Genomic DNA, 143,104 nt, shown 5'->3' with positions numbered 1-143,104 from the left:
GGAAAGAGAATTGGTGCACCAGGGCCTCCGTCACTAAAATTAAACACCAGACGCTTCCGCCACCTAGTGGACATGTGCAACCTAGCACTTGCATCACCTTTGTATGTCTGGCTTACATGGGATCTGGAGAGTTGAACATACATCCTTAGGCTTTGCAGACAAGCACCTTCACTGCTAAGCCATCTCTGAAGCCCTTGGGGACTCTTATACAGACTATTTTGTGTGAAGAGGCCAGGAGAGTGTTCTGGGCTTTATAGTTGGGGAAATGGAGGCACAGAGGCATATTCTGGTGTCTACGAGAAGGTTTGGGTGGGGCATTGTGAGGTGAAATCAGCCCTGTGCCGAGGGGGAGTTGGTCAGGGGTCAAGCCTTAGGGGTGAAGTGCTTAGAACTGCGTTTCTCTGAGCTCCAGAAGAGGCTGCATGACAGAGGGGTGTGCCCTGCAGCGCAGTGCTTTGGTCACTAGCCCTGGGTACAGGAGGCTTTGCTCCCTCCCTGCTCCTATGCTGTGCTCTGAGATAATTGGTTGCTTATAGTCTCCTGCTGTGTCCCCTTCTCCCCTGTCCCTACCAGCAACCCCTCACCTCTGGAGTGTGGGGGGGACTTGCTTCCAGGCAACCTTGCTAGCCCCCCCCCCCTTTCTTTCTAGTCTTTTCTCCAGCCAGGTCACAGGTAGTGGTGGGGATAGCCAGGGTTTATCTAACTCTGAGAAAACACATTTGGTGTGTTGGGGTGGTGGTGGCTGGGCACACCACAAACTTTTCCTTCTCCTTCCTTCCTTTCTTTTTTGAGGCAAGCCCAACAGGCTAGCTTTTTTCTTTTTTTGAAAGAGAGAGAGAGAAAAAAAAAATTGGTGCATCAGGGCCTCCAACCACTGCAGTCGATCTCCAGAACCTTGCACACCTGCATCACTGTGTGTCTGGCTAATGTGGGACCTGGTGGAGAGTCAAACTTGGGTCCTTAGGCTTTGCAGGCAAGTGCTTTAGCTGCTAAGCCATCTCTCCAGCGCCCTCTCCTCCCCCCTCACAGGCTTTTGAGTTTTTCTGATGGGGAATGGCTTCCTTTGGGACAGTCTCCTTTCTGGAAAAGCAGAAAGCCCTTGCCTGGCCTGACTCCCCCTCCACAGCTCTGACTTTAATCTCCATCGTGTTCCTCTTCCCTGCCAGTGGCTTTGCTGCTCCCTGGGGACCTGTGGTAAGAGCTTGAAGCTTTTAAGCACTATTTTTCTCTGCTCATTGATCTTAGTTTCCAGAGCCAAGATTTCTTTACACCACAAAGGAGAAAAACTCAGCCAGATCCTTCCTCACCTCAGCCTAAGGGAAAAATGTAACACTTCACAGCCTCAAACCACGGTGCCACACATGCACCACCTCTGGTGCCTGTGTACCTGAATAGCAGGGACGGGCACATGCAGGTTGGCTCCCTTCAGACCCTTGGGGCTTTTCTGCCCAGGGGCAGATGTCTCTCTGCTACCCCTATAGCTGTCCACATGTGCTCTGTAGCCTGGCAGGAGATGAAGGCTGTTCCACGAATGTGCATTCACTGTGTGCGTAGTATGTGTATCTTCATGCGCTGTCTGCGTGGCAGTATAGGTCTCTGTGTATCCATAAGAGAAATGGTAACAGCTGAAGGACGGGCACACAAGGGCCTCTGGCCACTGAAAACGAACTCCAGAAGCATGCACCACCTTGTGCATCTGGCTTTAAGTGGGTACTGGGGAATTGAACCTGGGCCCTTTGGCTTTGCTGGCAAGCACCTTAACTGCTAAGCCATTTCTTTAGCTCAGGATTGTGTTATTATGACCCTTTTCAAAGATGTGGAAGGTGAGGCTCAGGGAGTTGATAAATGCTGTAGTTTGGATCTTGAATCTCTCCCCAAAGCTCCCATGTTGAAGGTTTGGTCTCCAGCCTGTGGCGATGTTAGGAGGCAGTGGGACCTTTGAGAGGAGGAGCCCAGTGGTAAGAAGTGAGGTCTTTGCGAGGCTGTGTGTCCTTGAGGCGGCCACTTTCTCCCTTTTGTCCTCCCAGCCAGCAGGAGGGGAGCAGCGCCTCTTACTGCACGCCCTCCCCCCAAAGGTGGAAGTGAGGAAGTGGGAGCCCTGGGTTTAGACCAGGCAGCGACTCCACATTCGACGCTCACAAACCCTAGGCCAGCTGGGAAATGAAACCTTTCTCTGCAGGTCTTCCCTGAGCTGGGGTGTTAAGTGGTTGGCAGTTCTGACTGCGCTTGCGGCGTAGGCCGGGGCTGAGAGTGAGCACTCAGCTGCCCCTATGGGTCCCCCAGGAGCACTTCAGCTTCTCCAGATGTGGATGCCCCGTGCCCCCCACACTGACCACGAATACTCTATATTTCTTTCTCCAGCTACTGTCTCAGGTGAGTTCCTTGAGAACTTTAATAATTTTTGGTTTTTTGAGGTAGGGTCTCACTCTAGCCCAGGCTGAAAAACCGGGTGTGGTGGCACACGCCTTTAATCCCAGCACTCGGGAGGCAGAGGTAGGAGAATCATCATGAGTTCAAGGTCAGCCTGTGACTACATAGTGAATTCCAGGTCAGCCTGGGCTAAAGTGAAACTCTACCTTGAAAAACAAAAACAAAAAACAAAAACAACAACAACAAAAAAACCCAGGCTGACCTGGATTTGCTATGTAGTCTCAGGGTGGCCTCAAACTCATGGCTGGGATTAAAGGCATGCGCCACCACGCCCGGCTTCCGCTAAGTTCCTTGAAACAGAGGCACTCTGAGCCCCCAACATCACCTCTCCCCTCATCTGCTGTTATGGACATCAATCACCATGATGACCAATACTTTCCCCAGGGGACCCTCCTGGACCAGCCTGATGGAGCCGGAGCCCCTCCACCAGGCACCCACACTGTGGCTAAAGCACTTCTGTCTCTGCTGCTTCTCAGCTGGCCGATCTTTGGGCCAGTTCCTTGACCTCTCTGAGCTTCCGTTTTCACCATCTGTAAAATGGGTGTGATGTTGATACACACCCCCAGAGCTGACGGATGTTTCCGAGTCCACGCAAGGGAAGGGCTGAAAGCCGCGCTTGCCACTTGGCCACTCTCCTCGTCGCTGCTGGAATGGTGGCTGGCCTGCTTGTTACTTGTCAGCTTCCCGGCAGAAGGGCATGGACCACGACCTCCTTCCCCTCTGGTCTCAGAGTCTGGCACCTGTGGTTGGTGCTGCTCTCGGTTGACTAGTGTCTGAGTGGGGCCAGCTCTCTTGCCAGGGGGACCTGCTCTTGCAGGAGGTGAACTCTGCCCTGTCCCCTCAGTCTCAGGGGTGGGCTGAGCCTGTTTTGCTCTATGCCAGGAATGCAAAATAGGGCAGGCCTCCCCAGGGGGAGTTTGCCATGGCAACAGGGAAGTTCTAATCGGTAGAGACATCCAGGGTTGGCTGAGGGACCATGATGGTGTGTCTGCATGGATGGGGACATAGCCTGGTGGGGTGACATTGGGAGCCTCAGTGACCGTCTGAGATCTCAGCACCCTGTCAGGGTCCTAGCTCATAAGTGGGAAGGGCCACTGGGAGCTGCGGAGGGCCGTGTTGTGAGGCTCTTTAAGGGCTATCATCAGCTCACCAGCTCCACAGCACCACAGGGCGAGAGTATGGCGTGAGTCACTGCCTCACCCTATGTCCCCAGCGCCATGCCTGACAGTCAATAGGTGCTGGCCAAGAGATGATAAATTCAGTACAGCCAAGAAGGAGGTGAAGGCATCCTGAGGTCTTCCTTTGAATCTAACATCCAGAATTCTCTCAGGCTATGATCCAGAGCTGTATCTGTGATTCCTTCAATGCCACCTCTGATCCTCCCCAGGGCTGCCAAACCCCAAGTTACCCCCCCCCCCACCACCTCCCTGTCAGCTATGTGAAGGTGAGCAGAGGATCCGGCGGACTCTGGACACAGGCCATTTGTTCTAGATTGGCAATCTTGGGCTTGGCCCATCCCAGAAGCTCGGGATAGGACTAAGGGGGTAAAATCCACACAGGCCTCTCCCTCATTTGTCCACATCTGGCTCTCCCAGCGGCGTGGCCAGACATCTAGGTTTTAGGAAGAGCTCTAGGATTCTGGTGATCTGCCGAGTTTGGGGACTTCTGGAACCTGGAGTTAGAGGGAGCTTTAATGAGTCTCCCTGGCTAAGCCAAGGCCAAGCTGTTCTTGAACCTTGAGGCCTGTCTTCCTTGGCACTCTCTACTCTCTGACTTCAGCAACCTTCTCGCCTTCTTGGGCTTTAACTTCTTTGTCTTGAATCATGCTGCTGTCTGGCTTCACCTGAAGGAACTGGCTTTGAGTCCAGCAGAGGGATGAGCAAAGGGTGTACCTGAGGCAGTTTTCATGAACTTACAGTCTGGCCCTCACCTTGTGGCTTCACGGAGAAATGTCTTTACCTTGAGCATCCGTCTCTGCCTCTGCAAAATGGGCCCAAGGCCTATTTCATGGAGGAATGAGTGGGTTAGTGTGACCACCTGAAGCATGAGGCCTAGCTTGAACTCTGGTGTTTCTGGGTTGAGAGCTTCGGGACTCCAGACAAGTAACTTCGACTCTTACAGCTTTAGTCTTCCCATGTGTAAATAGGGTGTTGGATCCCAGTGTTGCGAATACGGTCACACACCACTGAGCTTGGCTCAGGTGAAAGTCCTGCTGCAAGAAGGCAGGAGGGATGTGAGTGACTTGGGTGTCTGGCCTGAATCCCGGGCACTGGAGAGAGGGCTGGGAGCTTTGCCTCTCTATCCAGACCCACGGAGCCGAGGGGAGATGCGTTTATCTGAACAGCCAGAGCTGCTGAGAGGCCCCTGGTGTCCATTAGCTGCTTCCTTCTGAGCTGGAGGGAGTCGAGGAGGGGGCGTGATGACTCGCTGCAGCTGTGAGACGTGTTCCCGTGGAAAAAGCCATTTCCGATTTGTTCTCTTAACATGTCCTCACAGACACCCTGGTAATTGTTGGCTCCCTGTTCAGACAGGGAGATGCCACTCTAGAGAGGTTAATGGGCTCTTCCAAGGCCACACAGCCCGGCAGCTGTTGCAGGAGGGCCAGGTGGAGGGTGCTCCTATTTCTAAAGGCCCGTGCTGACAGACCGCGGGGTGCGTGTGTGTGAGGTGGGGGCGTCCTGATATCTTTCGTCTGCCTAAACCTCTGCTTGCTGTGGTCTCAGTCCATCGCCTCCGAAGAGTTCACACCTTCAAATCCTGGCCTTGCCGCGAATTTTTGACTTAGCAAGGCATTTAACCTCTTGGTGTCTGGGCTCTTCATCTGTCAAATAGAGACAATACTTGACAATATTGACAATACTATCCAGAGGTGCTACTGGGGGGTGGGGTGGGTAGCACCATTTAGGGAGTATGCTCCCAGGGCATGGAGGGTCTGCTGTCACCCAATGACATGTGCCACTGTCTAGGCCCTTGGTTTATCCATCTGCCAAATGGGTGCTATTTTAATATCCGTAACAACCAATGAAGTTGGTTTCTTGAGAATAATTATTTTTCTTTTTTTTTTAAAGGTGTAATATTCAGGTATTTATTTATTTGCAAGCGGAGAGAAACAGACAGACAGACAAACAGACACACACACAGAATGGGCATGCCAGCGTCTTGCCTGGCCTTGTGCGGACGTGCTTGTGCGTGTGTGTGTATACGATCATGTGCGTGAGTGTACACAGTACAGGTGGAGGTCAGAGGACAGGGCTGGGTGTTGGGCCTCACCTTCCGCTGTGCTGGGTGACTCTGCCGGTGGTTTCTCCCGTGTCTGCCTCCCACTTTACCATAGGCAGGCTGAGGTGACAGGCTTATGCTGCCACGTCCAGCTTTATGTGGGTCCTAGGGGCCTGAACTCCAATACTTGTGTCTGAACAGCAAATTTTCTTTTTCAAAATTTTATTTTTATTTACTTATTTATTTGAGAGAGAGATACAGAAATAGGCAGAAAGAGAGAAAGAGGGGGGGGGAGAATGGGAGTGCCAGGGCCTCCAGCCATTGCAAATGAACTCCAGACGCATGCACCCCCTTGTGCATCTGGCTCACGTGGGTCCTGGGGAAACGAATCTGGGTCCTTTGGCTTTGCAGGCAATGCCTTAACTGCTAAACCATCTTTCCAGCTAGCAAATGTTTTGTCCACTGAATCATCTCTCCAACCCCATTTCGGTCCTTTTAGACCTGTTCTCCAGGTGAGCAAACTGAGACCAGAGGTGTAACTGATCTGTCTATAGCAACTTGTTTAGTGACTTGGATAACCCATCTCAAACTCAACCTTGAGGGTAACTGAGCCCATGCCTTGCCTCCTGCCTGCCTCTGGGTCACTGTCAGGGACTCTGTTAGGGCCATTCCACTTGCTAAGACTTTGGTGTTCTTGCCCCGTCCTGGAGTAGTAGGTATGAAGCTCTAGTCCTAACAGGGACCTCTCTTCCTTCCCAAGGCTGGGGAAGGCGGGGAGGCCATCAGCTGGTATCTGAGCCTGAGTGCTGGGTATGACCCTGTTTCCCATGTAGCCATGAGTGGCCTCTTCCCAGCTCCACTCTGCTCCCAGAGCTCTACTTCATTAGGCGGTAGCAGCAGGTTATGTAATGAGGAGCTGGTTATGTAAGGATGGAGCCCCAGTGGGTTTGGGAAACAGAAGTGCCCAGCATCCATCAGAGAGGGACCAGTCCCATGCCCACATTGCTTAGCGCCCCACCCTGGGCCTAGAGAGCTGTGGCCCTGTGCTGGCGTGGGCGGAGAGCTCTAGCTGCCATCCTGATGCCTGGCCAGGGGCCTGTAGCCCTGTCTTGCACCTTGCTCTCCATGGGGGCACACACCCTCTTTCCTTCCCCAGCCTTGGTTTCCCTTCATGGAAAACAGAGAAGGAGTGGCTTGCGTGACCTCCAGGGTCCCTTCCAGCTCCAGGAGCATGGCGTTTTCTCACCTTGAGGAGGGAGGAGATTCACGCTTCTAGGTTCTGCCTCCTTCTCTGGGTAGGGTTCTCGCTGGGCTCACTGGCCTGGAGAGGGTTACTGTGTCAGCTTCTGCGGCGCTGAAGTGACTGGGCTTTGGGGTCTTGTTGGCAAGAGAGAGAAGACTGCCGTGTCTCATGACTTGCCTTCCGCATTGCATTTGGGTTGTGCTCCAGCTGAGACCAACCATGCTCATCACAATGCCAGCAACAAAGACAGCCAGTGGCTGAGTACTTCCTTTGGTCAGGCCCCGGGCCAATGGCTTGTACCGGACCCTTGTCATCAAGCTCTCAATGCACTTGAGCCCTGTGAAGTCTTTGCTTTCATTGTCTCTAGTTCACACGGAGAGGCTGATGCTCAAAGAGGGCCACGGGCTTCTTCAGCCCACACAGACAGTTCCTGGCCCTCCCAAGGCTGGATTCCAGGCTTGTCAGTGTCCAGCAGCCATCATGTAGTCTGAACAGACGTGGCCTGCTTCTCTCTGGAGACTAGAGAAGTAGGGGATGTCCAGATGGCAGACACACACCCTGTTCTGTGGTCTAGGCTCTGAGGAGTGTCTGCCCCCCCCTCACTAAACACCCCCGGGCCCCTCTGGACTCAACTCCCCCCCTCCACGGTGTTCTTTTGTGCCACCCACAGTGGCCACTGTGGCATCTGTGGAGTGGGCAGCAGAGCCTGCAGGCTGTGTGGGAAGCTGGCACTGAGGGTCCTTGGACATTCATTTTTATTTTTATCTTGTTTTGTTTTCAAAACTTTTTTTTTGGTTTTTCGAGGTAGGGTCTCACTCTGGCCCAGGCTGATCTGGAATTCACTATGTAGTCTCAGGCTGACCTCGAACTCATGGCGATCCTCCTACCTCTGCCCTCTGAGTGCTGGGATTAAAGGCATACACCTCCGTGCCTGGCTGTTTTTAAAACTTTTTATTAACCATGATCATAATCCCCTTCTACCACCCTCCCTTTTCCCCACCCCCAAAATTCCCCCTCTGCTAAATCCCTTCTTTTTTTTCAACTAGTTTTTCTTCTATTTTGATGTCATCATTTTTCCTCTGCTACTATGAGGGTCTTTTGTAGGTCATGTCAGCCCCTGAGAGCCCCTGAGCACTTTGTGTCTGGAAGACAGTATTGCAAAGCACTCCTGCCTTTCCTTTGGCTCTTATGTGACCGAGATGTCTTCAGTGTTCAGCACTCCACTGTCACTTGTCAGCACCGTGGGGCGTTTTTAGTGTCCACAGCTCTCACTGTTATCTGAAAAGAGAACTTTCTCTAACCGAAAGTGAGAGCAGCATTCATATATGGGCATAAACATGAGCGTTTAGAGGACAGCTAGGTGGACACTCATAATTTTAAATGCTGGTTCTGGATCATGTGAACCGAATCTTCTGCTTTCAGGCCTTTTGAGCAGGAGGCTCAACCAGGGGTGTGCTTGGAGAAGCTGTGCCCTGGGATGATGTGAGTCCCAGCAGCCTGAGCAAAGCTCACCACCATCACCATCACCATCACCATCACCATCACCATCACCATCACCATCACCATCACCACCACCATCACCACCATCACCATCACCATCACCACCACCATCACCACCATCACCATCACCATCACCATCACCATCACCACCACCATCACCACCATCACCATCACCACCACCATCACCACCATCACCATCACCATCACCATCACCACCACCATCATCACCATCACCACCACCATCACCACCACCATCATCACCACCACCACCATCACCACCACCATGATTATTTACATCATCATTCCTGAACCTTCCTTCTTCTTTCCCAGACATCTACCCCTATGTAGGGGATTCTGTGAAGCATCAGGAATTGCACTAAGTTCTTTCGTAAATAAAAAAAAATTTTTATTTGAGCGAGAGAGAGAGAATGGGCACGTCAGGGTTTCTAGCCATTGCAAACGAACTCCAGATGCATGTGCCACCATGTACATTTGGCTTATGTGGGTCCTGGGGAATCGAACCGTGGTACTTTGGCTTTGTAGGCAAATGCCTTAACTGCTAAGCCATCTCTCCAGCCCCTGTGCTCTTTCTTTTTCAGCATTCCATTTCATTCTCACTCCAAACTAAAAACACAAAAATCCCTTCCTATTAAAAATTGTCATACCCTCCAAATAGGTTGTTGTAATGATCCCTGTTTTACAGGTAGATGAGCTGAGGGATAGAGAAATGAAACAACTCGTGAATATCAAAGCACAGTTGTTAAGCAGTAGAGTTCACTTTGAGCTCAGGTCAGGTCTTCTGGGCTCCAAGCTGCTTGGCGCTCCTGTGTTCACGTGATCTTAGGCATCTTGCTGATTTGCTTCCTGTCGTTAGCACTCTCTGCGCAGGCTCAGCATGGGCTTTCAGCTGTCTCATAAACCCAGGGGCCCAGCAGAGAAACACCAGCATTTCCACTGGGAATTTCACTTTGGACCTGGGAAAACAAAATGGGAATCTGCAAAGATAGCAGGAAACTGGGGCTGGGCAGATGGCTCAGTAAACAGAGGACAGGAGTTGATATTTCTAGAATTTACCTAACATGTCAGGTGTCCTTCAATTCCTGTCTTTTAATGAAGGTATTTACATCATTCACATTTAATGCCAATGAGATATCAGGGCTTGCTTGCTAGTTTACTTCTTTAAAATATGTTTAAAAAAAATTCATTTATTTATTTAAGAGAAAGTGGGGGGGGGGGGGGAGAGAATGGGCATTCCAGGCCTCCAGCTGCTGCAAACAAATTCCAGACGCATGTACCACCTTGTACATCTGGCTTATGTGACCTGGGGAATTGAACCTAGGTCTTTTGGCTTTGTAGGCAAGTTCCTTAACAGCCAAGCCATCTCTCCAGCCCTATTTTACTTTTTTTTTTTCTGTTTATTCTCTGTTTTCTTTTTCTTGTCTTCTTGTGGGCAATTGAGCATTTTTTAGAATTCTATTTTGATTTATTTATAGTATGATTGAGTATATCTCATTGTATAACTTTTTCAAATAGTTTCCTAGGTATTTTGCCATATATACATAGCTTACCATTGTCTGCCATGTTCACATTTTACCAGTTTGAGTAAAACTGCCTCCTTTAAAAATATTTACTTATTTATGTATGAAGACAGAAAAGAGTGCTTGTATATGAGAAAGAAAGAGAGAGAGAAAGAGAGAGAGAGAAAGAGAGGGAGAGGGAGAAAATGAGTGCACCAGGGCATCTTGCTGCTACAAATGAACTCTAGACACAGGTGCTATTTTGGGCATCTGGTTTTTTATGGATACTGTGGAATCAAATCCAGCTGTTAGGATCTGCAAGCAAGTGTCTTAACTGCTGAGCTATCCCTTAGTCTGGGCTGCCTCCTGTAAAGTCCCTTTCCTTCCTCATGGAAAAATCATAATTCTCCTAAACATTTTCTCTGCATATATTGACAAGTACATCAGGCAATATAATGCTTTTTATATGGGTCTTTTCTTTTCTCTCTCTCTCTTTTGTTTTGGTTTTTCGAGGTAGGGTTTCAGTCTAGCCCAGGCTGAGCTGGAATTCACTAGGTACTTTCAGGCTGGCCTCCAACTCACAGTGATCCACCTTCCTCTGCCTCCAGAGTACTGGGATTAAAGGTGTGAGCCACCACGCCTGGCTTAATGTGTTTTCTTTGGTTACCAAACAGAAAAAAACAAGAGCAGAAGAAAAGTTGGTAATACACATCTCTATTATTTCTCTTTTGTTCGCCCTTCCTGATATCCCCAAATTGTTTTTATCTCTACTATTCCAAGAACCCTCTCTGCCCGTTATTTTAGGATAGGACTGCTGATAACAAATTTGCTTACTTTTCCTTTGTGTGATAATGTCTTGACTTTTCCTTGCTTCCTGAAGGGTAATGTCACCAGACATAGCATTTGGGATTGATGGTTATTATTATTATTTTTCTTTAAAGCACTTGAGAAATGCCATACCACTTTCTTTTGGGTTCTGTATTGCCCGATAAACGCCTGTCCTCTGTGCTCTTTTCCTAAAGCTATTTATTTCGTTGCTTTCATTGTCTTCTCTCCCTCCCTTCCTCCTTCTCCATTCCTCTCTCCCTGCCTCCTGCATCTCCTGTTTGCAGTGCTGAGGAACAAACCCAGAGCCTCGCACGTGCTAGCCAAGGGCTAAGCTACACACCTCCAGCCCTCACTACCCTTTCTGTTGTCTCTAGTTTACTGAAGTTTGGTTGTGATGTATCTTTGTTTTGTTGCATGTGTATTTGTGTGGTGTGCGAATATGTGTGTGCCTATTTCTATGCTTGCGGGGACATGTTTGTGGATGCACATGCACGTGTGTGTGCATGCATGTGGAGACCAGAAGCTGATTTCCTCAGTGGCTTTCCATCTTATTTACTGAGCCAGAGTCTCTCTGTTGAATTCAGAACTCTGACATAGCTAGTCTAAAAACCCAGCTCGCCTTGAGGATTTCTTGTCTTTGCCTCCCGAGCGCTGGGATTCTGTGTGGGATCCCACGCCTGTCCAGTGTTTATGAGGTGGTAGGGGTCTCAACTTTGGCCCTTAATGCTTGTACAGCAAGCTCTTTATCCACTGAACCCTCTCCCTGGCCCCAGGTGTGGGTTAACGTACATTTCCTTAGGGTTATTCTATTTGAGTTTCACTCACTTTCTTTCTTTCTTTCTTTTTTTTTTCTTTTTCTGCCTTTGAGGTAGTGTCTCACTCTAGCCCAGATTGACCTGGAAGTCACTATATAGTCTCAGGGTGGCCTCAAACTCACAGTGATACTCCTATCTCTGCCTCCTGAGTGCTGGGATTAAAGGCATGCGCCACCATGCCTGGATCACTCATTTTCTCAAATCTGTAGGTTCATGTCTTTGGTCAAGTTTGAAATTTTGTCAGTCATTCATTGAGCCTTCTCCAGCCTCACCCATGGATTCATGCTGCTTGCTTTTGAGTCTGTTTCTCTCTTGCTCAGATTGGGTCCTCTCCATGGTTCTATGTTTGGATTCACTGCTTATTTTATTTATATATTCTGTTTTGCTACTGAGCTAACCCTAGTCTGAGCAGCTAGTCTGAGGTTTGTTGGCAAGATTGTGGAGCACAGACACCTTGAAGTTGTCTTCTGATCTGCACACGCACACACACACGCACACACATATGCACGCACGCACACACATGCACACATGAATAAATCAATAAATAAAAAACACTTAAAATGTTTTCTATTTCTTTTTTTTTAATTTTAAAATTTTCATTTATTTATTTGAGAAGAGAGAGAAAGAGAGAGAATGGGCATGACAGGCCTCAGCCATTTGCAAACGAACTCCAGATGCTTGCACCACAGTCTGCATCTGGCTTACGTATGTCCTGGGGAATTGAACATAAGTCCTTTGGCTTTGCACGCAAGCTCCTTAACAGCAAAGCCATCTCTCCAGCCCTTCTTATTTCTTTTCTGAGGTTCCTGAGGGTTTTTTTTTTTTTCTCTCATTTGTCTCAGGTATGTTTGACATTGCTATATGATGGCGTCAGGATTTGTCAGAGCTCTAACATCTTTGTCTGCCCAGTGTTGGGATCCACTGATGGCCTGTTTCTCACTCAAGCTAAGCGTCTCCTGATTCTTGGCATGGCAGGCGATTTTTCGGTTATATCCTAGACATTGAGAGGATTATGAAATTCTCCATCTTGCTTCAATCTTCTGGCGCTGTGCGGAGGGTGGGATGGGGAGGGAGTGCCACTTTGTTATTGCTGGTGAGTGACAGTTCCAGCTCCTTGCTGATTCTCCTCTTATTCCTCACGGGAAGGGTGGTTGTCACTGTTGGGCAGAGATGCAGTTTGTGGCTCTCCATTGGTCCCAGTGACAGCACCCTGGCTGGGGCAGAAAGGTGCTTCACACAGCGTTGGGATGAGGGGTGTCACCACCACAGCAAAGCTGCCAGCTCACCCCTACTGCATTTCCAGGCGTGGGGTTAGAGGTGCAGGGGAGTAAAGAGGCTCAATTTAGACCTAGAATGTGGGGTGCAGGCAACCCCGTGGAAGGGAAGTCACCCTCACTGGGGTGGGGCTGGTTGGAGGAGAGCGGCAAGGGGAGACTGTTTGTGTGAGTGTGTAAATCCAAATGTGGGTGTGAAGGTGTGGGGGAATGCAGGCCTTTTGTTTCCTTTGCCGAACTTCATCATGCTCCTGAAGCTGATGTGGCTGACTTACCACGCGGGGCTGAACAGCGTGCCTGGTGGCTAGGAGTGGGGCTCAATAGATATTTGTTGGAAGAAGGAAAGGATGAAAGAAAGAGTGTTTCTCCACACTGCATCATTCATCTCACTAGCTGTTACTGACTGGAGGTTTCCATAAATGCAGAAAGTCTGAGGTTTGCTCTCCTGGGACTTTGGGCAAGCAGCCTTCAGGAAACCCTCTAGGCAGCGGGGCAGAGAGTTTTGTGCTCAGAGGAGAAAGTCCACTGAGAGGGGAGAGGAGTGCCAAGGGCCAGTGGTTCACCTCTGAGCTCTCTGACCCATATATCCACCTATGGATCCACCCGCCCTTCCAGGGCTGGGACCGCATGTTGCAGGGTTCGCTCTCTCGCTTTCTCCTTCCCTCCCCCCTCTCTGTGTGTGTTGGGGTGTATATACATAGAAGGTAGAGGACAACGTTGGGTGTCTTTCCTCAACTGCTGCATACCTGATTTAAAAAAAAAAAAATTTGAGACAGGGTATCATATTGGCCTGGAACTCTCCAAATAGATTAGATTGGCTGGCCAGTGAGTTCCAGGAATCTGCCATTTTTATCTCTCCTGCTCTGGGATTACAAGTGAATGTCACCACTCCTGGCTTCTGTTTAAAATGTGGGTTCTGGGTATTGAACTCAGGTCCTCATTTACTGATTGAGCCATTTCCCCAAGCCTGATTTTGCAGGTCTTAATGTCGGCGGTGGGGGTGGGGGAGGGGAAAGAGAAGGAAGACAATAGAGGGAAAGAAAGGGAGGGAGAGATGAGAATGAAAGATGATGAGAGTCATCAGTTCATCTATCCATCTACCTGTCTACATCCTAGTCACTCATCCACCCATCTTTCTGCCCACTCGTATGCCCACCCACTTACCCATTTACTTATTGACTCTTCTGTATCTCCTGTCTTCTTACCCATCCACTTGTCCATCCACCTGCCCACCCATTCCTCCATCCATGCAAGGATGAACCAGGTTGAACATGGTCAGTGATGGCCAACCTTGCACCAAACTGAAAACTATCGTTAGAGACAGATGCCAAGGTGGTTAAGCGACCCCCAACTGCCTGAGTACATGCTGGAAGCTGCCTACAACTTAAGAAGGCACAGTCTGCAGATTCTGCAGGAGGTGGGGTGTAGGTACTTTAAGAAGGGTGCTGCTTTGAGCTGGAGAGATGGCTTATTGGTAAAGGTGCTCGCCTGAAAAGTCTAAGAACTCATGTTCAAGTCTCCAGGTCCCACATAGCCAGACGCACAGTGATATAGCATGCAATGCCACACAGGTGACACAAAGGGTGGCCACGTCTTTAGTTTGTTCGCAGCAGCCTGAAGGTCCTGACGTACCCACTGTCTCTATCTCTGCCTCTTTCTCTCTCAAAAATAAAAAGCAATTACAAAAGTATTTAGAAAAAGAAGGGTGCCCCCAGTATCTTTATGCCAATTTCAGAGAGCCGATTGGGGACCCGATGGGACACAGCCCCTGCCTTGAGCTGTGGATCATGCATCTCCTAACCTAGGAAACACTGCCACTCTGGTGCAGGCATTCTGTGGCTCTCCCTGGGGAGACAAAAACAGCTATGCACGAGAGAGAGAGGGAGAGAGAGAGAGAGGGAGGGAGGGAGCACCCACAGACCAAACAGAAGATTCCATCCAAGTCCTGCTTGGTGAAGTCATGAATTTATTGGGGTTACTTATAATAGCATGGGCGACTTTTGGACAGCATTATCATCAAAATTTCCATCCCCAGCCTTGGTAGCTGCTGAGCACCTGAACTATTGGGGTCCCCTGGGCAGCCACGTCACCTAAAAGTCCCACCCCAGTTAGTTGTTTATGGTATCTACTGGTGGATTGGGGTCTCAGGAGGATTGGGGCCTTGTGAGATCTTGTGAAGCCCTTGTGAGTCCCCCACACCTCCCCTCGCCCTCCACGCAGGGCTGTTCACAGGCTTGTCTCATGAAGGGCTTTTGTGAGTGGTCATAGCTGCTCTTGCCCAAGGCAGCAAAGGTTTTATCCAACCCAGAGGAAAAGCCACACCTCAGCAGGGCACCAGATAGAATGATCTGGATTGTCTGTGCTCCAGAGTCCTTGGAGAAGAAAGCACTCAGCCCAGCTCTTGGATCACTGTTGGGTTCAATGCTGGGTGACAAGTTCTTTTTGAAGGAACAAGTCATGTGGGAGGCATGGCTTTTAAGTGCTTCTGCCTTTGGCTGTAGATTGCTAATAGCTCTTTAAGGCCAAAGTCAAGCCTGGAGCTATAGGTGGTGGTGGGGGGGAGGAAGGCCTCCTGCAGAAGCCATCCATTACCTCTTACCTTTCTTTGCCTGCACTCAGGCCTCCATGGGTTTCTGTCTGTGCCCAGTAATGCTTATCAAGTGACTGAGTGAACGATATGCCCAGTAATCAGCAAGCACTCTCAGTCCCGTGCTTCATGTGTTTAGAAACACATCAGTCAGCCAGGCATCTCACGGCACTCATACAGGTTTCCTAAGGGCCTGGGCCATGGGGGGCGGCCAGAGCCCATGGGAGATAGTGACCAAGACCTGCTGATAATTTCTGGGAAGAAGAGCAAAGAGAGGGAAGTACTTACCAAGAAGCTGAGATTCATGGAGAATCTTAACTCTTTTTTCAAATTTTATTTCAGAGAGATAGAGAGAATTGGCACGTCAGGGCCTCAGCCACTGCAATCAAACCCCAGATGCTTGTGCCACCTAGTGGGCATGCGTGACCTTGTGCTTGCCTCACCTTTGTGCATCTGGCTAATGTGGGATCTGCAGAGTCGAACATGTGTCCTTAGGCTTTGCAGGCAAGCGCCTTAACTGCTAAACCACCTCCCTAGCCCGAGAATCTTAACCCTTGATTATTTACTTCCACTCACGTGCCAGGCATCAGTCATTGATAGTCCTCATCTGTTGGCTCGGTTTCCACAGACTTAACCAAACTCAATGGGAAATGTTCAGAAAAACTCGTGTCAGTATTGAACCCCTATGGACTTTGCCACTTGTCATTGTCCCCTAAACAATACATATAGCAACCATTCACACAGCATTTACATTGTATTACTTTTATTATGTGGTGAGTAAGCAAGATGATTTAAAGAGCGCAGGAGGGTGTGAATAGATCATGAGCAAATGCACCATTTTATATAAGGGACTGAGGAGAACCTGCGGGTTTTTATCTTGGGTAGGGTCATGGAACCATTCCCCTGTAGATATGCAGGGGCAGCTGGGTATATCACTGTCACTGTATGCTTCAAACACTCTATGATATGTGCCCTTTAGCTTCTCCGTTTCATGGAGAAGGGGCCAGGACCTCATGAGCTAGTGTGACTCACCCAAGTGCATGCAGGGAGAAAATGACAGAAGCAAGGATTTGAATCTGGGTCTGTTTGGCTCCAAAGCCATTATGTCTCCATCAGAAGCAGCTAGGACAGCTCACAGCTCAGAAGAGATCCTTGAGACTGGACCTGTAGGCCCTCACCTGAGACCTCAGCCGACTCCTTGTGTGAAGCTGTCTGCAGTGACAGCTCGCGGTCTTTAGGGAAGATAGAGGAGATAGATGGTGGAAGACAAGGGATGGGCGCTCCATCTATTTAGCTATGGGGAGGTTGTCATTCATGCTGGGATGAGGCTTTTCAATGCCATAGCTGCTTTGGGGTCTCCATGCTCCGGTCAGTAACCCCTCGCCCATGTTCTGTAAGGAAACCCAACACACTCATTAGATCACCAGGTTGATTGGTTCTTTAGTCTGTGGTGGGTGCCTTGTCTGGGGTGAAAGGCACTTGGCAATAAGCCAGAAAAAGTATCACACAATAAAAACCTTAACTCTTTATTTAAAAGTTATTATTATTATTATTTTGCTTGTGTGTGTGGAGGGGCAGTGATATAGGCACATGCATGTGTCCTTGTGGTGTGAGTGGAGGGGAGTGGTGTATGCACACGCATGTGTCCTTGTGGTGTGTAGAGGGGAGTCATCACAGCTGGCTCTCACTGAGCACCTTGTAAAGCTCAGAAGCCGGGCTAGGCACTTTATCTCCCTCCCTGTCACAGTAGACCTAAGAAGTGGATGCCCTGTCATCCCTATTTCATGAAAGCGAAGACCGGTCCAGAAAGGTGAAGAGACTCACTCAGGGTCACCCTGCCAGGAATTAGTAGATGCTCCCAAACGAATTCCAATTGATTTAAACATCTGGCCCCGAGCTGTGTTGCTGCCCTGCCTCCACCCTCTGAGACTCTTCAAAAGAAGCTTATTTGGGCAAGTAGACAGCAGCACTCGATTCCCAATTACCCTAGAGAACCCAGGATGACTCTGGATAACTGCTGTGTGCGCAGAGGCCTTTGAGCACATGGCCATTCCGTTTTGGTATGAGAGAGAGAGAGAGAGAGAGAGAGAGAGAGAGAGAGAGAGAGAGAGAGAACATGCCATGGCACACGTATGGAGGTCAGAGGACAACATCACTGTGATTCTTGCCTTCCCCCTTGTTTAGGGAGGGTCTCTGTTGTGGCTTGAATGTGAAATGGTCCCCAAAGGCTCATGCATTTGAACACTTGGCTGTCAGATGGCGGTGCTGTCTGGGGAAGGTTGTGGAACCTGAGTGGGAGGAGCCTTGTTGGAGGAAGCAGGTCACTAGCGGCGGAGCGTAAGTTTTGGTGGTCTCATTTCACTCCCTTTCTGTTCTCTGCTTCCTGCGTGCCAGCGCGAGGCTCGCTCTCTGCTCTGGCCCGCTGCGCTTTCCCTGCCACGACAGGGTTCCTCTGGAAACCGCAAACCAGAAAATAAACCCTTCCTTTCTTTAAGCTGCTTCTAGTCAGGTGCTTTGTTCCAGTAACGAGAGAGTAACTGGTACAGGGTCAGAACTCGGGGAAGCATGGCAAGCTCCTTATCCTCTGAGCCCTGCCCTCAGCCCCACCAGCGTGTGCTCACATGCGCGTCTGTACTCCTCCATGGTGAAACCTCCCCTCCAAACTGAGCCAGAAGTAAACCCCTTCCTTCCATAAACTGCTTCTGTTTTGAACCAGAGACAAGAAGGCAACACCTACCAGCCATCCTTTATTTCCATCCCATGTGGCTAAGGGAGAGGTTTCCTAGCTCCACCGTACCAGGGTGGCCATGAGACACAGGTGCGGGAAATCAGAGTCCCTGTGGCTGGTTCAGGCAGCTGGACCTCACGGCACCTGAGGGTGGCTCTGTGTCCCTCACAGCACAGTCTGCACGTGGCAGAGTCTTGGAGCCCAGAAACAGGGTCTCTGGGGCTGACAGCCAGGAAACCCATCCTCCAGGTGTGCGTTTAACAGCCTGGATCTCGAAGCCACACCAGGAGAAGGCTAGAAATCCAGCCCTGCTATTCACTAGCTGGGGAAAGTTCTATTTTCTGTGCCTCGGTATCCTCACCTGAGAATGGGAATAATGTAGTGCCATTTTTTTTTCCTGATGATTAAAAGGGTTTATTCATACAAAGTACCTTGAGCAGCACCTGGCATGTGACTAGGTGCTGGGAGTGGGAGAATCTCACTGGCATCATCATTATGCAGGGATGGGCATGTGACTTTTGCTAATGCCATAAGGTAAAATGGACCCTGTCTCTCCGGGACAGGATGGAAGACTGCAGATCCTGGTGACCAAATGCCTCCTCTTAAGGAGAATTTGCTTGAGTGTAAAGCAACACGGAAGGAAGTCAAGGGAAGAGGGGTCCCTGGCACCTGAATTCCCACCTGAGACCAGACTTACCTATTTCGTGTGTGAGCACTTCTCATCTGAGCTGGTTTTGCTCTGTAACGCAGTGTCCCGCCAAAGGCCCAGTCCAACCCCGTTTAGCACAGGGGTGACTGCCAGCGAGTCCAAGGCTGGCCAGTGACTTGGGGCAATGCTCCAACTCCCCATTCTCCGACTGGCACCTTCTCTTGCCTTCATGTCCTCTCAAGGTGGCTCTGTCCCTATCGACACTGAGCACTGAGAGGCAGACCCTCACTTTGCTGGTGCCATTGAGTGCCCGCTCCACATCATTCAGTCTCGTCACTAATGGAGGGCTTCAAGCCGGGTGGGAACGAGCTGAGCGAAGTCAGAGGCTGAGGACGTACGGGGCAGTGACGTGTCTTTCTCTTTTCTCCCCTATTCAAAGATGTAGGACAGGGCCATAGGTCACTTTCTGCCTCAGTTTCCCCAGCTTGAAATATTTGCCTTCCTGCTTCTGTCCTTAGCCTGACCAGGTCCCCTTGACTGCTTTCTGCCTATACCCTGTCCCTGTCTCCCGGGCTTGTCCTATATCTCCTCTGGCTTCCCCCATTCTTCTCCCATCCCTGGCTGCCCCGTATCTCTCCAAGTCCGAGTCCCAGCCTCCTTCAAAGACCTCCATCTGGCTTCCCATCTCCCGCAGCCTTGCCGCTCAGTCCACCTTGCTGGGTCTCTGGATTTACCCCATCAGCTTTGCCTCAGGCAGCATCCTCACACCTGTCTCCCTTTCTCCCTCCTTCTCCTCCTGCAGGTGGCCTGCTGCCAGTCGGGTACCAGCCGGTTGCCATGGGAACCACTGAGCAGCTTAGGAAGCTGCCATAGATCTAATCATAGTCTGCGAGGCTTCAAGGAACAGCTCACTTTCTGGATGAAAGACCGGTGCTGACAGCTTATTAGGCTGGGGTGGGGGAGGAGAACAGGAGCCACAGAAGACAAGGGCCAAGGCCAAGGCCAAGGCCAAGGGCCACCTGGCGCAGGGGGCCAGATCTACCTAGCACATATTGTTGGTGCCTCACTGGCACTCTCAGAACCTCTGGGATTTTCCTGAAGACATCATTCACCCTACCTCTGTTCTGTCCTTTTTCCCTTAGTATTTCATTCATTCATTCATTCACCAGACATTCCAGGTAGATCCTGAAACTTGCCCAGTACACTGGGAGAAATAGATCCTTAAAACAAAAACAAACAAACAAACAAAAAAACCCTGCCTCTAGTGGGTCCAGAATTGCTGGTTGGAGGCATGCAGGTTTAGGGGAGAGCCAAGGTGGGTGGGGGCCCTGCTGGTTGGAAACAGTGAGGGGCCTACGGGTGGCTTTATGAGGTTAATGAGGTGTCTCCAAGGAGGAATGAGATTGTGCCAGTGGAGCCACTATGGTTGGAGCCTTTTCTGTACTGGCTTTGGAGTGGCCTCCGGAGCAGGCCCCTCTTCCAGCTGTGCAGAAGATGGGCCAGGAATGACCCTGCTTATGGAAAAAAACAGTCCAAAGTTCACAGCATCCAAGTCCTCGGGGGTCAATGGTCTGTGTTTGGGAGGCAGAGGGTGGAGGATAGGGGAAGGCGTTCTGGCCTGTGGACCCTTCCCCCTCCCAGCCTCCTCTGTGGAACAACTTCATAGGTCAGAAGGGGCTTCTTAGAGGGCTCCCTGCCCCACCCCAGTACCAGGCTTTTGGTTTTTCTCATCCCAGCCACAGAATGTGTTTGCACATAATTTGCATACATTTGCATGTGGTGTCGCAGGGCCCGGGCATAACACATGAAAAACACATTTTTCTCGACAGGGTGCTTTCAGCCTGGATCAGAGCCCAGGTAAGAAGAAACCCAGGGTCCTCATTCTTCCTTGCCCTGGGGCACAGCTACATCCCTCCTCTTACTGTGAAGTCTTAACCCTCAGGCAGCAAGACAGGGAAGCCATTCCAGCCAGGAAGTCTGGATCCTGTGGTCCTGGAGCTGCTTGCCACCCCGTGACCTGGGCAGGTCACTTCCTTTGCACCTGCCTTTGCATGAGTCTTATGTTAACACAGGGGATGGAGGGAGTGTGTGTGGGGGGGAGCATTCCTGTTTATCTAGCTAGCTGTTCCTCTCATTCTATCCATTGCGTACTTCATCATCTCAGGCCTCCTGGTCCAGAGCGAGGCGAACAAGCCCATGATCCCTGCTCTTGGGGAGTTTCAGGACGACTGGCTTGGCTTTCATCAAGTGACCAGCCAAAGCAATGTTCAATTGCAAATTTGATCAATGATATCAATTGATAGTTCAGTCGCAACTATGTCACGTGGGCACTTAGAAGCATCTTTCGGTTAAGATGTTAAACGTGCAGAGGTCCTGGGGTGGAAAGCGCAGGTGAATGTGGAGGAGAGAATGGCTCTGTGGTTGAACAGAAGGGTAAGTGAAAGAACAGGTAGAAAGGTGGGGCCGAGTTTCTGAACCTTTCTGGACCATTATAGAAAGTTTTCTTTTTCTTTTACTTTTTTGTGGAGATAGGTCAGTAACCCAGGCCGGCCATGAGCTCACCATCCTCCTGCCTCAGTCTCCAGGGTGCTGGGATTACAGGAGTAGGGTGCTGCACCTGGGCTTTAGAAGGCTCCTTTGTTCTGAGGGCCATGGGAACCATGAAGTGAGATCGTGACATTAGGAGCATGTGAAGGATAGGTGGAGAGCAATCTGAGCACCGGTTGGGGGCTGTGGGATCGTCTGGGTGACAGGAAGCCAGGGCTTGAGCTGGGCCATGAAGGTGGAGAGATAGGGATTTGCAGGCAGCAGATTTAGACAAGGCTCAGTCATCTAGAATTGGGGGTGAGGGTTGGCAAGGATTCTGTATTTTGAACAGGAGGGTGAGCCGCCAACGGAAGTGGCAGACCCTGGGCTGGGAGAGCCTGGGTTTGGGCAAGAAAAGCTGGGATGGGATGATTTGTTGTGTAAGGTTTACAAAGCCCTGAGGCACCCTAGCAGCAGCCTGGCCAAATGGTCTAGAATTTAGGAAAGGGAAGATGGGGGTTGGGTCTTATTCCCCTGTCACCACCACCACCACCACCACCACCACCACCACACATTGCTTCTGTGATGGCCTGAATGAGATGTCCCCAACAGCCTCATGTGTGTTGCATAGTTGGGCCCCTCCTGGTAGCAATTTGAGAAAGCTGTGGCGCCTCTGGGAGGTGGAGCCTTGCTGGCGGAGATGTGTCGCTGGGAGCACACCTTGAGGTCTATGAGTCCAGCCCACTGAGTGTTCAGAGCTCGCTCACTCCACTTCCTTCCTGCCGATGTGGAGATGTGACCCAGGCTTCTCTCTTGGCCTGGATGCTTTCCTTGCCCTGGTGGAGCCTCCCTCAAAACCATATGCCACAATAAGCCCTTTCATGCCACGAGCTGCTTCTGGTTGGGTGTTTCGTCCCAGCAGGGAACCACCACCACCACCACCATCACTGTTGCCACTACCATCACCAGCATCGTCACCCCCATCACCACCAGCAGCTGCGGAAGCCCTTCTGCATCCCATCCCTTCTAGAAGCATCCAGCCTCAGCCGTCTGTGAATTTCTACTTGAGGCTTACTTCTGACCGAAGGGCAGGTAGAACATCAGGAAGAGGCACCCGTAATTCTTTGGGTATTTATGGAGTTCTTTCCCCATCAGGCTGAGAGCTCCTGCAGACTGAAGCCTTTTCCCCTGGACTCTCAGTGCCAACCACACGCCTGATGCGTGCGAGGTGCAGCGTGTGTTTGCTGACTGGGTGGGCTGGTGCCAGCACTTCCTGGTGTACATTTTGCTTTCTCTTGCCAGAAGTAGGCTTGGATAGATTTCATGCCCAGCTGTGCCGTCCTCCACAGAGCCCGTCCTGCACAGGCAGTGCTCCATGTACAGAGCCCGTCCTGCACAGGTAGTGCTCCCTGCACAGATCCCGTCCTGCCCAGGCAGTGCTCCCTGTACAACTCTGTGGGTTATTCCTATAGATCTCACTGTTCCAAGGAAGTGGAACCCACCCTTGGGTCCCTGTGTACAGCTGCTGGCTTCTATAGTTGCAATGGATACGTATTTCTTGTGGCCCATATGTCTCACCTTCCCTGCTGAGTGCCGTATTCAATGGCTGACCAGCACCTCAAGTGCACAAATATTCCCTTCAAAATTATTATACTCACCTTTTGTTGGCAGGACATGCCACAGGAGCCATCCCCGCCTCTCATCGAGTGTCAGTGTCTGGTTTTGGTTGCTGTGTGCACCTGAGTGATGAAGCCCCCAGGCCTTGTCAGTGTCCCGTATGCCCGCTGGTCCCAGGGGAGGCTGGACCCATAGGGAGCTGATTCTGGGTTAGCTGTAGCTGATCCAGGCTCGTCAGTCATCACTGTCTTCGCCACTGCCACTAACAATCACCAGCATCAGCATCATCATTGTGAGCACTACCTTAATCACCAACAGTACCACCACCATCAACATGCCATAGTTATAACTGCCTCCACGGTTACCAACACCATAATCACCACCAGCACCCTCTCTTCTACTACCATCAACAAAAGCCACCACCATCATAGACACCATAATTATCACCACTTCCACTGTCACCATCACCGCCAATATCACTACTGCTTTCATCCCCAACATGAGCGTCGGCACGGATACCAACATGATGACCATTGCTACCAGCACCACCATACATAATTACTGCTGCCTGCACATCACCACCACCATACATAATTATCACCACTACCACCATACATAATTATCACCACCTCCACCATCACCTCCACCACCATACATAATTATCACCTCCACCACCATACATAATTATCACCACCTCCACCATCACCTCCACCACCATACATAATTATCACCTCCACCACCATACATAATTATCACCTCCACCACCATACATAATTATCACCACCTCCACCATCACCTCCACCACCATACATAATTATCACCACTTCAACCATCACCTCCACCACCGTACATAATTATCACCACCTCCACCATCACCTCCACCACCATACATAATTATCACCACCTCCACCATCACCTCCACCACCATACATAATTATCACCACCTTTACCATCACCTCCACCACCATACATAATTATCACCACTTCAACCATCACCTCCACCACCATACATAATTATCACCACCTCCACCATCACCTCCACCACCATACATAATAATCACCACCTCCACCATCACCTCCACCACCATACATAATTATCACCACCTTCACCATCACCTCCACCACCATACATAATTATCACCACTTCAACCATCACCTCCACCACCATACATAATTATCACCACCTCCACCATCACCTCCACCACCATACATAATAATCACCACCTCCACCATCACCTCCACCACCATACATAATTATCACCACCTCCACCATCACCTCCACCACCATACATAATTATCACCACTTTCACCATCACCTCCACCACCATATATAATTATCACCTCCTCCACCATCACCACCACCACCATACATAATTATCACCGCCTCCACCATCACCATCAAACATACCATAGCTGTTACCGCTTCCACCATCCCCACCATCAGTCTTACTGCTGGTATCACGACCATCACTACTACCAACACCATCACTGCCACTGTTATCACAATTACCATTGCTGCTACCATCACCACCACCAACATTACCACCATTTTCATCCCATCACTGCCATCCCCATCCCCACCAGGCTGACCTAGAGAACTCATGTTTTTCCTGCCTTAACTTTCAATGTGCTAAGATTTCAGGGGCACATAGATGAGAACATTCAAGCTCAGAGAGGTTAAGAAACTTGCCCAACACTGCACAACCAAGCAAGTAGTTTACTGAACCTCATCCCAGAAGACATTTACTGAGGACTTATTAGAGTGTGGGATATGGCACTTCTCATTAGTAGCAGGGAAATGAGTAGATCTGACTCTGGGAAATCTTTAGAGCTCTCTAAGGGAGACCCGGCAAATATAATTCATGCACAGCAGCCTAAAGAAAGATGGGTCTTAGAAGAAATTCAGGTGAAATATCTTGAGGGCCAGGAGAAAGGTCATTTGTGGCTGAACAGCACTTGGAAAGCTGAGATAGGAGGATCACCATGGGGCTGAGGCCAGCTTGGGCTATGGAGTGAGTTCTAGGTCAGCCTGGGTTAGAGTGCGACTGCCTCAAACAAACAAACATCCCTACCTAGGAGCACCTACCTAAAACATGCTGACGAAGTCTATCCTAGCCTTTTGGTCAGCTAGGAACCTTTTTATCTTTATGACTGTTCAGAGTCCTGCCAGCTGAAGGGAAGACTCATGGGCGCTCCTACTCCACACTCCCTGGCTTTATCCCAGGCGTTCTTAGCTCGGGGCAGGTGTTTCCCAGGCTACCATCTTGGCTTCCTCTGGGAAGATGGTCAGCAGCCTGTTCACAGATGAACAAAGTGAGACAGTGTAAGGGAAGGCTTCCCTGCCAGCAGGGCCACCGTTCTTTTTAGCTTCTGATAGCTCTGCAATTTGTGAGGCCTGATAGGGCCCGAAGTTGATCAAGAACAGAAGGGAGGCCCCTGTGTTAGGACTCTTTCCTCATTGACTGGGCTATGCAGTCAGTGGTAGAAGCACTAAGGGCCTCTGAGGCGACTCCTTCCTTGGGGGCCTCAGGGCAGCTTGGTGGGCCAGGGGAGAGGCTGAGGACTCTATCCACCAGTCCTGCTGGAGCTCACGGTCCTCACGGCTAGCCTGGGAATCCTAACCTGAGAGGGAGAGGATCCCAAGCACATGGTTTAGTCTCTAGATCTCTCATCTGAAAAATGCGCCAGCGGTTTCAGTCTGGCCTCCCCTGCCCTCTGCTTGTGGAGCAGCTGCAGGCTCTCTTCCCAAGAGCCTGCGGCAGGCAAGAGGGAGAGCTGAGGCACTGGAAGCTGTTTGGTCTGGGTGATGAATGTAACTCCCACCTTTTGGCATTCTCTCAAGAGACTGCAGCGGAGCCTTCAACTTGCCTTTTGAAGCTCTCTGAGGACGAGACTGAGGTGTTGTTGGATGTGACTCATGCTGAGGTTGACTTCAAGAGGGAGCAAGGTGGCCTGTCTCCAAGAGGTTCCGTTTGACTCTTCATTTACTCACTCAACAAACCCTTCTTGGCCTCTTGCTGAAGGTCAGGCCCTGTGCTGGGAAGGAGCTCCTGAAAAGAGACGCAGCAGATGCTGATTCTGTCTTCACGAGGACAAAAGGTAGACAGGGCTCCAATGGTCATTGGAAGGAAAATGCAACGATAAACAGTTTGTAGCTGTGTCCCAATGAAGCAGGGATTTCTAAATGGTTGGGGGTGGGGTTGGGAAGATGGCTGGCTGGATAACACCCTTGCTATGTTAGTGTGAGGACTAGAGTTCAGATCCCCAGCCCTGTGTGGTGGTCAGCCTGTAATCCCAGCACTTAGGAGGTTCCCACGGAGAAGTTGACTAGTTAGATTGGTAGAATCCATGAGCCCACTGTTCAAGTGAGGGACCCTGTGTCAGTAAATATAGTGGTGAGTGATTGAGAAAACACTTGACATGAACCTCTGGCTTCCAACATATGCACACATATGTGTACACACACCCACACACATCTAAACATGCATAGACACACATGCACACAACACATGTATGTGTATGGAGTGCTTCAACCAACCAATTCTTTCATCCCCAGAAAGGTTAGGGAAAGAAGGGAGATGAAACAGATGAGATGGAGAGAGATTGAGAGTGGAGATAAGACATGTGGAGAGAACACAGCACCAGGCAGAGGCTGAGAGGGGAGACGAGGCCCACAATGGGGATAAGATAGTCCTGGTTCCAGTTCTGAACAGTGGGAGCTCTGAGCACCTGATGGAAAGGCTGGGCGTGGTGGCACACTCCTGTGATATGAGTGCCCGGGAGGCCGAGGCAGGGAGACCTGGCGTTTGGCTTCAGCCTGGCCTACATAGCAAGCTTGAAGGCATCCTAGCTACGCAGTGAAACCCTACCCCCTCCCTCCCCCGACAAAAAATGAGAAGATGAAGAAAAGATGGAGGGATGGGAGGAAAGATGGGTGCTAATGCCCTCAGCTATTCTTGTAGAGTCACAGGAAACGTGACACAGCTCACAGGTACTGACGATGGTGACAGCAAACTCTCTCCTTTCCCCCCAAGGTTCACGGGTTCACCCATTGGAATAAGTTGACTTCCCTGAAGCTTCATTGATCCATTCAACAGAGGTCTTACTGGTCCCTTGACTGAGTGACCCATTCCCTCTCCGGGACCCTCTTGGATAGAAAGGTCCCTCCCTCACACACACAGCTTTCCAGCTTTGGAGCTACTGAAGCAGGTGAGACTGGGAGTGACTGGAGAAAGTGGCCATGCCAGACCCAGTGGCATCTGAGTGTTCACTTTCTCTAGCCAGAACTCAAGACCTTGGCTGCAGTGCTACAGGAACCCTTTGTATCTGAGTTATTAGCAGAAGATCCAGAAGCCACATGGGCCAGAGACCCACTTGTGGAGAAGGAGCCAGGCTGAAGGCTCAGTCCCCCCAGGTAGGATGCAAGGACATGGGACCAAAAGATCACATGTGCCATTACGAATATTAAAATGACATCATGTGCTGTGCTCCTTTCATGGGCCTTCCAGAACATCATCCTGAGCTGGCTTTACTAAGTTCTAACCTCAGCCCCTACAATGCCTGCCCCACCCCTGCCCTGCCCTCCCTTTCAGCCCTGCCAGCCTCCTTGTTCTAGTCCATTTCCATTGATTTAAGCAGAATACCTGAAGGTCAAGACCATGGTACCAGCCTGTTAGGCTCTGGGGTAGGCCTGTGGCCCTTAGCACCATAGTCAGAGTGTTCACAGTGGAATTTACCTTGTGGCAGTTTGAATGTGACATGTCCCCCATAGGCTCATGTGTTTGAACACTTGGTCCCTGGCTGGTGGTGCTGTTTGTGAGGGTTGCAGGACCTTTAGGAGGTGGAATCTTGTTGGAGGAAGTGTCACTGGGGATGGGACTTGAGACATTATAGCCGGTACCACATCCTGTCTTTCTCTTTGTTTCCTCTCTGCAGATGTGATGATGTGATGCTGGATTCCTGCTGCCGCCATGCTTTTCCAGCCATGGTGGACTCTACCCTCAGAAACTGTAAGCTGAATGAAACCCCTTTCCTTCCCTAAGATGCTTCTGGTTGGGCATTTTGTCCTCAAGATGACACCCTAACTGGCACATGTGGCACGACTGGAAGCCAGGGCATCTCAGGGGCCAGGCTCACTCTTTTCTAACAATGTGCTCCCGTGGAGACTAATTCAGGTCTTCTGAGATGACCACCAATCCTTCCCCAGAACTCACAGTCCCCACCTTAGGCCCCACCTCTTAGGTATCCTTCCACCTCTCTCAGACTGCCACAGTGAGGACCCAGCTGCCAGCTCAGGAGCTTTGGTGAGACAAACTGCTTCTAGCTCATGCACCCATGTACACCAAGGCTTTCTCGCCCCAGGCCCTTCCCATATGCTTCCCTTGGCCTTTGTATGGCTGGTTCTCTTTTGCCATTATCCTTTTTTAAAAATAAAATTTTAATTAATTTATTTAAGAGAGAGAGAGAATGAGAATGAATGGGTGCACCAGGGCCTCCAGTCACTGCAAACGAACTCCAGATGCATGCACCACCTTGTGCATCTGGCTTACGTGGGTCCTGGGGAATTGAACCGAGGTCCTTTGGCTTTGCAGGAAAATGCCTTAACTGCTAAGCCATCTCTCTAGCCCTCCACTAGCCTTTTGAGAGAAGCCTTCCAAAATTACTGTCTCCAGTAGCTTCCAAGGCTCTTGCTTGTTCGTTACTCGGTTTCAGTTTGGGGCATACCACCACCCTTCCCCCAGCAGGTGGGCGCTGTCATGGCAGGCGCTTTGTCTTTGCAAGTCTCTGGGTCCCACCTCGCTCTTCCGTCAGTATGTGCCACAAACAGATACTCCATGCATATTTTCTGATCAAAAATGAATGGATGAGAGGCTGGGGACAATGGGTCAGCAGTTCAGAGCACTTGATGCTTAAGCGTGAGGGCCTCTTGGGCTGGAGACAACCATGTTAGACTCTCCAGAACCCATGTGGAAGGCTGGATGTGGTTATGCCCGTCTGTAGCCTTACTCTGCGTGGGGCTGAGGCCAGAGGAGCACTGGGGATTGCTAGTGGGTGGTGTTCCACGTTAAGGAAAAGACTCGTCTCAAGGAAGTAGATGAATGAGCAATTAAGAGAAGGATACCAGATGTTCTCTCCTCTGGCCTCCACATGCATATGCATGGGGTACGTAGGCTAGCACACACCTCTGCATGCACCACACATCACACACCATACCCTCCCCAACACACACACACACACACACACACACACACACACACACACACGAATGAGTGAATACAGCCAGAGTAATTTCCACACGGTGTAACCAACGTTACCTCGCTTTCATTGGGCATTGAGGGAGCTGTCAATGTTAGCATCCTACACTTGAGGAAGCTGAGACTCCCAGAAGTGAGGCCTCACAGCTAGGACCCTAACCCAGGGCAAAGAGGAGACACTTAACATGGGACTTGGGGATAGGCAGCTTTTGTTTTAGGTGAGGAAGTCCTAGTTCTGGGTGACTACTGGCTCCTGGCTGGTGGAACTCATCACTGCCACCCACAGGCCTTTTGTGGTAATGCAGCCAGACAAGCTCCTGATTGCTACCACCACTAACTGATTACCCAGAGGGGCAGGGCTGGGAGCAAGTGGCGGCTATGTGGTCCACCCACCACTTCCAGCAGGTGGGTCTTGAAGGTGTTGGGCGAGTGCCCAGTCTGAATGAAGCGCTGGGGCCTGAGAGAGGCCTACTCTTGCTTCCCATCCATACCTCACCATGGTCTGAGCAAGGAAGCCCTTTCCTTAGGGACACAGTGTAGTGCCAGGCCTCCTCCCTGAGGACAGAAGCCCCCTTGCCTCTGTGGGCTGAAGAAGAAGGCTTCATTGGCCACCTGCTGGTGGTGGCCTGCAGCCCTGGGAACCTCGGAGCTGAAGTTTTATAACAGTCAAGGGGCAATGCCACAGCTGTTAGAGCCTCTTGGATCCAGGTTCAAGTCTTCCACTTACTGGCAGGATGACTTTAAGCTAGTCATATGATTTTCCAAACCCCAGTTTCCCCATCTGTAAAAGAAGAGTGCTTATTAAAGTGCCTGCAAGTCATGCAAGCAGCAAATGATCATGTCTGTGGTCGTTTGAGTGCGAAATGTCCCCCATGCGCTTGTGTTTGTGATCGAACCTCACACTCATTTCCCCGCTGGTGGAGCCTTGGTGGTGGAGGCGTGTCACCAGAGGCGGCGCCCTGCTGGGCGTTCAGAGATCATTCACCCCTGCAGCTTCCTCCCAGACGGGGTGACAAGCTGTGACGCCCAGCCTCTGCTGTGCCGGAAGCTTCCCCTCAAGACTGTGAGCTGGAATCATCCCTTTCCTGCGGTACGCTGCTTTTGGTTGGGTGTTGTTTTTTTTCCAGCAATAAGAAGGTAACTGCAACTGTGTCATGATCTGGCCACACTGTCACCACCAGCCAGCTCTGGCCAGTGCCTGCCCGGTGTTTGCACACAGCCTTCCTCCCCTAGGCCTTTCCCTGCCTTGCCCTCTGTTGCAGTCAGGTTCGCATTGCTGGTAGAAATCACCCAACCAAGAGCAGCTTCTGGGAAAAAGAGGTTTATTTGGCTTACAGGCTCAAGGGGAAGCTCCACGATGGCAGGGGAAAATGATGGCATGAGCAGAGGGTGGACATCACCCCTTGGCCAACAGAAGATGGACCACAGCAACAGGAGGGTGTGCCAAACACTGGCATGGGGAAACTGGCTATAAAGCCCATAAGCCTGCCCCCAACAATACACTCCCTCCAGGAGGCATTAATTCCCAAATATCCATCAGCTGGGGAGCTAGCATTCAGAACACCTACGTTTATGGGGGACACCTGAATGAAACCACCACACCCTCCACCTGCACGTCTACACTCCTCCCTGTCAGGCAGCTCCTCTGGGAAAACTGTCTAGACTCCCTGAGGGGGAGGACGGTCCCAAATCCTCTGGTCCCTGAAGGGTAAGAGTGATGTGGCTTGTCATGGCCAGTGTGAGGACCCAGGATCCAGCAGGGGCCTCAGCACAGAGCAATGACTAAAGGAATCGTGTGCATCATTATATCAAAGGAGGAATTAAAAACAGAAATGAATCAATAAGAAGAAGGGATAAGGAAAGAAGGGAGGAGGGGAGGAGAGAAAAAGGGACAATAAAGGAAGAAGAGAAAGGAAAGGAGGGAAGAAAGTAGGTCAAGCAGGACATAAGATAGGTAAGAAGGCACAGGGAGGCTGGCCTTGGCTTATGCCTCTATCATACAAAGCTCACGGCCCAAGCCTGTTTCGTCCCCTGCCTGCCTCTCCTGGGTCTTCTGTTGCCTCAGGCTCCAACAAGACATTCATTGTTCTCTTGCCTGCTCTGTCTCTCTGCCTCTTAGGTGCCAAGGACTGTGGGATTTTCAGAGGCAGAGCATGTCTGTCACCAGCCACGGGGGGGAGGGCGGGTGATTCATCCAAAGATGCTCCTCACCCCCAGGCTCAGGTGCAGGAGCTGGCTCAGTTCTGCTGCTCTTCCTGAGGTGCCCACTGTGTGTGCCCAGAGGACTTCGAGCAAGTAGCACAAGCCACCATAAGGGCACGGAGCCGGAAAGTTACTTTTAGAGTGACCGGAATTAAAGAACCTTTGGCTGGGGCACTTGGGAACAGATGTTCTGGATGCTGGGAGGGGCTGGGAGGTGGTCCAGGCTGTACTGGGCGAGACTTGACTCCACTGGGAGTTCTAGAGCCACACATGGCCAGTTCCTTTAGCAAGAGCTAGCGGAGCTGGAACCTGGAGGAAGGGGGGGGGCAGGGGTCAGTGGGGGCAGAGGTTTTAGAGGGATTAGACGCTGAGCTGAGAGAGGGGTCAACAATATGCGGTGTCTTGCCAGCCCCAGTCTCAGATGATGACCACGTGGATGGAACCAGCCATGGCTGCTGTTTGACTGTGCACTGCGGGCCAAGTCCCATGCTGGTGCTCTTGGGACTGTCGCAGTCCGCCGTCACACCGGTCTTCTGGCATAGGCGTCAGGATCATCTACGTGTGTTGAGACTGCAGGTGGACAGGTTGAAACCCTTGGCTCACAACTGGAGAACTAGTGAAGATTTGCAAAATGCTGTAGAGTTCTAAGGGGAAAATAATGTTTACCCCAAGTCAAGTGGCTTTTGTTCTACTCAAGTTTTTGTCTTTAAGCCTTTTCTATACTTCAAGGGACACTCAGGCACAGATATATATATTTAACTTGTGTGTTCACAGGCAGTGTGGACATACATGTGGAGGCCATAGGATAACCTTGGGTCCTGAGGAATGCAGCCCACTTTTTTTTCTCCAAGGTAGGGTCTTCCTCTAGCCCAGGCTGACCTTGAATTTGCTATGTAGTCTCAGTGTCTCGAACTCATGGCAAGCCTCCTACCTCTGCCTCCTGAGTGCTGGGATTAAAGGTGTGAGCAGCCACTGTTTTCTTTTGTTGAGACGGGAGCTCTCATTGGCCCAAAGCTAGCCAGTTAGGTTAGACTGGCTGGCTAGTGAGCACCAAGGATCTGCCTGTGTAAACCTCCCCAGTGCTGGGATTGCAGGCATGTGCTTGCGTGCCTGACATTTTTACATGGGTTCTGGGGCTTGAATTCAAGTCTTCATGGAAGGCAAACATTTTACTGGCTGAGCCATCTCCCCAGTCTCCTAGGCACAGAAATCTTGAAAGGGAAAGACTGAGACAGGCTGATCCACAGAGGAAGACTTCCTTCTTAGGAGGCCAATTTACCGAGGGAGCCACTTTCTTTGGAAAAGCAGGCATGTTGATATTCCTGCCTTCTGGAAGAGGGTGGAAACTTAAACCAGAGCTCCTGAGATACCCTGTTGACTGACACTTTTTCTGCCTGTCCCCAGGGTGATGGTGATTCTTAAGAGCCCTTCATGCATTCAGCTTGCCACTGTGTTCCTTGAGGCATTGCTAACTTAGAGTCGGGGTCAGGCCACCAGCTCTCCCCACATTCAGCAGGTGTGTTATTTGACAGGTGAGGCTCCCTGAGGCCCACCAAGGGCAGACGACTTGTTCGGAGACTCTCTACTCCTCCTTCCATTGTTATTTCTCTTGCATTGGCTGCTTTGTATGTTTGTTTTTTAAAATATTATTTATTTATTTGAAAGAGGGAGAGACAGAGAGAGAATGGGTATGCCAGGGCCTCCAGCCACTGCAAATGAACTCCAAATGCATGCACCACCTTATGCATCTGGCTTAAGTGGGTCCTGGAGAATTGAACCTGGGTCCTTTGGCTTTTGTAGGCAAGTTTAACCGCTGAGCCATCTCTCCAGCTCTGCTTTGCATGTTTTGATTCCAGGTCATATAATTCTACCTGCCCCCCCCCAGCATAATGAATAGCAACCACTGGTACCATGGTTGCCATGGCAACATCAGCCCCAATTTCCTCTGAGAGGTTCTGGGAAAAGCCTGAAGTGGGGGTGAGGGCTGGCCTGGATAGGATCTAGAGTCTATTGGACTCAGAGAAATGGGGTGACATCACTCAGATGCCCTCAAGGATGCCCTGGGGCTGGACCCATCAGCAGTGTCACTTGGTTTGGTGCCAAAGCAGGATCGAGGGTTCACTTTTATTTTTAAACGAGAAGAGGCAGAGCTGACTCCTGCGCAGACTGAGCCTCCTAAGATGGGGAGGAATTGCTTCAGAGAAATCATGCTGGGTCCTCTCCAAGTCCCAGGCAGGGAACAGCGGAGTGGAGGAGGGTCCAGGTGTGGGTGACAGGTGTGGATTTGTCCTGGGCAACCAGCACAGAGAAGTGCCTGACAAGGAGCAAGGTCAGAGTGGGTTTCAGGTGGGAAAGGTTTGCAAGACACAGTGTGGAGCTTACAGGCAGGACCAGACCCCAAACCTGCCCCAGGAATCCTGAAAAAACATTCCCCTCCCCCATACGGGCGCATCATCTGTTGCCATTGATCTCTTGGCTGAGACATCAGAGCCTGGGAGAGAGGGGAGCTGGGAAGGAAGATTCCCCAAGTCCAATAGCTAAGAGAGCCCATCTTTAAAAAAAATTATTTTATTTCTTTGTGTGTGTATGTGTGTATGTGTGCGTGTGTGCACGCGCGCAGGTCAGCACTTCTTGCCACTGCAAACAAACACCAGACACTTGTGCCGCCACTTTTTGTGTTTGGTTTATATGGGTGGCTGAGGAATTGGGCCTGGGTTGGCAGACTTTGCAAACGAATGCCTTTAACCATTGAGCCATCCTTGCAGCCCCATGGCCATCTTCACTTCCCTCTTCTCTGAGGTTTGGTTTTTCTCTCTTCATGCTCCACTCTCCTGCTCACCATCACGAGCATCTCCCTTATTCCTTTCCTTCCTTTGATTCCTCTCTTCCCCTTCCCTCCTTCCTGCAGCCACTTTCTCTTCTCTTCTGTTCCTTTCCCTGTCAGCAGATTTGGAACACAGCAGTTCTCTCCACCAGGTATAGCACAGACAATCTTAATTAAAATTAATTAATTAAGCCTCTCTGCCTGGCTTCCTCCACCTCCCATCCACCACATGAGCACCCAGGGAATCTAAACATCAATTTAAAGGAAAACGACAGCAGAAAGAAAAAAAAAATCTGGGTTGGAAAGAGGACTTAGCTGTTAAGGTGCTGTGAAAGGCACCTGTGAAACTTAAGGACCCAGGGTCAACCCCCCAGTACCCACGTAAGCGAGATGCACAAGGTGGCACATGTGTCTGGAGTTCATTTGCAGTGGCTAGAGGCCCTGGTGTGCTGGCTTTTTTTTCTCTTTCTCTCTCACTCTCAAATCAATAAAAATTTTTTTTGAAAGCTATTGCTTGGCTGGGTGTGGTGGTACATGCCTTTAATCCCGGCACTTGGGAGGCAGAGGTAGGAAGATCACTGTGAGTTCGAGGCCACCCTGACTACATAGTGAATTCCAGGTCAGCCTGGGCTACAGTGAGACCTTCCCTCGGAAAAAAAAAAAAAAAAGCAAAAAAACAAAAAACAAAGCAAAAACAAACAAACAAAAATCTATTGCTCAGAAGATCCAGAGCTAAGTAGATGTGAAATGAGGGCAAAATGTCTCACCCTGGCTCATGCACTCCAGTTGGGAAAGGCAGATCAGCAATGTCAAAAGCATGCGTTCTGGTGCCTGACTCTTCAAATCCACGCTGGCCATGTGACTTTGGGCAAGCTCTTTGTTTCTCTGTGTCTCATGCCCTTCTCTACAAAATGAAGACAATCGTAGTATCTATGTCATAAGTTGTTGTGAGGCCTCAGTGGTTTTTTGAAAAAAAATTGTTTGTTTTAATATTTATTTATTTATGAGAGAGAGAAAGAGAGAGAGAGAGAGATGGAGGGAGAGAATGGGTGCTCCAGGGCCTCCAGCCACTGCAAACGAACTCCAGATACATGCAGTACCTTGTGCATGTGGCTTACATGGATTCTGGGGAATTGAACCTGAGTCCTTTGGCTTTGTGGGTAAGCGCCTTAACTGCTAAGCCATCCCGCCATCCCAAATGCTTTAAAATGGAAACATCTCATGACAGTGCCTGACACTTAATAAGGGGCAACTATATGTTATCTGTTCCTCCAGGTGTTCCGTGGAAGAGATTTAGGGAAGACTAAGTTCTTGTTGCCCGCCACCTCAGAAAATCACACAGCAGCCCATTAGAAGGCACAGAAGTTCTACAGCAAAGATCCTCGCTTGACTTTGTTTGCCTCCGTCATCTTCTGATGGGTTTCGTCCCCGCCCCTTTTCCTTCTCTGTACGCACAGAGCACCATCTCCTGGGACACTCCTGCCGGGGGTGGGGGGAGGTCACAGTTTGTGAAGTGCTGCTTTGGGACAACTCGCTGTTTCGAAACCACAGTGGGTGAGGCAGGGGGACAGAGCCTGTGTGAGTCATCAGAAAGGTATGATGCCAAGTGTGCTGTGGGCCAGCTTTACCCTTGCTGACCACAGGGCGCCCAGAAATGTCATGGCCAGGCTCAGAGCCGGGAAGGGGAATGGCTTGCCGAAGGCCACACTGTCATCTGGAGGGAACTCTTACTCCACAGGGCTGTTCTCCCTCATGAAGTACATGGAGGAAATCTTTTCCTGTGAAGTAGCCCTCTTAGCTTCGATACTGATGCCAGCTTGTCGCTCTGCATTTGACTCTTTGTGCCCCACGAGGGTTGGGCTCAGCGACCTCTGTTCAAATCCTGGGCTTTGCCTTTTGCTAGTCAAGCAGGTTCTCTCCTCCTCACTGGGGGGTCGGGGGGAGAGGAGGTGAAAAAGACCTCACGCTTCCTCACCCATTGGTTTTATTACTAGTACTCCTACTGTTTTATTGCTATTTTGATACCGAGGCTGACCTGAAACTCACTGCAGCCCAAACTTGAACTCTCGGCGATCCTCCTACCTCAGCCTCCTGAATGCTGGGATGATAGGCACGAGCCAGCAAACCAGCCTTATTATTTTTTTATTTTATGAAATAAAACTTTTCGAGCCAGCCATGGTGGCACATGTTTTTAATCCCAGCACTCGGGAGGCAGAGGTGGGAGGACTGCCAAGGAGCTCAAGGCCACCCTGAGACTACATAGTAAATTCCAGGTCAGCCTGGGCTAGAGCAAGACCCGACCTCGAAAAACCAAACAACAAAACTTTTTTTGAGACAAGGCTTCATGCAGCTCAGACTGGCCTTGAACTTGATATGCGGGCAAAGGCTGGCTTTCCCCCCTGAGTTTTCACTTGACTGCTTTTGTGTCCTGAGTACTGAGCAGATCATGCCCGGCACCCCCTGGTTTATGCAGTACTAGGGGTCAAACCCAGGGCCTTATACTTACTAGACAAGCAATTTACCACCTGAGCTACATCCCCGGCTACGCTTTTATTTGTTTACAGCTCCCCGCATTGCTATCCTGACGCTACGCTGGGCCACTGTCCCTGGTGCTGAAACCCTAGGCACCTTGCAGATCTCCCGGTGGGGGCTGGGGCTGGGGCTTTCACTGAGGACCGCATCTCCCAGGCCTCGCATCTCCCCCGGGAGAATCAGAATTCTCAGGGGTCAGTGCCTACCCTTTGGATGTTTGCAAATCTTTTTGTGTGTATGTGTGTTGGGGGGGCGCTGGTGCCCCATTGCCTTTAAAAGTATCAGTGCATTCCAGCCCTACCCCACCTCTCCTAGAGATGAGCGTTTTATTTTCTGACTTTCTGAAAAAAAAAAATTGACACACTTTAAATCATAATATATATCCTATCACATCATATCATATAAATAGCTAATGGAACCGATTTTATGGGCTCTGGATAGTTCTTTTAGTTTTACAGCAGTAGCGATTTCCCCCTATGTTAGGGGCTCCTGGTCCCGTGACTGTTGTCCTCTAAAGTCCACGGGAGCTAAGTGACGCCATCCCCATTCTATACCACCACGGTCTGCAGGCTTGGTGGTTGGGAGCTGGAGTGGCCGTCATTTTGTCCGTGTGTTCTCTGTCCTCATGCTGCAGACCATGCAGGAAGGCTCTGTGGTGACACTGCTCTTTCAGATTTCTCTTTCCCCTGGGACACTGATGAGAATCTTTTGTGGGGAAACAGTAGTTCTGGGCATTCTACCAAGAAACATATGATGGGATGAGGCCAGTAGGCTTCCTTAGCCCAGGAGGACCCCCCCCCCCATATCTCTAGGGCTGTTGAGGAGGGTTAGTACACCCTCGACCCTATTTTATCCTCTTGCCTGTGTCCCAGATGCCAGAGTGGTAGCTTTGAGACCTGTAGCAAACGTAGAGCAGTGTGCAAACACAGGCTTTGGAGCCAGAGAAGTCAAATCCTGGCTCTGCCTCTCGCTAACTCTGTAAACGTGGACAATTGTTTCTACTTCCTGGGTCCCAGTGGCCTAACATAGACATAGGGACAACATTATCCATGTCTGTGTGTGTGTGTGTGTGGGGGGGGGTGATGTAGAAACCAAGTAGGAAAGTTAACACAGAATGTTATTATATAAACCTTCTTAGGTCACTATAATCATGCCAGTGAATTTTAACAGAATATCCTTGGAGTCCTGAAAACTTACATGGCTCTTGATGAGTGAAAATGGAGTTCTATGAATGATTGATGCGGAAGGCAGATGTCTGAGGTCACAGGAGAGCAGAGATGTATGACCAGATAAGGGATTTAATGCCCTATCTAAGGCAATTTGCAAAGGGTAGCTGGATAAGGAGGGCAAGAAAGCGTCCCAGGGTGGATAAATTCTGAGTCTCTCTGGCCCTCGGTGTAGGGGTCTCTAAGCTAGCATGAGCTAGGGATTGTGTGGGCCTTGGGGTAGATCTGCAGAAGGAGAAATGCCCCAGGTAGAAGGATGGAGAACCAAAGGGGTCAAAAGGCTTTACTGAAGGCCACAGAGCGAGTTGACTTCAGAGCAAGGGTGTTTTCTTCATCGCACCACAGGGCTTCCTGGGTACCTGCCATCCGCGCAGCTGTGGCATCTGTGCAGAGAAGAGAGGACCTACAGAGCCATAGGGTCGGTGTCTGGAAAGGAGGATCGGACGGTGGGGCTCTGGGCGTGCCAGCAGAGCTGGCATATGGGCTTCCACATCAAGCTGACGGCAACAAGGCTTCAACTCTGCTCCCATCACTGCCAAGAGTTTGGCCTCCTAGAGCCTCTGTTTCCTCACCATGCAGCGGGATAAATGAGAACCCCACTTCCATAAGACAACCATGCAACATCCATGATGACACCCCTAAGCATGGCTTCTCTCAAAACCACACTTTGGTGCTGTGTCTCTTCCTAAGCCTAGCTGCTGAGTGAGGAAGTGAAGTGGTCACAGTGAGGTGGCCACAGCTGAATGATATGCAGAACTGGACATGCTTTGGACTTCCAATGGTGGGAGGAGCTGCCTGTGGGACAGTGAGCCCCTCCTCACCGGAGCTGAGCAAGTCTCAGGTGGGGGTTTTGCTCAGAGGAAGCACGCATCTGTGTGGGAAGTGGGCCAGCACCTGGATGCCCATGATGCCCACTCTCCCTTCTCAACTCTCTGGCTGAAGCTCACTGGGGACCTCTGTTTTCCAAAGCAGCAAGCAGCCTGCCTGGTAATTACTTTTGGACTTATTAAGCATAATTATCCCCTAATCGCACACAACCAGTAATTACTGTGGCGGTTACCAGGGGCCTACCCATGCAGTGCCACCCGCAACACCAGGGTCCAACTCTCAGCTGGGGCCCGAGGTGGAGCTGGGGCTCCCTGCTCCCAGTGGAGGGACCTAAGATGGGGTTGGGTGGGGCAGCTTTATCTCCGATCTCCAATCTAGCCTTCTACAGTCTGAGCACCAGGCTGGAGAGGAAGTGGCTTGCATCTGCCAGCCAGAGCTCCAGCCAGTCAGCATACTTCCCAATGTGGGTACTTACCCATGACTGCTGGACCTTACCCGCATGCCATCACCTCTGGGGTCTCTTCTAACATCTCTCTTTTTTAAAAAAATATTATTTATTTGAGAGAGAGTGACAGATATAAAGAGGGAGTGAGGGAGAGAAAGAGAATAAATGGATGCACCAGGGCCTCTAGCCATTGCAAATTAACTCCAGATGCATGTGTCACATTGTGCATGTGGCTTTATGTGGGTACTGAGGAATCGAACTGGGATTCTCAGGCTTTGCAGGCGAGCACCTTAACAGTTGAGCCATCTCTCCAGCCCAACATCTTTCCTTTTTTGAGGCAGGATCTCACTCCAGCCCAGACTGACCTGGAACTCACTCTGTAACCTAGGCTGGCCTCAAATTCATGGCACTCCTCTTACCCCAGCCTCCAGAGTGCTGGGATGAAAGTCATATGCCACACCTGGCTTTCTTCCCCTTAACCCTCTTTCCTTCCTTCCACCTCCATCCTTCCTCTATTTTTCCATCAAATTTGCAGAATTGGGCCACACTCTGATGCCATCTGGGGAATGTTCCAGAAAAAGGGAACAGATAGTGCCAGAGCCCTGGCATAGAGCAGGCTTGGCATATTTGAGGAACAGCGAGGAGGCCAGAGTGGCTGGAGCAGGGAAATATGGTCAGGGCTGTGAGGGAGAGAGAAGGTGGATTGCTAGGCCCTGCCAAGCCATTTGAAGGACCATGGCATTAGATGTCTGAGTGGAGGAGGGGTCACACCCCACTCATTTTTATAGTTCCTCTCTGTCCACAGAGAGTCAGGGTATCTGAGGGGTGAAGCATGGACCGCAAGGGACAGGAACTATGGCCACAACCTCAGGAAGAACCGAAGGAGCTTGGCTAACAGTGCCATGGAGTGGGAGTGGGGAAGATTCTGGAAACACCAAAGCAGAGATAGCACAGTTGTCTAATGGGCTAGACACAATGTATGAGAGGGGTCAAGAATGAATCCAGGGCCTGGAGAGGGCTTAGCAGGTAAGAGTGCTCACTGGGCACACATGAGCATCTCAATCCCATAGCATCCACCTAAACTGCTGGATGTGGCCACGCACCCCAGTCCCGTGGGAAGGTGAGACCCGAGAATCACTGGGGTTCGTGGGTCAGCCAGTCTGACTGGAAACAGCAGCTCCAGTTCTCTGCCATACTCATCCCAAGGAATGGCATGGATAAGCAGCAGAAGACATCCGACGTTCTCCCCTGGTCTCTGTATTCACACACACACACATGCATACACTAGACCCACATATACCACACCATGTAAGGCATACCGAACATGTACACACAGGAAGGGAAAAAAGCTTGAGTCCAGGGTTTTGGCCACAAGGTCTACAAAGACAGAGCTGCCATTCACTGAACCGGGCATGATGCGCGCGTGCGTCCGTGCGTGTGGTGTGTGTGTGTGTGTGTGTGTGTGTGTGTGTGTGTGTGTGTGCACGCGTTCGTATAGCTGTTCCGAGTTGGGGTGGTTAAAGTCTTAGGTCCCAAGGTTGGGGTGTAGGTGGTAGGAAGGTCTGGCCACAAGCACAACCCCTTTGATGTGTTACTCTGGTGAGCAGGTGAGGCTGGAGACTCAGAGCCCCAAGGGCTGAGCCCCGGGCTCCCAGTGTGGAGGCTGGGCTGATGACAAGCCAGCAGAGACTCGGGAGGAGACCACGGAGAGGAGGGCCAAGGAGGGAGCCTGGCTTCCTGCCTCGTCCACACCTGCGTCCCATGGTCCCCTTCGAGGTTTGGTTGCATTCCATCTTTTCCTCTTTCCTCACCTCTCAGCCTCTCTTGAGTTCTGTCACTGGTCCCCTCCTCCCCCTCCTGTCTGCTTAGCAGATCTTAGGGCCCCTGGGTGAGGGGATCCTGGCAGCCAGCCACTGGCTGGTGCCAGTCCCTGGAGGGGCGCAGGCGTCGCCACCGGCCCACGAGCCCCGCGCCGTGCCTCCTGCCCGCATAATGCGCTCTAATATTTATTTACATGCCTTTCTGACTATTATTTATTAAGGTATCGCTGCCAACTGTGCGCGGGGCTAATTGCTCTTAATGTGCCCCCTCCTGGTTTTTCCATGACAACCATGGTGGGAGGGACGACGCTGCTCCCAGGCCTGGGGAAACCAAGGACCCAGTGCAGAGAGGAGATGCGGGATGCCAGTGCCAGGGACGCTGGGCGGGAGGCGGGGGGGGGGGAGCGCAGCCGGTGTGCCGGGTTGGGCGCGGGGCTGGGGCCGCGAAGCTACAGCGCATGCCTGGGGACCAGTTCACAGTCTTGGCTAGGGGCTGTGTGTAAGCCCGGGGTGCGGTCTGGAATAGGTAGGGCACGAGGAATCCAGGGACAGCTCAGGGAACCTGGGCTGGGATCCTGTAGGGGACCTAGGGATCAAGGGATAGTATGGGGAACTCAGGTTGTGTGGAGTTGGGGAACTGGGGATCAAGGGGTAGGATGGGGAACTCAGTCTAGGGAAGGGTGATGCGGGGAACCTGGGCTGGGGTTCTGTAGGTTAGGGGATGTAGGGATCAGAGGGGTGGCCGGGAACCTCAGGACCTCGGGGTGATGCGGGGAGGTGGTGTGGGGTGGCAGGGTGCTGAACGCAAGGCCGGAGGGAGTGAGGTTCCAACCAGTGGCGCTTAGTTTGGGTCCCGGCGGGCTCGTGTGGCCGGCGTGGGCGGACAGAGCAACAGCGTCCCCGGCCCGCCCGTCCCCACCCCACCCGCGTAGGCGGCGGACTCGACTGGTTTGCTTCTCCCGACGTCAGCAGCCGCCGCCGGAGCTGGAGGGATAGGTTTAATTGGCAGGATTTTGGGTTAAAGACAGCGGTGGCTTTGTTAAGTTTGGAGGGGGAGCGCTCGCAGCTGATGGGGGAGGGGAAGAGAGCGGAGCAAGCAGGCTGACAGCCCCCCCTCTCATCCCCCTCGGGCCGCGAGAGAGAAGACAAGGCAGGGGTGGGAGAAGCGCACGAGAAAGGACTGTGGCAAACATAGCCAGGCCACAGCAGGTGGGATGGCGTTCTTAGAGATCCTGGAACAAGTGGCTGTCAGGCTGGCTTAGGTCAACTCCAGATGGAGGCCCTAACCCTTCCTTCTTGCCAGAATCACCCGTGTCCTTGCATTTACAGAGCATCGCAGAGGCACTGGTCCTGGTTTGGGGCGGGGTGTGGGGGGCGGGGAGAGACTAACTTAGGGACATCTTCCATTTAATTTTACTACTGGCACAATGGGTACAGGGCCTGACAATTTCCAGGTCTTGTCTGTGTGTCTCTGAAATTCCTGTCTTCCAGCTGGAAATTACAGCTTAGTAATACTGAACTTAGTAATGCCCTCAGCAAAAACTGATTTAAAAACCTACTGTTCCCCGGGGAGTGGGGCGGTGGTGGGGGGGAGCGGCAGATGCTGGCTGGCTGGCTGGTTGGCTGCAAGTTCCTGAATTTTCTATTGCCCAGGGACAAGTTTCTGATGGAGAGATCCACCCTTCTCTGCCTCCCCATCCCTGGGTTTAGAAGCATGAGCAGTCATGATCAGGTGTGTGTGTGTGTGTGTGTGTGTGTGTGTGTGAGTGTGTGTGTGTGTGTGTGTGTGTGTATTGCATGCACGCGTGTGCACATGTGTTCTGGGAATCGAACTCTGGTCCTCATGTTTGTAAGGCAAGCTCTTTACCATTGAACTAAATTCCCCAACTCATGTTAGGGATACTGATAAGAGCTTTAGGTTTAAATAGAGGAAATATTGGGGTTGAGGGCAAGAGCTGCATAGTTAAGCAGTCTTGGTTAGTGTGGTCCTGTACATTTTTTAAGCTTCTGGTTCTGCATGATGGCCCAAGAGGACTCCAGTGTCACCACCAGCAGTTTAGTTCCTCTAAGGCGAGCTGCTCCAGAGTGTAGTTCCCATCAAAGATATTTATCTTCCTCTCAGGGGAGGTCTGTCCTGCCTGGGAGGCCTTGCTGCTTCTTGTTGGCCTGATCAAGGAGTGAATGGTTTTTAGCTAAAGCCAAGTTTTTAAGTGTCTGTTACAGTACCAGTGGGTCTGGGTCTTCCCAGAGAAGGAGGAGGCTGGTGAGATTTGGTTGTGACCCCCAACCAAATTCTTTTAGCCATTTCCAGCTCTTGCTTCTCTTTGACTTCCCTTGCCCGAGTGTTGAGCTTTTGGGCAGCTACTTTGAAATCCTTGCCTTGTAGTCCTGTGTGTGCACACTATAGCCATTACCTGCTTACAGCCTGGACAAAATATTTGATTCGAAGCAGCTGAGGGGAGGGAGAGGTTTATCTTGGCTTACAGTCTTGGGGGAACGTTTCATCCTGGCAGGGAAAGCATGGCAGGAGTAGACAGCCAGGCATCACATCGTCTCACATCAGCTGGGAGGAAGCAGCAAGAGTGAGCTAGCAACTGAACACTCAGTGAGCTGGATTAATGAAGCTCAAGACCCGCCCCCAGTGACACACCTCCTCCAGCAAGACTCCACCTCTCCCAGGCTCCACCAGCTAGGTACTGAGTGTGAGGCTTCATCACAGACACGTGAGATTATGGGAAACATTTTACATTCAAACCACTACACACACCCTCCATGAACCTCATGACAGCATCACCTTAGAGTCACTGGGATGTATGATCCCTGGACTCCATGGATGAGACAGTTGTTGGGGATCTGAGTGACCTTGGTCCAGGCTCTATCCAGCCCTGGACCTCAGTATCTGTAGCTATAAAATGCTCTGTGTGTGTGTCTCTTGGAGGTTTCTAGGCACCCTTTCTTTTGTGCTTTTGTGTCCACAGTGGGGTGCAGGGTTTAGTATGTGATGCAATTGTGGTTCTTGAGGGAATGAATCTTGGTGTGACAAGCAGGAGGTAACAAATCAAGGTTGGGTCAGATGGTGAGAGGCTTTTTTTTTTTTTTTCATATCTGGCTGAGTTTGGACTTTTCCTCCACAGGCAGTAGGAGCTCCAGAGAGTGCTTGAGGTCTCCATGGCTGCAGCGTGGAGCCTGCATGCACAGAGGCCAGCTGCAAGCAGAGAGAACGGGAAATGGTTACAACAAATAGCACAGGAGAGTGGTGATACAGGTGGGATCTTAGGTGACAGCTCAGATGAAAGGGGACCTGCCAAAGCAGAGCAAAGGGGCACAGATCAAGGTCAGGGTCTTCACTTCCTTATGATTCTTTTGTTCCTTTCCTTTCTCCCTCAAGTTGGTGATTTTTTGGGGGTCGGACACTGGCAGATTCCCAGCTGTCCTTTACTCAGTGCGCAAAGCTCATGGATCATCTCAGATGATTCCCTGAGGGCGATGGAGTCCTGTTGAGAGATCACTGTCCACAGAGGGTGCCACAATGGGTACCATGGGAACTCTAGGAGGGTGTTTCAAAGAGTGCACAGTCTGATGGAGGAGACAGACTTCTATTTGAGAAACTCCCTGTCTGACGGAGGGCATACAAGCTGTGTCCTTGGAGACCCTCCGATCTGATGGGGGTGGGCTGGCATGCAGCATGTACCCTGGTGAAGACCTCGACCTGCATACAACTTGGGTATCTCTGTCTGATGGCGGGGAGACAGAACACACGTGCATACATTATAAAGTACGTCATCTGAAGGGGATACTGAATAGAGATCTGGAAAGGCTGCCTGGAAGAAGTGCGCAAGTTTGGGGGTGCTGGGAAATATGGAGGAGAGGAGGAGGAGTGGGTCAGGGAACAGGCAGGGAGAGATCAAGTGGCTACCTTGTAGTTTCCAGGCTCGAGTGAGTCAGCTTGGTGTCTGAACACATGGTCCCATACGTGACTAGCACAGCCTCTCGGTGGGCTTCCGAGCCATCACAAAGTGCCCATTTTTTAATGAGAAGAAAGATGGTTGGCAGGGGACAAGAATAGCTCAGGATGAGACTTGGTGTCTCCACATTTCTGGTGCGCACCACCCCTGGCTTAGGTCGGCAGTGCACACCCACAGCGCCCTCTGCTGGAGAGACAGGGCAGCACTGGAATGTGGAGGCAGCCCTGGTAAACAGCTTCCTTTTCCCGCCCTGGAGGTCTAGACTTTGAAGCTACCATGTGGGGTGCACAGGAACTAGGTTAGCTTGGGAGGCTCCATATCCGCCATCTGGAGGATCCGGATGATGGCTGAGGAAGACATCGTAAACCGGTTCCCCACAGTCATCTGAGTGGGGTTCAGGAGCCGAGTCTGCCTACCATCCTATGTATACAGGGTCTCCCCTTTTCCCAGGATAGGAAAGGACCCCTTTCCAGCAGATGTCACCCAGAAGACCCAAGTCTGATGTGTTGTGGAGGGTGCATGCCTCATTTTTATTCTCTAATGCCCTGAATCTGGGGTGCTGGACTTTGGGTGTGGGTGGGCCAGGTTCTCCCAGGAGGAGTTCACAGTTGGGAGATTTGAAGAGATGCTCAGAGGGAATGAAGGCAACTGGGCCTTGGTGTGAGAAAAATGGAGCTTGGAAGAGTTGCTCTGGGCTCCACTGGTATTATCTCCCATTCCAGACCAGAGTGAGCCTGAACTGAGCTCTGGGCTGGAGGGGCAGCAGTGTCTCACAGGGAGTGGAGCCAGGAGTCCTTGCTGTCACCAGGAGTCCTTCCCACTATGAAGCACCAGGAGACCCTGGCTGCCACCCCAGCTGGACACACACACACACACACACACACACACACACACACACACGGAGTGGGAGGGCACACGTGTATGCCTGGCCTCTACAGGAGAGAACCAAGCAGCCTGTGGCAGTGTCTGACTCAAGCAAGTCAGTGAGGTGTGCAGGGGCCTCTGGTCCCGCAGTCTCCAGTGGAGGCGGGACGGTGACAGGGCTTCTTGTCTGTCTTACTGAAAGACCACTGCCCTGAGGTCCAGCAGGGTGACTGTCGACTTTTAGTCTTAGCTTGTTGACGTCTTTGATTGTTTGGCAGGGGGTCAGGGACACCCTGTTACAAGGTTTTAGGCCTGATAAGAGTGTGTTCTTTAGTCAACTACTCTCCCTGAAATCTGCAAAGGGGTTGTATTAGTCACTTTCCTTGTTGCCGTGACAAAATGCCTGACAAAAAGACGCATAAGGGAGGGAGGGCTTGCTCTGGCTTCGGTTCAAGAGGATGCAGTCCTTTATGTTGGTCGAGTCGTGGCGGCAGGAGCGTGAGGCAGCTGGTCACATCGTGCCCACGAGTGACCGCTGATGCTCAGATTACTTTCTGTATTTCGTGCAGTCAGGGACCCCAGCCCATACAGTGGTGCTGTCCACAGTTAGAGCAGATCTTCCCACCTCGTTACTTAGTCTAGAAACTCCCTCACAGATACACCCAGGAGTCCATCTCCTAGGTGATTCTAAATCCTGCCGAGCAGCCAATAAAATCAGTGATCACAGGGGTGGTTGGTTTTAAAGAAATAAGATAAGATGCTACTAGATACTCAAACAAGCTTTATGTTTGATTTAGGGGCAAGCCACAAGACAGCGTGGGAGCTGGTGACCACTAATTGCTTCTGAATAAACATGAATATGGAAAGGAGCTCCAGAGAGAGATGGCAGCAGACATGGAGGGTGCCTTTCCAAGGCCATGTTCCTTGTTTTAGGCCAGTGTACAAGTAGCCCAACTCCCCAGTGTTTTTTTTTTTTTTTATTTTTAAACTTAAATCAGTTTCACAGTTCAGCTTTTTTAATAGCAAGCTAAGTCAAATGTACAGGAAAATATGGGCCTGCGCTGGAGAGATGGCTTAGTGTTTAATCTGAAGGACGCAGGTTTGATTCCCCAGAACCTTCATAAGCTAGATGCACAAATGGCAGTTGGTGGGTTCTAGGGAGTTGAACCTGGGTCCTTAGGCTTTACACAGGCAAGTGCCTTAACCGCTAAGCCATCTCTCCAGCCCTGCTTGTGGCTGTCCAAGGCTGTAGAAACCTGCTTATCTGGTGCACCTGTGCTAGGCCAAAAGTGTCAAGGGACTGATGTTCTAGTCATCCACACATGGCCTGGGTTTTCATGGTGGGTTTGAGGTTTACATCTTTGCTGGCTCCCAGAATTTCTAGCAGGATGAGGGTCCACACCCTGGGAATAACAACCTTAGTAACATTCCCTTTATTGATGTTCTTCAGGTCTGTCTGTCTGTCTGTCTGTCTGTTGTGGAGCTGTTTTCCTCCAGGTTGGACATGACCACCCTGGTCTTGAATCAGAGCAGCTGTGATGAGACCCTTATGAGATCAGGCCTGTTAACATTCACTGAGGGGTCTTCTTGAGTCCAGTGTTATATAAGTGGTAAGTGATTGACCAGAGTGGGGACTCTTGGGTCTCTACAGTAGTGTAATTGCCTGTAAGTTGCCTGGGTGGGGGGGGGCTTCTCAGTGGATCAGCCTTTGTGAGCTGTCCTTGCAGCAGACGGGACTCTTCAATGGTATAGCTGCCCATCAGTTCCCTAGGGAACTTTCCAATGCTCCTGTAAGTAATCTAGCAAATTAATTGGTTCACTAAACTGGACTTGGAGTGAGTTACTTTCGTTTTGGTCTGTTGGTACCCTCCCCCTCTTGGATGAACAGACATTTCTGTAAATCTCTCTGGGAAAGTTATACAATGCTATTTTTAATTTTTTTGTATTTTATTTTTATTTTATTTTTTGAGAGAGAGAGAATGCAAGTGAGCAAAAGGAGAGAGAGTGCAAGTAAGCAAAAGAAGGACAGAGAGAGAGGCAGATAGAGAATGGGCATGCTGGGGCCTCCAGCTGCTGCAAACAAACTCCAGACACATGTGCCACCTTGTACATCTGGCTTACATTGGTCCTGGGGAATCGAATCTGGGTCCTTTGGCTTTGCAGACAAGTGCCTTAACCACTGAGAAATCTGTCCAGCCCCAACAACAACAACAGTCTCTTTTACTTCCACACTTCCCTTAGGATGTCTCCAAGGATCCCCCAAATGCACTACTTACACTGAGTCTTTATCTCCAGTTTTGCTTCTGGGGGAATCAACTGTTCGACCGGATGCGGTGCTTTGAATGTAAAATGTCCCCATACCCTCATGTGTTTGTGATGAAGCTTCAAACTTGGTTTCAAACTTGGTGGAGCTGTGGGAGGAGGACTCACTGGGGTGGACCTTGAGGTTCATTAGTGTAACCCACTGGGTGTCCAGAGCTAGCTCCCTTGGAGGAATTCCTCCTAGCTGTTGGGACAGGATGTGACACCTGGCTGCCTTCTCTGCCATGCTTTCCCCTCCAAGATGAAAGTTCTCCTCAAAACCACAAGCCAAAATAAACTCTTTCCTCCTGTGAGCTGCTTCTGGCTGGATGCTCTGTCCCAGCAACAAGAAGGTGTTACACCAGAACTGTACCAATTTAGTGTTTTGGTGTTTTGAGGTAGGCTCTCTCTCTAGTCCAGGCTGACCTGGAATTCACTCTGTAGTCTCAGGGTGGCCTCGAACTCATGGTGATCCTCCTACCTCTGCCTCCCGAGTGCTGGAATTAAAAGTGTGTACCAAGTCTTATAGCAGGGCAAACTGGGAACTCAAACCAAGACAGATGTGGCTCATTAAGCAAGGCAAACAGATCTCCGCCCTTCCAGAAAGTTTGGGCCCTGAGAACAAAGGGGCAGACACAAGACTAAGCCAGTCATGTTGACAGTTTTTATGAGCTCGAAGCCTGTACCGAGGAGACCAGTAGCTATGGAGTACAAAGAAAACACAGTTACTCATAGCCCCAGGGCAGGTGTGGCTAAGTGTTGGTTGCATTAGACAGCTGGCATCCAGGACCTCCACAACATCAGCCTAACTGACTACCAGGTAAGATGGTGATGTGTTCTTCCAAGAACCAGGAGAAGTCTCAGGCACTGTGGGGTGATTGGGTTGAGCAGGCAAAGGGTCTGAGCAGCGTGTTGTAGGCACTTGAGGCTCAGACAGGGTTAGCACCGGCTATGCCAGTTGAGCCAAAGCCACCTGGGCAAATAGTGACACTATACCACGTGCGTTGCTGCATGAGCTCATGGAGACAAGGCATTTTGCCTTGGATGCGACTGCATTCAAGACAGCTGGCCCCGAGCCAAGGACAACTGCAGCAGGAGCAGGAGAGAAATCCTATGTTGGCACTGCCAGGTCACCAGAGAGGCAGTGCTGGTGTGAGTCAACAGGCTGGGGCAGGGTGGGTGCATGGGCCAGGGTAATCTGCCATACAGGGCTGGAGGTCTGGGTGCATCTGGTTGCCAAGCCCCTGACCTGGGGACAGATCTCTAAGGATCACATTATCAGTTTCACAGCGTCACACATATCCCTGTCCTGGTTGTGACACCATCACTGTGGAGTGTTCTGTGTTACCGTGGAAGGGTGTGCCCTTTTTGTGGCTGTTGACTTCTCTAGTCCCTGCTAGGAAAGAAAAAAAAGACATCTTCCAAGTGCAATACTCCCTTTGACATCCCCCTGGCACTAAGGATGCACAGATGCAGAATGTGTTGCTGTCCGGGTCATCCTGAGATGTTACAAGCCAGAAGTGAGAATCAGCACTTGAAGCCCCAATTGGCAAGTGTAGAGTGTCAGGCAGATGCCAGCCAGGCAGGCGGGTGGAGCAGCTAATCTCTGGGGAGGGAGACCGACTGTATTCAGATGCCAAGGGAGAGAGTCGGGTAGGGGAAGAGTGGCCAACAGATGTGAAAACTTGGCTTTCAAATAAAGGTAGATGTCAATAGGATGCAAGCTGAAGAAATTTCCAAAACTTTTTTTGAGACAGAAACTCATGTAATCTCAGGCTGGCCTCAAGCTCACTATGTAGCTGAGAATGAACTTGAACTTTTTTTTGTTTGTTTGTTTGTTTTTGTTTTTTGAGGTAGGGTCTCACTGTAGCCCAGACAGACCTGGAATTCACTATGTAGGTGGTCTCAAACTCTTGGTGATCCTCCTACCTCTGCCTCCTGAGTGCTAGGATTAAAGGCGTGTGCTACCACACCCGGCTTTGAACTTCAACTTTTGATCCTCCTGCCTCCACCTCCCCAGTGCCTGGATTACAGGTGTGTGCCACCACACCCAGTTTACGTGGTATTAGTGATTGAACCCAGTGCTTCGTGGTTCAATTCTATCAACTGAGCCACATCCCCAGCCCTCTAGAAGCCTCTACTGGCAGAAGATCCTGCAGGTTGGGGGGGGGGAGCGGACCCAAAATTCAGGAAGGAGGGGAACCGGTGACTTTTTCATACATCTGAGAGCAGATGGAAACCACCAGGAACTGGTGCTAAAAGCAGCTTTTCTTTTTCCCACGGGGCCACTGTAGCCATGCCAGCTCAGGTTGGGGAGGATGGTGGAGCCGCTTGCTTTGCCCCCAGGCAGGTGATGGGTGTAGTGTAAGTTGTCCTCTTCCCCCAAACATAAGGACCAGTTTTCCTGGGGTCCAGAGTTGAGTTCCTTAGCCTAGGGGCCTCAGAGACAGCATTCTGTGCCTGCGTGTTGTGGGAGGAAGGCCCTTGAGGAGCCCCGTGGCAGGGGTTCCCCTGCTCCAGTAGATACAGGCCCCATAGTGGCAGCTCCTTCTGGCTGTGCAATACCACATGTTAGTGTTGCCAGTTGCCCCTAAACCACCAAGAGCGTCTGAGGGCTCTAGAGGATGACTGTTAGTACCAACAGTGCCCAGACAGAGCTCGACTGAAGTCATACCCACCCGTGGCAAAACCGCAGGGTTGGGAGCACAGCTACGAAAACCACTCCCACGCCATGGAGAGGTTCATAGAAGAAGCTTCACAGCGTTCTTTCCAGGCTCCGAAGGGACAAGGACAATAGCTGGCATGTCACAGCAAGTACCCCATATGCCTGGCATACAGCAGGTGCTCCATAAATACTTTTTGGATATCAGTGCCAACCCCTCCCCCCCAGGGAAATGCTAGACCAGCATTTTCCAATGGAGTACCTTAGGAAGAGCTGTATGTCTGGTTGCCTCCTTGGATACTGGCCATCCACGTCCACCTCCTATCATCCTAAGCTGCACATCTGGCTTCCAGGTGTCTCTCTAGCACACTTGCTCACAGAACTGTTTCTCGTGGGTGGCTCATTTGCATCTCACCCTAGCCATGAGCCAGGAGATAAGAATCTACTGAAACAAAGCACGAGACATGGGCTGGAGAGATGGCTTAGCAGTTAAGGCTCTTGCCTGCAAAGCCTGAGGGCTCATGTTCAACTCTCCAGGTCCCACATAGTCAGATGCAATAACGCATGTGTGCAGTGTTGCAATGCACACAAGGGGGCGCATGTGTCTAGAATATGTTCTACAGCAGGATGAAGGTCCTTGCATGCCCATTCTTTCCTCTCTCTCTCTCTCTCTCTCTCTCTCGCTCTCGCTCTCGCTCTCGCTCTCGCTCTCAAAATAAACAATAAAAATAAAAATAAAAACATGAGACAGGGCCTCAGGGGAAGCAAACAATTGACCCAAAGCCACATAGCACATTGGTGGTGGGGTTGGGACCAGGCTTTTGCTAGCCCAAGTCTCAGCTCACGTGATTTCCACTGAAGGCAGCGTGGAGGCTGGCTGGGAAGTGCTGGTAGGTATGTCTGCAGTAGCCCTTTGCATGGCCTCGAAAGCAGGGCTGGTTTAATGAATTGAACCAGATGAATATAAGTTCACCCGGATGATAGGGACAGTGTTTCATCCTTTGAGGACTTTTGTACTCCCTTACTTTCTGTGCAAGTGGTAGTTACCTAAGGCTGTTTGTTACCTTTTCCTTAAGGGCAGGCCTTTGGTCTGTGTGGTGGCCTGAGTAACAGGTTCCTGAGGCTGCTGGGCATCTCAGTCCCACCAGGACACTTTTACATATGCCTCCTGTCCAGCTGGTCCCCGCCCCACAGTCCTGGGGTTACTGGAACTCAAGGGAGATTTGTTCCTCAGCACTGTGGTGCTGGGCAGGGAAGTCCAGGGGTTGCAGACATCAGCAGTTTTCACATGCATGAAACCTGATGCCAAGGTCCAGCAGCAGCTTGCTGGAGAAGGGCTTTGGGGCTTCTCCTTCTAGGAATCTCACAATGCTGGTTCCACACTGGGCAAGAGCTAGACTGCCTCAAGCCTTGGTCACTGTCCACATCAAGGTCTGAAGGCCTAGGATCAGAATCAAGGGCAGGGGCTGGTTAGGCAGCCCAACCTGGTCATGGCTAGAGATGGAAAGAGGACTAGGAGCAGGGGCCGGGACACGTGATGTGTTCAAGGTCATAAGGGGAAGCAGAGGGAACACATGGTCACCAGAGGGATCTAAACGTCAGACGGAGGGGAAGCCGCGGTCCCCAAGTGAGCATCAAGGCTGAGAATCAAGTCCAGGCACTCTGACACAGCCTCACAATTTTTCTACTATCGGTGTTGTTCTTGCAGAGCTAGGGCTGCTGGCGGCATCACTGAAGACGTGGGCTTTTGAGAGTAGAGAGGAGTTCTGGCTCTCTTCACATCTCCTGAGACCACACTCAAGACAATCTAAAGCCCTGCTCCCTTTGGTGGCCCTGGGGGTGAGCCAACACCCCAGACTTCATCCTGCCCCATCTGAGCTCACGGTGGTTCAAGGCTCGGGGCTTTCAGGCTGGTTTCTCCCCAGAAGAGAAGCCTGCATCAGAGTTAGCCAGAGACACAGGAAAAGGCCTTTGAATTTTCAAAAGGGCTCTTAGGCATCATGGGCCCCTTTGTGCAGATGGTAGGGAATGAGGGGTAGGCTGGGGACAGGGCACCCCTAATCATCTTGGGCCTGCATCGTCTCACGTCACACCGATGGCACCTTCTCCCCTCAGTCCTCGCTGCAGATTCTTCGAATCTTCATAAGGCCGGGACCTTGCCAGAGCCCAGAAGTCTACAAGTTTGTTAAATTATGGTTTGTCTCTGAAGAAGGATACTGTGAAACTTCATGTTAGGGGTCTGGGGACAATGCTTAGAAATATCATGAAAGTATAATGCCTTGGGGAGTTATATTATGTATGGACTTTGCCTGGGGTCCCAAGCTAGTGGGACTCCTTGGTGAGATCCAGACCCACATTGTTGGGGGTGGGGGAGTCCGTGAAAACGGGGGTAGTGACTGGCCAGTTTGACACCAACCCAGTGAACCATGTGGGGCAGTCCCCAGGGCTTTGGCATGTCAAGATCCTTTCACTCATTTCCATCTCTATACATACTGCTGCTCAGCCTGGTTTTTCTGTTGCAAAGAAGTTCCTTCCCCACTACACACGCTGTGGCTAGAGAGGACCCCTGCCACCCCAGGATGCAGTGGATACAGAGGTGCCGCCGTTCCAGCTCCTCAGCACAAGTGGATGGAGTCACTTTGTCAACTCCAAAATGTGAAAATTATTTCAGTCTAGTTTCTTCACTGACTCCTGTGAGCTCATCCAGTCTTTCTGGACTATCCAGCAGGCAACAATTACAATCAAATGCTTTGGCTGGCAGGGTTCCATCTATCCTTCCTGGTCCTGCCCACCACATCTTAGACAGGGAGGCAAGCTACTATTGTGTGTTAAGGGAGCTTCCCTCATCCGAGGGGGAAGTCTCTGGACAGAGGCTTGCAAAGGATTGAGAGGGATAGTTCTCCAGTTGGCTTACAAGTGTGTGTGTGGGGGGGTGGGGGGTGGGGGGTGGGGGGTAGGGGAGGGTCCTAGATTGTCACCATGGAGAAAAAAGCTTGTATCCCACAATGCAACTGGCAGAGGTGGTCTCTTGGTGCCTAGGGCAAGCTTGTGGGTCTGGTTGCCTTTGAAGAGTTTTCCAATCCACACTTATTGAGCGGGACATTGTTGTCTCTACTCCACGCCCACATGGTCTTCCTCCAGAGAAAGCTCAGGCTTTGGTGTCTTTGCTGTCACCACCCCGAAGTAAGCAGAAAGCCCCAGGCCTGCCTGCCTGACAGTCGGGACCAAGAGGAGCACTGAAACTACTTAGAAAGATCTAGTCTGCCACGTCTTATCTCACCCTCTTATTTTATAGGCGGGGAAACTGAGGCCCAAACAGAAGCAAAGACTGGCGTAAAGTTGCTAAGTGGTAGCAAAGTCAGGATTGAACTCAGACCTGCTAACTGCTGATCCAGGGTTCTTTCTAGCAAGCATTGTTTTTTTTTTTTTTTTTTTTTGGCTGCAGCTTTAAAAGGTTTCCCCACCAGCTGCAATGGCCTAGCCCTCTCCCTGTCCCTCTACACATCATTGGGATTGTAACAGAGCATGTTGAACTCCAGGTTCTCATCCCAGTGTCGCAGCAGCACGAACAGCTGGCGGGCGGCGGCCTTGAGCACACCCTGCGTGTGGCCTTCGGGCACCTCCTGCTGCTCCAGCCACGAGCTGGCCTTGGCGGCCACCAGCTCCCATTCAATGAAGTAGGAGGCCGAGCTGTGCTCCAGCCAGGCCAGGGCTACCACGGTGGCCCACAGCTTCCCCGTGTGTTCCATCAGTGCCCTGGGCTCCAGGCATGGCCTAGCCTGTGCTGGTGACTCCAGGGAGACGCTGTCACAGGAGGGGCTGATGCATAGCTCAGGACTCGGGGTCTTAGAATCAGGCTGGCGGCTGGTGAGGGAGGCTCGGTGGCAGGTGAAGGGCGAGGTCCACTTGAGCTTCTCCATGGGGATGTGAGTGGCCTCACAGAAGGCTTGGCTGAGCAGAAAGGCTCCAGAGGCCAGTTGCAGTGACACCTGTGGGTGAAGCAGGCCCTCAGTGAGCCTCAAACATTTGAGCCCATGGTGCCCCAGACCAGGTACAAGTCCAGGTCCACATAAGCGCACTCGTTCACAGCCTTCTATCTGCCCTGCCTGCCCGGAGGAGTTTCAGGACACCCTGGTGAGCTGAGCATGCCCGCCCACTCCTTATACTCAGGCACTTGCCAAGCCCAGCTCACTATCTTGACTCCAAACGTGCCTCTTGTCCTGGGCAGCCTGGCCATCGGGACAGTCCAGAGCTGCCAATAAGATTCTGGACTGCTCGTCCCTTCTCTTCCCCTCCACACTGGTCAGTCTCCAAGTACCAACAGGTCTTTTCTGTTTGTTTACGTGTTATTTATATGTGTATGTGTGGGACGTGTATGTGGAGGTCAAAGGACAGCCCTAGATGTCTTTCTCGGGAAAACCATCCATCTCCTTTGAGACAAAGTCATCATTGGTTTGGAGCTCACTGATTAGTTAGATTGGCTGACCAGCAAGAGATCCGCCTGCCTCTGTCTCCCCAGCACTGGGATTACAGGTGCATGCTACCATGCCTGACAGTTTTACCTGGGTTCTGGGGCTCAATCATGCATGTATGCAGATACCTGTGCATGCATGTGGAGGTCAGAGGTCGATGCTGGGTGTCTTCTTCAATTCCTCTCCACCTTAGGTTTTTTAAATATACTTTAAAAAATATTATATTATATTACTTATTTATTGGAAAGGGGAGGGGAAAGAAAGAAAAAGAGTCAGAATGGGCATGCCAGGACCTCCAGCCCCTGCAAACGTATTCCAGATGCATGTGCTATTTAGTGCAACTATCTGGCTCATGTGGGTCCTGGGGGAATTGAACCTGGGTCTTTAGGCTTCACAGGCAAGCACCTTAATGACTAAGCCCTGTCTCCAGCCTAATATTTTTACTTTTTGAGAGAGAGACAAAGAGGCAGACAGACAGAAAGAGAGGGAGAGAGAGAGCAAGCGAGCAGAGAGAGAGAAGAGAGAGGGAGAAAGAGAATAGGTGTACCAGGGCCTCTTGCTACTGCAAATGAACTCCAGTCACATGTGCCACTTTGTGCATCTGGCTTTACATGGGTACTGGGGAATTGAACCAGGGCCATCAGGTTTTACAAGCAAGCACCTTCAACTGCTGAGCCATCTCTCCAATTCTCCACCTTATTTATTTATTTATTTTTGTTTTTGCAAGGTAGGGTCTCACTCTAGCCCAGGCTGACCTGGAATTCACTATGTAGTCTCAGGTTGGCCTTGCACTCACGTGATCCTCCTACCTCTGCTTCCCGAGTGCTGGGATTAAAGGCGTGCGCCACCACGCCTGGCTCCTGCACCTTATTTTTAAGACAGAGACTCACTGAATCTGGAGTTCACTGAATTGGGATAAGACTAGATGGCCAGCAAGCCCCAGGGATCCTTCTGTCTCTGCCTCTCCAGTCCTGGGATTATGGGCATGTGCTGATGCACCTGGTTTTTACCAGGGTGCTGGGGGATATGAAATCAGAACTTTGCACTTATGTCCATGAACTTTTCCTACTGAGCCATCTACCCAGCCCCTCAAGGCTCATGTCTGTCTTTCTTTTTCTTTGTTTGTTTGTTTCTTTTTTTCTTTGAAGGAGGGTCTTGCTGTAGCCCAGGCTGACCTAGAATTCACTTGCTAGTCTCAGGATGGCCTTGAACTCACAGAAATCTTCCTACTTCTGCCTCCCAAGTACTAGGATTAATGGCCTCCACCATCATGCCTGGTGCACCCAGCTCATTTTTATGAAAATAGATACTCATAGGTGGGGCAGTAGAGTGTCAGAGTCCTGTGAAGTTTTAAGATGAAGATAGCAGATTGTAGAGAAGTTTCCAGATCCTGGGGCTGGCTTCTGCCTAAATTTAAGGGGTCGTTCCTGGCAACCCCCTCCCAACTCCCCTGCTGTACATTCAGGAAGAGGCTCTAGGACACTCCCAGAGCTCACAGGATTAGCACTCTAAGGCAAGATCTTGTTCCTTCTTTGGAGGGAGTGGAGTAGACAGTGGCCAGCCCAAGTGGGAGGGCGTCAGAAGTCTGGGGTGCTCACCAGCGGCATGTAGTCAAAGCTCTGGCTGCCCGAGGTTGACTCTGGAGACTTGGCCAGTGACTTGCTCAGGAAGCCCCTGGCAGCTTGGGTCAGCAGCCTGGACTTGTTGAGATTCAACCTGCATGGATAGAATTGGGTGTCCCTGGTCGCCACCCCTTCCCAACCGAGGTGAAAATGGGAGTCCCTGGTCATTTCCTGACAGTGTCTGAAAAGACGCCTCTGAAAGTCAAGGACAGGGGACGCAACAGATGGTGTCCTTCAACCTCCTCAGTTGACAGCAAGGGAAATGGAAGTAGGGTGTCCCCTTGCCAGCCCCCCTGCCAGTGAATAGCAGCAGTAGGGTAACAATAGGCCAGTGTTCTTCCAAGGTTTTCTTTTCTTTTTTTTTTTTTTTTTTTTGGTACTGTGACCTCCAAGTCCAGTGATGGGAAGAGTCCTAGGCTAGCTTTGCTGGGGTCATTCACTTTGGAAATTAGAAGATGAACCCATTGTAGGTGGCTTAAGACCCTGAAGACTGTGGCATCACTAGACATAAGACCCTTCTTAGCATCTATCTCAAGGTTGGGCTGGACTAATCTTTGGTCTTTTCAGCCAGGGATGGCTCAAGGAAAAGAGGAGAATGCAGAGACTCCTCCTCACAGAAAATCCCACTTACCTGGATCCAAAGAAAGTCTCTGAGGCCTTCATGCAGGACAGGGCACTTGTGGGCAGGCTATGTGGGGGACCTAGAGAGCCACAGGAAACAGACTGAGCTTTGACAGATGATTTGTCTGCAGACTTACCACCTACCTGGGGGAATCAGAAGCCCCAAGGGGGCGGGGGCTTGCTTATAGACCAAATGGCCCCAGGGAGCTGAGCTATCCACTAGGCTTCAGGGTAGCTTCTGATCCAGGTGCTATGGGCCAGGGTGGTGTAGGTAGGTAAGGCACAGTCTGTGACAGTTCTGCATCAACCACCCTCATTTCCAGACAGGACATTGGGTTGAAACCCCTGGCACATGACTGGGGGATGTTAAGCAGAATAGGATGGGACAGTGACCCTTCAGCTAGAATCCAGAGGCCCCATTCCAGGCTCAGCTCTGTCATGGACTTACCGAGTGCCCTTGGGCAAATCACTTCCCATCTTTAAGACTTTCTCTCTTTCCTTTCTTCCTCCCTCCCTCCCTTCCAATAGGGTCTCATCTATTCCAGGCTGGCTTCAAACTCAATATGTAGCTGAGGATGACCTCGATCTCCTGGGTCCTCCTGCCTCCTCCTCCTCCTGAGTACTGGGATTACAGGTGTGTATCCCCTCTCTGTCCTGGAGATCAGATGCAGGCCCCCCTGCATGCAAGGTAAGCTCTCTACCAGCTTGAGCTGCATCCTCAGCCTAGTTTCTCTATTTTATGTATTTACATATTTATTTGAGAGAGAGATGCAGGGAGAGAGAGAGATAATGAGAATGGACATGCCAGGGCCTCTCGCAAATGCAGATGAACTCCAGACACTTGGGTCACCTTGTGCATCTGGCTATGTGGGTACTGGGGAATCAAACCTGGGTCCTTAGGCTTTGTAGGCAAGTGACTTAACCACTAAGCCATCTCTCCAGCCCTGGTATCTGTTTTAAATTGAGGGTCAATCCTCTTTACATCTCATGGGATGCTCTGGAGGCACCAGAGGAGTCATGCATATTTGGTGGTGCTGAGAGTCACCCCCCCAAACCCCAGCTCCTGTCACTTACCACTGCCACTTGCTCGCTTACCTTCTGAAGCAGCAAGGTGCCTTTCACGGCCAGGGGACAAAATTTCATCAAAGGGCAAAACGGGGCTGTCCTCCAGGCCTGAAATACAGGAAGTCAGTGGGGCGTGGGTAGCCCGGCCATCCTCTTTTCCTCCAGGGCTGGCTGAAAGCCCCAGTGTCTTTATTTGTTAAGCTCTGAGCGCTTTCTGTATAAGTTTCTTATATTGTAACCTGGGTCTCAGAGTGTCACCATAGGGATTGGGTGAGTTGTTACTCAAATAATGCTTAGTGCCCACGAAGCACTCAATAAAGCCTTGAACCATAGGCCCTGCAAGGGAGGCAGGAGCAGGTCAGGGGTTTCAGGAGAAGGGCCTGGGTTGGGTGGGAATCTCCTCCCCAGGTCTGTATACGCCGAAGAGGTGCTCACAACCAGCTTCCCAAGAGGCACCAGGATATGGCCCTGATTTGTCAAGTGGCTTCGAGCCTCAGTTTCCCTATCTGTTAAATGAAGATAGTAATCATGGTCAAAACAACTAGGCTGGAGAGATGGCTCAACAGCTAAGATGCTTGCCTACAAAGCCTAATGACCCAAGTTTGATTCCCCAGTACCTATGTAATGCCAGATGCACAAAGTGGCCCATGCATCTGGAGTTCCTTTTCAGTGGCTGGAAGCCCTGGTGTGCCCATTCTCTCTGTCTATTTACCTCCTCTCTGTTTCTCTCTGCTTGCAAATAAATAAATGAACCAATCAAGGTGGTTATTCTTAGGAGTTCTATTTCAGAATTTGGGCTGGTGGGGTAGTATAATCTAAGGAATTATCTAAATTATAAAGAGCGATTCACTTATAAATGTATTCTACCATGCCTCTGTCTCCTAACACAAGACCATCAGCTCTGCTGGGCTGCTGGGTGCGATGAGCCCCAGAACCCAGCATAAAAATGAGCTAGAGATGGAGGGACTGAATGACTGAATCACTCAACCTCACGACTTCTAGGCCACACACTGGTTTCAAGCCTTGGCTCCATCACATATCAACTGTGTGGCTTTGAGCAAATCTCTTAACCTCTCTGAGCCCAGGTTTCTTCATCTCTTAAATGGGCGACCGGAAAGAAACCGAGGATGGTTGTGAGACATTCGGAGTTACTAGAATACTGCTGAAAACAAAGGAATTGCTCAGCACCAGCTATGGTCTGCCACTGAGGGGAAGGGTACGTGGGGTAAGGGCTGGCGACACCAGGGGAAAGGAAGGGGCTTGTGACTACCAAGAGCTGAGCTGCAGAGAAGGTGAGGGCAGATGGGAAAATCTCCCAGAAGCTCAGTGACTGGGGGAGAGCAGCTTCCTCTGGGGTCTGGAACATAAAGGGACCAACATGTCGTCCTTAATTCTAAAGAACAAAGCTGGGTGCCCACTAGCTCACACAGCACTATTACTTTCTTGTCCTTCTGACAAAATCTGCTTGTAGTCTGAGGGGTTGGCTAGAGACTGGGTGTGACCGCTGATGCCTTCACCATGACCTGCAGTGGGCGGGATGTCTCCACTATTTATGTGAGAATCAAGGACAGGATCTTAGCTTGAGACACAGACACACACACACACACACACACACACACACACACACACACACTCATGCAAGATGCAGAGTTGCACCTCTGTCAATTAGTACAGGGTCACATAGAGGTCAGCCACAGTTCTGCCCTACTGCGGGCACCAAGAAATCACAAGACCACTGAGAGTAAGCTGCTGGGAATCCTGAACAAGCCAGACAGTGGGACTCAAACTGCTCTTTGATTTCTCCTGTTCACTAGGTTTCCTGACTTGGCCCTTGGGGGGACTCAGAGGCTGGAAGGTGGGAACAGCAGGTATCAGAGAATGCTGGGAAGGGAAGCCAGGCAGAAAGGCCCTGCTGCTCTCAGCAGCTGCCTCTGCACGGGGAGTTAATGGGGCTGTACTTGAGCCACGTAGGATCCTTCTACCTCCCCTAGGCCACAGGGAGCCTGGGAGTCCAGCCTTGCCCTGGATCTGCTTAGAGGCTCAGAGTGCAGTCTCAGAGTGGGACCCCCCCCCGGGGCCCTAAACATGAGGATGCCCAGGCCTCTGAACATACTGAAGCAGCTCTTACTTAGGGTCTGGAATTTGCCATCTCCCATGGCTGAGGAATCTTCTCCGAGAATTGTCTGGGAATGTCCAAAGCCAGTAGAGGTCCCCTTCCACTGCCGGGTCGGGACATGGGAGCTGGCCTTCCTCAGTGCAACGCCTTTCCAGAGGACAAGAACAAGAAATCAGGTGGGTGGGTGCGTGTCCTATCCCCAAGGCTGGCCTGGATAACTCTGGGTAGCATCTTTCAATGATCCCAAGGTTTGGCACATGGTAAAACCTGGCTTTGAACTCCAGCTCCATCCCTAAGTAGATAGATGGAATGTAGACCCCCTGAGCCTCAGTTTCTCTATCTGGACAAGGGGGCAATAACCCCTGCCTCACCAGGTGGATACAACTACTGAGATAGTACAAAGCAAGCGACGCTACCTTCCTGTGAGTTCAGGCTGGTCTTCTGAGAAATGCTCTGTTCATCTCTCTAGAGTCAGAGTCCCGTGTCCCAGCACAGACCCTAAGGCTCCAGGCATTACTGAGAGAGGGTGGATAGAAGGTGGGCAAAGCCAACTCCCCCAAAGTGCATATAGGGAGCCCCACTCTCACAGAACACTAACCTGCCGCTTATTCCTTAAAAATAAGAGTTGCAGTGGGAAATAGGCTCATCCATTCCCCTAGCATTTCTGCAGCAGAGAAAGCATCTAGCTTTGTTTAATGCAGGGCTCCTGGATATAATTCCTAATTTGGTACTTCCTGCTTTTGTGCTGGACAGCTATTCATAGCACAAGAAATGAGAGGTCTAGTTCTTCAGCACCAACATGGGGAAGTTAGTCCCAGCTATATGGAGTATGGGGATTTGGAATAAGATGCGGCCTTGGTCCTTGGCTATTTGGGCCGTGCCACCAATGCTGGCCACATACTTGAAAACAGGCTGGTGGTAGACAAGGTGTCTTAGCATGTGGACAAGACATAGTAAGGCTGAGGCCTCCAGTGTGGAAACAGGGAAGCAGGAAGGTTGATAGATCATTTTGATACTACAGATAAGATCAGGAGACTGGGGGAGTGAAGAAGGGTACATTTTGCTTCTAAACATATTCTTTTTGGAAGTCTGTGGAGCCGAGGATATAACTTGGTGGCAGAGAGAGCTTGTCTAGCACAAAGCTCTAAGCTGCAATCTCAGCAATACGTTTTTTTTTAAAAAAAATCAAAACAAACTGCCAACCAACAGTGAGGGTTCATGTTGATGGTCAACTTGACAGGACCTAGAGAGTCCCTTGTGAGGGATTATGCAAATTTGGTTAGCCTCCAGGTAGCCTGGGAGGGATGATCTAGATTAAGTGAATTGGGGTGGGGAGGCCACCTCAACCATGGGCAGCACCACTCTCTGGGCTAGAGTTCTGTACCGTAAAGAGGAGAACGCTAGCTGAGCAGCAGCATGCATTGCTCTCTGCTTCTTGGCCGTGCTGAGTAGGAGAAGCTGCCTCGAGCTCCCACTGCCATGCCTTCCTGCCATGATGGACTGGGAGCTCAAATAAACTCTTCCTCCCTTAACTTGATGTGTGTTAGGTATTTTGTCCCAGCAGTGAGAAATCTAGGTTAACCCTTTACCATGGAGCTATATCCCAACCCTTGTTCAACTAGTCTTTAATTTTTTTTTTTGGTGTGTGTGTGTCCCATGGCACACGTGTGTGGAGGTCAGAGGACAGCTTCTAGTGTGGGTCCTCCCTCTCGACTTATTATTTTTTTAAATTGTTTCATTTATTTATTTGCCAGCAGAGAGAGGGAGAGATAAAGAGAGGGAGAAAGCATGGATGCCCCAGTGCCTCTCGCTGCTGCAAACAAACAGGTGCACGCGCCACTTTGTGCATCTGACTTTATGTAGGTACTGGGGAATCAAACCTGGGCTGTCAGGCTTTGCAAGTGAGCGCCTTTCACCACTGAGCAATCTCCACAGCCTCCCCTTTGTTTTGTAAGGCCGGGTCTCTGGGTGTTCACCGCCGTGCTTGTCAGGCTGGCCTGTGTGCTTCCTGGAGGTTCTCCTGTCCCTGTTTCCCTTCCCACTGTGGGCATGCTTGGGTCACAGATGTCCACTACAGTGCCTGGCCTTCACGTGGGCTCCGGGGTTCTGAAGTCAGGTAGTCACACTTGTGCGGCAAGTGCTTTATATGCCCTTATTTTTATTTTGTGACAAGTTCTCACTAATTTGTCCAGGCTGACTTTGGAGTAGCTGGGAGTATAGGCCTGTACCACCAGGCCCAGCCTGATGAATGATGGAACCTCCCTGCAGTGAAATACACTACAGCCATCAAAATTAACATGGAAATACTCTGTAGCAGTTATATTCTTCTTGCCTGGACAAAACACCTGGCCAAAAAGCAGAGGGTGGAAGGAAAGAGTTTACTGAGGCTTGCAGTCTGGAAGGGAAGTTTTATCATGGCAGAGCGGAGGCCGGGTGTCTTATGTTGCCACAGCAGCTGGGAGGGAGCAGCAAGAATAAGCTGATCTAGTGAATACCCTGTAGGGCTCAATCAACCTCAGTGTCGGCTCCCCGTGACACACCTCCTCCAGTGAGGCTCCACCTCCCGAAGTCTCCACCATCTGGGAATTATGAGGCATAATTACAAACACATGAGCCTATGGGGGACACTTTATATTCATACGACCACTTCATAGATAGATTTCTCCATACCCATAATTTGAAAAATATAGCACATATTGGTATGCTTTCATTCACGCAATATGTATGTGTCTTTTGATGTAGACCTCCACCAAGGAAATGAGGACAGGCACACAGGGAGGCACGGGGCGCATTCCAGAGTGGCCATAAGTCTCATGTATTTTATATGTGTTTTGCATCATTCTACATTTTGAGATTCTACGAGGAGCACATATCATTGCCCCTATTGGAAAAACAAAAATACCTTGAAGTCATTTTCTTTTGGTGAGGGAAAGAGAATGAAATAGGAACCCGCCCATGTGTCCCTATCCTACGGTGGCTGAGCCATCTGCTGAAGGTCCTTTTCTTTCTAGGCCCTGCCTTGTGCCCCCTCTCTGCTGGCTGTGCTACCATATATCTCAGCCCCTCTTCCAGCCCATGGGCTGCCAGGGTGTCCCGGCCACTTGTGTGCCTTACCAGAGTTGGGGTACTCCACCACCATGGGCAGATATTGGCTCTTGCTCACGTCCACGGGTAAGAAGGCTGTGTACTTGCTAATGACATTGCAAGCCTTGCTGGTGTGCACAGCATTCACCTGGTATCTGCGATTGGACCCTGCAGGGGGAGGGGAGGTGGGGAGCTAGAATCACTATTTGGTTTCAGAAAGTCATGCTTGGCATAGAAGCTTTTTGTGTGTGTGTGATGGTTAATACTGATTGTCAGTTTGACAGTTTCTAGAATCATCTAGGAGACAAAAATGTCTGGGTGTGTCTGTGGGGGAGTTTCTAGATTAAGTTAATGGAGGTGAGAAGACCCACTTTAACCATAGGCAGCATCACCCTGTGGGCTGGGACCCTGAGCTGAATAAGGAGGAGAGAGTTGGGTGAGCGCCAGCCTTCATCTCTCTCCGTTTCCTGGCTGTGAATGCGACGCGACCATGTGACTAGCTCCCTCAAACTCCTGCCACCACGCTTTCCCTGCGACGAGGAACTGTAATCCTCCGCTGCAAGCGAAGATAAACCCTTCCTCCTTCAAGTTGCTTCTTTTCAACTATTTTGCCACAGCAATAGGGAAAGCACACTCTGAAAATACATTCTGCAAGCTAAGAGGACAGCTGGACCAGCAGACCCCATCTTTGAGATTAAAAAGTCTTTGGAATCAAGGGGTTGCCAGCTGGCTAATTAAAGAGGTAAGAAACATATCATCATTTCATAAGATAAAGAATATTTTAATGAAAAAAGTAGGTCATTATGTTAGAATAAGAGATAGCTAATTCCCTTAAATAACTTTAGCATTATTTAAAAAAAAAAGTGTTCTACACTGTATTTTATATTTTACAGAGGTCTAATGGGAACTTTGTCATAGGACTCCATAGGTCCCCAATGAAGGGTTTATCTCAGCTTGCAGCTCAAGGTCACAGTCCATCATGGCAGGGAAGGCCATGATCTGACCTGTTAGGCTGCTGAGGTGATTGGAAATCAGAGAGGGTATGTACAAGTGCAGGGTCACAGAGCGTGCTAGGAATGCACCCGAGATTAGAACTCAGGCTGCTCTGGCACCAAAGCCCAGGCCCTTTGCACTCACTGGTGAGTGGTTTCCACGGCTTGCTGCCTCCAGAGGGTTGTGCAAAGAGCCAAAAGGAATCGAGGTAGGATAAGTGCTTGGTAAACTGTAAGAAGACGTGGTCATGGGAAGATAAAACTATCATGTGGCATCCCAAAATACAAATGAAATACAAACCATCGAGTACATAAATTAAGCATAATCCTAAAACAAAGAAATCCTATAATTCTGCTTGACTTATATCTCTGTTCCGCAAGAGTGCGTCATCAAGATCTGGCCAGTCCCTTTCTGAGGGAAGGCTGCCCCAGTTCTGGGCCTAAATTAACTCCTATCTTTACCCCTGTTCTACATGGCTTGGATCGCTGTGTCTCTTCGCTGCACCTGGCCAAATGCACTCAATTAATTATCTGTGTAATTGTTTGATTAATGCTGGCCTGCGATCCTGTGTCAGGCACTGCCCAGTAGGAAAGGACCGGATTGCTTTGTTCACAACCTTCTGCTGCAAGGCCAAGTGTAAAGCCTAGCCCCTAGCACAGTGGCGTGGCTCAGGGAGTGGAGGAGCTGGGAAAGGTCTCGGGGGCCCTGGGGAAGGGGTGCTGCGGAGGACAAGAGCTGGGATGGAGGGAGGGCAGTGGAGGCAGGAGAGAAGATGTACCTCCAGGTGAATGGGAGAGGTGGAGGCAGTTGGAGACAGGAGGAAGTTGGTTTGTCAGACCGAGGATGGAGTCCCAGAGTTCAAGTGTGGTGGGAGAGGGGTGTGGTAAGGAGGGTGTGGAGATGGACCCTTGGCCTGTGGAGAGGCCCTGGGGAAGTGGATGGGGTTGGAGGTGGACTGACTTCAGCAAAATGGAGGGGAGGGACAAGTGGAGGGTGGGCGGGACGCAGGGTGGGGCTGCCAGGAGAGGATAGGGCACTGGACTGCTTAAGGGAGAGAGCCTTGGGATGGGAGGAGGGGGGAAGGGGACGCTGGACGGGGCTTTGGAGGAAGCAGGCAAATGAGTGGAGGTGCAGGCTGAGTTCCAAGGGACAGAGAGGAGTCTCGGGGAGTGGGCCTGGGTGGCTGGAGGTGGAGCCTTGAGGCTTTGGAGGAGGTTAAGGAGAAGCTTGGGGGAGTGGGCGTGGCGCTGCTGCTGGGGGGGCGGGCCTTGGGGCGGAGCTTCTCCCCTGCGGAGCGGGGGTTGCGGGTCCCCCAGCTGCCAGCGCGCACCTTGCTCTATCTCTGACTCGCGCTCCGCCAGCTGCTCCAAGTCACGGATGACGGCCCGGGCCGCCAGGTGATGGAAGGTCTCACTCCACAGGTCAGCGCAGCCCGCACTGTCCGACGCTGGACCTGGGGGTCCCAGCTCGAAGCTCACTTCCCACTGCAGGCGCTGGTTGTCCTGGAGGCCTGTGACTAAAGCCTTGCCCAGCACAGGCCCTGGAGTGGTGGGCCTGTTGGGACTGGCCTGCTCCTCTGATTCTGCCATGGGCTCCCAGTCCGAGGATGTCTCGGTCTCAAAGGCGGAGGGGTGATGGGATGGTTCTGTGAGCAGAGGAACACGAGGGCAGAGTCCTGAGCTGGGGGACAGATGACCACTCCCAGGGGACATCCTTCCTGCCCACACCGCAGTTACCCTTAGCAAGCGCGCACCCTTCCCACCCTTCCCCCGTCCCAGGGAGCAGGGACTCCTTCCTGGAACAACTGGGGTGGCTGGGCTTGCCTTCCAGGAGGCCTGTATCTGAGGGCTCAGATGGGATGGGGCACTAGGGCCGCCAGTGCTGCCCACAGAAAGGCTGAGCGGAGAAGGCGGGAACGGCGAGGTTCTCAGGACAAAGCCACAGCGGATTCTCAAAGGCACAGGCGCGGGTATTGGTCCTCTGGGGTTATTGTCTGACGTTAAGCTACAGTTAATTCCTCGCTGTCCCCAGGCAGCGCTTACCTAGGTCTCCAGGGCTGCAGCTGTCCCGGGCAGGCTTCAGGCTGGATCCGGGATCCAGCTCCTTCATGGGGCTCCAGGCCTGGGGCTCCTGGGCACCCATCAGTGACAGCTGGCAGCCTTGGGGCAGCAGAGAGGGTCTGCGGGCCCCCGGGCCGCGGAGTTTGGGACCCTGGCTCAGGTCCTGGCCAGTATTCAGCAAGGGCTATGGGTGCAAGGGGAGGACGGGGTGGGTAGGAGCAGGAAGAGGATGCAAAGGGAGGAGGAAGAGAATGACAGGTAGGGGAGGAGGAAGAGGAGAGAAGGGGATGGAAGAGAGGGGGAAGAAGAAGAGGAGGGAAGGGAGGAGAGGAGCAGAAGAGAGGGGAGGAGGAGGAAGAAAGGAAGATTGGGAAGAGGAGGAGGAGTTGTTCAAGCCCAGGAAGGCTAGAGCCTCCTTCCTGTGCCCCAGCCACACATCTCTCCCCGGGCTCCATAGCTCCGCCCAGGGCACAGTCCCTCTGGGACCCAGGGCTTGGTGACTTAGAACCCATGACTCATGAGAAAGGCCATGAGTAGCTCCAAGCCATGGAAAACTACACACCGTGGATAATTCCAAACCTTTTCTTTCTTTCTTTCTTTTTTTTGGCATGCAGCTTAAAACTTTTTTGTGTATCGTTAAAATAAGACTTTCCCCTTATGTCTCCCCATATGTTGTGCTTAAAAGGTCTTTCCACTCAAAAATATTCTAGAATTTTTGTTTGTGTGTTTAAATCTTTGATTCACATGAACTTTATTTTACTGTAAGGAGATAGGAGCCAGCTTTTCTCTCATTTTCCAAATGGTACAAACCTCAATACTATTTACTGAAGGCAGTTTTATCCATCGAATCCTGATGGTCTCTCAGTCCCCCCCCTTCCCTAGCAGTTATACACATTTGGCTTTGTTTACAGAGTTTCTGATCTGTTTTGCTGATTTGATCTGTCTATTCTTGGACTGGTACAAACAAACATCAGAGGCCAAGGGGTGGGATGGGAAATAGCTTTGCAATGTGTGCAGTGAAGATCATTTGGAAGACAAATGAATTCATATGTCTGGAGGGAAAAGCTAAACAGTAGAATAAGGACATCCACAAACAGTTTGTCGTAAAAGTATACAACAAATTCATGGAAAATGAAAGTAGTGAACATTAAAGCAAATTATGATCTTTGGTTGTTTTTTTTTTTTTTTTTCCAAGGTAGGGCTTGCTCTAGCCCAGGCTGACCTGGAACTCACTATGTAGTCTCAGGGTGGCCTCAAACTCAGGGGGATTATCGTACCTCTGCCTCCCAAGTGCTTGGATGAAAGGTGTGTGCCACCATGCCCAGCTAAATTATGTTATTTTTTCTACCTTGCAGGTTGGCACAAATCTAAATGTTTATGGCCCATAGGAAGAGAGGTTACTCATGGACTCTACATGGTAGCGAAAACTGACACACACTGGTCAGTACTTGTGAAGTTGTGGTACAGTACGTAATCTAATCACCATTAAAATTCAAAAGACCCTTGAGCCAGTGATCTATTGTTTTTTTTGGGGGGGGGAGTTCAATTCTGTGGAAGCCCACAAGGGTGAAAAGATCCATGTATACACTCTTCATCTTTGTTACACTGCCACTTATAAAAGTAAAAATCTGAAATCTTTGGGTCCATCAGTAGAAGAGGGTGAATAGGTTGTGGTATGTCCATACAGTGGACCATCACATAACACTGAGCACAGAAATGTCTTCACAGCGGTATGGGAAGATATACAAGATAAAACTTGCTTTAGAAAATTAAGTTGCCACTGCTCCATGTCTTTATCATGGCAAAGAGTATATAACTGTATTGGCAATTGTTGCATCTCATATGAATGTTCATCAGAACAGTGCTTTTACTGTATATAAATATGAATTTAAGGGCTGGAGAGATGGCTTAGCAGTTGAGATGCTTGCCTGCAAAGCCTAATGACCTATATTTTACTCTCCAGATCCCATGTAAGCCAGATGCACAGAGGTGAGGCAAGTGCAAGGTGGCACATGCCCACTAGGTGACACATGTGTCTGGGGTTTGATTGGTGGCTGAGGCCCTGGAATGCCAATTCTCTCTCTCTAAAATAAAATAATAATAAAAATAATGAATTTAAAAAGTATGAAGGAAGTAAGCTAGGGAGCAGTTCGCATATACAACTATTAAAAACACGTGTGTCATAGTAGGAGGGCTTTGCAATACAATCTTCCAAACACAAAATGGCTGTGGCAGTCAGGATCTTACAGTGGCTGATGCTAGTACACAAGACCTGCATAATAGGAGAGAAAAATGAGGACATCAAAATAGAAGAGAGACTACTTGGGAAGAAGAATGAATCCGGTAGGGGAAAGGATTCCGGAGAAGGAAAAGGAAGAGTGGTAGGCAGGAACTATGATCCTGGTACATTGTCTGAACATATGGAGACTGTCAACAAAAGGTTTAGGGAGGGCTGGGGAGAGGTGGCTCAGCGGTTAAGTCACTCTCCTCAAAGCCTAATGACCCAGGTTTGGTTCTCCAGTACCTACTTAGAGCCAGATGCACAGGGCTGCATGCATTTGGAGTTTGTTTGCAATGGCTAGAGGCCCTGGCATGCCCATACTCATTCTCCCCCACCCCCTCTGTATCTCTATCACTCTGTGCTTGTAACTAAATCAATAAATAAAAATATTTTCAAAAAGTTAAAAAATGGGCTGGAGGGCTAGAGGGATGGCTTGGAGGTTAAGGCACTTGCCTGCAAAGGCCAAGAACCCAGGTTTGATTCCCCAGGACCCATGTAAGCCAGATACACAAGGTGGCACATGCATCTGGAGTTTGTTTGCAGGGGCTGGAGGCCCTAACATGCCCATTCTCTCTCTCTCTCTCTCTCTCAAGTAAAAATTTAAAAATGGACTTGAAAGATGGCCAAGTGGTTAAGGCGCTTGTCTGCTAAGCTTAACAACCCAAGTTAGATTCTCCAGGACCCATGTAAAATCAGTTGCACAGCTGCTGGAGGCCCTGATATGCCCATTCTCTCTCTTCTAGCACAGCCTTTAATCCTAGCATTCGGGAGGCAGAGGCAGGATCACTGTGAGTTTGAGGCCAGCCTGAGACTACATAGTGAATTCCAGGTCAGCCTGAGCTACAGTGAGACCCTACTTCAAAAAACAAACAAACCCAAAGTTAAAAAATATATGTGTCAGGCTGGGGAGATGGCTCAAGTGGGAAAGAGTGCTTGCCATGCAAGCATGAGGGCCTGAGACTATCCAAGTTCAATTCCCCAGTATCCAGTAATTCCAGTCCTGGGAGGAGCAGAAACTAGAGAATCTCTGGGGCTCATGTGAACAGTAGCTCCAGGTCCAGCGAGAGACACCTTCCCAATGAAACATGTGAATGAGCAATACAGGAGGACACTGGACGTTCTGTGGTCTCCACATGTGTTTTTCATGGCACATACACCTGTGCATACACATGTATACCCTACACCATACCACGCATGCACGTGCACTATGTATATGTATATATGTATGTGTGTGTGTTATAAATATCTGTGCATTTTATGTAGTATTTCTAGGAAGAAATATCTTGGGATCAAGCAAGTGTTGGCATAGGGCGAGAAGCTTTTATTTGTACTTTATTTCCACTTGAACTGTTTGAAGGGTTTCATGGTAAATGCTGAATGTGTATTTCTTTTGTAGCTGATGAATATTAAAAATGTGCTTGAGGCTTTTTGACCACACACATATCTTAGCAGGGAAAGAGGATGAGGAAACAAAAGCACTTTCCAGATGAAATAGAATTTTTGGGGACAACAGTAAATCCTGAATGCCTTTTCATCCCTATCAAGTATTTCCTGGGATGTAGAATGCACCTTCTCATTAAATGGGGGCTACCTTATGTCTCTGGGCCAAGGCCCAAAGGTGTGGGAGGAGGAGACTGGACACTCTTAGGATATTTCCTTGGGAGCAGGTACCCAGCCATAGCTCCTGGGTCCCTTCCCCACATCAGAGACTGGAAACTGCCCACTTCTGACCTCACCATCACCCACACTGGGTCAGAGAGAGAAATGGAAGTTGGTACAGTTTCCATGGCAACCGAGGAATCTAAGATCTAACCTTTCACCCAGCCATCACACACATGCACACACACTCCCACAAGAGTGCTGGGAGAACCAGACTGGGGAGAGATCCAGGCAGGAGAGGGGGAAGAGATGGACCAATATAGACCAGAAAAGCCAAGGATCGAGCAGAAGAGAAGTGCGTGCCAAGAACTCTCACCAAGTGCAGATACCAGGCCAGCACGTTATCTGAAAGCCGCCAAAGCCCAGAATTTTATATGTACACTGCACAACCTGTTTCGTGGATGGGGGCAGTTGGGGCTTAGGCTGTGTGGGGAAGAGTCCGCATAACTCTAAGACTAATGCCTTCCACGTACATCAAGGGGTCCCTGGATAAGCACAGAGGAGAGCCCCCAGGGGCCAGGTGGCCAGCAGCCAGGGAAGGAAAGTGGGAGGGATAGGGCGTGTACTCATTGGCCAGAGAGTACCCTGATTAGGGAGGTGTCATTGGGGGTTGGACAGATGAAGGCCCAGAAAAGAGAGGAGGGCAGTGGCCCACTTTCCTAAGCCAGCGGCTACCCAGAACTCTCAGATGTCTTGCTGGACATCAGTACGTCTGCAAATGTAAACTAACGCCATCAAGAGGCTTAGGTCAGCTAGGTGTAAAGCCTGCGTTCTACCTGGTTCTCCTCGTGGTTAGGTGCAAGCCGGTTTTCCTGCCCCCACACCCATCAGCTCCTCCCATAGCACAGCCAGGTCCCCAACTTCTCTTGCAGCCCCGCCTCCTCTAGCTCTTCTCAGTGTAGCCAGCCATGCACCCTTTCCTCCGGCAGCTACCCCTTAACTCCTCCCACAAGAAAATCACGCCCTCAACTCCTCCCCATCCACACCTCCGTTAGCTCCTCCCACAGTGTAGCCACGCCCCCAATCTCACTGACAGCCGTCTCCTCCAGCTCCTACCACATCGCGATCATGCCCCACCCCTACCATAGCCACGCCCCGTTTAGCTCCTCCCACCGAGTAGCCACGCCTCTCCAGCCCCTCCCACAGCCGTGGTCGCAGCTCCTCCCCGCCTGCCCTTCCTGAGTACCTGCAAGTCAATCTGCCACCGCTGGCCCTCCGGGCTGCTCTGATTGGTGAGGTTCTGCAGCTTGGCTTTTCGCAGTGGGTATCTCCTATCCGAGCCCGTGGGGTCGCTGGCTGTGGTGGCCCTTGGGCAGGGCTTGTGGTTGGAGATCTGGTTGGTACTGTATGCCCTCCTTCGCTGGGAGAGATCCGGACCTGGGGCGGGTAGTGGGGGAAGGGCATGTCAGGGTGGACAGTGAGGAAAGACGGAAGCGTACAAGCCCCTTTACTGCTTGGCATCACCTTCCACTCCTCCTGTTTACTGTGGAAATAAATGCAAATAACTCCCCTAGTGTTCCGAGCCTTGGCTGGTCTGGCCGTGGTCTGCCTTTTCAGCCACCTTCTCCTGTCCCTTGTTGAAGGTACAGTGTGTTCCAAGCAAATGATGAGTGCCAGTCGTGAATCCCTGTCCTCAGTGTGGCACTTCCACACCCGGGCCTGGACAGTTTCTGCTGCCTGGTGCCTCCTCTCCCAGCCTCAAAGAACCTGCGTGTCCTGCTGTGATGCCTTTGTTGATACACATCGCTCTTCCCTGCTGGGGTCTTCACATTTGTGGCCCCCATGACTCTGCTTATTATCATACTTGAGGTCAGCTGTATGTTTGTGACTAGGTGGATGGCTCCTGAGAGGCAGGTGCGGGGTGGGGGTCCTCCACACTCCCCACCCTGTGCCCCAGTGCCTAGCCTTATCAAGTAAACAGTAAGTGCTCTCTAACAAAAGTTGTGTGCATGTGTGTGTGTATGTGGAGGTCAGAGGACAACGCTGAACGTTGGTCTTGACCTTCCACTTCGTTTAAGGGAAGGACTCTTGTTGGCTGCTGCACTCTCCAGGCTTTCCAGCCCTTACGCTTCCGGGCTGATTCTCCACCTCCCATCTCATGTAGTTGTGCTGGGATTACAGACACACACACACTACCGTGTTGGGTTTCACATGGGTTCTGGGTATCCGAACTCAGGTCCTCACACTTGGGCGGCAAGCCCTTTACTCCCTGATCCATCTCCTCAGCCCAGCAAGTGTTCTTTGAACATGGAAATGGGCCTGTCAAGGCAGACAAGTTTAGACTCGGTCTGTACTCCACCTTCCTCTTTCAAGCTCTAAGAACTTAGCCAGTTGCTTACATATTCCAGGTCTTCACTCCCTCATCTGTACAATGGGTATAATAGTAGCCACCTCCACAGCTACTAACCAGCCACTGAGCAGCTTGCAGTCAGGTGCTTAGCACACAATAAATGCTCAGTACAAGGGAAGCAGTAGGGCTTCCTTCCTTGCGAAAGGGAACTGGGGCAGAAAGCACAGAGGACCAACCGTGATTGGTGGTAGAGTCTCCACTGCATGGCCGACCATCTCTGGCTTGCCCCAGGTTGAAGGGTGCCCCAAAGCTCTTGGCACAGTCCCCACTGTCTGGGCCAAGTCCCTCATCCTGAGAGTGGTAGAAGACAGAGCTGGCGGACTCTTGAGAATGCAGCGTGCTGTACCTTTGCCTCTTGTCCTGGAGGGGGAAGAGGAAAGAGGGCTGGGAGCGAGGTTAGATGTCAGCCGGGACTTCTAGTGACAGGATCTGGAGGTAGTCTGGCATTTTCTCTGACTTCCAAAGAGAACCTAGATCAAGCCAGTACTTGGATAGTGTTTTTTTTTTTTTAAATAAAGCATTTTGTCTCCTAAATTGAGTAGCCTGTCCTCCATATTATAATGATCATGGCTCTAAGTTTGATAACATTAAAAGGCCTAGAGGGGTGGAGAGATGGCTTATCAGTTAAGGCACTTTGCCAGCAAAGCCAAAGGACCCAGGTTTGATTTCCCAGTACCCATGTACCAAGCTCACAAGGTGGTGCATGCATCTGAAGTTCATTTGCAATGGCTAGAGACCCTGGTGCACCCATTCTCGTTCTCTCTCTGTTCCTTTCTCTCTCAAATAATAAAAAAAATTTAAAAATCCTTGAGAGTTCACATAAAATTCCAACTTCTTTTGGAAACGCATTGAACCCAGGGCCCACATTCCTGCAAGTTAGTCGTCTCATAGGAGCTGAGAAGGAGCTGCCCAGCGTACCCAAGGCATGTGCCAAGTGGTTGGCCATATTCCCCACCTAGGAGTTCAGTCATGGCTGCTATCCATCCTCTTTTATTTTTACATCAAGTCCATTTCATATCGATCATGCATCTCCCTTTCTGCCACCAAATATAATATCCATGTAAATAAATAAAATGCAAACCCATCTAAGGAGATTATGAGCTGGCCAGCGTTCAGAGAAAGACACCCCAGAGCACTGTTTCTTGAAGGGAAATGTACATTTTACCATTCTGGGGGGAATGCTATAAAATGCAGGTTCCCGGGGGCCTTGCCCTTGGAGAGTCTTAGCAGACCTCGGTTGCGGCTATGGCTTTACATTTCAGTTTCCTCACGTGGGCATTCTACAGTGCTCCTGGGAACAAGATGGTAGCATCCACTTAAGTGGCTCCCCACACTCAAGCACCCACAGCCTGGCGACTACACCCCAACTGTAAACCCTCCTCCAATGAGTCCCTAGCTGCCGGGAACAGCTTTCCAGCTAAGGATGAAATAGTGGGCGCCTGGGGACTCCCATGAGCTCCTGGCACTTTGTGTGTACTCACAGGTCTGGAATTAGAAATGTACGCGGAGGCATCACACACGATGCTGTATCCCACCAGTCGTTCTCCAGGGAGAAGGGAGCTGGTGTTGGCCGGCGAAGCCAGGACCTCAGTGGTCTCAGGGAAGACCCACTCCACAGTCACATCGCTCAGGACTGGGGCCATGGCCTTCTTCAAGGATTTGACCATCTGTGGGGGAGGGGGGGTCAAAATGCAGAAGGGAGGGATGTGTATGGTTGATGAGCCTCGCAGCTCTGTGGGTGTGAGCTTGAGGGGAGGAAGGAGCAACAGGCTTGTCTAGCAGTGCACACACCTTTAAGTTTCTTGACCCCTGGGATGTCAGAGTTGGGATGGATCTCTACATAGTCTCCTCTAAGCTTAATATTTAATAAGGAAATTTATTTTCTTGTTTTTATTTACTTATTTGGAAGCATAGATAGATAGATAGATAGATAGACAATAGATAGATAATAGAATGAGAATGGGTACACCAGTGCCTCTAGCCATTGCAAACAAACTCCAGATGTATGTGCCACTTTGTGCATCTGGCTTTATGTAGGTACTAGGGAATTGAACCCAGGTTGTTAGGCTTTGCAGGCAAGTGCCTTAACTGTTGAGTCATCTCTCCAGCCCTAAGCATAACACTTTATAAGGAAGAAAATCCAAGGATTCAAGTTTGGCTGCCACTAGCTCAAGGGCACACTGAAGGTTGGGGTCAAAGAGTGAACTGGGTGGTATTCTTGAACAAGTTAATTGGTCTGCCGAGGCCTGTTTCACTTTGAAGTGGGAGAGGATGCTGGGCATGGTGGCACATGCCTTTAATCCCAGCACTCGGGAGGCAGAGGTAGGAGGATCACTGTGAGTTTGAGGCCACCCTGAGACTACATAGTGAATTCCAGGTCAGCCTGGGCTAGAGTGAGAACCTACCTGGAAACCCCCCTCAAAAAAGTATCCTAAAATTCATATGGAATTTCAAGGGGTTCTCAAGCAGACAAAGCATTCTTCCAAAAAAGTGGGAGAGGATAGTTGGAAGAGGCTAGATTTGAACCGTCAGGCATGTAATTGTGTGTGATGCATGACTGCTGCAAACTCTGGGTCCGTTTCCTTAGATGTGCTGCACACGTGGCGAAAACAGTCTGGAGATTACGGTGGTCATAGATAACACTTCCACATCTCCTTCTAGAAAAGTCCGTGCCTTGCTGCACGGGATGCACGCAAGGGACAACTTCCAGGTGCGGTGCCTCAGCTTTGGAGCCAAGACCCTACCTCCCCACTGGATACCCAATGATGAGCGGTGCAGAGATCCTGCCCCTTGGCCACATTGGCCCAATGCAGACTCTGTGGTCGGAAATCTTCTCCAGAGCCCCATGTTGGGTAGCTCTGCAAGGGCATCACTACTGAAGGCTCCCTGCCCACTCTTCTTCCTCTTTTTTTCCACGTGGGCAGGACCTGCCTCATGGCCTGAAGAGCTTCCTCCTCTCCTACTGTCCATAGATGCTGCAGTACAGTTTGCCTTTCTCCGCCTTCAGATAGTTTTCTACTAACAACCCTTTCTGTTTCTCTTCTGTTTCTCTGGAGGGCCCTGATTTTCTAAGGGTTTGGTTATTTGTGCCAGCTGTGCAGAAAGGGAGAGAAGACTGTTACCCCTCCAATCCCTGCACTTTAAAGATGCTTCTGAGTTACCATTTGTTCTCATCAGAATGTGTCCACAGATGACTCCAAATATAACTCCATGTCCATAAAGATTCTGGCTTCTGCTGTGAGCCCCAGTCCTGCCAGGCCAGTGGCTGGAGACAAGGTGATCTAGAATTCTGAGGTTGTACGGGAGTTATCTGCTACCTGCCTCTGCTTCTCTGGTTCCTGTTGGAGGGCAGTGTGCTCTCGTGCAAAAGTCAGATTTGGGGTGAAATCTCTGCTCTGTCACTGAGTAGCCATGTGGCCTATATGGGCCTCTGAGGCCCCAATACCAGGGGAGACTAGAGACTGTTCCACTTACCTTGGGTTGCAGCCGTTCCCCCTCCACCAGGAACTCTGCGTTGCCCTTGGACACAGATGCCAACCTTTGCACGAGTCGGTGGCAGACATTGGGTCCTATTCCAAAACTGTAGCACCTGGGGGCCAGGGACAGAGAGACTGCTACTTGCAAGCCCCTGATGCGGGGAAGAGATAAAGAAAGCATGGGCCAGAGGCGGCAGCTCAGAGATGGCTCATTCTCAGGCAGAAGACAAAAGCGCAGGGGTTGTCTGCAAACAACCTGCACGCGTGCACACACACACACACACACACACACACACACACACACACACACGCACACGGCCACCAACTCCCAGCTAGCATAGGCAGAAGGCTTGCACGCAGAATTGTGGGCGACTCGCCCTTCCAAACTTTAGAGATGAAAAGGCAAACTTAGAAACCAGCCCACAGCATCCCGGAAGCAAAGCATGCTGGGAAGCTCAGGCACATTGCATATTTCACTCTGGTTTTGGTGCCCCCCCCCCACACTCCCCTGCCAGCCCCAGCAGCCTGGGATAATCGGTCCCCAGACCTCTAGCCTCGGCTGACCTGGTGGAGAAGGCATGGTTCCGCACCAGCTCTAGCACCTTCCCGGTGTTGCTCACAGCACCACCCGTGATGAGGAAGAGGAACCTGGGATGGCCCTCGTGCACCGGCTGCCGGATGGCCCACTTGAGAGGGGAGAGGATGTTGGTGCTGCCCATGTCAGCCCGCATGGTCCGGATGTTATCCTGCAGGGAGGGATCACGGCAAGGCTTACCATGTAGCATGGCGATGCTAAGCCACCCCGACCCCGGGAATAGCTGGACACTTATCAGGTGTGTAACTTACTCCCTAGCAATGCCTGAAATGCCGCCACTTGTGGTATAGGGGCAATATTATCCGTTCTGGATTCTTCTTTCAAAACATAAGCATACCTGGAAGGGTGGTGTGGTGGCTTAAATGTCAAATGTCCCCCATACTCTCATGTGCTTGTGAGTAAGCTTTGTACTCAGTCCCTGGCTGGTGGAGCCTTGCCGGAGGAGGTGTGTTACTGGGGGTGGTGAGTCTTGAGGTTTATTACCCAGCTCTTCTGGTGTTGAGCACTAGCTCACTCAGACTCATCTTTTCCTGCAGTGGTGACAACATGTGACGCCCGGGCTTCTTGCTCTGCTATGATTTCCCCACCACAATGAAGCTTACCCTCAAAACCGTAAGCCTGATGTGAGCCCTTTCCCTCCCACAGGCTGCCTCTGGACAGCCGGTTTTTTTTTTTTTTTAAATCATCCCAGCAACGTGAAGGTAACTGCTTTCTCAACCCAACTGATATTCCCTCTCCTGGTGAGGGAGGCAGGTGGTAAACTTGAGAGAATGCAGTACTGGGCATCCTGAAACATGAACCCCTGAGCCTGATGCTGGTACCAACTCCTTATGGTACTTTGAGAGGATGATTGTTTCCCCAGCCTGGGCTTCAAATGTCCTCTCTACTGGACCAATTCTGTGGGACTTGACTGGCTCAGGATTACTGAAGCTAGGTGGATAGTGTGGCAACAAGAGTCGATTCTCTCTGGACGCAGTCTCCTGTCCTTGGCTCAGAAAGAGGATCTTCTTACATGCACACTTAGATGGGACTTAGAAGCAACGGTCAGTATCAGAGTTCTTAGGGTAGCTATGTAGCTTGGAAACTCATCCATTCATTCACTCCACCCTAATCTGATCAAGTTGACAGAGAATGTAACCATCACAAGAAGGAACAGGTAAGGTAAGCATGCCCTAAAAAAATCTATGAAACAAAAGCAACTAAGTAGGACACACGGGAATCACTTTGGCTTTGGGTTTTGTGAGATAAATCCCAGTCTGTTGGTGTCATGAGATCAGCTTCCATTAGCATAATGCCACAGGGAACATTGTGGAAGAGGGAACGGAAAGAATGAGAGCTGGTTAATGGGGAGCAGAGCTGCGGAACTCTGGTGTCCAGTCATGACAAGGCCACTGCACTCGTGGACAGACAGCAGCTGTGGTCACCTGCACAAGACTTACACATAATGGGGCCAGTCAACTTTTCTCTGATGGATAGGGGAGGTGCTTATGAGGCCACTGTCCTCCCTGAGGAGCTGAGGACAGTTAATGGTAGCTGGGGGAGGGAGAGTCATTCTCGCGTGGTATAGCCATGGAAAGTGGTGGGAAGAAGAAGGAAACAGTGGGAGTGGGGGATAAGGCAGGGTGACGAGATCCTTGTGATCAAAATTCAGTATATACATGCATATGTATATATGTACTTATATATACATGAAAATGTCAAAAACAAAAATATTTTCTGGCATAAAAATACATTCCTGGTACACTAAGAAAGTAGGTTATGTAGCAGTATGGAAGGCCTAATCCTGTCTTGATATAAAATGTGTATAAATGTCCTGGAAGAGGTCTGGAAGGATTTGTACCCAATTCTCAACAGTGTTTTTTCTTTTCCCGTCTTTGTTTTTGTCTGACTGTTGTAGTCATGGGAGGATTCTAAAACTTTCCTTTTGACTATCTGGACTTAAAAATTCTTGAGCAGCTGGGAGTTGTGGTGCACTCTTTTAATCCCAGCCCTTGGAAGGCCGAGGTAGGAGCATTACTGTGAGTTCAAGGCCAGCCTGGACTACATGGTGAATTCCAGGTCAGCCTGGGATAGAGTGAAACCCTACCTTGGAAAACAAACAAAATTATTATGCAATCAATGTGTATTATTATTTGTTTGTTTGTTTGTTTGAGATGGTATCATGTGGCCCCAGCAGGCTGGCCTAGAACTCACTATGTAGCTGACGATAACCTTGAACTCCTGAGCCTTCTGCCTCCACTTCCCTAGTGATGGGATTATAGGTGTGTGCTACCATGTCTGGCTCAACATGGGTTATTGTTGTATTTTAAAAATTTACTAAGTTACTTCTAGTAGAAACTAGCCAATATGCACCTCCCCCATTCCTTCTGAACTTCCTTCCTTCTGTCTTTCCTTCCCTATTCTTAGGTCCAGATTGGAAGAACACAATCTTGGGGCCAGAGCCCTCTTGTCCCAACCAACATCTTAGCCTTGCAAGTCCCTCCATAGCCACTTCTTTGGCCACTTAGCCCCTCAACATTCACTTTGGTAGTTCAATCTTGCATGAACTTATGATCCTCTGGAGATAAGGGCTGTGGGAAGTGGCAGGCCATGGATGTTTCTCTGTCCCCTGTCCCTATGCTTCTCATCCTTATACACTTATACTCACTGCCGGATGCATTACATTATTGTAAATATGGAAGGTGCCAGGAGGCCGAGTCAGGAACATCCTGAGCTGCCCTGACTGTGGTCTGTGCTCTCTATGGGCTTGTCGCTACCCACCACCCTCCTGGTCATAGACTTTTCCTCTCCTTACCTCATTGTAGGTCCGGCTGGAAGCAAAGAGGGCCTTAAATGTAGATCCAAAGCCAATGACGTTGAAGAGGCAGGCTGGCATGAGGCTCTTAAGAGCCACCAGCATGGCATCCTGGTGGGCAATAAAGAGGCTCTCAGGAGTCAGACAGATGTTACTGTCACTTCACCACCACACACCAGCACCATCATTCCCATAAGGAGCTATTTTCAAAGGGAGCTGGTCATTCCATCTACACCCAGCACTCCTTCTGCCACAAAATCCACTGCTTCTGACCACAGGCTGAGCAGAAGCCCCGAGTCCTCATCCACACAGCAGGCCTGACTTATTAAAGACACTCTGTGATGGCTGACCACTTCCACACCACCTCTTGCTGACTCTGAGAGGCAGGAAGGGCAGGGAGCATGCACTCTCGTCTGCCAAAGCAATATTGACATTTAGGGGAGGACAATGGCTGTTTCAGGTCACACTGTTTACCCAATGGCTTCTGGCCTTCACGTAGGGTCTCTGCATCAGTCTCAACTCACCATGAACAAGCTACAGATCCCTGTGGAAGACCTCTTTAGCTTAGACTTGCTAGATGCCATGCATGTGCATTATATGCATTACCTTGCTAATCTGCCCTCAGTGGCAGGCCCATCACGATCCCATTCTACAGATGAGAAAATAGAGGCACTGGAGTATATGGTTAGTGCCACTTTGCCTCCAAAGTCTGTGAACAGTAGAGATCCTTGTCCTATGTAGCTATGTCCCACCAGGAGACCTCAATAAGAGTATAATGAGGTTGGGTGTGGTGTACATGCCTATAATCACAGTATTGGGGAAATGGAGGCAGGAGGTCTATTAGTTCAAGGTGAGCATGAACTACGTAGGAAGTTATAGGCCAGCCTGGGATATATATCAAGATGTTATCTCAAAATCCAGGAAGAAAGAAAGAAGGAAAGAAATGAGGAAAGAGAAGGAAGGAAAGTAATGGAAGTGGTGGCAGAAGCCTAATGATAGTGATGATGTAATACAATAACCCTCTGATAATGATAATAATACAACAACCTTAAAGCAACTATTATATTCCCATTCTTGTGCTGAGCACTGTCAAGTAATCACATTTAATCTCTGTAACACACACATACACATTTATATATATAATTTATTTATTTGCAAGGAGAGAAAGAGAGAGAGGGAGGGAGGGAGGGAAAGAGAGAGCCCCAGGGCTTCTTGCACTGCAAATGAACTCCAGATACTTGGGTCATTTTATGCATCTGGCCTTATGTGGGTACTGGGGAATTGAACCTGGGCCATCAGGCCTGCAAGCAAGTGCCTTTAACTGATGAGCCATTTCTCCCCAGCCATGTAGTATATATTTTAGTACAGCGAGCCACATAGTCCACTTTGAAGTTAAGCCTATCTGAGTGTAAATATCATCTCACCACTACTAACTTGACCTTGAGTTATTACGTCACCCCTCTGAACCTCAGCCTGGCATAAAGGAAATAGTCAGTGGTTACTAGTAACCCAGTGACTTCTGTATTAGTATTAATGTCCCTATTTTATAGATGAGTGGGACTTCAGAAGGGTTGAGGATCACAGAATCTAAATACAGTGACCTTGGCTTTCAAAAATATAGCTCTTGGGCTAGAGAGATGGCACTTGCCAGCAAAGTCTAATGACCTGGGTTCAATTCTCTAGTAACTACATAAAGTAGATAGACAAAGTGGTATCCAGAGTTCATTTGCAGTGGCTAGAGGCCCTGGTATGCCCATTCTCTCCCCCTTCTCTCTGCTTGCAAATAAACTAAAAAATCAAAAGTATAGCTCCTCAGTTCTTTACTAATGTCATCTCTGCCTTGGCACAGAGTTAAAACAGGAATGAAATCTCCTCTTAACCCTCAGAGAGTATATTTCTGCCCCCTACACCCTGGAATCTCATCATGGTTTCAGGCAAACCATCACAGTCCAATCTAGAAGGAGACCATGGACAGCGGATTCCGGCAACATTTATACCATACAACCTTCTAGGAGCTCTGTCCCTACATCCTTTCTCCCATCCCCCCTCTGTAAACATCCACATTAAATATTCACATTAACGTCCCCATTCTCTGTCTCTCTCCATCACTTGTGTCAATGCATTTTGTGTTTCTACGAAATAAGTCAATATCTGATTTTTTTCATTAGCCACTCATGTGTCTTCCTGCTGGCAGCAGACTTGGCTGCCCATACAGATCGTCTCTGCTCAGGCCTATTAGAATTTTTAAAGCCATGCTTTTGGCAGCAACTGGCAGCTAAAGAATGAGACCAGCTGCCGGAAATTAAATTGGCTGAACTTTCCCCTTTGGCATGGGCTCTTTGGATTTCTATTCTCTCCCTCCCTCCTGAGCCTAGCTTTCTCTAAAATCTCAAACCAACCAACTATAATGAATGACCCAATAGCCTTTCTCATCAGCAAGGCTTTCCCAGAGTGATTTCTGTGCCTTTCTCTGCAAGGGTCACATTTAGCAGAACAGATTGCATCAAAATGCAGAGCCATTTGTGAAGGGATGACCTTGAGCCCAGAGAGCCAAACTAGAGAAGGGCAAGGGAGACTCCACCGGGAAAGGGAAAGGGGGCTGAAGGAAGAACCGGAGAAAGTCGCCCTCAGAGAATTCTGATGCGCAAAGACTGGGGAGGGTTTTAGTGCAGGAAGTGGATTTCTACCCATAAACAATTCCACTGAGGTGACTGTATCTGTCGGGAACATTGGACAAGGATAAAGAGAGTGAGCCCAGGCTTAGCAGGAAAAAACAAAACAAAACAAAACAAAAACCATCATGATCGATTATTGATGTCTGCCCAGGCACAATTAAGGAGAGGGGAACAGAGGTGCATGTGACATACATTTGCCCTCCCTGGATTCATCCTTCTTTCTCATTTTACAGAAAGGACCAATGAAGTCCAGAGTTGAGAACAGCTGTGCCTAACATCACAGAGCAATGCCATGGCAGAATTGATCTTGGGACCCAGGTTTGCTCTCTTTACAATTCCATTCAGCAGAAATGACACAACCAGACAAGGAGAGCTCTGTAAAGTGGGAGTGTGCGTGTCCATCTACAAAAACAGCAGATGAGCAAGGAGCACTGAGGTGTCATTTGGAAGGTTCTGGCTCCCTGGCTAGCCCTGCTATGCAGGGAAGAACACGTCACCTTTAAGGACAGGGATGAAATGCTCACTAGGGGGTGTTTCAGGTTTTATGATGCCAGGATGCTTGGTGGAATATGGAGGGCCTTGTAAGCCTGGGCTGCTTTTCAGCACTCCAGCACAGTGGACAGCTCCAACTCATATCCCCACCGTGGGTGGTGAGTAGGCTGAGAGAAGATACTCCCGGTACCCCAGCGTCAGGATACCTTGGACCTTGGCTCTTATCACGGTGTCTGTGCTTCAAAAGCAAACTCCGCCATAACCAGACTAGGAGATAGCTGGCCTCTCCTCACTAAGCCTGTTGCCCTGGAAACAAGGACTTGCTCCAAGGACAGGTTGGGGGAAAAGGGACAAAACTTTAGGTGACAGGAGAGCCCCACTCTCTTAGTGTTCCTTCAACTCTCTTTCTCTTGAACTATAATCTACGACCCAGTCTGATAAACATAATGAGGGCTTCTTAGGCTAAAACACAGGGCTAGGTCCCATGAGGAGAGATAGATGAGAAAGACCCGGTCATTTCTCATAGCTCCAGAGGCGGGGACAGACACCTGCAGAAGGAGAAATATGTGGGGACATTGATAATACCCTGATCAGGATGAATAACCTACTGGCAAGGTTGGGGGGACTTTGGATGCGTGGCAAGGGGTCTCTCACTCTTTCTTCTGCTCTGAGAAGAGAGACCAAACTCCAGTGTGCTCTGGCTGGCAAGTCCGTGCTTCACACCTGACTGTGAACTACTTGAGGGTCATGACTCTGCTTCCTGGTATTTTTCCATATGGTTTCATGCAGGGCTAGCCACACTGCTAGGCATTTTGGAGAAAGAAGGACCACATATTTTCTGTTGGGTTCTATCCATTCTGCAATGGCAGGGGCCACATCCAGTGACCGTGGTGTCAGGTGGGAGGGGCAGTCAAGCAGACACAGGCTCACTAACAGTCCAGGAGAGCTGTGTGGCCTTGGGTAGGTGACTCACGCTCAAGAGCCCTTTTCTCATGTATAAATGGTGACAATAGGAGCAATCTCCTAGAATAATTGTCTGGATTAAATACCAAAGTGAAGGGTGGGAAGATGGATCAGTGAGTAAAGTGCTTGCTGTGATAGCCTGAGGACCTGACTTCAGATCTCCAGCACCCGTAGAAAAGCCAGGCATGGCGGCTTGTGCCTCTGGTCTCAGTGCAGCAGTGGCAGATTAGGAGGGAGACTGAGGCACGAGGATCTTTAGGGTTTTCTGGCTGGCTGGCCTAGTAATATCTGTGGGCTATAGGTTCTGCATGAGACCCTGTCCCCCAAAATGTGATGGAGAAAAACTAAGGAGGATATCCAGTGTCAACCTCTGGTATGTACATGAATGCGCACCCACACACATGCAAACATGCACCCCGCCCCAACACATGCACAGAGTAATAAAACAAAAACAAATACCAAGCTGTAGTTAGAAGAGCTAACACAGGACCTGGCACATTTTAGGTCCCTGGCACAGGCTAGATTCCTCACTCTGTTCACCGTACCCCTTCCCACTCAGGACCTGGGGAGGTGCTCTAGCTGGTGCAGGCAAGCGGCCCGAGTTTGCAGAAAGCCAAGGACCGCGCTGGTGACTTTGTGCCTTGTAAATGGATAGCACTTCTGCCTCTGCTCTCGTCGCCTTGGGGTTTTATTTTGGGAGCAAATTGAGTTTGGGTGGCCCTGATTAAACTGATTTTTAAACCAGTGGCTTCTTGGAACAAAAAGTCCTGAGGAGCCTGGTAGGGGAGGGAGAGCGTAGTTAATTCCCCCCTGGGAGCCTTTCCCCCGGGGTGGGCAGGGTTCCCCAGAAGGTACCTTGACTCGGTGGATGTTCGTTCCACTCATACTGTTGCTTCTGTCCACAAGAAAGATGAACTCCCCGTGGGTCTTCCTCAGGTTTGGCTGTGCGGACTGGAGGTCAGGACAGAAGTTAAGCATGATGACTGAATGGTGGAGAATGTCTTTGTGAAGGCGCTTCCGGATGATTTCTATCTAGAAGAGAAAGGAAAACTCTGTGCCTTGGACAATTAACGGGTCCTGAGATACCTCTGGGGATGTTCTCCATCACTCACAAGCACTAGTGAGATCTGGGCTGACTGCCTTTGGCGCTGCTTGCTAGACAATCACAAGTTAGGGCAATAGGCAAACCTTTGCAGGCAGCAAGTCCTGGGGTTGACTCCTATCTTTTTTATTTTAATATTTTTATTTATTTATTTGCAAGTACAGAGAGATAGAAGAGAGACAGAGAGAATGGGACCACCAGGGCCTCCAGCCACTGCAAATGAACATCAGGTGCATACACCACTTTGTGCATCTGGCTTTACATGGGTACTGGTAATCAAACTCTGATCGTCAGCCTTTGCAGGCAAGCACCTTAACCACCAAGCCATGTCTCCAGCAACTGAATCCCATCCTTGACGTCATAAAGTCATATGATGTTAGGCAAGTCTCTCTTCTGGATGACTCCTCAGTGGTACAGTGCATAAAAAATACTCCCTTCTCTGAGTGGTTGTGAGCACAAATTCCATCACCACACAGATAGGGACCATGCCCCAAATTGAATAATGATATCTTCCACAGTTCTTTCTTTCCTTCCCCCCAGCATGTGCGTGGTGTGTATGCATGTTCAAATATGTATGAGTGTACATGTATGAGTGGGTACATGTGCGCCATGTGGTTGAATGTGTGTGGTGGCCAGAGGTTGGCATCCAGTGTCTTCCTCAGTCACTTGCCACCTTATTTTTTTGAGGAAGTGTCTCTCCCTGAAGCCAGAGCTCACCAATTCAGCTAGACTAGCTAGCTAGTAGACCACAGGTATGCTCCTGTCTCTGTGTCCCCAGCACTGGGATTACTGGCTCATGCTGCCACAGTATTTTATGTGAGTCCCACAGATCCAAACTCAAGTCCTCCTGCTTGCGTGGTGAGTACGTTACTGGCTGAGCCACCTCCCCAGCCCCTTTGGCAGTATTTTTTGGAAGGGGTATTTAAGGTAGGGTCTCACTCTAGCCCAAGCTGACCTGGAATTCACTATGTAGTCTCAAGGTGGCCTCAAACTCAGTGATCCTTCTACCACTGTCTCTCTAGTGCCAGGATTAAAGGGGTGTACTTCCACACCTGGCTTCCTCCTGCACTTTTACACCCAGTGTGTAAGCCCTTCTCTGGCTTTCCTTGGCTGTGAACTTAGTTGCCCAGGTTTATTGATTCTGTCTCAATAAATTCTTCAGCCTTCAAGTTTTACCTTTTTGGAAGGCCCTCCCCAACTTTTCAGGTGGACCTACTTGTTTAGTTTCCTCTTTCATGAAACAAGGACACGTGCATCTGCCTCATGGAGTTGTCACATGATGGCATGCCACATTTGTGAGGCCCTCTGCTTTGGTGCAGAGTCGTGGACATCTTTGCTGTGGCCCAGGCACATCTCACACCAAGTGAGGCTGTTCTCCTCCCTCTAGCTACTGTGCTATACCTGGAACTCAGTGTCCAGTTGGGAGAAGGAGCAGTGAGCATTAAAGGAGGGACAGTATCTTCATGCTGTCTCTTTATTTTTATTTTTGGTTTTTCGAGGTAGGGTTTCACTCTCTAGCCCAGGCTGATCTGTAATTCACTATATAGTCTCAGGGTGGCCTTGAACTCACAGCGATCCTCCTGCCTCTGCCTCCTGAGTGCTGGGATTAAAGGCATGCACCACCACGCCTGGCTCATGCGGTCTCTTTATAAGGATCCCCATAGCTGGCTCTGAGTCCACACTCTGCTGTAGACCTCTTCTCTGGACTCTACTAACCTCACTCCACACTCGATCCATTTTCTTCATCTTCATTTGCTGACTATCTCTCTGTGTGCATGTGTCACCATGTTTGTTTCTCAATTTCCAGCTATTTGTCCCTTGCCTATCTTTTGTTGCGTGCGTGCGTGCGTGCGTGCGTGTGTGTGTGTGTGTGTGTGTGTGTGTACACAGGCAGGAGAACAGCTGTTGTCTTCTGTCACTCATCTGTGTGTTTCTTTGAGATGGGGGTCTCTCTCTGAACTCAAGAGTTGCCATTTTCGGTCAGACTGGCTGACCAGTGATCCTTAGTAATTCTACTCTTTCCACTCCCCAGAGGACTGAAGTTACAAATGTGTGTGGCCATGCCCAGCTGCTTATGTAGGAGCTGGGAATTGAACTCAGGGCAAAATCAGGCTCTATCAGGCCTCATGCTTGCACAGCAAGCGTTCTTAGCCTCTGAGCCATCTCCCCAGCCCCTCTGCCCCATCTTAACAGTTCATCAAGCAGATCAAACCAAAGACCTAGCAGCTGCTCTATTTATCTATTCATTAATCATGCATTCGTGTGTGGGTGTGGGTGCAACACTTGCCACAGTGCGCTTGTGGAGGTCACGGTCCTGGGTATCGTTTCTTTGTCCTTCCATCTCCTTTGAGGCAAGCTCCCCCTCATTTCTTATTCTTTTCTTTTTCCTGTGTTTGCTGCAAGCTTCCAAGTTTCTAGAAAATTCTTTTGTCTTCTCCTCCCACCTCACCATCAGTGTGATGGGATTAGAGAAGCCCACCAGCTTCTGGCTTTTTTTTTCTTTTTTTACATGGTGTCTGGGAACAGAACTTCGGTACCCAGGCTTGAGTGACAAGCACTTTACCCACTGAGCCAGCCCTCCAGCCCTGAGCAATTATTCTAGATGCTTCTATTTCCTTCTCCCCAACATCTCATCCTTCAACAAAGCATCACAGTCCTACAGCTAAACATCCTCTGCCTCTGACCTCTGCTTGCCCTCTACCTGAGGGTAGGACAGGTTCATCTCTTGCCCGACCTCCACAGCCATCTTTCTGGCCTCTTTCTCTCCCCTTTACCTCCCTGTGGTCCATGCTGCCCTTAGTGGCCTGGGTGACCATCCCTGCCATCCCCTTGCTTACACAACCACTTCCCTCCTACACTGCATCATGCTTTATGGAGGTCTCGATGCCTGACCCATGTCACCGCCACCTGGCTTCGATACTTTCAGCCCTAGTAACCTCTGTTTTCCACAGTCAGTCTGCTCAAGGTTCTGTGCACATGTGGTATTATCCTGGCCCACTTCTCTCACAGTGGCTTCTTCAATATCCCACTTGCAATTCTCAGACAGGCCTTTGCTAGACACCTAAAGAGTGCCCCAAATCATATATGTCACCCTGTCCTAGCTGTCCCACAATCCCGTCCCTCTCCCAGCTGACCTGGTTCGTGTCCTCGTTCCACCTTCTAATCTCCCTGAGGGCAAAGAAGGCATCTTTTCCAAGGCTGTCTCTCTATTGCCTGGAGCAGAACCTGACATCGATTGGGCACTTAGCATTTGTTGGATGAATACATGAGAATGAATCTGTGTGCGTCTTTTTGTGTGCACATCATTTTGTTTGCCTTTAAGTCTTTTTCTCTCTGCATTTCCATCTCCTATACATCGTGTCTCCTCTGTTTTTTTGCTAAAATAGCTTTTCTTTCTTGACACGTATGCACTATGCCATGTGTGTGTTTGCACATGTGTGCCAATGCGTGTGGCTCAGGTGCACATATGCTGAGGCCAGAGGACGATATGGGGTGTCCTCCTTCATTGCTCTTCTATCTTATTTCCCTGGGAAAGAGTCTCTCACAAAACCTGGGGCTTGCTGCTTTCTGGTTATACTGGCTGACCAGTGAGCTCCAGTGATCTTTCTGTCTCCAGGCAATGCAGCACTGGGGTTACAGGCTTGCGGGGCAACGCCTGCCTTTCTCTGTGGAAGCTGGAGATTAAACTCAGGTCCTCATACTTGTACAGCAGTTTTACTCGCAGGCTTCTCCCTAGATCCTAAGTCAACTTTTTTTTTTTAATTTATAAATAAATTTATTTACCTTACCGTTGAGAAGTTCAAGAATGGGTGGCTAAACTGGACCAGTGCATCATTCTTACATGGCAAGAACATTAAGCAGGTATTGACTAAAAAGGTCATATAGTAAGGTAGTGGAAATACTAGGGTCAATTTGTTGCCCTCTCCTCCCATTGTACAAATCTATTCTTTTGGAAGAAAGAACTCACTCCCTCTAGAAAAGTTTTAAGCCATATTAATGACCTAAACATCTCTTAAAGACCTTAGTACCTTTTAACACTGCTACATTGGGGACTGAATTTTTATGTAAGTTCTGGTACTTAAGAAACATATCCAGAGAATGGACTTTAAATTGGTGGTGGTGGGGACTAGAATAATCAAACAAATAGAAATCAAATATATATATATATATATATATATATATATATATATATATATATATATATAATTTATGTAATTCCTTTAAAGGAAGTAAGCAGAATGCTGTGATAAAGAACCCTGCAAACCTGCTTTATGCAGGGAAAGGACCTAGTGGAATGCTAAGTCAATTTTAAAAAATATTTTTTATTTATTTGATAGAGAGGCAGAGGGAGAAAGAGAGAGAGAAAGAGAGAGGGGAGGGAGGAGAATGGGCACATCAAGGCCTCTAACCACTGCAAATGAACTCCAGACACATGCTCCACCTTGTGTATCTGGCTTTACTTGGATCCTGGGGAATTGAACCTGAGTCCTTTGGCTTTGCAGGCAAGCACACAACTGCTAGGCCATTTCTCCAGTCCTAAATCAACTTTTGACATCTTGTCCTACCCTCCCTCGCCGAATGATGTTTGTCCTCTGTGTACCCCTAACCTGACTTTCCTTCCTGCCTCCAGAGCTCACTCTGCCCCTCACTTGGAGCCCCTTTGCCAAAGGCTCCTGTCCAGCCTGGCTTTTTGTGTGGTAGAACCCAAGGTTTCAACAGCTATATCTGCCAGGGAGAGTAGCTTCTTCCAGCAACCTGCTTTCTGCCTTTCAAAGGGACGAGTGGGTGCTTGGCTTTGGATTCCTCGACTGCCATTATCCAATTACAATAAACTCATCACCCCTTAGCAGCTGCCGGTGGATCGCTGTCATCCCTGGAGCTCACGAGAATACAGGCTATTTGCATAGCGAACCCAAGGTGGCAAATTAATTCTCATTTGCGGCAGCGGTCCCAGAGCTAATTGATTTCAGGTCTGGCAGGCAGGGCAGCCAGCTTCAGGCCTGGAGACTCATCCTCTACTCCACTTGCTCTCTGAGCTTGTTGGCACCCCTGGCATTGCCCCACACACCTCCTCTGAGAACCTGGCTCAGCTTTGCCTTCAGCATAATCACCTTGGAGGGCAGATAGTCTGTGTGTGCGTGGGTGTGTGTATGTGTGTGGGTGTGTGTGCGTGTATGTGTACGTGTGTGTATGTGCGTGCACATGTGTGTTTGTGTGTGTATGTATGTGTGTGTGTGTGTGTGCATGTGCGTGTGTCTACATGGGAATAAGGTAATGGACATTGAGCCCCCTACACATTCCCTTCAGCAGCCCTCCTATTTTCCATCCAGTAGGAGCTTCCAGTGGGGTCCCTCTCAGTGGGGCTGGCACAAGCAGCGATGCACGCTTTTCTGCCTGCCTCCTTTCTCCTTACACTGGACCACTGAGAGAGACCGGCAGGAGGTTGAAGAGCCGTGAGGTTCAGCTACACTGCTCCTTTTCCTATGATGGCTTGTAATCCCCTAGCTCAGGAGCACCCAGTCTAACACCATTAATTCCCCAGTGATCTTTGGGTGCTAGACCTCAGTCTTCACATCCATAAATGGGCTGATAAGAAGAGGTGTGCCACTGCTTTTAAACTTAACATTCAGGATGTACTCTGTGTGGAGGTGGAAGAGAGATCAGTGGTCTTTAACGAGTGGCTGCTGGCTCAGCGCAGCCCTCACCCTCCTTTGCCCATGCCAGGGCCTTGTCCTTTTGTGCTGGGGGTGAGGGCAGGCCAGGGCGAAAGGATCATTGCAGGCTTTCCTGGCTTTGTCTCCGTCCTTTATGTAACCACTTGAGGATCCCAGTGGGAGGAAGAGCAAGGGGTCTGTTCCCGGATAGATAAGAAACAGGCATCCCAGGAAGCGACGAGGGTGCTGGGTGGTCACCTGGCTTTAGGGATGGAGAGGCCTAGAAAAAGAAGGCCACTATGGTTTCTGCCACTAGTTACCAGTTTTGCCTGGCTTAGCCACTTTCGAGGTACACATGACATGGAAGAAGGACATACCAAAGTGACCTCTGCGTTTGGAAGTCCATTTCTGCCTGCCCTGCAGTGCCGCAGCCTTCCCCCCCCCACCCCCGCCCACCAGAAAGAAACACTTCTTTGCTTCTTGTCCAGGCTCTACTAGCAGCCTATGGTGGAACGTCTGGGAAATCACCTCTCCCACATCATGCCCAGCGTCTTTATTGGTTCAGTGGGACCGAGCGCCTGGTGCCACCCGCCTCTGCTAGCAACGGCTTACCTTCCGCTCGGCACTGCTGTCCTTCCTTGTCCCCTTGATGAAATCCGTTCTTCCCTTCAAGTGCTGCATGAACTCGCCCAGGGTCATGTCACCCTTCTCCATTAGGACATGAGGCACGTGGGGCTCTGCACAGATAAGAGCAACTCTCAGCACTAGTTCTGGTGTAAGGGGGATGCCAGGGGCCATGGTGTAGGGGCAAGGTCTTCAGGACGATGGAATCCCAGTTGGAGAAGAACGCAACCCCGGCTGTCGGAAGCAGCGTGGGGTCAGAGTAAGACTCCTCAGTTAGGAAAGCCTAGTGGCCATGAAAAAACTCACCATCACTTCTCCACGGGCCTCAGTTTACCCATTTATAAAATGGAATTGAGATTGGATCAAATCACTCAGGGATCTTTTGAGGGCCTGCCATTCTGGGAACTCTCTCTCTCTCTCTCTCTGTTCTGGTATGTGTGTACATATGTGTGCATACCTATGGAGACCAGAGGAAAACTTTGGATGTTATTCCTCAAGGACACCACCTACATTTTTTTTTGAGACAGCATCTCTTTTTTTTTTTTTTCCCGAGGTAGGGTCTCACTCTAGCCCAGGCTGACCTGGACTTCACTATGGAGTCTCAGGGTGGCCTTGAACTCACGGCAATCTGCCTACCTCTGCCTCCCGAGTGCTGGGATTAAAGGCGTGCGCCACCACGCCCGGCTTGAGACAGCATCTCTTATTGGCCTGGATCTCTTAAAATAGGCTAGAGTGACTGGACTGCAAGTCAGAGACCTGCTTGTCTCTGTCCCCGGTGCAGGAATTGCAAGTGTGAGCCACCACCCTTGATGTTTTTTATGTGGGCTCTTGGAATCGAACCCAGTTCCTCATGCTTGCGCAGCAAGCACTTCACCAACTGAGCCATATCCCCAGCCTGATTCTGAGGGTTCTTAAGTAGACAGAGAATGGCTCCCTGTGGGTGCAGAGCTTTCAGGATGTCACAGAGAATGGGGTTTGAGAATCTCTGTTCAGCCAGCCTGGGAGCAAAATAGCTGGTTGTGTGGGACCTGGGTCTTTGTTACTTGGCAAGTCTCCCGGTAAACACGTTGTAGGCCTCCTCCCCTTGGTCCCACGTGGCCCCGACCTTTGGCCTGGCTAGGGTCCACCGGGCTCCATACCGCTAGGGTGGATGAGGATCTCCACGGGCCGGTCGAAGGTGTGCTTGTTGGCCAAGGTGATGATGATGCTCTTAGCCGAGTGGGCGGACGGGGCAGCGTCTGCACGGATTTCGTGAGTGGGACTCTCCACTCCTGAACAGCACAGAAAAGCAGGGCAGGGGAGGGGCAGACTCAGGGCCCCAAGAAAGGAGCCAGTCTCAGCAGGTGGTCCTGACTTGGTGTGTGAACATGGATGGGCCTTCTCAGCATCCCCCTCTGGAAAATGTGGGCTTGGATGGGTGGTGTTGAAAGGCATTGTCTGCCCTGACTACAGGATCCAGGAGGGATTGGGGGGGTGCTGCTAGCTCTTGGGACCCCAGGGCACCCCCTCATGCTTCCTGGAAGACAGAGCTCAGTGCTCCGTGGGTGGAATCCTTGTTGTGGGTTCTCCATAACTGTCTCTCGCACCTAAATAAACACTCTCTGATAAGAAACCACATCCGTGTCCATCTGTCTAGGCTGGGAGAAGAAGCACAGAGCCCTGGTTGCACGTCGGAATCACCTGGGGCATTTAGGGCACTCTGCACCAGGATCCAGGATCCAGAAGCAGCTTTATGGCTGTGGGCTCCAGGAAAGGACCAAGGGCTGCCATTCTCTGGTGGGCATTCCACTAGTGGTGCCACAGGGGAGGGCTGGGGTGACCGTGGAAGCTATCGAGGGCAAGGGCATATCTTTGGGTTGCTCCTCCATGCAACTTAGGGTATTTCATCATCTCTTTGTCATCTCTCTGGGCCACTTGGCCTTCCGGTCCTCCTTTTCCATCTTTCTCTCTGGTGGCTTTGGGCCTGAAGCCCCCTGTGGCCTGCACTTCTTTGGGTTGCACCCCATCTGGACAGCCCCCTCTCACCTGCGAGCAGACATGGGCCTCGGATCTCCAGCTGGAATTTGAAGTCATACTCCATGGGATTAGACACCTCTGTGTCCAGGAGAGTGGCCAGGCACAACGTACTCCAGGAGTCCATGGCCTGGGTGCTGAAGCAGCGTGGGTCCTTGCTGGGAAGGAGCAAAGAAGAGGAGTAGAAGGAAGGAGGGAGGAAGAGAGAGGATGAGGAGGAAGGAGGGGAGGAAGGAGGGAGGAAGAAGAGAAAGGATGAGGAGGAAAGAGAGGAAGAAAAGGGAGGAAGAAGAGAAAGAATGAGAAGGAGAGGAAGAAAGAATAAGGAAGAAGGAGAAAAGGAAGGAGGGAGGGGAGAGAAGATGAGCAGGAGGCAGGAGGAGGAGGAGGAGGAAGCCAGGGAAGGGTGAGGCAGCCACGAGAAGGTTGTGAGTCCCCAAATGCTCAGCCCCTAAGGGTGAAGGGCTTCCTCCCATCTCGGGACCCTCGCTCTCCCACTCGACATGACCCCAGGGAGAGAAGCCCTAGCTCCCTCCAAGGAGCATCTGCGATGGGCGAAGCTGCAGAGCCTCGGCTCTCGTCATTCTCACCCCCCCGGAGGAGGGCGCCACCGTGCCACTCCACACAGGCAGTTGATCTGTGCAGTGCATGCAGTTAGGATTTGGCAGAACTGGCATCCTGGTCCAGATCTGCCTGGCTCCATGGAGACACGGCTCACACCTTGTCACCTTGCCTTGTTTCTGTGTGTGCTGGGAGCCCTTGAACAAGTTACTTCTCCTCTAAGTGTTGGTTTTCTCAACCACTCGATGTGACCAATACTTGTATGGTTGTCTTGAGGACCTCCTGAGTGGCCACTTCACAGAGAATGTTCGCATGTCTAGGCTCACTGTCTTCCCCACTCTCCATCCCTCTGTGACACTGCTGCATCGCCCTCCTCTCTCTAGGCACTCTTTGGAGTTTATCCTTAAATGTGCACATATTCCTGTCAAACACATCATGGCATTTGGGTGTGATTGGGTTTTAAACCGACTAGACTGCACGCTATCATGAGCTTCACTCACTGTTTTTTGCACTCAATGCTGTGTCTAAGCTGTCTCCGTGGCTGTCACTCAGAGTCCCTGATGCTAACTCGGTGCACTTAGGGCCATCGTTAGCATGGGCTCGTCTGTTCCTGCCTCTACTTCCCTGCATCTACAAATAACACCAGCCCAAATTCCCTTGCAGTCTTATGAAAGTGGTTTTCTGGGTCCCTGGGTCAAGGGTGAACTGCTTTCCAGGCTGCTGGCTTCGTTCTTACTTCCCAGGCAGTGAACGAGGGTCGCCTTTGCCCCATGGCCTTGCAAACCCTCTACGTTATCAGGGCCATGGGAACTCGGCACAGGATGCTCAAGAACCTCAACTCTGCCTGTGGGATGGGGCAATAGCTCACCAGGGTCCCTGGTCAACTGAGGCTCTGCCTTCACTAGTGCATTGTAGTCGACTTGGCAGTGTTTGTGAAGAAGGTCCACAGGCCGATGGCCCCTGGCCCCAGATGGACTTTTCCACCCTCTTCTGGGTGTGACAAGTGTCCTCATCCTGACTTTCAAAGCCATATATGTTCTGACCCCCCATCCTCTGAGCTTCTTCCCTCCCCTTTCTCTCTGCTGTAGCCCCTGTATGGCCTTGTGTGCTGAGCCTCAAACATGAAACCAGGCGCTGCCTCAAGACCTTCACACTCTCTCTGCCCTTAGTGTTTTTCCCCCGAATACTGCCGTAGTGTTCTGAGTGGTATGTGTGGAAGGCCCCGGGTTCCATCTCCAGCAAAACGCACACACGCATGCATGCCCACACTCAAAATGTTCCCACGGTTTTCTCCCTTCATTTAGGTAGGCCATAGCTTTTGCTTAATCCTGGTGTCTTCTACATCAAATAGCACCCACCTCAAGCTGTCCCCCTTTTGTCCCCTAAGAGCACTCATTTGCATAAAATACTGATCTCAGGCCATGGAACACCTCCTTTTCCTTCCTGGTATTGAACTTGTGGTGGTCGTCTCTCAATCAGCTGGAACCTTCAGTGGCTCCCTGTAGCTCTGGGGAGTAAATCAAAGTATGCCAAGGCTCACGGGGTCCTAAGCCTTATGGCTTCACTTCAGCTCGCCTTTACATGGGCTCCTCTCTGGGGCCTCTGCCCTTGCTGCCTCAGGGCCTTTGGCCCTGTTGTTCTGCCGTACAAGAAGACACTTTTCTCTGCCTAAATCTTCATTACAGCCAGTTCTCAGTGAAGCTTGGCTTGGTTTCTAGACACCCAGATTGGTGCCTCTTCTCTTTTAGCCTCTTAGCCAATGAACTCCAGAATGGCATTTTCCACATAATTAATTATGCATTCAAATACATAATTAATTGGTGGATGGTATACAATGATAAAGCGCTCTTCCCTCCAAGTGTCTAAACAACCTGGGTGTTCTCGTTCCTTCTCTGTCAGAAGCACCCAGAGTCTAGCACATAGTAGGTGCTTAGGCCATGTCTCTGAAAAAAAAAAAAAAAAAACAAACCATGGAAATTCGAGACCCTTGTCTCAGCCTTTGCGTTTCTGCTGGTACAAGACAGGCCACTTCCAAGAGGCTCTTCAGAGAGTGGAGAGTGAGGGGCAGAGCCTACTTGTCCCTTCCCTGTCTCCCACACTCACTCTAAAGTCTCCCTGGCTGGACTTCCTGGACACTGACCCTGGTCTGCATGGGGTCTCCTTACCTTTGAACAGGTTGGCTGGAGGGAGCAGCGCTCTCGGTGCAGAACTGAGGTACGGTTGGGGTGCAGATGGCTGGCAGAAGGACCTTCATGGCCCCACTGGGCAGTGTTGGGAGCTCCGAGGAGGTGCTGATAAAGATGGTGACGTTCTCCATGGGGGTGATGGTGCCCAGGTTGACCACGAATAGAATCCGCTCCAAATCCTCATCCAAGGCCACCTTTCCCGGTGTGCAGGAATGAGGGCTGATGGGAACCCCCTCTTGCAGAATGTTCCCTAAGTGCCAGGCTGGCGTCAGGGGCTGTGCACACATTATCCCTCCTCTCTTCTAAGCTGGCTGGGAGACAGGTTTGAGCAGCCCCATTTTGCTGATGGGAAAACTGAGGCACTGTGTGGAGGTTTGGCTTACCAATAACTAGCTTGATGGCCAGACTCTGAAGCCATGTGGGTCTGACTTGAGGTCTGTGGACTTAACAGGGGCATAAGAGATTTTGACCCAGGAACATTCCCCCACGGGATCACTATCCATTCCCAACACCATATCGCCACCTAGAACCCAGCTGGAACACCCTGTCTCTCAGGTGCATGCTTGTGCTCGCGATTTTGCTTTCATCGGGAAAGGCTCAGCAAACCCAGTCCTTCTGGGCCAGTTCTACTTGGCCATCAGCCCCTCCTTGAGACCTGCCTGGCCTCTCTGGATCTCTCTTTCCTCCCTTTACCACCATTAGGACCTTTCCTAGCACAGACATTTTTGATGTGGAAAACCACAACCCTCACATCAGAAAACAACTTTGCACTGACACACGGTGGCTGCTTATTTAAAAATTCATGAACATTCAGTGTCCATACTAACACCCTCAGCTTCCCCGCAGTCTGGGAGCCAATGGTTGGATTGACTTACATCACGTGCTACTTGGTGTGGGCTCAAGCCCTGGCTCTGCCACTAACATGCTGTGTGGCCTTGAGGCCACCCCTGCCTCTTTCTGACCCTCAGCTTCCTCAGTAGCAGGAAGGAGTGGATAACTGTGCTTGAAGTGCTCACTGTGAGTTAAGGGCTCGGCATGCAATTTTTCGGTTGGGGTGGGTGTAATTATTTATTCCATTTTCCAGACGAAGTTGGGAGTTCACACCACTCCTGAGCAGCAGGATAGGAGCCAGATGCTGGTGTGACTCATCCTCGAGCCTCTGAGCTACTCCGTTCTCTAGAGACGTCTCACAAGCCCTTTTGTCACCTTCCCTCCTTTGATCTTCACCACACTGTGGAGGTGAGAATAGGAACAATAGCCTGCTTTGTAGACAGTGAATCCCAGGGCCAGAGAAGTTCCTGGTGGGTCCAAGGGCACACAAATTCCATCTCCAGATTCCTGGCTCTGGTTCAGCTGTCTCTCTCTTCCCTGTCCTACACTGCCTTGCTGTCTGGACCTGAGGTTACAGTTCAGGTGGCCTCCAGCCAGGCCCGGCCCTGAAGCAGGTCTCCTTACCTGTGACAGTCGCAGATCGGACACGAGGAGCATCCATGTGGCCACTGTCCAACTTGGCTTTGTCCTTGATTTGTACAGTCACGACACGGTCAGCAATGACTGCCTCAAAGCCGACCACCGTGGTGTGCTCATCCAGGGGGCACACAAAGAGACCTGGTGCAGTAACGTTCAGCATCATAGGCTGCCCAGCCCTGGCCTGGGTGCTCCGATCCCAGAACCGAATCAGCCTTGGGCCTATCAGATGGGTGGTGCTCATTTTGCCCCTGAGGGGAAGCTCAGGGGACACAGCAGGGCTGGGCTGGGACCTCCTGACCCTGGACTAGATGGGTTCATGAGAGGCCAGCTGTACCCAGCTCCCACCAGCTCTTCACAGGCGTGTGTGTGTGTGTCTGTGGGGCCAGACCTTCTGGACTGTCAAGTAGCCTAAGCTCTGGGACTAATAGAACACATCTTGGCACGAATTTGTTCCATGGGCCATGAAGCTCCCATGACTGAGGCTGTGGAGGAATTAAGGCAGGGTTCAAGTCCAGACCCTTCTTTCCTAACTTTGTGACCTTGAACAACTCTCATCTCCTCCAAGCTTCATCTCCTGGTCTGCAACATGGGGACAATAAAAACAAACCCACGGCATCAGTGTGACAATTTTAAGTAGTCACCATTATTAAGCTATGCACCTCATAATAAATGACATACACATACACACAAGTATATATGTATGTATGTATGTATGTATGTATGTATGTGTGTGTGTGTGTATGTATGTATTTGTGGTACTGGGGATTGAACCTTGGCCCTTTTTGTACATGCTAGATACTGAGATGTATCCTCGGCCCTCCTTTTGCTATTTATTTTGAGAAAGTTTCTCACTAAATTGCCCAGGCTGGCCTTGAACTTTCTTTTCTTTTCTTTTCTTTTTTTTTTTTTTTTGAGGTAGGGTTTTACTTTACCTCAGGCTGACCTGAAGTTCACTATGTAGTCTCAAGGTGGCCTTGAACTCACAGTGATCCTCCTACCTCTGCCTCCCAAGTGCTGGGACTAAAGGTGTGCGCCACCACACCTGGCTCGAACTTTGAGTTCTCTTGCCTCTGCCTCTTGAGTAGCTGGGATCACAGGCTTGTGCCAACAAGTCTGGCTACATTTCTATATCTCAGTGTGTTTTCCCCTAACTTTAAGAGTGTGCTTGTTAAGATGCAGATTTCGCTATGTGTGGTGATGCACACTGTTAAGTCCCAGCACTTGGGATGCTGAGGCTGCAGGAATGCTGTGAGTTTGAAGCCAGCTGGAGCTACAAAGCGAGTTCAAGCTCAGCATGAGCTAAAAACCGACCCAGTTGCAGTTGGACTCATTTGGGGCAGGGCTTGAGATTTGACATTTCCCAGAAGCTTCCCAGTGATGTTAAGTTTGAAGGACCCATTTATCTCCCTTCTAACAGAAGCACAGCAAGCTACTCCACAAACCCTGACGTCCTGATGCCCTGACTATCAGCAGTCTCGGTTTCCCTGTCTATGAAATGGAAACACTTGTTCCTTCCGTGTGTAGAAAGCTAGAGACCATCTCAAAGCTGTTTAGTTACACACTCTCCTGGATCCCTGTGTAGGCCTCGTTTCCAGTCTCTTCCTCGAGGTTCCCTTAACAGGAGAGCAGGGCCATTTGCTTAGCCCAGACTCATGAGAGGAAGAAAGCACCCCTGTAGGTTTTGTTCTGGTGGTGTCGCTCCCCCCCGCCACCCAGGGCAGCACTGAAGTGGTTGCAGAACCTGCGTGGAGGTGAGGGTGGGCAGTGGAGGTTGGCTTAACAGTTAGGAGGTTCCATCCCTGTGCATGAGAAGGGAATCTTGACCAGATGTGGTGGTGCACACCTGGAATCCCAGGTAGGTTTTGCTACAGCCTTGAGGGTACACAGTGAGCTTCAGACCAGCGAGGTAATGTCTCAAACCAAACCAAACCAACAACCCAAGGCAGGAAGTCCTGGCCACAGTTTACCCCTGGTTCTGTCTGTCATCCTCTTCCTTGGGAAAGGAGAGGTGTGGGGGGCTAGTGCCCAGCCCGTCTGCACCTGGACGGTCCCCTCTGATGATTCACGGTCACGGGCAGTCTTCTGTCTACACTTCCCTCTGCTGCATTACCTCATTCCTTCTCCTAAGCATTTGGACTGACTTTGAGGGGACCTGATGTCCCCAAGGTCATAAGAGTCAGAGCCAGGTCTAGCATTCCTGGCTTGACTAAATCCTAGCTTCTTCCCTCCCTGTAGCAAGCATGAGACCAACCATTTGATGTATGGAGAGATGTGCCTCATGCCTTGTGCCTCATGGGACACAGTGCTGGGACAACTGGCTGAGGCTGAAGAGCTGGGTGGCACCCAAACTTGGGATCATATCCTGACACCTCTTGTTAGTCAAGCCTGTGGGACAGACCTGAGACTCCTACTTTACGGATGAGGAAACACACAGAGAGGTCACCTAACTTGCCCAAGGTCAGCCAGTCGTAAAGCCCCAGGACTGGAACCCATTGTGGAGGAATGAGTTCTGGGGAAGCTCCATGGGGTCCTTACCTTGGAAGGGCTGAGCTTCCAAGTTGCCATAGGTGAGAGAGGCTGTCAGGCCCAGGGCATACCCACTGACGAAGGAGGTGACATCAGATGCAGTGAGGGGCAGGGCAGCCCCCGTGAAGAGGTTCAGTAGGCCAGGCATCCTGCTGGCTCCTCAGCTCAGGGCCTACAGGGGATAGGGTGAGCGGGAACTGGAGAGAGGTCCCTAACTGCGCCCACCAACCCAGTTTTCCCAGTTTGTCTGCCCCATGGAATTCTGGGTTATTGAGCCTATGGTAACTATGAATGACTCTGAGAAGAGGGGATGTGGCCATTGAAGCTTTGCATGTCTGTGTGTTTGTACATGTGTGTAGGTGTATGTGTGTGCATGTTCATGTAGAGGCAACAAAGCAACCTCTTATGTAGTTCCTCTCAGGAACCAACTACCTTTCTTTAAGAATGAGCTTTTCGGGCTGGAGAGATGGCTTAGTGGTTAAGCGCTTACCTGTGAAGCCTAAGGACCCCAGTTCAAGGCTCGGTTCCCCAGGTCCCACGTTAGCCAGATGCACAAGGGGGCACACGCGTCTGGAGTTCGTTTGCAATGGCTGGAAGCCCTGGCTCACCCATTCTCTCTCTCTCCCTCTATCTGTCTTTCTCTCTGTGTCTGTCACTCTCAAATAAATAAATAAAAAATGAACAAAAAATATTTTTTTTAAAAAAAAGAATGAGATTTTCAAGCCAGGTATGATGGCTCACATCTTTAATCCCAGCACTAGGGAGGCAGAGGTAGGAGGATTGCTGTGAGTTCCAGGCCAGCCTGAGACTACATAGTGAACTCCAGGTCAGCCTGGGCCAGAGTGAGAACCTACCTTGAAAAACCAAAACCAAACCAAACCAAAACTTACCCTTTGGACTGGAGAGATGGCTTAGTGATTAAGGCACTTGCCTACAAAGCCAAAGGACCAAGTTCAATTCTCCAGGACCCACGTAAGCCATATACACAAGGTGGCCCCATGTATCTGTAGTTATTTGCAGTGGCTGGATGCCCTGTCATGCCCATTCTCTCTCTTTCTCTCTACCTTACTCTTTCTCTCTTGCTAATAAATAAATAAAATTAAAATATTTTTGTAAAAAAAGGAAGGTATTTTCACTGGCCAGGATCTTGCCAAGTAGGTTAGACTGACTGGCCAGTGAATCCCAAAGATTTGCCTCTCTCTACCTCCCAGCCTTGGGGTTATAAATGTGTATAACTATGCCCAACACTATTTTTAAATTTATTTATTGAGGCAAGCCCAACAGACTGGTCTTTTTTTTTTTTTAATGAAAGAGAGCAAGAGAGAGAGAGAAAGAGAGAGAGAGAATTGGTGCACCAGGGCTTTCAGCCACTGTAATTGAACTCCAGATGCATGCACTGCTTTGTGCTCATGTAAGACCTTGTGCACTGGCTTATGTGGGACCTGGAGAGTAGAACATGGGTCCTTAGGCTTTGCAGGCAAGCACCTTAACTGCTAAGCCATCTCTCCAGCCCCTATTTATTTATTTTTATGAGAAAGAGCAAGAGAGAGAGAGAGAGAGAATTGGTGTGCCAGTGCCTCTAGCCGCTGCAATCAAACTCCAGATGTGTGTGCTGCCTTTTGCACATGTGTGACCTTGTGCATATGCATCGCCAGAGTCAAACCTGGGTCCTTAGTCCTCATAGGCCAGCACCTTAACCACTAAACTATCTCTTCAGTCTCCAACTCTTCTTAAAACTCTGCTTTGATTGTACATCTGGCTTTATGTGGGTGCTGGTGAACTGAACCCTGGCTAGCAGGCTTTGCAAGCAAAGGCATTTATCTGCTGAGCCATCGTCTTAGCCCCAGCTCAGCTTCGTTAAACCTGGGTTCTGGGGATCCAACTCAGGTCCTCATCAAGCACTTTACCAATGGAGCCATTTCCCTAACTTCTCATCGATTTTTTTTTTTTTTTTTTGATCGCAGATAGAAAAGCTGAGGCTTGTTATGACTCATGCACAGTCAGGATCAGTCCCAAGTAGCTGCCCACCCGGCCTGGTCCTCTCTCAGCCATCCACCCTGCGATGGGAATCAGGGGCTCGGCTCTTGCCTCATCCCTGTACATCCTTTGATCTCTGGGCCTCAAGGGCATGGGAATAGCTTGCTGAGCCCCCACTCTCTAGCTGCAGAGGGTCTATCCACTGTGGTCATTTCTTGGGTGGTGAGGGCAGTGAGGAGATCCCTAAAGGTACCCAATCAGGACAGCTCTAGGTGTCATTTCTAGTACCCTTCTCTTGCCAGATCTTATACCAGAGCCACAGCCAGGGTGGAAAAGCCATTATTACCTCTATTGATGTCTCACTTTCCCTGCCACCAATGCTCTAGCTCCGAGCCATCCTCTCTACCTAATCTCCTGCAGGCTTCCTGCAGGTGGCCTATGGTCTGCTGTGGCCATTCCTTGCCTACATCAGCCAGGTTCCCCAACACGCTAGGCGGGTCTCGGCAGCCGCCCCGCTTCATGCATGTGTAGCTCTGGGCCCGTTCGTGTTGGCCCCATGTCCGCCTTTCACCCACCGACCTCCTCCTCGAGTGTCAAAGAGTGACCTCTCCCCAGGGAGGTCAGGCCACCTGTGCCCGGCACCCTTGGGCCTCCCTCTCCGACAACCGCTCTTCTCTCCCACAGCATGTTTCTGTCGGTTCACTGAGCCACGTTTTGTTCTGGGAGCTTATTTTGTTATCGTCTGCTCTCCGTACATGGATGTGGGTCGGATCTATTTTTGCTCCTCATTGACCTCTCAGCGCTGCCTGAGAATAAAAAAGTGATCAGCTTTTATCCTTTCCGTGTAGAGGCCTTCAGAGCGCGGAGGGTTTCTCAGGACAGCAAATCGATACCCCGAGGCCCTCTCATGCAAACACCCAGCTCTTAGGGCTGGAAAGCAGACGGAGTGGAATACAAGTTCAAGGTGGGGGTCTCTCTGGGTTTTCTTCTCTATCTCTGAGCCAGGCAAAGCTTCCATGGGCAGGTGGCCTGTTGCCATCCAAATAGATGATTGGCATTTTTTAAAGGCAGGACACACGCCCCCTCCGGGTTCTCTTCACGGCCCTCCTGCCATCCTCTGGTGCTCCCCCACCTGCCAGGCCAGAGCCATTTTAATTATGTCCTTCCTTGTCGCTCTCTCTTTCAGCCTGCCTTATCTCCTGACAGGCTGACAGATAACTGGAGGCAGATAGAGGCAGGCTGCTCATTCCATTGTCTTCTTTCAGGAATTTTCTTATCCTAGTGGCCAGAGCAGAGGCTGGCCCCTCCCAGGTGGCAGAACAAAGATGACAGAGTTAATTTCCTGACTGGATTACATATCCTGTTGCTGGCCCTCTCCTCCTCCCCCTTCTCCTTCTCCCCTGTGCTCACTCCTGTCTAGAATGTCCATGGCGGAATGCAGCTTCAGGGAAACCAGTGCCTAGACGGTCAGCGAACGTGGACTTAAACTCTAGTACTTCATGAGGAGGAGGCTTGCCAAGGGTTTCTGCTTCAGCCCAGTCCTACCACACTGCCCAGAGAGTGGGGCTTGGATGAGAGATGTCTGCTAACAAAGGCCAGACTGACTGTACAATGACCTGTTAAGGACCCCTGGGAAGGTCTGAGGAGATGGCTCAGTGGATAAGCGCTTGCTGCACAAGGTGAGTAAATGAGTGTGAATTCCCAGAACCCACGTAGAGCTAGACGTTGTAGGGCTGGCCCTGTAATCCCCACCATGCCGAGTCAAGAAGGGAGGCCAAGACAGGATAATCACCTGACAATTTGCAGACCATTTAGCCTGGTGAACCCCGCAGTGAAATGGTGACATCCTGTCTCAGACAAGGTAGAAGGCACAAATGGTCGTCTGAAGTTGTCCTCTGCTCTTCACACGTATGCTGTGGCACATGCGGGCTCACGTTCTACACAAACACACATGCACACGCACACACGTTCATACCTCTTGGAGTAAAGTTTAAATCCTGGAGGACCTTGTTCATGTATATATTTTTTTTTTATCATTTTGCAGCATTGATAAACACCTACTGTACTCCAGATCCTAAATTAGCTAGCTACTCACTGGGGGTACAATGATAAGACACAGTTGTATCCTCAGGGGGGTTATAATCTCGCAGCAGAGGAAACTGAGTTGAGAAGATACAGTAATGACAGCTAGTGGAAGGTTAGGACCAATGCCCCGAGGTTGTCATCTGACCTTCACACACAAGCCGTGGCATGCACACACCTACACACACACACAGACACACAGACACACACACACACACCAAAAAGAGATAAATCCTAAATAATTGCTGTTGTAAGTGGCTCAGTAAGTATTTATAGTGCGAGAATGAATGAATGAATGAGTGACACGAGAGGACACTTGGTCCTGGGGTCACTGTGGGAGATGGGACAGGTGTGAGTACAGAAACTAGGGGAAGAGTTAGTCAATGAAGGTGTCCATTGGGACCCTGACCCTCTCTTTTCACCTCCACAGGGGCCATTCCTTGTTTCTCAAGATTTTGTAAAAAATTTTTTAAGAGAGAGAGGGAGAGAGAGAATTGCCATGCCAGGGTCTCCAGTCACTGCAGTCGAACTGCAGATGCATGTACCACCTCCTGCGCACGTGCACCCTTGCACATTCGTCATCTTGTGCGCCTGGTTTACGTGGGATCTGGGGGTCGAACATGGGTCCTTAGGCTTTGCAAGCAAGTGCCTTAACTGCTAAGCCATCTCTCCAACCTACACAGTCGACTTTCAATGGAGCAGCCAAGGACAATCCTTCGAAGACAAAAGTCCATTCAAGTGACTCTTGACTCAAATCCCCTGGTGTCTTCCCTGTGCCCCTCAAGGTCTTGCTGCCTGGTTTTCCCTCGGCGTCCTCTTCTGGCTGGTGTGTCTGCGCCAGCTCTTCAACCTTGGGTCATCTGCACTGGCTCTTCCCACTCCCGGCAATGCTTTCCCCTGGATGTGTGCGAGGCTACTTTACCTTCTCACATTGCTTTGTTCAGACAGCGCTTCCTTCCATTCCTTATTTATTCTTGTAATCCTGCTCCCCGCCCTGCTCCAGGCTCTCACCCCGCTCTGTTGTCCTGCTTTCCATAACTTGCCTCTCCAGCCCAGCGCTGATGAATATTCATCGCATCTGCTGTTTGTCATCTGTTGCCCCTCAGCAAGGGCAAGGTTGAGGCCCGATTTTCTCACCGATAAGCCCCAAGCCCTTTGAATGGTGCTTGCATTAATAGTAGGAATGAATAAATACCTGTTGAGTGAGCTGATCCATTCAGGATAATGCCAGGCTGGCCATCTCGGGGCCTCTCATTGGTCCTGCTTGGGCAGTCAAGTCCCATGGCCACCATACCCAGGGACTGTTAAGGCTGACGTCAGTCTAGTGTTCATCGCTCAGAGCCCCATGCCTCCCTTCCCTTCCTGAACATAGGCTTCACTCTTTTGTAGCAGATCATCAATTCACAGGGGTTCTCCACCATTCGGAGTCTCTGGGTTAGCTCCTATCCATGAATCCCTCACAATGGCTCCTGCAGCCATGACTCCATCTGTAGCCAGTGGGATTTCTGTGGTCTGTGGGGCTCCTGGGGTGCCTCATCCTGGCTTGGGTACCCGCTCTTTCAGAACTGTAGCAGGAGGGACTGCTGATCCTTGCCCTGCCTCAGGGTTGGGAGGGGATAGAGGCTCTCCTTGGTCCCTATGGCTGCTCTGAGAACATCACTCAGTCTTGAAAAACCTTCATCCTGGGCCCTGGTGGTGTTTGGCTGCCAGCTCTTTTTCTTTCAAAATTATGTTATTTGTTTTGTGAAAGAGTGAGAGAGAGAGAGAGAGAGAGAGAGAGAGAGAGAGAGAGAGAGAGAAAGAGAGGAGAGGGAGGCAGAGAATGGGCATGAAAGGGCCTTCTGCTGCTATGAATGAACTCCAGATACATGGCTCATGTGCGACATTGCATGCTTGTGTCACTGTGTGTCTTGCTTATGTGGGACCTGGAGATTCAAACATGAATTCTTAGGCTTCACAAGCAATCACCTTAACTATTAAGCCACATCTCTAGCCCATGCTATCTCTTATTGCTTGTTCTCTCCAAATTCCATTCATACCTTCCTTTCAGCAAACATTTGGTCTCTAGCTTATGACTTCCCCTGTTCCCAAGTCCTGCCATTATCTGGGTTCTGTTGGCACCCTCAGAATCAGCTCTGGCCTTTACTTCTGGGCTCCCCTGCATGTCAGTAACCTTTCCTAATTTCTATATACATATATTACTTGTGTGTATATGGTGTGTGTGTGTGTGTATTCATGTGCATGCAGGTGTATGTGCCCCATGAACACAGAGATGGAGGCCAGGGGAGAATGTCAGTGTCATCTTTTACCACTCTTCCATGATTCCTTGAGACAAAGTCACTCACTGAACCCAGAGCTGCTGTTTCTTCGTTCGTCTGACTGACCAGTAAGCCCAGCAATTCTCTTACCTCCGCTCCCCACAGGACTAGAGTTACAGGCATGTGCGGTCACATCCAGTGTTTTACATGGCTTTGGGGAACCCACTTTTTATGTGGGTGCTGAGGCTTTAAGCATAAGGCAACTCAGACTCTCTCGGGCTCCCATGGCTTATATGGCAAGCATTCTGACCTGCTGAGTCACCTCCCCAGCCATGCCCTGCTTCCTTCTTGCTTGGATTCCTTAGTTCCCACTCTTATGCCTTGGACTTCAGTCCCCCTTGATGGTGGCTGTACCTCCCCAACTGAAGACCACCACTCCCAACACTTCCCAGCCTCCTCTGCATTCTTCCTGTGCATACATCATCACCTGCCAAAAAGTGTGTGTTGTTCATCTTATTTGATGTATCTCCCCACTTTAAAGTGGGAAGGGATTTTTTTTTTTAGTTTGATCACGACTATGTCTGCTATCTACAGAGTATGTCAGGTGCATGACAGGTGCACAGAAAATACGTCCTGAATGGATGAAACTCCAATCCAAGCGTTTTTACCACAATCTCTCAACATCTCTCAGAAGTACATATTTTTTTTCTGCCCTTCTTTTAGAGACAAAACACTAAGTTTCAGAGAAGTAAGAGAACTTACCCAAGGCCACACAGCCAGTGAGTCACAGGGCTGGCTGCTGGGCCCAGGCAGCAGGACAATGAGTTCAAGAGCTTTACCACAGGCTACCCTACCTCCAGCTTGAAGCTTTCCCCCAAGCCCCGATGTTTCTGCCAGCGTGTTCTCCTGAAACCCACCCCGCCCCCATCCCCACCCCCTCCAGATTCATTTCCTAACCTCTCTCCCCATTGTCGGTTCTTCCAGAAAGCCCTATCATAGCCCCTTAGGGAGCCTAGATCGTCGCAGCACCAACTCTCCCATGAGAGTGAGCCACTGTCCGTGTGTTCCCTGGGTTGGGTATGACTGTCCTAAGCTTGTAGAAGTCTGAGATTCTCACTTTCTGGTCTCCTTTGAGACCTCCCCATCCCAGGCCCACAGCCAGTCAATGTAGATGAAAAGTCCAGCCATGGTTTTGGCCTCCATGCCCATTGCATTTACCCCCTCCTCCAGCCCGTCAAGACCCCTCCATGTTCCTACGAATTCCCTCTTTTTGATACCACTGGCTTGGCCAGGAATGCAACCCCCAGAGCCCAGATCAAAGGCCCCTACAACCATGAAACCACTTCAGAGTCCTTTCTGAAAAAGAGGGTCTCCCCCACCTTCTCATTCACATATCTAACTAGGGTATGCGAGACCCAGTCAAAAGACACACATGACATACCCACTGTGGCCAGACGCAAGGACATAGCAAGAATCACAAAAAACATGGCCTCTGTTCTCAGACCAGGTGTCTTGTTCCTCACCAACACATTAGCTCCTAGAACTGGAGGCAAGAACTCTGTCTCTTATAGGCATAGGTAAGGATTTTCTGAAGAGGACTCTTATAGCACAGGAAATAAGTCCAAGAATTGGCAAATGGAATTACACGAAATTAAAAGCATCTGCCCAGAGAACAATCAGCAGCGAGTGAGGACAGCTGATAGAGTGTGTGTGTATGGGGGGAGGGAACTTTTGCCAGCCGCACATCAGGCTGGGTCTTCATGCCTAAGGGAACCGTCAACATAAGCACCTGACACCAAGTCATGCCATCAACAAATGGGCCAATGAGCCAAATAGACAGTTCTCAAAAGAAGAAATAAAAATGGCCAATGAAGATATGAAACAGTGTCTAATGTCCTTAGCCATCAGGGAAATGCAAATTAAAACTGCCTTGAGATTCCATCTCTCCCTAAACAGAGTGGCTGCCATAAAAAAAAAAAAAAGACCACCAATGCTGGTGTGATGGTGAGGTTGTGGGACAGAGGGACCCTCATTCACTGCTGGTGGGAGCATAAACTAGTACACCCACCCACTATGGATATCAGCACGGAGATTCCTGGAAAAAGGGGTACTGAGGTTCAGCAGTTAAAGGCACTGCTCGCAAGTCTGTCAACCCATGTCTGATACTCAGAGCTCTGTCAAGCAGGCCACAAAGTGGTGCAGACAGCTATAGTCCCAGAATGCCTATGGCAATGGGAGGCCTAGCCAGGAGAAGCCCAGGGCTCATAAAGAGCAGAGGCAAGAGTGGAGAGGAAGACTCCCAGAAGTTAGAGTGCACCCCACATACATGAAATAAATAATTAAAAAGTTTAAAAAACCAAAATTATATCTCTTGGGTATGTACCTGAGGGGCTCTGCAAGTCAACATATTACAGAGTACTTGCACATTCATGTTTTGGGGGGCTGTATTTACAAGATCCAGGAAACGGAACTATAGATGTCCATCAACAGATGAATGTATGGAATTTCACACAGCCGTAAAAGTGAAGCCATGACATTTATAAGAAAATGGATAGAACTGGAAATTATTGTGTTAAGTGCAATAAGTCAAACTCAGAAAGACAGACAATATGCGTTCTCTTTTATGTAGAACCTAGATTTAAAATTATATACGTATGTATATAGTTATGTGTGTATTTATGTGTGTGTATGTGTGTATGTGACAAACTTGAAAGGGGATCATGAAAGAGGAGGAAGAGGTGGGAAATATAGAAGGTAATAGAATATATGTAACAAGAAAGCAGAAAGTAAGATCAACTGGGAGAGGGAAAGGAATGAGCTGGGGGGCATGGGGAAAGCAGCCAGGAAGGTAAAGGGAAAGGCATGAGTGAGAACACACATGTATAGCGATGCTGTAATGAAACTCCTGACTTTGTATGGCAACCTAAAAAGATTAATTAAAAATACATTAATAGGGCTGGAGAGATGGCTCGGAGATTAAGGCACTTGCCTGCAAAGCCTAACAACCCGGATTCGATGCCTTAGTACCCACATAAAGCCAGATGCACAAAGTGGTGCATGCATCTGAGGTTTGCTTGCAGTGGCTGGAGGCCCTGGGGCACCCATTGTCTCTGTTTGTCTCCTATCTCTCTCTCTGTTTGCAAATAAATAAAAAAAAATATCTTAGGGCTGGAGAAATGGCTTAGCAGTTAAGGTGTTTGCCTGCAAAGCCAAAGGACCTCAGTTCGGTCCCCCAGGACCCACGTACGGCAGGTGCAAGATGGCGCACATGCGTCTGGAGTTCCTTTGCAGAGACTGAAGCTCCTGGAGCACCCATTCTCTCTTTCAAATATATAAACAAAAATAAAGTTTAAAAAAGAACCTAATTTTAAAATATCTTAAAAACACATTAATAAAATGAACACTGTCTCTCACCTCAGTGCAGGGTCCAGAGTTGATGGTCAACAATGAAGGGGTTGGGGCCTGGTGGCAGCTGCCTGGAATCCGACCATTTGGAAGATTGTGGCAGGAAGATCACAGTATGAGACCAGCCTGGTCTATAGACCAAGACCCTGTCTTAAACACACACACACACACACACACACACACACACACACACAGCATGGATGCCGTATCTACTATTTATTTAAATTTTTTAAAAATTTTTATTTATTTTTATTTGAGAGCGACAGATACAGAGAGAAAGACAGATAGAGGGAGAGAGAGAGAATGGGCGCGCCAGGGCTTCCAGCCTCTGCAAACAAACTCCAGATGCGTGTGCCCCCTTGTGCATCTGGCTAACGTGGGTCCTGGGGAACCGAGCCTCGAACCGGGGTCCTTAGGCTTCACAGGCAAGCGCAAAACCGCTAAGCCATCTCTCCAGCCCCGTATCTACTATTTATGAATGGATGGATGTCATGACTGAATAGGGTGGACTAGGTCAAGGGGTGGGCATAAGACCTTGGCTATAGGCGCATTACACTCTAACTGTAAAACAGTAGAGAAATTCATCTATTTTAACCCAAAGCTTCCAGGATCCCATCCCAGAGGCAGCTGTCATCTCCTCTGGGGAAGGGGTGGAGGAATAGTCAGGACACGGGATGGCCAGCCTCTCTGTGCTTAGTGTCCTCATGCTGCCTGGGAGCCTGGAGTCCAGCCAGTGCCAGTGTTCAGGACAGCCCAAGCTTTCTGAGACTTCCCGATAAGAGGCTGCCTCTGACCCACTGAGAAGGGAGAAACCAGCAGGCCCAGTCTGAAGGCCAGCTGTGGGTCTCTGCCAAGATTCCTCTTTGGAAGATGGGAAGATCAGGGTGGAGATGGTTTAAGTGCACATAAGTGTGGCTACTGGCGGGTGGATGGATGTCTGTTCCCTGGGGGTCCAGTGAGGTTCCAGCGCTCAAGCCTCTGTCCTTGAAGGCCTTTCAGAAATGAGCCCACATGTGCTGGGAACATTGAATTCCATTTGCACAAATCAGTTTATGTCACCTTTCCAGAGAGCCTTTAAAGATGAGCTCACCTCACTGAGCTGCCAGCCCCATGGAGAGGCACTAAATGAATCCCCATGCAGCTTCCAGACTCATCCCTATCGCCAACCCATGCTGCCTGTGGAAGAGAGTCTGGGATGACGGAGCAGAGAGGGAGGGCTATACTGGAACAGCCCCGTAGAGTGGCTTCTCGCTCTAAGGTTCCAGAGGATGTGAAAAGTGACTTCCCAAACACCTCTACATGGAGAGAGGACAGAGAAGGATGCTCATTTCCCTTCCTGGAACCTTCTTTCCTCTTCCATGTCTACCTCTTTCCCATTGGGAGGGTCTTCAAAGCTCAGTTTCCTTCTCCATGCAATAGGGGGTGGCCGGGAAAGTGCGGGGGTACAGGGGAGAGCCTGCGTGGAGGGTGCTTGCCCATGATGGTCCTCAGCCGTGGGTGCCAACTCCTTGGCTGACACTTCTCTCTGGGACGTTCTTCACCTCTCATTCACCCACCCGCTTAGACTCTTCCTGGGCCCCTCAGCATCTGACATGTCTCAGGGTGACCTCAGCCACTTACAGCCCTGGGACCTGTGTCCAAGCATCCCAGAGCCCCTTCCCAGGTGTTGGCATCAGAACGTGTTCATTGTCCCAGCTTCCCTCTGAAGTTCTAGTTCAGTGGGCACCGAGCTGTAAGGTTACTCGCCACCACAGGCTCTCCCTTCGCATGGTGCGGAGTGGCCATGTGGGTGGCAGAAGGTGCTGCACAGGTAATAAATGCTCTCATAAGTCTGAGTGCCAGCTCCACCACCCGCTGCATGCAGACTTCAGTTGGAGGTTACACATAACTGCTTTGCCCAAGCTTCTTGAGCCCGGCACACAGCCCAGAGGCCAGGCATAAAGATTGATGGGTTACTGATTGAATGCCTGTCTTTTCCTAATATTTCTAAGAGTCTAGGGCCCAGAGTAGGACTCAGAGAAGTCCCTTGTTCTACTTCCCAGCATATGGACTGGTGCCCCAAACAATTAAAAAAAATAGGCTGGAGCGATGGCTTAGCAGTTAAAGCACTTGCCTGCAAAGACTAAGAACTCATGTTCGAAACTCCAGGTCCCACATAGCCAGACACACAGTGACACAAGTGCACAATGTTGCACGTGTGTACAAGGGGGTGCACGTGTCTGGAGTTTGTTTGTGTAGGCTGAAGTTCCTGGTGCGCTCATTCTCTCTCTCTCTCTCTCTCTCTCTCTCTCTCTGCCTGTCTCTCTCTCTCTCAACATAAAAAAATACATTTTTTTCTAGAAAAATAATAATGACAGTAAGGGGATGAAGAGAGAGCACTTGCTACACAAGCATGAGGATCTGTGTTCAGCCCCAGAACCCCAGTAAAAAGTTGGGCATGGCCTGTAGCCTCACTGCCGAGGGGGCAGAGATAAAAGGATTCCTGGGGCTCCCTGGTCAGCCCGTCTAACTGAGAAACAGAGAGCTCCAGGTTCAGAGAGAGGCCTCGTCACAAGGAAGCAATACAGAACCACAGAAGAGGACAGCCAGCATCCACATCTAGCCTTGGCCCCTGGGCGCAGGGGGCGTGTGCATCTACACACACATGCACGCACTCACGCACGCACACACATCCACCCAAACAGGCCAAACAAACAATAAAACAGCTGAGCATACTAAGCAATCACCACATGCCTGGTGTTACCCTGGATGCGCCTCATGAGCTGGTGAGGTAAACCTCAGGACCACACAGTGAAGTGGGTATGACTATTGTTTTTTCAGAAAAACCAAGACCTGCTGTGGTTACAACCCATGCCCGCGGCAGCATGCTCATAAATTAAGGATGGAGCAGGGACTGGGATGCTAGCTTGGGAGATGGGCAGCTATGCCCTGCGTCATACCCTTGGTGTCCGGCCATTTGAAGGGGTTGCTTGTTGACTACTTAATCTACACTTCGTGGGGTTGGGGTGCTGGGACATGGTCTCACCTAATTCTCAGAAGGACCTTGTAGGGAAGATCACCCCTGTTTTGCAGGGGAGGAAACCAATTCCCTGAGAGGTTAAGTCAAGCTCAAGGTCAAACAGCCAGTGTTGATAGCCACAATTTGGATCCAAGCCCGTGGTCGGCACTGTAGACCGGCTCCCTGTACTCCGCACTCCCTCCAACCAGCCCAGGCCCCAGGACCCAATCGGTGCACCCACAGTCAGCCCGTCATACTCTGGTTTCCCTTGACATTGGGGTAACCTTCATGCCTCCACATTGCCCTGGTTCCTGCCCTTCTGCTGTACCTGGCAGGGTGGGGGAAGGGTGGCGGCCTGTACCACTGCTCTCTTTCCTGCATCGACACAGGCAAGGTGACCTCCACAGGGAGACCAGCTGAACGAAGAGGCACAAGGGACCTCAGGGAGAGGCTTCAAGACCGACTCCTGGGGACATCGAGCTGCAGGAACACCATCCTGGGATGAACTTCGCGCAGTGCCCTCCCTGGCTGGTTCTAGACAGCTGATGGCTGATCAAGAGTAGGCAGGGCCCATGCTTTGGGATGTCAAGTCCCTCACTGCCAAGCAGGTTTAAGGAAATAGGATTTGGGGATGTAAAGGTTCCTGGTACTTTTGAACAGTCTGTCAGTGCGTCAGGCACTGGGACAAGTAATTCACATGGATTATTGTCCTGATTCCTTGGGTCCCTTCAAGTACTAAGGTGGTTTTGCTTGTTCTGTTTTACAGATGGTCCAAGAGAACACAAGATAGGTGAAGAAACCCGCTCAGTCCTACAGACAGCAGAAAGTGGTGGCGTTACAGTGCGCCGTTTTGGAATTGTCAGCAACAGACACTAAGCCAAGCAGGGCCAGTGGGCAGGAGAAGAGGCGGTTGCAGAGGCCCCTGCTCAGCTGGCCTTGGAGCCTAAAGTGTTGGCTCTGGAGTCCAACAGAATTCAGCTTAGAGCTAGGCTCCAGTGTGTGCCTTTCTGTGATATGGGTACATTGTTTCATCTGACAGAGCGTTTGTTTTCTGATTTATGAAAAGGGCCCACTAGTGAAGCCTGCTGCCCAAAACTATTAGGACGATAGGCTGTGCATAGTGACAGGGTTTTGCTGTGCAGCCCAGACTGGCCTGGAACTCACTATATAGCCCAGGCTGGCATCAGACCCACGGCGCTCCTGCCTCATCCTCTCTAGTGCTGGGACTACAAGCATGCATCACCATACGCAGTTTCTGGTTGACTTTGGAAGAGGGGTGTGTGGCTTGGTCCTATGTAGTGATATTGAGATCAGGGAGAGATCTGGTCAAGCCCAGCCCTCCAAAAGATTTGGAAGCAATCTCTTAGAAATGGGGCACCTTGGGCTGGAGTGATGGCTTAGTGGTTAAGGTGCTTGCCTGCAAAGCCTAAGGACCTAGGTTGGATTTCCCAGTACCCACATAAAGCCAGATGCACAAGGTATCTCATGTGTCTGGAGTTCATTTGCAGTGGCTGGACGCCCTGGTGCCTCCATTCTCTCTCTTTCTCTCTCTGCCTCTCTCTCAAATAAATAAATGAAATATTAAAAAATGGGAATCTCAAGAAAGGTCTTCAGTATTGAAACTGATGCTGTTAGTGCTGTATATATGGGGAGATTGTAGCGTGTGATCGATTAATGCTTTCACATTCAACATGGAGTCAAAGATGTGATCCTAATGTGCACACACATAGAGTATAAATCAATCTGTAATCAGAGCACTTTTCCATCTATAAAGAGAAACTAGGGATCAAGAAGAGGGACATAAAAAGACAGGGAAACAGGCTCAGGAGGAAAGCAACATGAGGGCAGAGCTTTCTGTTAAAACTAACCTGTTGCTTTGCTAGGCTGAGGCTTGAGAAGGGCAGGAGCTTGACTCTGCTGACCACAAGGATGTCACATCTGCTGGTCAGAGCTGAGCATCAGTGACAAGGTTAAGATCCTAGAAGAGACTGCCCCAGGCTGACCTCTCTGCCCTGTGTCCTGTTAATACTTGGACAAAAACTTTCATGTTCCTCTTTTGATTAAAACCTACTCATGACCACACGCTGGGAAGAGCTCCTATATTCTCCTTTGGGCACAGGGCATGCTCCATGTCCCCATCCCCCTAAGGGTGTGGTGGGCATCTTGCTTCAGCCAATGAAATATGCTGAAGTGAAGCCTGTCACTTCTGGGTGGAAGCGGGCTGTGTCTGGCCAAGTCCTATTTCTTGCCATGGTCATCACAGTGGTGCATGTCCCCGAAGAGCCTCTGTTGATCTGGATCTAGGAATGATGGCATGACCTGCTTTGGGCATGTGGCACACACAGGACATGGGGATGTTGCTTCTTGTAACTACAGCATAAGCCGTAAGTGTTTGTGCCTCTGAGCTAAAACGATGATCCCACAGTGCCACTGTGCCGGGAAAGAGAATAAGAAGCGGAGGAATGTGAGATTGGCTCGTGTGTCCGCTAGAATATAAGCCCCACAGAAGCAGAGATTTTTGGCAGGTTTTATCAACAATTTATCTCCAGGCCTTAGGAGAGTGGCCAGCGTGGTGGTCTGAGCGTAAAACGTCCCCCATAGACTTGAGTGTATGCATAGGTAATCCCAGCTGATGGTGCTGTTTGAGGAGGCTCTAGAACCTTTAGGAGGTGGAGCCTCGCTGGAGGAACTGAGTCACCGGGGGCGAGCCTCACGTGTCACAGCCCAGCCCTACTTGCTCTCTGCTTCCCTCCCTGCTGATGTGCTGATGTCAGCAGCCTGCTCCTGCCATGCTTTCTTTCCCCACCAGGACTGCACTCCCACTAGAAACTGTGTGCTGAAATGAGCCCTTCCCTTCCCTTCCATAAGCTGCTTCTGGTCAGGTATTTTGTCCCAGTGGTGAGAAAGTAACTGATCGAGCTAGCTACCAGCAGGAGTTCATTAAAGGTTAAATAAATGACAGAATAATGTGGGGTGAGCTAGATCATACAGACGCAAGAGAGCCAAAAGGCAAAAATGCATGATTCCAGAAAGGGTTCCATAGTTACCTACTCCTTCATAAGTCACAAATGTTCAAACACTACAGACAGCCTCTGTGTTCTCCCAACAACTGGATCATAAATGGACACTTGAAGTGAATCCTCTCCAAAGAGAGACCAACATTTCATATGAAATTTGGTAAAAGAAAAGGGTTCAACTAGTATCTCCTTTTGAAAAAGTGAAACTAAAACTATGGAAAGAGATCCTATGCCAGGCTAGAATAAGGCTGCAGTTATAACCATATGCCAGACCTTCCAGTGAAGAAAGAACAAACAACATTTGTTTATGACTTTCTGTATTTCACTGTATGTTCCAGGTTTCTCCTTATGGACTCACCTTTGTCAGTTTTCTCATTTTCTGTCACTCATTAGCCTAATGTCCAGGTTCTCCCTTGTCTGTGACATTGCATGGGACAAGAAGTGCCCTCCGACACCCCCTTCATATGTCCTCATTGAACCTTCCACCTTCCACCAAGTTTCAGTCCCACCATGTAATCAGGCTTTGTATGGTAACCTGCTTTTCCTACCCAGCAACCACCCACTAAGATACTGATGGATGTAGATGGTGACTGATGGGCAGGGACTGACATGGGCCTTGCGCAAGGACAAGTGTTTATGCAGGGACCACTTTCATGGTGCTCAGTGCTTTGTTCTGCGTGCACACGCGTGTGTGTGTGTTCACAATGCATGTGGGTGAGTGCATGTGCGCATGGAGGTCATCATCCGGAGTCATCCTCAGTTGCTTTTCACTTCCGGGTCTCTCACGGAACTGAGAGCTCACTGGTTTGGCTTGTCTAGCTAGCTACCTTGCCCTGGTGATCCGTCCGTTTCCACCTCCCAAGCGCTGGAATTACAAGCCCATGCTGCTGCAACACCCAGCGTTTAGGTGGGGCACTGGGCATCTGAACTCAGGTCCTCATGCTTGTGTGGTGAGTGCTTTACCAACTGAACCATTTCCCCAGCTCCTGGGGGCTCAGTTAATTTATTATTTTTTTATGATGAGGACTTGTTTTAAAGCTACAATTTCACTTCTGTTCAGTCTCAGGTATCAGTTAGGCAGATCCTGTCTAGGGTCAGAACAAGGAAGGATGGATACAATGCTAACCAGGTAGACCTGGCTACACCCTTGCCTGTAACTACCCCTACCAGTGGCCCCATTCTAGGCCATGCTCAGCTCCTCTCTCTGGTTTTGTCACAATTCCAGGGTAGTTATGTTGAAGGACCCTCTGAGCAGTCTCCAGGATGGGCAGTTTTGTCCCCAGTGGTCATGGGACGGGAGAACATTCTTTCCATGGAGACCTCCTGGATTTCTCAGGCATATTTACACCCATCACCTAGCAACAGGCTTTCAGACTGGAGATGGGACTGGAGGTCTCAGGATCGCTCCACATCCCGGGGCAGAGTCAAGAGGCCATGTTTTAATTCCTAAGAGCACTTGTCTTACTGAGGCATGATCACTCCCCCCCAGCACTCCTTCCTGAGAAATGCAGCTTCCTGGTGACCCCCCCCCAATCCACCTTCACAGCCTGATCCCATATGATCTTTCTACTTGCCTCCTGTGTTCCAGCAAAATCAGAGTTGTTGCTTGTTTCTAGTTCCCAGTCAGCCCCAACTTTGTGACCTGATTAATACTCATTCCTTAACCCACAGCTCTGCCATCCAGCTGCCTTTCCCATGGGGCCCTTTCAAGCCCCTCTTCCTCCTCCTCCTCTTCTTCACTCCGTTCGTCCCCTTCTCCTCTACGAAGCCTTCTGAGATCCTTCTTTGGAGCCTTCAGGACAGAGCTTCACTCAGCTGAATCTAAGAGTTGCCATCCACAAGTGGCCCTACCATCTCCTCTAAAGGTGGTGTGAACTTCCTCCTCATTTTCACTTCCCTCACATGCCCAGCCTATAGCACTTGCTCAGGAAATGCTTGGCCAACCCGCCTCCCCTCTAGCCTCACTCCTGTTAAAAAAAAAAAAAAGAAAGAAAGAAAAAGAAGTGGCTCTGCTCTTTGAAGTGTGCCTTCAAACCTAGTGCTTTGGGATTTCCAAGACTCCTTCTCTCTCATATGTGGTTCCTAGCTACAAATGTTTGGACTTGTATGTGAGTTGATATAAAATCAGTAGCAGAGGCCAGTAAACTAGAAAGGGGCTATAAGGGAGGGAGAGCTTAAGGGAATAATATTTTATATATGTAAGTAGGAAAATAGATTACTAGGGGTAGAAAGGCCTAAGTGAAGTCAGGGAAAGAGATTGGGTAAAGGAAAGGTGGGGGAGGGTTAATCAAAATCTTAGTATGAATAGGTCATATGGAAACCTATTCTTTTGGACAATGGCACATCCAGAAGCCATAGATTGTTACTAGAAAATTTGTAGTGCCAGGGATGGAATATTTTCCAGTGAGCTCTTGGACAGGGAGGTCCCTGATGCCCTCCAAAAATTATAGGTCATTACTGAGGCTCTTGGTTTCCCACCAGGAATAGATGGTAAGACCCTATTGCTAAAGACTCCACATACTTGGGCTGCAAGGTCACTGGGAAATCCTGCTAGAGCTAAGCTGAAAACCTCTTCCCTATAGAGGAGCTGACAGAAAAAGCTACACTGCATGCAGCTCCATGGGAGAGAGAGAAGTCATAAATGGAAATAAACAACAGTGGACACCATGAGCCAACGGGTACCACAGTGGCTGTTATGGGGGAAACCAACTGCTCTCCAACTGGACTAGAGGCCTGCTCCATGGGAAGGAATACATGCCTGATACTAAAACCCTATGACAGGGGAAGTCATGAGCCCTAGGGGTGTAATACTTGCTGGTATCTGGCTAAATGCATATACTATGTTCACTAAACTGCCCACTCAGCAATTTTCTTAATATTCATATACATATATTAATGCTACTCTCACTTTTGGTTAGAGAAGCTTCTCTTTTAAGATGGTAGTGACCTCTCAGATGACTCTAAAGGCATCATAGTGCTAAGAAGAATTGGCAAAGGAGTGTTCAGCACTGAAACATCTCTATCACACCTTCCAAGGCTTAGGGTCTATTGTGGAAGAGGTGGTAGGAAGAATGTAACAACCAAAGGAAATATGGGACTCCTTACAATGCACTCTTCTAGACACAAAATGGCCTGGATATTCATGACCTCATAGTGCCTGGCACTACCTTTACAAGACCCTCATAATAGGAAGAAAAGATGATGACATCAAAATAAAAGAGAGACTGAGAAGGGGAGGGGATATGATGAAGAGTGAAGTTGTGAAGGGGAAAGTGGGGGGAGGGGATTATGGTTTATTGTCTATAATTAGGGATGTTGTCAATAATAAGAAAAATTATTTTCAAAAGAGTGGATGACAAATCAGAGATCCAGAGACTCCTAAGTACCCATCACTGAAGTGGACTTAAAATGCTCCCAGCATGTCTCAGTGAATTTTGTGGAAAAGGGGGCAGAAAGATTGTTCGAGCCACAAGTTGGTACATTTTGCACAGAGTCATTGCCTCTCCCCACCCCCTATAATGCATGACCCCTAATTTCCATGGAGTTGACCTGCATCCCCAAAGAGGCAAGGCCTCTTCAGAAAATGGGCAGGGAGGAGGGAAAGGATGGTACCAACATATGTTGTTTACATACAAAATATGTCCATATTTAATTTAAAAAAAAGAGTGGATGAAATCAAGCACCAGGGGGAACCTTGTTAAGGACACAAGTCCACTAGGTATTAGTCTTCTGTCTTGCTCCTATGCAGCCTCCACACACACGCCTTTCCAGCACAGGGACCCACATCCATTCTATGTCATTTTTGTAAGCCCATCCTCAGGCCCCGGAGACAGTGGGACAAGTGATGGGACATTGGAGGCAAAAACTCCTCAAGCTTGTCAACTCTGTTCTCTCCCAGATGGCTCACTCCCACTCTGCCCCAATGGACCAACAGGTGACTCATGCATATGGGCAATGGCTTCTGTGTTTCTGACTGACTCAGTGCCTGGGAATTCACCTCTTGACCAGCTGAAACATCTCAAATCCAAGAGCCTTTCTTGTGGACATAGGTTGACATAAGCTTGGGAAGATCAGTTACTTCCCCACTTGAGACCACATCCCCTTGAGAGTAGAAATCCAGCACCTAGGCTAGTGCCTGCAATCCAGTAGCACCCAAGGGCTCCATGGCTTGCATGGCTTCCTTTCCCTTTCCCCACCCTAGCACATCTATTCTTACGAACGAGTTGACTTGGCACCAGTGGACCAGGACCTTCTGCCTCACCCGGCCTGAGCAATGCCTTTCTAGAGCCTCTCTTCCCATCCACGTGGCCGCACTCCGCCGGTGCTTCCTCCATATCCCCACACTAACACCACTTCCTTTGGAAAGCTGTCTTAGCTGAGCACCCTGATCCCAATTTACTCTCCCTAGAGGCACCCAGATAATGTGGGGTGTCAACCACGCTGCTGGGAAGGTACCCCCAGGAGGCCAGAGAGGAAGCATTTCCTGCTGGGTTTCCATGAGGGACTTAATGGAATGAAAGGACTTGTGAACTTCAATGAACTGAAGCCAGGCGTGACCCACTGGCCCTGCGGGGCTGTTCCCACCCCCAGAATATCTGCGGACCCTCTCCTTGGCCTTACTCATGTCCCCGCCTCAGTCTGGCTGGAGAAGGGAAGTCCGTGAGACCAGGACAGTCTGCACAGTCTGGCCATTGGGTTCAGGAGCTTACTGGTCAGAGGCACTGTGAGGAACCCAAGCACCCAGCAGAGGACAATCTGGACTGAGTAGGTGCCTAAGACTAACGTCCTGATACAAGACCCTTGGGTGCCTCTTTCCCTGACCCAGACAGTCAGCGAAGGTGCTCTCAGTGAGAGAGGGCCAGAGAAGGAGAGTCAGAGAGACTCTGTGCTCAGGAGTGGCCAGGCTCGAGGCAGGAGGGGGGTCTCAGGGGGTATCCAACGCCTCTGAGTAGGGTACTTGCATTGTCATCCAGGTAGGTCTTCCTGTCTCCTACCACTCCTCACCTGGCTGGGACAACTTGGCTGCAGTTTGAAGAAACTTCTAAGAGCTTTGGACAGATCTGGGGCTGGTGGTCACAAGGTCTGGGAGGTCACAGACCCCTGAGTGTCCCAGTTCCTGAAGCTAGGGCAGAGAGGCCGCTTAGAACCCAACCCTCCCTCCAGGAACCTTGGCTTTCCTCCTGCCAGAAAAGCAGTGGGGTCCCTAGGTCACACAGGGAGGCACAGTGCCTACCTTCCCTTGAGTCCTGGACCAGCACCTGGACTGGGTTGGAAATGGTCCCTGTAGGTGGTTGGATGTCTCAAGACCAGGAGATGAAAGCCTGGCAGTCACATGTCAGCCATGGGGGGGGGGTCTTGCCTATCCATGCCAGGGTCAGGCTGAACCCACAATCCTCTACGTAAGCTCATGCCATACACGCATGTGCACGTATGGTCTTAAATCCCTGCATGCCAGCAGGTGAAGTGCGCCTCACACATACACCCCTAAACACGTGTTCATGTGCACATTGCGCAGCTCCCCTCCCCCATTCCTGGGGTTCACTTTATGCACATCATGCCTCCAGGGACACGCCCCTGCATATGTATGCCTGCACGCACCTCTCCAGCACAAGGACCCACATACATTCCATGCCACAGGGCTCAGCCTCTCACCAGATTGTAGCGAACCACATAGGCCTGTGCCCTTGAGTTCTCCACCCGAATGTGAGGATTGCAGGCCACCCACTACCCTTTGGCTTCTGCCCAGTTACTAGGACCTGTCTGGTTGAGATAGATAAATCCAGAAACAGGTTTATGTCCCAGCAGAGAAAGTGAGGAAGGGCCCTACTTGCTAAGTCGGGGGGGGTGGGGAGGAGAGATAGAGAGAGAGACAGAGAGAGGCAGGAGAGGGGGAGAGAGAGGGAGGGAGGCGGGGGCATGCAGGAAGGTGCCTGTTGCTCTTAGGAGTGGGGGAGGGGAGGAGCAGTTTGCCACCCACCCCACCGCCAAGCCTCAGCTGCTGCAGGAGGCCAGTGCAGACCAGAGCGTCAGAATGGAACCCCTGGGAGATGTTAGGATGGGACTTCTAGTGTGGTTTGACATGTTAGTAGACACCACGCCACGCGACATGCGGTTCCCAGTGCCAAGTCTCCCCCGCCCGTGGCCAGCTGTGTTCAGAGACCCCTTACCTCGCAGGAGCCCAAGATGTGAGGCTCAGAGAAGAGTGCACGCTCAGCCGTGGCTTTGGAGAGAGTCACACACCAGGCACTCAGAGGGCAGCTGGCAAAAGCCTGGCAGCGGGGGTGTGTAGCCTGCAGAGCGCCTGAGTGCCCTGAGGCCCTAGAGGACGGATCGGGAATGATGGGGACCGGGAGGTGGTAGAAACAGGTGGCAGGAATGGGAGACTGAGAGAGGAAGGGGGTGCAGCTGAGACAGAAAGACGCAGGGAGGAGGCGCAGAAAGAAACACACACAGAAAACAAACAGTTGCTGAGACTCTAAGGGAGATGATCAGGAGAGAGGGAGAGAAGAGCGGAGGAAGCAACATGTGGTCTCGTCCTTCACTTCGGATGCTGCTCTCACCTCCTGAGCCCCTCCCCACACCGCGCCGAATGCACACAGCACCCGCAGCGCGACACTCGTACTCACTTCCACACTCGCTCCCCATGTGCACACATGCATGCACACACCAGCACCTCTGCACTCAGGACAGCCCAACACCAGCCCCTCCTCCTGGCACCTCACCACATCAGCTAGACCAGCCCTTACCTTGCCCCAGAAGCAACACGTGTCTTGGAAAACACTCTACCCAGTTACCGTGGCTGTCTTCCTGTGCCCAAAGGTACTGGAGGGAGTACCCAGACCAGGGCTCTGGTACCCAAGCCCAGCGCTCGCTGCTCTAGTGTCTGACTTGATCAATGCCCACATTGCGATGGCTGTTTAGGTGGCCTGCAGGAAGCAGGGCCATTTGTTTTGTCAGAGCGTAACCATGACAATCACCCCATGCGCACACACTGCATACACCGCTGTGCCTCCCCCCACCCGGCGCCCTCCCCTCCCCCTTCTCCTGAGCTCTGGAGGAAGCTGGAGGCCACTTAGCAAGCTTGGCTAACTCCTGCCTGCGATGATAGAAAGCACTGGGCCTGGCGGTTGGGGGGGGGGTGGGGGGGCCCTCAGGCCTTTGGTAACCTCTCCTGGAGGAACAGGTGACTCAGTGCTGGGCAGGGCCCCTGGGAGCTGGCCCCCTTCAAAGCCTGCTGTTTCCCAGTAAGTCCATTTATGAGCCAAGTGATACAAGCTGTCACTCCTCTTCCTCTCCCAAGAGGCCACGATGCAGCCAGGCAGATGGCTTTGGTTGCTGTGGTCTGAGGCAGCTCATCTGTCAAGGGCTTTGGCCATGCTTGTCTTGTCTTAGAGCTCTAAGCCATCACTAGCTGCCCCTGACCATACTAGCCACCGGAGGAAATTTCTTAACAGCTCCAGAATGTATGACCTCTGGGGTAGAAATTTGGATGACCCAGGGAGCCCAGAGGCTTATCATAACAGGGACAGGTAGATCTAGAAGCCATATGGACAAGAAGGTGGAAAAAAAATAAAACAACGTCTAAATTTGAAGCCTAGAGTTAAGAGTCCAAAGTTGAGTCAATGGCCAAAGGCTCAGGGTAGAGCCAGTGACTGCGCACCCACGTCTCATCTCATCCTTAAGGAAAACGCCTCAACATTACAGAGAAGCTGCTGTTCAGAGAGGTGGAATGACTGGCTCTAGTTGAGAAAGGTCAGAGCAGGGAGTCAGACTCACATCTGTTGGCTTCCATGCTGGAATGTTCTCTTCTATCCCACTGGCCTTTTACAGAGGCCACTGGGTGCTGGGTGCTGCACCTGGGCCAGTATCTGTACCAAATACTGGGAGATGAGTGTGGGGTTCCTTTTGCAGATGAGGATGTAAGGGCGATCTGGCTGCGACATCTGTCACCCCATTGATCGCCAGGTTGATTTGGCTGATCTGGCTTTCTAGGCAGGTGTTCCCTTCCTCTTTCACCGCTTCACGTGCGCCCCTTCTGAAACTGCATGCTCGCTTGGTCGAAGAGGAAGGACCACTTTCCCCAAATAGAGGAGGACCGGTCCTTGGTCAAGGGTATACAAGTAGCTGCGCTCCCCTGCTGGAACTGCCAAACAAGCTCTCAAGGTCCAGTTTACAGACCATCTCAGAGAGGTAAAGGGACTTGCCCAAAGGCACACAGAAAGCCAAATAGTCAAAGTTCAAACTTGCTCTCTCTCAACCCGGCTTCTATCCCATATAATTCCTCTTTTCTGGATTGTGCCTAAAGAGGGTGAGTTCTGAGGGTACATTAGGGATGGTAGGTGAAATGCTGTGGGAGGAAAGAAATAGAGCTGTCAGACTGGAGAGATGGCTCAGAGGTTAAGGTACTTGCCTGCAAAGCCTAATGACCCAGGTTCAACTCCCTAGTACCCATGTGAAAGCCAGATGTACAAAGTGGTACATGCATTTGGAGTTTGTTTGTAATGGCAGGAGATCCTTGTGCACCCTTTCTCTCTATCACTCTCAAATAAATAAATATATAAAAATATGGTCTTTTTTTGAGTTAGGGTCTTGTTCTAGCACTGCGCCCGGCAAAAAAATATGTTTTCAAAAAAGAAACAGAGCTGTCATATGGAGTTCAAGAATTCCTTGGCTGGGCGTGGTGGTGCACACCTTTAACCCCAGCACTCGGGAGGCAGAGGTAGGAGGATTGCCATGAGTTCAAGGCCACCCTGAGACTACATAGTGAATTCCAGGTCATCCTGGGCTAGAGTCAAACCCTACCTTGAAAAAAAAAAAAAAAAGAATTCCCTCTCAGGATCACAGATAGTGTGGTCTTAGCCAGCAGTCCCCACCACATAAAGGAGGCACATTAGGATTCCTGGAAAGTTTTAAGTCTCTCTCAGACCTTCAGACATGCCACTTGAGGCCACAGGTCATGTTTATCCTGGCATGTATGGGCCAGCAGAAGAGAGGGGTGCCCCACCCCAGCAGAAGAACTTTGATGAAGAGCCTTGGTGGAGGAATCTGGGGGATCTCTGGTTGGAAGGAACGGAGGGGGTGGGAAGGATGGTAAGCTAGGCATGCAACATGACCTCACTGTTCAACCTGGGCTCCCCTCGTTTGTCCCCTAGGGTGAGTATGCATGTGTGTCAGCCTCCAGAGGGAAACAAAACCATTATCACAGATGGAGGACAGTAATAGTGTGGAGAGTGGAAAGCAAGTCCTGTCCTCTGAGGGCCAGCCAAGGTCCGACCACGAGCTGGTCGGGGCTGGTATTTAGAAGCAGTACCGAGGAACCTCACAAGGTCCTGGGAGTTTGGAAGGCACCTGGGACCTAACTGGCTTCTGTGCCACTGAGCATCTTCCTGAAGTCTACCTTTCTAAACTCTCTCCTACTCAGTGAAGTAGAGATGGGGGGCTGAGAGGCAAAATGACCAACATGGATGGAGTCACAGGCAAGAAGGGGTGGTGCTGGGACTACAATCCCTTCTCGCTACCAAATCCAGTCTTCTTGCAGCCTGAGCACTGTGAGCCACTTTCTAGTACAAAAGGTCCACCTTCCCTGCAAGTAGGGGAAAAACCTAGGGACATAGTCACTTAGAACCGTAAGCCCACTCCAAGCCTCCCCAAAGTCTTTTTCTCAGCCCTCATGAAGGTCAAGACTTCTCCACATCTACCCATAACCCTGTCTACTTAGCCACTCCAAGCCCAAAGTTTATATTTCACAACCAAGGCCGCCTGGATGAATAACACCAACCTGGATGAGTGGCTACAAGGCCATGGAAATTATACTGAGAGACAGTCAGAGAGATCTGAGTGATGAACTGGCTGGGGACAGAATGTGGCTCACTTGGAGGTATTTTTCAGAGTGCCTTTCTCTTTAAGGCAGCAAGATTTTCTTTCCCTAGTTTCCTGGAGCGCCACAACAAAGTCCCACAGCCCAAGTGGCTCAAGCCAGAGGCTTTAATTCTCTTATATTCTGGTGACTAAGGTCCGCGATCAAGATGTCAGCAAGCCACGCTCCCTCTGAGGACTCTACCAAAGGATCCTGGCAGGCTTTCTCTGATTTTCTCACCACTCCCTGGCTCAGAACTGTATCACTCCAGTTTCTGCCTCTGTTTTCTTTCTTTAGAAAATTATTTTTGTGGGCTGGAGAGATGGCTTAGCGGTTTAGTGCTTGCCTGTGAAGCCTAAGGACCCCGGTTTGAGGCTTGGTTCCCCAGGACCCATGTTAGCCAGATGCACAAGGGGGCGCACACATCTGGAATTCATTTGCAGTGGCTAGAAACCCTGGCATGCCCATTCTCTCTTTCTTTCTCTCTGTCACTCTCAAACAAATAAATAACAATGAATAAAGTTTTTAAAAATTTATTTTTGTGTTTGCAATGAGAGATAGGTAGATAGATAGATAGATAGATAGAGAGAGAGAGAGAGAGAGAGAGAGAGAGAGAGAGAGAGAGAATGAACACACCAGGACTTCTTGCCACTGCCTAAGTACTCCAGATGCATACCCTGCCCTGTGTGTCTGGCTTTGTGTTGGTACTGGGGAATTGAACCCAGCTGGCAGGCTTTGCAAACAAGTGCCTTGAACTCCTGAGCCCTCTCCCCAGCCTTCTGCCTCTGTTTTCACATGGCCATCTACCTTTTGTGAGTGTCTGTATGGTTTTCTTCAAATCCTTTTCTCTTTCTCTTAAAAAGTTGCTAAGCAGGGTTTGCCCTAACAGTATAACTGCACCCTATTTGAATGACATCTGCAAATGTCCAAGTAAAGTCACAGTCACAGAAGCCACAGGTTAGGATTTGAATATCCCTTGGGGTGGGAACACAGTTCAACTCAAAACATCCACTCAGAGGAAATAAAGACCTGGAACAGGCAGGACTCCAAACAGTTAGGTTGCTGGATTATAGAAATTCAGAGAACTAGGAAAGCAAGGGAGTGAGCATTTGATATTTAAGTGTATAGCCTGGCCCTGGACTGCTTGTGTTATAATGTTGAACCCGTCATTCCCTAGCTGTGGACCCTTGAGGAGATGACCTAGCCTTCTTTCTATGCAACAATCTCCCGACTGTAAAATGGAGAAGCCTTGAAGCACTCTTATGACCATGAAATGAATTAGTATTTGAAAGCATTTAAGATACTTGAGTACTTAGTGATCTCCATATGAGTGTTTGCTAAAATAAACATTAAACGTTCCCTAAACCAATGCTACTGTTTTGTAGGTGTGAAAACTCAGATGCAGACAGGAGAGGTGACTTCCTCCAGGTTACCCTGTTGTTCATGGAGGGTACCGAGTATTTCTATTTCCTTTCCCTCTGTCTCCTTCCCATCAAGTCAAGGTAGGTGGCTTGGAGGGGCAGCAAGAGAAGAGGAGGTGGCTGCAGGAAGTGGGGATCCCTGAAGAGAAGTGGTGGATTCCTCCTGCTTGCCAACACATACCTCTTCTCCCACCCACCCTCTGTTTGCAGGACTGGAAGCAGTGTGTGCCTGCCTCTGCCCACATGGAGGAAAATGCGTCTGGGAAGTGTGTGATCAACACAGACTGAGTAAGAAAAGCTAGTGCCCAGAGATGTACCCTAAGGGTCCAGGACAGAGCTGGCAGAGACATCAGGGCATGCCTGCATGGGGCATTGGGGCTCAGAGAGAGTGTGTGTGTGGTAGTGAGGAAAGGTCAGGGTGAGGGCAAGGGTTCTTCCAAAACATTCTGGGGAAGAATCTGGTTACACAAAGTGTATCTAAGAGGCCCTTGTCTGTATTTTAGGTCCTGAGGGGGCATCTGAGTATAGCTATGGGGTCTGCAGGGACCCCGGTTCACATTTGCAGGCGGATGGTCTGATAAATATGACATTATTGGCAAATATGAACTCATGAACTCCCCTTCTCTCTCTGTCTCTCATTTTTTGAGGTAAGGTCTTGCTCTAGCCCGGGCTGATCTGGTATTTACTATGTAGTCTCAAGCTGGCCTTGAACTCACAGTGATCCTTCTATCTCTACCTCCTGAGGGCTGGGATTAAAGGTGTGCACCACCATGCCTGGCTCCCTTCTCTTGTGTGTGTGTGTGTGTGTGTTTTAATATGAATGTGTGTATATGTACATGGAAGAGGACAACTTTGGCTGTCATCCTCAAGAATGCCATTCATCTCCTTTGAGACAGGTTCTGTCATTGGCTTGGAGTTCACCAATTAAACTAGACTGGCTGGGGGGTGAGCCCTAGAGATCCTCCTTTCTCCATCTCCCCTGTGTGAGATAACAGGTACTTGCCTCTATGGTTACCATTTGTATGTGAGTTCTAGGGTCCTCGTGCTTGACTGGAAAGTACTTTATTGACTGAGCCATCCCCCCAGCTCTTCCCTTTCTCTTCACCCTCCTCTTCTAATACCTCATCTGGGGGAGGACACTGTATAAAAGGCTGGGACATTACCCCTCCCTGGATCTGTGCCCTTTGCCATGTGACTTGGCAGTTCTTCTAGAAGTGAAAACAATCTCCTGCCTCTTCACTTTGGGTTCAGCCATATGACTTAGCCTATGCAATATAGGTGTGTATGATGTGCCTATATGAGCAGTCGCCTGATTGGGCTGTTCTTTTTTTTATTTTCACAATTTTTATTAACATTTTCCATAATTATAAAAAATATCCCATGGTAATACCTCCTCCCCGCACTTTCCCCTTTGAAATTCCATTCTTCATCATATTACCTCCCCATCTCAATCATTGTACTTACATACATACAATACCAACCTATTAAGTACCCTCCTCCCTTCCTTTCTCTTCCCTTTATGTCTCCTTTTTAACTTACTGGCCTCTGCTACTCAGTATTTTCCTTCTCACGCAGAAGCCCTGATTGGGCTGTTCTTTTGTGCCTGTGGTCCTGTTGTCAGAAGAACATGTCTAGATTGGGCCCATGATCAGAAGAGGAGGCTCAGAGTCATGCAGAACTGGACCAAACCAGATCAACCAAGCCCAGCTCAGGCTAACCAATCAGAGGCATGTGGAGCAAGTCTAGCTTGCCTAGACCAGCCCTGTGCAGCACAACCATCCAGCAGAGCCCAGCTCCGATCTACCAAGCTTAGCTGATCTAGAGACCTGTAAGAATGAGTGATGCTGGGGACTGGAGAGATGGCCTAGCAGTTAAGGCCTTTGTCTGCAAAGCCTAACGACCTGTGTTCAAGTCCCCAGTACCCATGTAAAGCCAGACGCACAAAGTGGTGCATGTATCTGGAGTACATTTGCAGTGGCTAGAGGCCCTAGCATGCCCATTCTTTTTGTCTCTCTTCTCTCAATCTCCATATCCTTGAAAAATAAATAAATATTGTTTTTGAAAATAGAATGAATATGTCAAATTAAGTCACTGCATTTGGAGTGGTTTGATAAACAGCACTTCCTGGTAGTAGCTTACTGATATGCCACCTTTCATACCACCTCTGACAGATCTTACACTCTTTCCATTCCCTGGCCTCCACCCTAACCTCCTAACAACTTCCTCCCTGGTCTCATTGCTTCTAGCCTCAAAGATTCCAGCTCACTGCTCAAGCTGTAACCAGATCTGTGTAATGTCTGTCTGTCGATGGCTGTCCCCACCTGTCACCCCTTTCCTAACCCAGCTTTAACCCCTTCAATGCCCATGCATTTCCCCAAACTTCTACTTATCAGCATAGCCTTCATGACCCTTTAATATCTTCCCTTATTTCTTCCTAGCCATGTTCCTATCTGGTCCTTTATGTGACCCTTCACCCAGCCATATAGAATAACTTGTGATTTCTGGACTCAAATTGTCTCCACTGTTCTGCTGTTTTACCCATGTTGATCCCTCTGTTTTAGAGACACCCTTCCTTCCTCTATCTAGTGACCTGCCACACGCCCTGCAAAGGACAACTTAAGTGCTATCTCCTGAAGGAAGTACTATCTCCTGAAGGAAGGCTGACCAATTCCAGTTAGACCACATGACCAGGTGTCACGGTATCCCATGCCTAGCACAGAGACTGCATATAGCTGGTACTCAACTAATATCATGATGACTGAACAAATGAATGGTTAAGCTGCTCTCTAGATTAGTATAACATCTAACATACTCCATTCATTTGTGGTTTTTATTGGTGTATGTGTGTGGGGGGAGCATAGGAGTATTCATGGATGCACACATGCTATGGTGTGCATGTGGAGATCAGAGAACAGCCTCAGGTTGTCAGTCTTAATCTTCCATTTTGTTTGAGATAAGGTCTTTCTTGTTGGCCAAATGCTGGCCTGTGAGCCCTAAGATTCTCCTGATGCCCACCCCCACATGGCCATATACATATTTTGGATTAAAGTTTGCTACTTGCTGCTGGCTTTTCATGAGTTCTGGAGGTCTGAACTCTGGTCACCAGGATCACCCAGCAAGAGCCTTTAATCACTTAGCCATCCCCGCCTCTGCCCCATGCTTCGACTTTGACAGCTGTTCTAATCTGGACACTTCAAGGAGCCTCATAAACCTGTCAAATAAATGAACAGATGATCACATGACCCCTATTTCCTCAGTGTCCCCAAAACCATGGCAAGCTAACAAGCTACTCTTCTCCCCTGACCCAGACAGAAGGTGGCCAAGGGAAAGGGAACTTTGGCACCTGATAAAGCTGGGATAATGTGGGAGAGTTGCTAAGGCAACCAACAGGCCTGAGTGATGGGCTCCATCTTCTTGGGGCCCAGAGAATATGGAACTAGTGAGACTGATCAAGAGCCAGGATGGGTTCTTTAGTTGCCGTGTAGGGGTAAGTTAAAATAACATCATGGGAGAATAATCCCATGGGCAGGGAGATTGGTGAGTTGGTAAAATGTTCGTCTTACTAGCATGAGGACCTGGATATGATCCCGCATACCTAAAAAGCAAGGCATGGCAGTAGGTTTGTAATCCAGGGGATGGGGAGGTGGAGACAGGTGGATCCCTGGGGTTTTCTGGTGAGCCAGTCTAGCCTAATTAGGTGAGTCATGAGACAATAAGAAATGCTGTCTCAAAACAAATGGTGGATGGTGTTCCTGAAGATATCCAAGGCTGTCTTCTGGCCTACACACACACACACACACACACACACGCACACAGGTGCACACACACCTGCATGAATATATGTGTGCATACATACACACAAAACACAAGTGAAATAATCCCACCCTTTGCCATTGTCTTGATGCGAATACAGGTACAATCATTGTGTTCCCTGTTACTTAGCACTTCCACGACAAGCTTGAGCTGCCAGAGGACATGCTTGGGAGATACAACAGCTAGGGTTTTGGTTAGAGGGGCACGAGATAAAAGGGGTCACTAGCAGCCTCAAGGCCCTAGCACCCTGGGTCCCAAAGGCTTATACCCTTGGTGTAATGCTGCCTAGTGTGCCAGGAAGCTGCAGGTGGGCACAGCACCTGGCAAGAAGGCAGCGCTGTAGGGTCTGGGCCTTGGACTGTGGGGTGCCAAAGCTCATATAGTCATTCAATCCTCCACCTCAGGTTTGCCTCTTTATGGTCACAGCTGGTACCATTGGGCTTTGGTTGAGGACACAGCACGGGCAGAGGGAGAACCAGTTAAGCGGTGGGGAGGGGCAAAGAGGGGGAGACTGGCCAGGTTGGTCACCACCTTTGGCAGCCAGGACCTTAGGAAAGAAGTCAACCCTGGCTCAGGAGAAACTACTCCCCACTCACGGCCACACAGCATTCACATACGTGACACCTGATGCTGGTACCCCATCACCAAACCCGTGTCACAAGACTGAATGTGAGTTGTGTGTGGTACCATCACTGGTTATTTGTGGGAACTGCTGTCACTTTCTGGGGCTGGATTCAGTCATATTTAGAACTGGGGATAGTCTATGTCCATACCACTCTGGATGTACCCCATCTCGTCTGAATAGGGAAGAGCAGTCCCTGGTGACAAGCAATCCTCTTCACTCTGCTGGGTGGCCAGCTACCTGGGCACCCGCTCCCGCTCTCCTGTCATCACTCTCAGCAGTCTCTCTCATTTCCCTCAGCACAATGGTGGCAGCCTGTCACCTCTGTGTGTTTTCTGGTGCTTGCAACCCGCTCTCCACACAGTAGCAAGAGTAAACCTCACACAGCATCAGTCTCATCTTAGGACACACTGATGAGTCCTGTAAGTGGCTTCCTACCGCTCTCAGGAGAAAGACACAGTGCCCCTTGGCACCAACCAACCAGGACCCATAGGTCTGTCCCCACTGGCTTCTCCCATCCCTTACCTCACCGAGCCATCTACTTTGCACCCTGGGAAATGGTGGAGCCCACTAAGGCTCCTGTGGTCTCTGGGCTGTCATTTGGTCTGCTCTGTTCTTTGTGCCCCAAACACCTTCCCCTCTTCTCTTCAGTTAGCACCTCTACTTCTTCAGGTGTCAGCCAAAGCATCAATTTTCCAGGGGGCCTCAAAGTCAAATTTCCCATTACAGGTTCTCATGTCCTCGACCCCGGCCTTTGTAGACTATATAGCATTAGTTGTGACTGCGAGTTAACATTTTATCATGGGATCACTTGATCGATGTCTTTCTCCTCTGCCCCAATACAAGCTTGCTGAAGGCCAGTTCCTGATCACTTGAATTACTGCATCTGCCATGACCAGCTTAGTGTCTGGCAGAGACAGGGTAGGCACTCAGTAGATAACTGTTGAATCCATGACATGAAATGAAACCATAATGAAAAATAAGCTTGTCAAAAGGAAAAAGCAGGGGCTGGGGAGATGGCTCAGTGAGCTAGTGTGCTTACCATACAAGCATGAAGACCTGGGTTCAATCCCCATTGCCCCTATAAAAAGCAGGGTGTTGCTGAGCATGCATGTAACCTCAGTGCTGAGGGGGCTAGAGATGAGGGGATTGCTGGTGTGGTGAATGCCGGTAGGAAATTGCTGAAGAGGCGGAGGCAGGAGGATCAGGAGGTAAGATGCTCTTTAGGGCTTGCTGCTCAGCCAGTCTGACTGAAAACAATGGCAGCTCCAGGGTCAGTGAGAGACTGTCTCAAGGAAACTATGTGGACGAGTGATAGAGGGCGACAGCCAAGGTTCCCCTCTGACCTTCACACGTGTCACGTGGGCAAACACATCCACACACAGTGCATACGCTACAAATGTGACACATACCACACCTCCACAACTACAAACACACCAAAAAGTAAAAATAAATAAAACAACCAAAAGATAGGTACCCATTTAGAATTACTATTATACTCAGATAAGGAAATGGAAGGCCAGAAAAGTTAAGGGACTTGCCTGTTTCCTGGTTGGTGGCAGAGCTAAGACTAGAATCCAGACATAATTCTGTCACAATGAGGGGCTTGATCCATGCCTACTGAGCTGAAGTGGATTCAGCTTTTGTCCTCAGTGCTCTGTCGCCTGTGCCCTGCTCCTTCTGTAGCAGGCAGGCTGCTGGCAGGGGCTGGGGCTGGCAGGAGACAGCCATGCTGCCATCGGGCGGCTCTTTCTTATTCATGAACTGCTGCCATACTTAGTGCTTTGGTACAAACAAGTGATGACAGCTTGAGGCTTCAAAGCTGTCCTGGGGGAAGGAACGCAGTCCCCCTCCCTGGCCAGGTGCCTTGGAAGCTTCCTAGTGGTGAGGAGAAGGGGCTGGGGCAGAGGTGGCTGGCTCGGTCTCGGAGCAGGTGGCTGCTCAGAGCAGTTGGAGTGAGGCAGGGAGGTTGCTGGGGGGCGGGGGAGGAGGAGGACAAAGAGGGCTGATCTCAAGCTGTCAATCTTGCCCTGTGCTCTTCCAGCTCTATAAAAATAGACACATGGTAACAGAGAGTGAGGGGAAATAAAGAGGAAGAGAGTCTTTCAAGTGTGCTTGGGGCACTTCCCTTGCTTCCCATCCTCTTATCTCCTTTATTTTCTTTCCTGGAGAAAAGGCGAGTGTACTTCGAGCAGTCGTCAGGTCAGCCAGGACATCGTATGTTGTGTGTGCTGAAGACCTCCAATGTACCCAGCATATGGTGTCAGGTGCTTTCATCCACAATGACTCCTGCCCTCCTCAAAACAGATGTGGGGTGGGTTGGAGCGACGGCTTAGTGGTTAAGGCACTTGCCGGCAAAGTCAAAGGACCCAGGTTAGATTCCCCAGGACCCACGTAAAGCCAGATGCACAAGGTGGTGCAGGCATTTAGAGTCTGTTTGCAGTAACTAGAGGCCCTGGCACACTCATTCTCTCTATATCTGCCCCTTCTGATAAATAAACAAATAAATATAAAAAAGAGAGAGAAAATGAAACAGATATGGGAAGCCTCCGTTGTTTGTTTGAATTCAACAAACATGGTGTTTCCTCTGGGCTAGACAGTGGGCCCCAATGGTCAGCAAGACTGACACATGGTCTTGTCATCACACACCCCGCGCTGGATGTCAGACCATTATATGGTTATGCAGGGACTCATTTTCATTAAATGCTACAGCTGCAGGGTTGGGGTGACATGTTGGATTAGGAAGTAGGGGCTCCCCAAGAGAAGGTGATATCCAAGCTGAGCCATGAAGGCTGAGGAGCATCTTGGCCCCAACTACACTGCTCAAAGAGCAGGACACGGGAGGAGCATGGGAGACAGGGAGAGGCAGGCACAGAAGATGGGAAGGGGCTCTGTGGACCCCAGCAGAGAAAGGAGAGAAGATGAGCCAGAGCAGAGGACAGAGGCCCGGGGAGGACAGGAACATGCAAGAGTCACAAGGCCGTGTGAGGGTCACTAGAAAACGTGGAATTTTACTCCGGGAACAATACGAGGCCTCAGAAAGGACATAAGAAGGAGAGAGATATGTCTTTGTTGCATTTTATGGGCTCTTCCCAGCAATTATGAATGGGTTAAAACCAGGGTGAGGTCCATGGAGAAGCCACTGAAGCAACAGAGAAACAAAGATGGGGGTAGAGGTGATGGTGTGGTTGGGTGGGGGCGGGGGAATCATGGATGCTTCCCAGGTCACAGCGCTGTGTTTACATGGTGATGGTGCCATTCCCAGAGATGGGTGAGGGAGGACCAGATTGGGTGATGGTAATCTAGAAATCTGTTTTGGGTTTCATGAGTTTATGGTAAAGCATGTATCCAGGTACAGTTCACAGATTGTTATGAGCTTAGAGTTCAGATGGTGCTGAGCTGGAGATACATGCTTGTAAATTTAAGTACTTGGGAAGCAGAGGCAGGAGGATGATGAGTTCTAGGCCCAGCTAAGCTACATAAAAGAGAGAGAGAGAGAGAGAAAGGTGTATCTGTGTTTGCTGTATCAGAGCCACATCTGATGGGCCCACACACAATTTGTTTTGCTCCCCTGTAACAAATTGTGCATGTCTTCTTGGTATATCTGTCTTCCATTGTAGTCCCTTGACTTGGTGACCATGTTGCCATTCCATCTTCCTAGCCCCTGCCTACCATGAACCAAGCTTCCAGCTTTGTGAGGCTGGAGGCTTTATCTAGTTTATGTGCCCCACTCCAGAGCCTGGCTGGATGCTTTGCATGCAGCACATACCAGACAGCTGATGCCCATAAATAGATAGCATGATTTGATGGGTCCATTGGATAAATGAATTCTTAGCTATTTATTGAAATAAATTCTCTAGGGGTATTGCTTAGGTAATGCTTCTTGGAATTACTATGTATGATCCAATAGCAATAAAACTATATTTGTGGCTCTAAAACTCCCTAGGTGTAGCTGTGAGATCTGGAGACAGTCTCTGGACCTCTCTGGGCTTTGATTTCCTCTAAATGTGGCCTGCCGGTGGCACATACTCATATAGGCCATGGTCCAGCCTCTGCATGGAAAAGGGCAATTTCATGAAGGAAGTCCTGGGGCCAATGCCCAGGGTCAGAGAGGGAGAAATTTGTATAGTGCCTGACTTTAGACACATGGGCCAGGTCTGGATTCTGTCGAGAAGGGCATTGAACTAATGATTGTGCCTAAGTTTTATAACAATAAAAATATCAAGGAGACTAAGGAGCTGGCTCAGTTGGAAGAGTGCTTGCTGCTCAAACATGAGAGCCTGAGTTCAAATTCCCAGTGAGGCATGGCGGTACCACCTATAGTTTCATCACTGGGGAGGTAGAAACCGGAGGACCCTATGGCTTGCTGCCTAGCTAGTTTAGCTGAATTAATGAGTTCCAGGTTTTATGAGAGACCCTATTTCAAAAAAAAAAAAAAAAAAAAAAAAAAAAGAAAGAAAAGAAAAGAAAAAAAGGAAAGAAATCAGGTGCAGAGCGACTGAGGAAAATACCAGATGTCAGCCTCCAGTCTCACACGCGTGCATGTGTGCATGTGTACCTGCACTTATGCACGCACACTTATGGTACACATAAAAATCACGGGGACAGTTGTTAAGCGAGCATAGCGGATTCTCTTTTCCAAGTCTGTCCAATGCACTCCGCCGCCGTCCCCCTCTCCCCAGCCCTCTCCTCCCTGGGCACCACTGCGGCAATGCCAGCAGCTCCGGGTTCTGCTCTCTTCGGGTTTCAACTGTGCACTTCTTGCTCAGCAGCCAAGTGACATTTTAACAACATAAATTAAAATGCACCCCTGCTCTGCTCAGAGCACTCTGGGGACTACGCAATGCTCTGAATAAAATCCCAAGCTTCACTCTGGTCTTGGAAGGACTTGGCCCATCCGCCCTCTCTGCCCCACCCCCTTCTCTCCATCTCACGCCCCTCCTCTCAGCTCAAGCCCAACCTGCCTGCCTGTCTCCCCGTGTCCTGCCTGGAACATGGTGCCCCTTGCTTTCTGTGCAGATGGCTCTTAGGGGCTCAGCATGAATCTCATCTCCTCAGCGGGGCCTGACCACCTCACCCAGTGAGCTCATTGCTGCAGCTGATGATTACATGAACACATTCTCCTATTTCGCATCCCTCCTCACATAGCTTCAAATAGCGAGGATGGAAAGGGAAGTGATTTTGGCACCTTGGGGCTTCGTCTTGGGGTACCCTGGGCTATTAGCATCCCATCCTAGGCAGCATTTTGAAAATATTCACAAAAACTGCACGTTCAAAGGCATGGATGGCACTGTCTAGCTCGCATGGACTTGCTTGAACATGTGTAGACCAAGCCTCCCCCTGCACCTGCCCACCCTAGGGTTTCAGAAATAATTTAAAAAAAAAATTTTTTTTCTTTTTTCTTTTTTTTAATTTGAGAGCGACAGACACAGAGAGAAAGACAGATAGAGGGAGAGAGAGAGAATGGGCGCGCCAGGGCTTCCAGCCTCTGCAAACGAACTCCAGACGCGTGCGCCCCCTTGTGCATCTGGCTAACGTGGGACCTGGGGAACCGAGCCTCGAACCGGGGTCCTTAGGCTTCACAGGCAAGCGCTTAACCACTAAGCCATCTCACCAGCCCTCAGAAATAAATTTAAGAAGAGGCTTTGTGGGAAGGTGAGGGCTGACCTGGCTATAGGGAGCCTAGGCCTGTGGATTTGGGCCTTTGTGGTCTTGCTCACCTTCGCTGCGCCCCACGCTCTCAGCAATCAATTACTTCCTGCTCGTCAGTCAGTCTTTACATCTTGGAACAAGGAGTTGGGCTCAGCCTGAACTTCTGAAATTAGCTTGGGCAGAAACAGGGGATTCATGAAGCTCTCAGCCTTCCCTCTGGGGATAAGGAATGAACAGAACCTGTTCTCACGATGACACGTGCGTACTGTGGACTGAAAGCAGGAGAGTCAACCGGCAGTTTGCGGCCTGTGCGGGATCCTTTCAGTCACAGTGAGCGAGGAGGGTGAGGGGCTTAGGAGACAAGGGGTGTCTGCTTACCTGCATGGCTGCTGAATGTCACAGACATGGGCTCCTAATCCTTGACGTGGCACATAGGAAACACATAGGCCAGCCAAGGCCCTTGTCCAGGCAAAGACTATTCCGGAAGTCCTTCCATCTGTGACAACGGTCTGGGGGCTAAGTGGTCCTCGGTGGGTGCAACGAAGCCTTCGCAGCTGCATTTGTGACAATGTCTGACTCCATGGCCTGATGACCCTTATGCAAGTTACCTGAGCTCTCTAGACCTCATTATCCTGCTCTGAAAAGTGGCTGGGAAGGCAGGTGAGCTGTCCCGCCCCCTTAGTTGACATAGAAACTCACCTCCACTGTGCCAAGGCTTAAGAGATCCAGCTTATTTCAGATCAATCTTCCTCTCCCCAGAGAGCCCCGTAGCAGTTGCCGTCTCTTGGCTGGAACAAAACGCCTGACCACAAGCGGCACGTGGAAGGAAAGGGTTTCTTTCAGCTTACAGTCTAGGGCGGGTGTCTCGTCATGGCATGGCAGAGCAGAGGCTGCACATCGCGTTTTGCCACAGCAGCTGGCGGATATTAGCAAGATTGACCTAGCTAGCACTGGCAAGGGGAAGCTGGCTATAACACCCCCAAATCTACCTCCAGCAAGGGTCCACCTCCCACATTGCCACCAGCTGAGGACTGATATTCCAAAGACATGAGGCTATGGGAGACAGCTCATTCAAAGTACCAGAAGTCCCATTCTTCACTACTCAGGACAAAAACCCATGACCTCAGCCTTCCAAAGTACCAGGATGCTGGCAGGCCCCTCTCCTCCAAGACCATCATAAGAGGCTCGTGGTGTCCTGCTTGCAACAGCAGCAGCAATGTCATGAAGATGGCGGTGACTTGTGTCCCTCTGTGCTACAGATGGGTTCACCCAGTATCCAATTTGGCACTCACAGTGGTCCCCACAAGGGAGGTTTGATCTTGGCTCCCATTTTATAAATGAAAACCCTGGATACAGACAGGTAAAGGGACACAGCAGAGCACAGGGTCAAATCCAAACAACAGTCTGTCTCCATAGTACCCTGTTGTCTGTCTCTTTCTTTTTATTTTTATTTATTTATTTGAGAGCGATAGACAAGGTGGGAGAGGGAGAGGAAGAGGGAGAGAGAGAGAATGGGTGCATCAGGGCCTCCAGCCACTGCAAACGAACTCCAGATGCATTCACCACCTTGTGCATCTGGCTTATGTGGGTCCTGGGGTATTGAGCCTTGAAGCTGGCTCCTTAGGCTTCACAGGCAAGCGCTTAACTGCTAAACCATCTCTCCAGCCCTCTTTCTTTTTTATAAAAGTATTTTTATTTATTTATTTGATTGAGAGAGAGAGAGAGGGAGAGAATGGGCATGCCAGGGCCTCTAGCCACTGCAAACAAACTCCAGATGCATGTACGACCATGTACATCTGGCTTAAATAGGTCCTGGGGAGTTGAACCTAAGTCCTTAGGCTTCACTGGCAAGTGCATTAACCTCTAAGACATCTCTCCAGGCCCCATGTCTCTCTCTCTTTCTAATCTGCATGGGAACCTTCCACTACCTGCTCTAAGAGTGTGACTTCTTGTCCCCAAATGAGGAACCTCAGGAGTGCCATGGTGACGGTTTCTGTGGACACATGGACAGATATATGGGTTGGGCTGATGGATCTATGGCTCCCCTGGGTTCTCAGAGGCAATCAATTGCAGTCATGTTTTTGTAATTTGAAAATGATTTTTCTCCTTCAAAGACTTTTGTCATTCTGAACTTGGACCCTGGGGCAGTTCCCAGCTAGTGAAGAAGACTGGCCTCCCAGGAGCTGGCTGTTGCCATGGTGCCAGCCTTACCTAGCTGGCACAGTCCAGATAAGCATCAAGTCATGCCTGGCTGCTGGCCATGATGTTGAGGAGATGCCAGCCTCCAAGAGGCCTTAGCATTATGAACACCAGAGAGGAGCCAGTGGGGAGATCCGGGACCCTTGTCTTTGGGGCTGACCTTGATTTCCTGAAAGAGTCTCTGCCTGAAAGTCTCCCACAGTGCCTAACTTTAAGCTCATCTTCATGGCTCTACCCATTGACTCACCTGGTACTTACTGAGCGCAGAGGGTATGATGGGCAAGTGAAAAACATCTCAGGGCCCACCGTCATGAATTTCCATTTTACTGGAAGGAGCCACTAGTTAATACCAAGAGAGTTAACATGGTACTGACTAGCCACAGGGTTGCCTGGTTGAGATGTGTTGAGATGAGAGTTGAAACGTGAATGGGAGGTGAGAGGAGTCCCAGCAGCGGGGATGGCAGGTGTGAAGACTCTGTGGTGGGCAGCATGGATTGTTAATGTGGCTGGAGGGAGCAGTGAGCAAGGAACACCGTGGATCAGGTTTAAGTATCCGGCTTTTATCTGGAGGGTCACACATATGAAAGGTTTTAAGCAGGAAGGTGTATAATCTGTTTTGAAATGATTATGTGGTAGCTAAGAGTTGAAGGAATAGAGATGGGTGGTGGTAGAAATATATTAAACCTGTCTTTTAAGAAATGTTTTGTTTTTATTTATTTGAGAGAGAGGAGAGAGAGAGAGAGAGAGAGAGAGAGGGAGAGAGAGAGAGAGAGAATGGCCTCCAGCCACTGCAAATGAACTCCAAATGCATGTGCCACCTTAGTCATGTGGCTTACGTGGGTCCTGGGGAATTGAACCTGGGTCCTTTGGCTTTGTAGGCAAGTTCCCTAACCACTAAGCCATCTCTCCAGCCCTAACCTATCTTTTATTTTATTTGTGTGTGTGTGTGTGTGTGTGTGTGTGTGTGTGCACATGTGCTCATGTACCAGGGTTCTTCACTGCTGCAAATGAATGCACATACAGCTTTATGGGGGCAGCTGGGGAAATGAACCCAGGCCATAGTTCTCTGTAGCTATCTCCCCAGCTAAAGCTGTCTTTAAAAAAATTTAATTAATGAATTTATTTATTTGAGAGAGACAGATAGACAGAGAGAAAGAGGCTGACAGAAAGATTGACTAGGGGCATGGCAGGACTTCCTGCCACTGCAAACAAACTTCCAGATGCATGGACCACTTTGTGCATCTGGCTTTATGTGGGTACTGGAGAAATGAAACCAGGCCACCAAGTTTTGCAAGCAAGAGCCTTTAGATGCTGAGCTATCTCTCCAGCCCCAAACCTGTCTTTTAAATCCACCCCTGGGGCTGGAGAGATGGCTTAGCGGTTAAGCGCTTGCCTGTGAAGCCTAAGAACCCCGGTTCGAGGCTCGGTTCCCCAGGTCCCACATTAGCCAGATGCACAAGGGGGCGCATGCGTCTGGAGTTCGTTTGCAGAGGCTGGAAGCCCTGGCGTGCCCATTCTCTCTCTCTCCCTCTATCTGTCTTTCTCTCTGTGTCTGTTGCTCTCAAATAAATAAAAATAAAAATAAAAATTTAAATCCACCCCTGTCTCTCTTCTGTACTGCTCCTGCCTCAGTAACCTCGCTCCCACAGTTCTGACTGGGCCCTAACTGGACTCATCACCTCTTCCCTGGTCTCCACGTCATCCCTTCAAAGTGATAGCTTCGATCAAGCCTCATGGAGTACAGGCGGTTCTGTGACTTCCTTCCATCCAGAGATCGGGCCTTGTTTCCCTCACAATCTCTCTCCTCAGCTCCTTCCCCCTCCCTCCAGCTTCTGGAACACAGGGTGACCTTGACTCCCAGAGGCCGCTCGCCTTCTGAAGTGCAGACTTTGCCCTGCAAAGGCCACCTGGGAGGAGAGTCCTCCCCATCTGCTCGCCCCTGGCAGGCCAGATCTCTCCTGCAGGTTAGTCCAGATGTTACTTTTTCAGGCAAAGGAGAGAATCCACTGGGTGGTCTTAATCCTGGTGACGCGATCATGCAAAGAAAAGACTATCGCTCACATTTTACAGATGAGGAAACTGAGGCTCAGAGAAGGGTTGTGACTTGTTCAAGGTTACATGGTAGGCATGCCAGGCTGGGGTCTCTGCCATGCCCTGTATGATATGACCTTTACTTCTCTCTGGGCTGCCAAGGATGTGGGTGTCCTTTGTACTCCTGTGATTCCCTGTGTCCAAGGAGAAAGGGGATCAGGGCATAATATGATGGAATGAAAGCAATCTTCTAGCTCCTTCCATGTCTTCTCCTTTTGGAGACCACCTGTCCCAGACAATGATATTAATATGGGATGGTGGTGCATTATGAAGTGTTTGCATTATGACATGGAAGAAAATTTTATTGAGCATGTATGCCTGTCAGAATCTATACAAACTACTTTGGCCACAGCATCTCAAATATGCTTTAAGACTGTACAAGAGAGGCGTCGTATCTACCTCCCTAATGTAGAGAGGAAGCAGAGGCAGCAGCTCCCATTTACCACGAGGCAGGTGAAACTGGGCTGGCCTGAGCCCTCATTGCTTACCTCTGTGACGTACACTTTACCCACGTACAAGCAATGTCTTGCTCTGGATCTGAAGACATTGAGGGTCACCCAATGCTGTGCCCTTATAGCCTCTCCTAAAGCCTGAGTGCCACAGCTCATGAAGCTCAGGGTCTTCACATGCTTGGGGAACTCCCTAGCCAGAGGAAGGCAAGTTTCACTTCTGTTCACAATACTCTACCTATTTACCCACTCATCTCCTGACACACCCACTTACCTGTCCACTCTTCCATCCATCTAGCCATCGCCCACCTTCTTGTACCTACACACCCACGTATATATCCATCAACTGATGTACCTACCCACCTCGCTATCACCCTGCATCCATCCATCCATCCACCTTTCTACCTACACATGCAAATATCTACTCATCCTTCCACCACTTACCTATCCATTCATCCATCTGCCTATCTTAGTATTCATCCATCCACTAACCTCCTTCTACCTAAACACCCACATATCCATCCACCCATTCCATGTATCCATCCATTCATTCCATCCATCCATCCATATAACATTTATTAGTACTCACTGTGCCATAAACTACTATAAGCTAGGACAACCCAGGACAAATGTAAAGGGTCCCCATGAAGCCCACAAGCCAAGTGTGACCCCCAAATTTCTTGGTGCCTGTGCAGAGACCAGTTGCAAATTCTGATGTCTAGAAGGGCCAGTAACTTGTCAAAGGCTGGCAGCTGAAACACACACCCTCAAAGTCCTTATTCTTTCTATTGCCTATCAGGGCTGGGGCAGATGCTGCAAAGTGATGGGGAAAGGAATTAGCTCAGCTTTGCTTGTCCCTCATGAGCATCCACAATTAGGAAACATCTTGCAGAGTCTGGGCAAATTGTCAGGGTTGGATTTCCCGTGGGCCAGGCAGCTCAGTGAGATTTTTCT

The 143,104-nt window shown here is 50.1% G+C and overlaps 1 protein-coding gene across 1 annotated transcript; it reads right to left on the bottom strand.

Annotated features, from left to right (window-relative positions):
* Positions 1 to 54,272: 54,272 nt before the first annotated feature.
* Positions 54,273 to 122,929, bottom strand: Vwa5b1 (von Willebrand factor A domain containing 5B1). The gene is made up of 23 exons (XM_045150627.1): positions 122,794 to 122,929; positions 122,215 to 122,522; positions 100,320 to 100,482; positions 97,770 to 97,922; positions 96,294 to 96,564; positions 93,580 to 93,725; positions 92,694 to 92,825; positions 91,543 to 91,667; positions 85,030 to 85,206; positions 80,045 to 80,155; positions 77,220 to 77,401; positions 76,654 to 76,768; positions 74,661 to 74,846; positions 73,356 to 73,539; positions 72,016 to 72,206; positions 66,872 to 67,073; positions 66,160 to 66,474; positions 63,867 to 64,004; positions 60,765 to 60,899; positions 58,667 to 58,744; positions 57,582 to 57,651; positions 56,927 to 57,044; positions 54,273 to 54,845 (listed from the first exon to the last, which is right to left on the bottom strand). The coding sequence occupies exons 3-23, from the start codon at positions 100,456 to 100,458 to the stop codon at positions 54,354 to 54,356; spliced, it is 3,660 nt and encodes a 1,219-aa protein (XP_045006562.1). The 5' UTR covers positions 100,459 to 100,482; positions 122,215 to 122,522; positions 122,794 to 122,929; the 3' UTR covers positions 54,273 to 54,353.
* Between the last annotated feature and the right edge of the window lie 20,175 nt (positions 122,930 to 143,104).

Source organism: Jaculus jaculus, chromosome 5 (genome assembly GCF_020740685.1).
Source record: "Jaculus jaculus isolate mJacJac1 chromosome 5, mJacJac1.mat.Y.cur, whole genome shotgun sequence".
Classification (NCBI taxonomy): Eukaryota; Metazoa; Chordata; class Mammalia; order Rodentia; family Dipodidae; genus Jaculus; species Jaculus jaculus.
This window is presented reverse-complemented; position numbering and strand designations above follow the sequence as displayed.

Coding starts and splice junctions, on each gene's coding strand:
- Vwa5b1 (XM_045150627.1), bottom strand. CDS start 100,458: ATGCCTGGCCTACTGAACCTCTTCACGGGGGCTGCCCTGCCCCTCACT. Junction 74,847..76,653: donor GGGAACGGCTGCAACCCAAG/GTAAGTGGAACA, acceptor CCTCCCCCACAG/ATGGTCAAATCCTTGAAGAA. Junction 60,900..63,866: donor GGTGGAGTACCCCAACTCTG/GTAAGGCACACA, acceptor TCCTCTGGAAAG/GCGTTGCACTGAGGAAGGCC.